We start from the raw sequence: 144,179 nt of genomic DNA, 5'->3' as shown, positions 1-144,179 counted from the left end.
AAGCTTTTCTGTAGACATAAGTTTTCAACTCATTTGGGTAAATACCAAGGTGCATGATTGCTAGATCCTATGGTAAGAGTATGTTTACCTTTGTAAGAAACTGCCAAACTGTCTTCCGAGATGGCTGTACCATTTTGCATTCCTACCAGCAATAAATGAGAGTTCCTCTTGCTCTACATCCTCTCCAGTATTTGATGTCAGTTTTTGGATTTTCGTTATTCTAATATTAACAGGTATGTAGTGGCACCTCATTATTGTTTTAGTTTGCAATTCCCTAATGACATAGAATGTTGAGCATCTTTTTATATGCTTATGTTCCACTTTGATCTTTTGCCCATTTTTAACTGGGTTAACAACTCCATTTTTAGATGAGATAACTGAGACATAGGAGTTCAACAACTTGCCCACAGTTACACAGCTAGGGTTGAGCCCAGGCATGAGCCCACACCCCTAATCACTATTCTATATTGCTTTTGGGATACACATTTTAGAGCTAAAAAGCCTGGGTCTCAATGCTGGCTTTCCAGTTTATTTGGTGTCTAACCTTTGTTTATTTAATCTCTCTGAGCCTCAGTTTCTTCTACTGTAATATGAGGATACCAGTTCTCACCATTGTCATGAGTGTTAAGACAGAGAAAGCACTGAATTTGCTCTCAGCATATAGCAGCTACCAGTAAGTGGTAGCTACCATTAGTCCAATGCCTCATGAAAGAGTGAGAAAGCCCTGTAGTAGCCATAAGAATTAGCTCCTGCCTGGAAACTAAAATAGATCAGTCTAGAGCTTTAAATTCTGTGGAAACTCAGACATTCTTGGTGAGGTTTTCATAATCAGCCGTCGGCTGACACCTCAACTCCTTATACCTAGTGCATATGAATGAGTAAAGGGAGTTCTAGTTCTTGAATTTTTTTTAACTGTACTCAATTTCCCTTTACTGTTCATCTTACCCTCCTGCTATCCCTGCAAAAAAAAAAAAAAAACTTACAATTCTATTAATCTTTCAACTAATGAAGCATGTCTGGAACCAGATGTGCTCTGTGGGCCTCCACTGAAAACTGGAATGGTGGCAGAAAAAAAAAGCATCCAAGCAATTGCATCTGATGTGAATGAATAACTCTCAGAGGAATCAGGCCTCCTCTGAAACCACGGCAGATCTGGGTTGAGAGTGTCCTTAAGACCATATTTTAGGCTGGGCACAGTGGCTCACACCAGTAATCCAAAACTTTGGGAGGCCGAGGTGGGAGGACCACCAGAGGTCTGTCCAACATGGTGAAACCCCGTCTCTACTAAAAATACACCCAAAAAAATTAGCTGGGCGTGGCAGCATGCACCTGTAATCCGAACTATTTGGGAGGCTGAGGCAGGAGAATTGCTTGAACCCTGAGGTGGAGTTTTCAGTGAGCTGAGATCACACCTTTGCACTCCAGCCTGGGCAACACAGCGGGACTCCATCTCAAAAAAAAAAAAAAAAAAAGCATATTCTAGAGAGAGAGTTATGAAAAAATAGATTACAGATTTAAGATTATCAATAAAAGTAGAAGCAAACTGGATAAACAGTTTCAGAATTTATTTTCCAAAGAAAGTCATCAAAAGCAAAGAATACGAGTTCAAAGAGGAAGAAAAAATTCCTAAAGAAACCTGATCTTTAAACCTCCCACTTGTTTCTGATGCTGTAGCATCTTTAGAATGTCTTACCTTCTTTAAATAATGACCCTTAACTAGTTTAAATAACTTTTCCCCCATAAGAGTTGACTAAGTTAAATAATTTACTTACATATCTGGGATCAAAATTGAAGCTCCTCCCCTTAGTGATTCAAGTTTCCAGAACGCACCTGTCTTCTTCTAGCAGTAGTTAATGAGAAAGTTGTATTAAGTAAGACAATACATTAATTTTTTTTTTTTTGAGACGGAGTCTCTCTCTGTCGCCCAGGCTGGAGTGCGGTGGCGCGATCTCGGCTCACTGCAAGCTCCGCCTCCCGGGTTCACGCCATTCTCCTGCCTCAGCCTCTCCGAGTAGCTGGGACTACAGGCGCCCGCCACCACGCCCGGCTAATTTTTTGTATTTTTAGTAGAGACGGGGTTTCACCGTGGTCTCGATCTCCTGACCTCGTGATCCGCCCGCCTCGGCCTCCCAAAGTGCTGGGATTACAAGCGTGAGCCACCGCACCCGGCCGACAATACATTAATTAATTATATTTGGAAGAAACAGGTTTTACAGGCTTAAACTGGCATTAAAATCCTGCAAAGTACTTGGTTTGGCTTTTAAAAATTTTACCTTTTGATTTTCATTCACCTATTCAACTTTTTTTTAGTACTATTACTGTGGTATAACATTGATTTAGATGCTATTAATGGGCAAATGAGGCCAAGCACGGTGGCTTACGTCTGTAATCCCAGCAATTTGGGAGGCCAAGGCGGGTGGATTGCTTGAGCTCAGGAGTTGGAGACCAGCCTGATCAACATGATGAAACCCCATTTCTACCAAAAATACAAAAACTTAGCCAGTTGTGGTGGCTCACACCTGTGGTCCTAGATACTTTGGGAGGCTGAGGTGGGAGGATCGCTTGAGCCCAGGGGTCGTGGGTTGCAGTGAGCCAAGATAGTGCCACTGCACTTCAGCATGGGTGACAGAGTGAGACTCTGTCCCAGAAAATAAAAAATAGTTAGATAAAATCCCAATATTAAAAAAATACTGGTGAAGGGGTTGGGGAGCAGCTGTGTTAGAGAAAAGAAACTAACATTTTAATAGGCACTTACTCACCGCCAGTCTTGTTTATATACAGCATTCTATTTCACACTCACAATAATCTCATGATATAAATGATCATTGAGAACTGAAACTAGTAAAATTTCCCACACCTATGTGTCGTGTGGGACACTTATTAACCTCAGTAGGGATGGCACCAGTTTCAAGAGGCCGAAGAAGAGAAGCAGAATCAGCAAAGGAGACAGGGCTTTATTAGCAGGAAACTTACGTACAGAACAGTCTCATGGCGGCAGGCTGACAGAAGAACCATCACTGATTGTAAGAAACAAAAACAGAAAAATCATGCAATTGATATAGCATTTTCACTTAGCACTTAACCTCCCCTTAACCTTAACCTCCATCTTAACCTCCATCTGGCAACCTTCATCTAATCCCAAACAAAGGGCATCGATGCCCTGTACAGCCCACGTTCCATGGGACAGGATGGGAGCTCAGACGTTCCTCCATAGATAAGGAATGACTCTTTGGATTGGCCACTCCCAGATTCCTTAGCTCAGAACTCCAAACACACGTTCAGGTGCATCTGCCACACAGGGTCATTATCAGGGTATGCGTAGTTATTGCTGTCAGGTGTGTCAACCATACACTATGTTAAACAGTCCTGGGATTGGACATACCTCTGTGCGAACCAGTACTGGGAATAAGCGAAAATAACCTAGCTACTTTCTCCTGGAAGACAAGACCATGAGCCAACTAAAATAGTTTAATTTCAAGATTAACTATATGCTTGCCTCACTTGAGCTCACCAGATCAAACCTACTATGTCATAATTTCTGCCCAATCCTCAACCAGTTCTCCACCTTAAAACTACCCAGCCCTCACCCTAACTCCTATAAGTATCCTCCTGACTTCTCTCTTCTGGGATATTACTAAGTCTCTGTCAAGGTGATGTTTGCCCTTATTATGGTAAGTCTAATGCATTTAGATTTGTTTGATCAATAACTTGTTTTGTTTTTCTTTTCTGGTGGTCTTTTGGAAAGACAATAGCCAATATTTTACAGATGAAGAAATCTGCCCAAACATACAGTTATTATGAACTACTTTCTTGAAGAGCCAACAGTTAAACCCAGCTGTAACTAATTCTGACGTTCCTATTCTATCCACAGATGTATACATTTAGGCATAAGTGTTAGATTAGATAAAGGAAACAAGCTTTTACTGTATATTCTTAGAAGTTCACAAGTAAACAACTTTAAAAGAGATGGCAGATTAAAAATGGCAGTCTATAAATGCAAGGGAAATTCAAGTCCTTAAGTCAAGTCAAAATTTATTCACTGCCATCTGTTCTTCACAGTGACACAGCAATAAAGTGCATAAATAAATGAGTCACAGGCTATAAAAGAGTTGCCCAAATGAGTCTTCAAACAGATACAAACAAAAAAGAACTGAAATCTAAGTATTGATTGATAACAATAAGTGGAGCTTAGAATTTTCCACATGATCCTAAGAAAAATCTCCTAAGCCCTCTTGAGTCAGTGTTCAATGTGCTCTATAATCATAGACTTCTGAGGCCTGAGCATTGAATGGTTATTGAAAATACAAAACATCAAATAAAAATGCAAAAGTATTTATGTTTCAAATGCACTGAAGATACTTTGTTGACTTCGAAATAAAGCAAAACAGACAGACTGCGAGACACAGAAAGGTGAAGTTTGATCAATAGTCCCAGTTTGATTCATTCTGAAAGGAGGTAGAGAAGAGGTAAATACAAAAGCAGAGTCAAATGAGGGAAAACAACAAACCATTTGCCAGAAAATATAAGACACATTCTGTACTGACCAAGGGCTCTCAGCTCAGCAAGCGGGGTTCCAGGGTCAGGATGAAAAGCTGAGGTCAAGGTGTGGTGAGTATTGACACTCCACCATTAAAGAGAGTCCAGATGGACACAGACTAGAGGGTACAAGCGATTTCCACAGCAGGGAAAGTTTCTCTCAACTCCTGGTAGGGAGAGGAAACATCACCTTACCATTATAAATATTTGAGAATGCAAATTGTACCGTTGATGAATGAGTTAATAACACTAACAGGTGGCTCACGCCTGTAAGCCCAGCACTTTGGGAAGTCAAGGAGGGCAGACTGCCCAGGAATTCAAGACCAGCCTGAGCAACATGGTGAAACCCCATCTCTACAAAAAAAACACAAAAATTTTCTGGGCATGGTGGCGCATGCCTGTAGTCCCAGCTACTCAGGACGTTGAGGTGGGAGGATCACTTGAACCTGGGAGGTCAAGGCTGCAGTGAGCCATAACCACACCACTGCACTCCAGCCCGGGTGACAGAGTAAGACCCCATCTCAAAAAACAACAACAAAAAAAGTAAAAAACCAAAAATAAATAAATAACAAAACAAAAATAATAGCTAACGTTTTCATGTAGTGCTTGTCCTGTACCAGGCAATGTTCTAAGCACTTTACATATATTAACTTATTTAAGTTCACCCTATGAGTACCTATGAGGTAGGCACTGTTATCCTTATTCTATATATGAGATAATTGAGGCATAGGGAGATTAAGTGACTTGTCTGGGTCTCAAAGGAATGGCAGAGCCAAGATGAATCAATCAATTAATGCGGCCACTTGTGATGCTCTGCCTTAGCAGACAGAAACACATGCCATTTTTTGCACTCATAATGTAGAAATAGACTTTACACTCAGCAGTCCACTTCAGACCTCAGTACTGAGTGCTCATCAGTATTCATACAGAATAGAGCCTTCTCGCCCTTGCTGTATGGCATTTTGTGCTTATCTATCACTTACAATGCACACAATTTGTCACATTTTTATCTCCCGTTTCTTTCTTATTGTATATATTTATGGGGTACAATGTGATGTTTATATATATATAATGGAATCATTAATTTAAGCTAATTAACATATGCATTACCTGACAAACTATCATTGTTTGTAGTGAGATCATTTAAAAATACTCTTAAGCCATTTTCAAGTGTATAGTACATTAGTATTAACTATAGTCACCATGCTGTACAACACACATCTCTAGTGTGTCATTAATTGTCCCATTAATGTCCTTTATAGATCCAGTTAAGGATCACATATTGCAGCCAGGTGCGGTGGCTCACGCCTGTAATCCCAGCACTTGGGAGGCCAAGGCAGATGGATCACTTCAGGTCAGGAGTTTGAGACCAGCCTGGCCATCACAGTAAAACCCCATCTCTACTAAAAATACAAAAATTAGCCAGGTGTGGTGGTACACACCTGTAATCCCAGCTATTTGGGAGGCTGAGACGGGAGAATCACTTGAACCTGGGAGGCACAGTTTGCAGTTGAGCAGAGATCAGGCCACTGCACTCCAGCTTGGGCAACTGAGTGAGACTCTGTCTCAAAAAAAAAAAGGATCAAATATTGCATTTGGTTGTCCTGTCTCTAGTCACCTTCAGCCTAGAACAGTTCCTCAGTCTTTCCTTGACTTTCAAGACCTTGATATTTTTGAAGATTACAGAGCACTTATTTTATAGAATGTCTCTTAATTTGGAGTTGTCTGACATTTTCTCATGATTAAATTCAGGTTACGTGCCTTCAGCAGGAATATTACAGAAATTATGATGTGTTCCTCTCATTGCATTTTTATTTGTTCCTTTACTGATAATATCAGCTTTAATCATTTGATTAAGGTGGTGTCTGCCAGGCATCTCCACTATAAACTTACTCTTCTCTTTATAATTAATGAATATTTTGTGTGGAGTCACTTTGAAACAATGTAAATAACCCATTCTTTATCAGATGTTCCATTTATTAATTTATATTAGCATGGACTCATGACTTCCTATTATAGTCAATAAGTTATAATCCCTTAGATGATTATAAAAAAAATTTGTAGAGATAAGGCCTTACTGTGTTGCTCAAACTGGCCTTAAACTCTTGGACTCAAGTTATCCTCCTGCCTCATCCTCCCAGAGTGTTGGGATTGCAGGTGTGAGCCACTGTGCCCAGGCTGATTTGTTATTTTTTGACAAATATCATTTTTTTATGCTCAAACTGTCAAGTGAAATCTCCTTCAAGCTTGCTTCTGGGTACTTTTGACATGGTCCTATAATTTCTAGGATAATCTTTTGATCTCTAGCTCAACAAGACATTCCAAAAGTTTCATCTAAAAATGGAATTAGTTATATCTCTGGAAACCCCTTGGTCCTTTTTAGTAGAAAATGACGTTTAAAAATCTGAGTGAAAGTTGTGCTTATTGCTCTTGGGGGGTCGTTTGCTACTGCAAGGCCACATGTACAACACACACACACACATACATGCACACACACACCCCTATTTTTAGTGCTATATTTATCTTATTGATTTAATATTATATTTACTGAAAGCCATGAGTTCACATAGATACAACCAATTCTAATCTAACATCATAGCATTCATTGTAGTTTTCTCCCTTTCTATTAGACAGTAAAAATCTTGACTTCCCTTTTTCTTGAGATCTTTACTTTTTTATCAAGCCCCTTGTTTTTAATGAGTCTCCCATGACTGCTTCTGGGTCTCTCCTGCCTAGAGGCCCTCTTTATCCTGCCAGGAAACCTCATGCCAGGCTGCCCCCATGCCTGGTGACCTTACCACACTGCTTGGGCTCTGGCACTCCCCACCAGAGAGCCCCTCCTCATGAACGTCCTCGCTACCCCACTCAAGGCTTCGCCCCTGTATGGCAGCCTCTTCGTCCCATGTGGGCTCTGACTCACCTGGTCAGGTTGACCCCTAGAAGGATGCTCCTTACACCCTGCTTGTGACCTGGTTCCCCCTTGAGACTGCCCACCTCCCAATGTGATAACCACCTTGCTCTGTCACAATCCTGCCTTTATAACTGAACTTTTTTTTGGAGACGGAGTCTCACCCTGTCACCCAGGCTGGAATGAGTGCAGTGGTACGATCTCAGCTCACTGCAACCTCTGCCTCCCAGGTTCAAGTGATTCTCGTGCCTCAGCCTCCTGAGTAGCTGGGACTACAGGCACGTGCCACCGTGTCTGGCTAATTTTTGTATTTTTAGTAGAGACGGAGTTTCACTATGTTGGCCAGGCTGATCTCGAACCCCTGACCTCAGGTGATCCACCAGCCTAGGCCTCCCAAAGTGCTGGGATTACAGGCGTGAGCCACCGTGCCTGGCCGATAATTGAACTTTCCAGAAAGGGGAAGGGACAGAGAAAGGCAAAGGAAGCCAACAGATACATTTCAAAACATCAGCATTGTTCAAAAAGAAAAAAAAAGAAATCACCAGAAACTTTTGTTTTCAAACTGCTAGAGAAAGATTTTCAGCAAGTCAAAGCACTGTTTTTAAAAAGGAAAACAATTCCAAGCATGAAGAAAATGTTTATTTGCCATGAAGATCCTACATCAACCAGTAAACAAAAATGTATTAATCACATGCTACTTTCTGGAACTTCCCCTAACATTTGCATGGTCCAGGACAAAAATACAAATAGAGACCCACATACCAATAGAGAAAATACTTAAAAGTTATTGGCAACATTAATAAACTTTCAGATACAATATATTCTTACCTCTTACCTTGACAAATTACCTTTATAAACAACAAAATTTTAAAATGTATAAAACTATGTTTTTATATGATCACAAGTCAGGTAAATATCAAAGACAATTGAATTGAATTACAATTGCACATGTCAGAGTGTTCTGTTGATGAGCCAGTGAAAACTGGGTAAAAAAGGCATACATAATTCATTAATTACACTGATTATATAAAACTTACTACTCTTACTTCCTGTGTTTTGTTTTGTTTTGTTTTGTTTTGTTTTGTTTTTGAGACAGAGTCTCACTCTGTCGCCCAGGCTGGAGTGCAGTGGCGCAATCTCAGCTCACTGTAACCTCTGCCTCCCGGGTTCACGCCATTCTCCTGTCTCAGCCTCCCAAGTAGCTGGGACTACAGGCACACGCCATCACGCCTGGCTAATTATTGTATTTTTAGTAGAGACAGGGTTTCACTGTGTTAACCAGGATGGTCTCGATCTCCTGACCTCGTGATCTGTCTGCCTGCCTCGGCCTCCCAAAATGCCAGGATTACAGGCGTGAGCCACTGCGCCCAGCCTACTCTTACTTTCATTTTACCAAAATCACTAATTATGTGGTCATAATCAAATTTTTACACAATTTGCTTCTACTATAAGTAACTCTAAATTAGCCTTTCTTGAGCCACAGAAGTCCCTATGTAAGTTTGTTTTTTCTATTTTTAGCAATTTCAATTTGGAGAGCAACAGCACTGAGACAACAGAAAGTGAAATAAAATTTCTAAAGCAATAGTTAGATTCAGAAACAAATCATGAACTTTATGTTGTGTGTCCAAACATTGTAATGAAGCCACATATGATAAATTATTGTAATTGCTAAAGTATTACAGAACACTTAATTCCATCATGTAAGTCATTATCATATACTAACTTTTGCCATCTTTTAAATCAATATTAATATCCAAGCTTTTATGTGAAGAATCGGTATCATGCTTCATGCATGTTATATCTAGACCTACATATAGGTAGATTTAAGAGTAATACAAATCAGGCTGGGCATGGTGGCTCACGCCTGTAATTCCAGCACTTTGGGGGGCTGAGGAGGGTAGATCACAAGGTCAGGAGATCGAGACCATCCTGGCCAACATGGTGAAACCCCATCTCTACTAAAAATACAAAAAAATTAGCCGGGTGTGGTGGCGTGTGCCTGTAGTCCCAGCTACTTGGGAGGCTGAGGCAGGAGAATGGCGTGAACCCGGGAGGCAGAGCTTGCAGTGAGCTGAGATCGCACCACTGCACTCCAGCACTCCAGCCTGGGCGACAGAGGGAGACTCTGTCTCCAAAAAAAAAAAAAAAAAAAAAGAATACTACAAATCATTTAATATTGCAAAATGTTTCCCAGGTGCCATGTTAAGAGCAAGCAAGAAAATGGATGCTGGGCAGTATTGGGATATAATTCATTATGCAAAAATACATTTATATCACCTGAGAGGAAAGAATTGGCAATTTTTTTTTCTCTTCCCTAACCACTTCTACTGCTCAAATACTTCCCTCAGAAACAATATGTTTCTGAAGTTGGCAGTGGCCCAACCTACAACCTTCACAGAACTCCAACACAGTCTCCTTTTATTTTAAGGACACAGGGCAAGAGATGACAAGATGAATGCTGCTATTAGTCTTGAGAGGGGCTGTTGGGATTACAGGTCATGCTGTGCCACAGCTGAGACCATACCACAGGTAACTCCTGCCTATGGATTTCTTAATAAACTTATATTTTTGTTTTTGTGATATATGGAGCCCTCTAAGTCATGGGGCCCAAGGCAAAAACCCTTTCTCTGGGGCTGAAGGGCCATGAGGCTATGCTGTTTCCACTGCATAAAGTGCTCTGGGAAGTAAAAAGTGAGGTTATAAAATACAGCAGAATCTTCATGAGAGTTGAAAACCTAAATAGGGAGCAGGTAGAGTACTAGGATCCATAAAGGGAACAAATGCAGTCAGAGAGACGGTTGCCCAAATGCTGGAGATATGAGATTCTTTGTACATACCTATGAAATCCTAGACTGCCCCAAGGGCAGAGACAGTTTCCAGAGCCTCAGAGCCTTGCAAAGCACCTGGTGCAAAATCAATGCACAATAAATACTGAGGATGAAAGAAAGGAGCACATGGCCCCTGAACTGATGAACTCAAACTTCTGATGTCTTAAAATAAATGTTCTCCCCATTTGTCCTCCACTTCTTTCTCTTTCTCCCCTGTCTGCCCAGAGTTTCTCCCTTTTATCCTTTCTTGTCTCCCAGGGACACACCCTTAGTAGTTAACCTTATCCCCTCTCTTAGGTTCAAGATACCAGTGGGTATTTGATATTTTCCTCCCATTTAAATTTATTTTAATTAGTGTTTTCCATGGGGATGTTGTACATCCTTATATACGCATTTAACTGACATTAGGGTTTTTTCCCTATGCATCCTATGTAATATCATTTCCATTAATGGAGTTTCTAACAAGGAATTGGGTCACAGAATTGTTAACTTTGTTAAAGATGCTTTTACAACAAAGTGACATTTTTGAGGTGACTTCCTGGGCCCATTAAAAACAAGAAGTCAGGCCAGGTGTGGTGGCTCACGCCTATAATTCCAGCACTTTGGGAGGCCGAGGCAGGTGGATCGCCTGAGGTCTGGAGTTTGAGGCCAGCCTGGCTAACATAGTGAAACCCCGTCTCTACTAAAAATACAAAAAATTAGCTGGGCATGGTGGTGGGCACCTGTAATCCCAGCTACTCTGGAGGCTGAGGCTGGAGAATCACTTGAGCCCTGGAGGCGGAGGTTGCAGTGAGGCGAGATTGTGCCATTGCACATTGCACTCCAGCCTGGGCAACAAGAATGAGACTCCATCTTAAAAAAAAAAAAAAAAAAAAAAAAAAAGGAAGTCTTAATCACGCTCAGTAATTAAGAGAAAATAAATAGCTAATATGAAATGAACCCAAATTGTTATTCATCTGTTTTGGAATGGAGAGATGTACTGTATATGCACAAACATTCCCAGGCATGCTTTAATTCATCCTCTTAAATGCCTGATATTTTATCCTATCTTGGTTTAGTTCTGGCAGCTTTAATTACGATCAAATGCTGACAGTCAAGAAATAAACCAGATATTTGTCAAGGACCCACAAAGTTCATGGTACCATATGAGGTTCTCAGAACACAGTGTACAGAAGAGCCAGTCTTCTTAAGGAGTTCATAATCTAAGAAGAAAGGAAACAGAAACACACAATTACAGTAACTGCAAAATGAATAGGTCAAAGACTGCATTTGTAAATTAGAGAATGGATTGAATAAATTCGAGTCCTACCTAAACACTGGTTTGCACGAAGGCGTACAAAAAAGGAAATAAAGAAGCCAGCTGAGAGCATGACACATTCAATTTAATTTTTTTTATTGAAGTAAAATTTACTTACAGTCAAATGCATAGATCTTAGGTATGTAAGTCAATGAGTTTTAACAAATGCATATACACATAACAATATATCATTCATGATGCTCTGGTTTCTCTTCAGAACGAACAAACCTTTCACCTTTTATAATATATAATTTATGATATAGACTATTTCCATCACCCTGAAAAGTTCATTAATATCTTGGCCAGGTGCAGTGGCTCACACCTGTAATCCCAACACTTTGGGAGGCCGAGGCAGGTGGATCACGAGGTCAGGAGTTTGAGACCAGCCTGGCCAAATGGTGAAATCCCATCTCTACTAAAAATACAAAAATTAGCCGGGCGTGGTGGTGGTGCCTGTAGTCACAGCTATTCCAGAGGCTAAGGCGTGAGAATCGCTTGAACCCTGGAGGTGGAGGTTGCAGTGAGCAAAGATCGCACCATTGCACTCCAGCCTGGGGAACAAGAGCGAAACTCCATCTTAAAAAAAAAAAAAAGTTAATTAACATCCGTAGGATCTATATAGTGATATCCCTCTTTCATTCCTGATTTTAGTAGTTTGTGTTTTCTTTCTTTTTTTCTTGGTCGGTTAATTTTATTACTCCTTTCATAAAAACAACTCTTAACTGTGATTGTTCATTCCTTGTTCATTTTCTATTTTCTTTATTTCTGCTCTTTATTATTTTCTTTCCTGTACTTTTTTGGCTTTAATTTTCTCTTTTTTTAGGTTTTTAAAGTAGAAACTGAGATCATTGATTTAAGATATTTCTCGTTTTCTTTCTTTTTTCTCTTTTGAGATGGGGTCTCACTGTGTTGCCCAGGCTGGTCTTGAACACCTTGCTTCAAGCAATGCTGCACCCCTCACCTCAAGCAATCCTCCTGCCTCAACTTCCCAAAATGTTGAAATTACAGTCATGAGCCACTGTACCCAGCCTAATCTTTGCCTTTTAATTGGGTGTTTAATCTATTTATAGTGAATGTAATTATTGATATTATTGGGATTGAGTTTACCATCTTGCTTTTGGTTTTCTATATATCCCATCTGTTATTTCTTCTCATCATACTTTTTATTTTTCTTTTGATATAATCAAATATTTTTAAGACTACATTTCAATTATTCTATTGGTTTTCTAGCTATACACCTTTGAATTGTTTTAAGTGGTTGCTCAGAGGATTATATGTACCTGAAACCTACTATAGTCTAATTAGGGCTAATAGTGTACACATAAAATGCAAGACAGTAAAAGTGTATTCCTATCCCTTCTTTTTTTTTTTTTGAGATGGAGTTTTGGTCTTGTTGCACAAGCTGGAGTGCAATGGTGTGATCTCGATTCACTGCAACCTCTGCCTCCCGAGTTCAAGCGATTCTCCTGCCTCAGACTCTGGAGTAGCTGAGATTACAGGCTTGCACCACCATGCCCAGCTAATTTTTTTATTTTTAGTAGAAACGAGGTTTCACCATGTTATCCAGGCTAGTCTCGAACTCCTAACCTCAGGTCATCTGTCCGCCTTGGCCTCCCAAAGTGCTGGGATTACAGGCATGAGCCACCACACTCGGCCAATCCCTTCATATTTTGTGCCATTTTTGTGATACACTTCATTGCTACACATGTAATAAATTTGACTGTGTAATGTTACTACATTTGCTTTAAATAATTTATAAGAAACTAAGCAGTCTAATATGCATGATTGGAATTCCAGAAACAGAGAAGAAAATGAAGGGAAAAGAAAATACATTTGAAGAAATAATTGCCAAAAACATCCTAAATTTTGTGAAATACATATACAGCCTGAGCATCCAAATCTGAAATCCATATTACTCCGAAAATTCACGTCTTTTTAAGTGTTGACATGATCTTCAAAGGAAATGCTCACTGGAGCATTTTGGATTTCAGATTTTTGGATTTTGGATGCTCACCTGATAAGTATAATGCAAATATTTCAAAATCAAAAAAAAACCAAAAAACCCACAAAGCACAAAGCACTTTTTAATCCAAGCCTGGGTTCACTAAACACATACAAACACCCGAAGTACATCAAAGTCAAACTGCTAAAAAGCAAAATAAACAAAATTCTTAAGGCAGCCTGAGAAAAAGAGATACATTACATACAGGAGAATAATGATAAGAAAGACAGTTAAATTTTCATTAGAAAAAATGGAGACCAGAAGAAATGAACACCTCTTTAAATGCTAAAAATAAACAAGAAAAGGCTATCAACACAGCATTCTAAATGCAGCGAAAATACCTTTCAAAATTAAGAGTGAAAGTCTTGTTTTCCATATTTATGGAGTGAAGAGTTCAAGCAAATCCTTCCACAGAGAACAATTATGAAATCTGAACAAAATATTGCTTAAAAAACAATTACTTAAAGGCATTTAAAAGTGACCAGAAGCAGTCAGAAACCAGAAGTGAGTTTACACTTGAAAATCCACTTTGGAAAGGGGTCAGAATTGTGAATTTGTGATGGTTTTGCCCCAGGATGTTTCCCCAAACTCCTTATCTCCAGAAGCAGAAAACTAAAGCTTACCCACTCAGTGTGACAGAGGACAGAGTTCTTTCAGGGATGAAAGAGCAGCTGGAAATTTAAAACTCTGCTAGTGCAAGAGTGTCAAAATCTCTGTAGGCTGTACACATCTTTCCGTATCCCTGATCAACCATTATGAGTGCATGGGAGAAACTGATGGGACAATAATAGTTTTAGTCCAAGCAAGTTAATTGCCTATTAAAGTAAAAGCCAACAATCATCAGAAGAACATAAGAGTGTCCAGTGTTACTACAATGTATCACCTACAATATTCAGTTTTCAACCAAAAATTACTAACCAAGCAAAGAAACAGGAAAGCATGACCCATACTCAGGATGAAAGGAAATCAATAGACAGTGATTCCAAGTGGGCCCAAATGCTGTATGTCAGGGGTCCCCACCTCCTGGGCCATGGACCAGTTCCAATCCGTGGCCTGTTAGGAATCCCCCTGCACAGCAGGAGGTGAGCTGTGGGTCAGCGAGCATTACCACCTGAGCTCTGCCTCCTGTCAGATCAGCAGCAGCATTATATTCTCATAGGAGCATGAAACCTATTGTGAACTGTGCATGCAAGGGATCTAGGTTGTGCTCCTTATAAGAATCTAACTTGGCCGGGCACAGTGGCTCACGCCTGTAATCCCATTACTTTGGGAGGCCGAGGCAGATAGATCGCCTGAGGTCAGGAGTTCGAGACCAGCCTGGCCAGTATGGTGAAACCCCATCTCTACTAAAAATGCAAAAATTAGCCAAGTGTGGTGGCAGGCGCCTGTAATCTCAGCTACTCGGGAAGCTGAGGCAGGAAAATCACTTGAATCTGGGAGGTGGAGGTTGCAGTGAGCTGAGATCACGCCATTGCACTCCAGCCTAGGCAAAAGAGCGAGACTGTCTCAAAAAAAAAAAAAAAAAAAGATCTCAGGTGGAACAGTTTCATCCCGAAACCATCCCCTGCCCCCATGTAAAAATTGTTTTTGACAAAACCCATCCCTGGTGCTGCTGCTATAGACAGAAGTCAAAGATTTCAAAGCAGCTATTGTAAAGAATTAAAATGTGTCCAAATAATTAAAGGAAAATTTTGTCTCAATATATGAACAGATAGAGAATCTCAACACACAAGTAGAAATTACTTTCTAAAAAGAAAAAGTTGAAATTCTAGAGTGAAACGTAAGGTGATAGAAATAAAAAGTTCACTACATGGACTCAATATCTCATTTGAGATAACAGTAAAAGGGGCAGTGAACTAAAAAGAGACCAAAAGAAACTATCCAACATGAAGAACAAAGAGTATAAAGATTGACCCATTTCAGAAACCTGTGAGACAAGGTAAATGGAGTCTCAGAATACAAGAGGAGAGAGGAAGGGTCAGGCAAAATATCTGATGAGTAATGAATGAAAATTTCCCAAATTTGGTGGAAAATATTAACTTACAGATCTAATAAGTTCAACAAACCTCAAGCAGGATAAATACAAAGAAAACCACAGCTAGTTAGCATATTGGAGTCAAACTGCTAAAAATCAAAAAGAAAAATCCAAAAAGCATATATTTTGTCTGGTTTTCTTATTGTACGTGGTAGGAAAGAAAATCCAAGACCAATTACTTTGGTAATGATTGGAAATAAAAGTCCCATACATTCCTTTTAAATCTGGCTCTCAAAAGACCTACTGATTAACTTGTACTCATTCTATCTCTATTTCTGTTATGCTTTATGTGCACCATCACTTACTTTTAGGATGCTCTGTGCATCCCGTGACAACTACTCCTTTAAACCTGTCTATATTAGTCATCTATATGGTATAACAAAATGCCATAAATTGGATGGCTTAAACAACAGCTGTTTATTTCTTACAGTTCTGGAGGCTGGGAAGTCCAGGATCAACATGCTGGGAAATTCACTTCCTGGTGAGGTTCGTCTTTCTGACTTGTAGCTGCCTGCCTTCTTGCTGTGTCCTCACATGATGGAGAGAGAAAGAGCTCTGGTCTCTCTTCCTCTTCTTATAAGGACACTAATCTCATAATGAGGACACTACCCTCCTGATCTAACTATCTGCCAAAAGTTCCACCTCCAAATACCATCACATGGGGGGTTAAGGATACAACATAAGAATTTGGGCAGGGGGGAACACAAACATTTAGTCCATAACAATCTCACTGGTCCTCTTAAAGTAATGAAAATCTGAATTTATCAGTAACTTTTGATGGAGTTTTGGTTAAGCCCCTAGCATTAAAAGAATACACAAACCCTTGGATTTCTAAGGTAAAACAAACATTGTTCGAGCAACAGAATACATTCAAAGATTTCAGTTTAGGAAGAGTGACGGAAGAAATTATGCTGTCTAACCTAGTGCTTTTAAATGTTGTCAAACATTCCAGAATGGTACTTTATCTGAACCTTTCCTTTCCTTCTGTTATCTCCTTCTGAGTCACTGCCTTGGGGTTGGAATAAGAATACAATTTAACATATTGTTCAAATAATCATAGGAGGAGAGAGACAGAACATTCTGTGCCCTTCTGCCCTTTTTGGATCCTAAGGTCTTAAACTGTGTTAGCATCATTTTAACCTATAAGCATCATTGGCATAGCACTTCTCAATCTGTTTTTCCTTTACTTGACAGAAAAGACTCTTCTTTTAGCAAGGGCCAAATGCTAGCACAAAATAAACTTATTTAATTGGACTTGTCCTTTTATTTCCAAGACTGATTTAACTGGGGTAGCCTAGGCTAACACACGAACAAAATTGAAACAGTTCAAACCTGGAAACAAATTGCACCCATTTGCTGAACTTGAGTACTACATTTTAGCTGCACTTCAGATAATTTAAAGGATTTTCAAAGTACTTTACCACTTCAAATTGGAAGTGAACGTGTAGCTATTTTTATAAAAACTACTGAGTAAATTTGGACATTAAAGTGTTCTCCAAAACATCCTAAAGTGAAGTAATACTTATATGGTGGAGTTTCTGTTCCTTGAAAAGTGAAGGCAGTGTTTTTACCTTGGATATACGGAATATCTCTAGGAGGAATGGAGGTTTTGTTTTTGCTTTTTAAAGAAATTACCACCTTTAATACAGTGGCAAATAGCATGCTATGAGGGAAGAATAAGGGGTGGAAAAATCAAGGGAAGGAGCCTTGTCGGAACTCCTTCAGGCTAACCACAGTAGGATGGCATTCCCCCAGGCCACAGTCAGCACATTTCAACAGAACCACACTCTGGTCTGAGTTTGGTGGCTTTCGTTTTCATTTGTAATTCTAATCACATTTTTATTTGTTCCACACTTTCTTCTTGGCACCTCCTAATTATTGACACAAAGGACAAATTGGTCAAACTTCTGGCTAAAATTGGGATGCCTTGTACCTGACAGGACTTTGTGTTTATATTTTACTGCCTAGAGTATAAGATTCTATCAGAAATTGGGCAAGTGAGATGTTTAAGATGCAAAGGGTGGAGACGGAATTTTCCAACCCTTGAAATGCACAAGAGAACAAAAAACATGTATTCTTGTATTTTTAGCTTAGGCTCATTTATTTTTCACAGTACATTTTACCCATGTGAAATATGAGGGGAAAATTACTTTACTTTAGATCTCTGTAAATTTCAAACTTCTTGAGCTGTAATACAGAGAAAATTTGACAACTGGCCCAGATGGTTAACTGTCTATTAATCTGATTTTGCTCTCCATGTTGAAACAAACTCGACAAGCTTGTCAGGGAACCAACAGCCTCCTCAGTTTGCCTCCGCTTTCTCTCTACAGAGCTCCCTTCTCACCTGTCCAACTGTTTGAAACCTTTTCCATCTACCCTAACACTCCAAATTCTAGACATCAGTTTTTTTCCATCTCCCTAGCCAGAGTGTGGATAAAAGGCTTATCTCCTACATCCTGTTTTAAGGGGTCTGACCACATGCTCACTTAAAGGATAAAGCAGGCTCAAAGCCTGCCTATTAACTATGATGTATAAAAGGAACCAAATAGCTTCTTTTTTTTTTTTTTTTCCGAGACGGAGTCTCACTCTGTCACCCAAGCTGGTGTGCAGTGGCATGATCTCAGCTCACTGCAACCTCCGCCTCCCAGGTTCAAGCAATTCTCCTGCCTCAGCCTCCCGAGTAGCTGGGATTACAGGCACGCGCCACCACGCCTGGCTAATTTTTTTGTAATTTTAAGAGAAAGGGTTTTACCATGTTGGTCAGGCTGGTCTCGAACTCCTGACCTTGTGATCTGCCCGCCTTGGCCTCCCAAAGTGCTGGGATTACAGGCATGAGCCACCGCACCTGGCCTTTTCTCATTTATTCTTATGTAGAATAATAGAATTATTAAATTACAATGATAATATATCACATTATAGATGAATATCTGCATAACTCAGTGGTTTTGCATAATGACCAAAATAATGTTGGCAAAGTCAGAAAAGTTTTCCTGAAGTTGTTCATGGATTCATGGCTGTGCACAAAGCCAGCCTGACTCTGGAGGGCTTTCTCTGCTTAGAGTTGCCCTTCCCCTCACCACCATCCCCTTCATCTGAAAAAATTACTCTTGTTCCCCAATAAAATCTGTATTGTTATTTGTTAGATTATGCAAACAGTGTATGCAGGGCAAAAAATAAAATAAAATAACACATAAAGGAAACAAAAGATATAAATGATTTCAAACTCTATCATGTTTAGATAACTCTCATTCATTTGGGATCCATTATTTCATAAAAATCTTTATGCATATGTATAAATGTATAGCTCTAAATATATATATATATATATATATATATTTTTTTTTTTTTTTTAACAGAGTCTCTCTCTGTCACCTAGGCTGGAGTGCAGTGGCACGATCTCAGCTCACTGCAACCTCCGCCTTCCAGGTTCAAGCAATTCTCCTGTTTCAGCCTCCCGAGTAGCTGGGATTACAGGCGCCCACCATCACAACTGGCTAATTTTTATATTTTTAGTAGAAATGGGGTTTCACCTTGTTGGCCAGGCTGGTCTCGAACTCCTGGACTCAAATGATCTGCCCTCCTCAGCCTCTCAAAGTGCTGAGATTACAGGTGTGAGCCACCGTTCCTGGCCTAAATATATATATTTATGTAACTGTTGTAGATTAGATTATTAATCAGAAATATTAACCCCCTCCCATACCCCCACATCCATGAGTAGAATGTACTTCCCTATCCCTTGACTTTGTTGCTTGCTTTGGCCAATGAATGAGGAAGTTGACAATGTGCTAGTTTCATAGATGTCCCTCACTTGACATCTTGAGTTTCTGCCATTCCATGAGAAGAGCCCACCAAGACAGCCTGCTAATACCAGGAAGAGGATGAGAGCCACATCCAGCGAAGCCTTCCCTGCAGGCCCAGCCCAACTTCCACTGATGTGGAAGCTAAATAAATATATGTTGCTCTATGGCACTGAGGGTTTACAAATCTTTGTGACATAATAGCTAGGCAATGAAAAATCTTTTTGTTTTTTTTTTTGAGACGGGTCTCACTGTGTCACCCAGGCTGGAGTACAGGGGCATGATCTCAGCTCACTGAAGCCTCCACCTCCCCGGTTCAAGCTATTCTCCTGCGTCAGCCTCCCAAGTAGCTGGGATTACAGATGTGCACCACTACACCTGGCTAATTTTTTGTATTTTTAGTAGAGAGGGGGTTTCACCATATTGGCCAGGCTGGTCTCAAACTCCTAACCTCAGGTGATCCATCTGCCTCAGCCTCCCAAAATGCTGGGATTACAGGCGTGAGCCACCATGCCCAGCTGAAAAACTTTTTTAAAATAATAAATTACATTATATTATCCATGCATACATGGTCATGTTGCATGATACTGTATTTTTGTAAGTTTTTGTGGTTGATCTTTGTTTGCTTACTACATCTTTCCCATCCTCCTTACCATAACCTCCCCTCCAATCCCCATGTAGCCAATGTTACCAATCTAGATTATATCTTTCCATACCTTTATCCATCTAGCTATACACAAACATAGAAATATCTACATGAAGGAAGGTCATCATTGTTTGTTTTATGAAAACGGAATAATATTATAATTATGATGTCATGAGAGAGAAGTATGGTCAGATACCTATACATATATACATGCATATATGTATCTATATATGATACACATGCGTATGTATACACACATACATATATACATACATACATATGACAGAGGGATGTAGACCTCTCTCAGGGTAAGAAAAGGCTTCCCTGAGGGACTGATACTTAAGCTGAGCCATAAGGATGGTGTTATAGGCTAAATTGTGTTCCTCAAAAGTACATAAGTTGAGGTTCTAACCTTCATTAGCTCTGAATGTGACTGTTTTGGGGGATAGGGTCTTTAAAGAGGTAATGAAATTAAAATGAGTTCATTTGGGTGGGCCCTAATCTAATAAAACTGGTGTCCTTGTAGGAAGAGGAAATTTGGACCCAAACACACAGAGAGAAGACCATGTGAAGACCCAGGGAGAAGACGGCGACCTATAAGCCAAGGAGAGAGGCCTCAGAAAAAACCAACCCTGGCCAGGCGTGGTGGCTCACACCTGTAATCTCAGCACTTTGGGAGGCCAAGGTGGGTGGATCACCTGAGGTCAGGAGTTTGAGACCAGCCTGGGCAACATAGTGAAACCCTGTCTCTACTAAAAACACAAAAAATAGCCAGGCGTGGCAGTGCACATCTGTAATCCCAGCTACTTGGGAGACTGAGGCAAGAGAATCGCTTGAACCGGGGAGGTAGAGGTTTCACTGAGCCCAGACTGCACCACTGCACTCCTGCCCGGGCGACAAAGTGAGACTCTGTCTCTAAATAAATAAATAAAATAAAATAAAACAAAATAAAATAAAATCTTCTGGGCCAGTGTGGTGGCTCACGCCTGTAATCCCAGCACTTTGGGAGGCCAAGTCATGTGGATCACTTGAGGCCAGGAGTTCAAGACCAGCCTGGCCAACATGGCAAAACCCCATCTCTACTAAAAATATAAAAATTAGCTGGGCGTGGTGGTGGGCATCTGTAATCCCAGCTACTCGGGAGGCTGAGGCAGGAGAATCGCTTGAACCTGGGAGGCGGAGGTTGCAGTGAGCCAAGATCATGCCACTGCACTATAGCCTGGGCAACAGAGAGATACTCTGTCTAAAAAAAAAAAAAAAGAAAGAAAGAAAGAAAAGAAAAAAAAGAAATCTTCCTTGTCTGTGAATGAAAATATGTAATTTTTTTTTGGTATTCCACTAATCAAATTTATCAATGTGCCTGATTTCTCAAAACAAGTCAGTAAAGATACCTGATGTTCCTTGCTTCCTTCCTTGGCTTTCTATGGCTTGATGTTTCTTTCACTTTATTACAATTAAATTGAAGTCAACAAACATTTGTGAATACCTGCTAAGTATCAGTCTTTTCCGAGGTACTGAGAGGCCTAATCACTTCCATTTTTTAAGGCTACCATTATACTATAAAATCTGAAGAAATGAGTAATAATGGTTACAACATTGCTGTATATTTTAAATGGAAAGTGTAGAACTGAAAAAATGTAACATCTGAAATTAAAAAGTCACTGGATGAACCTTATAGCAGAACAAACATAAGAGAGGGAAGTCAGTTAATAGAACAATAAAAATTATCCAATCTGACAAACAAATGAAACATTTTTTAAAAAAACTAACAGAGCCTGAGAAAGCTGAAGGACAATATCAAAGGAGTTGATATAGGGGCAACTGGAGCCCCAAAAAGAAAGAAGAGAGAAAATGCAGTAGAAAAGAAATGTGTGAGGAAATGATAGCAACAAAACTCCCCAAATTTGGTGAAAGACAAATTGATAGATTCAAGAAACCCTAATCAGGATAAATACAAGGAAAACCACATCTAGACATATCCTAGTCAGACTGCTTGTGATAAACAGTTTTGACATGGCCCCCACTGACCTCAACCTCCTGGTGCTCATGCCTTTGTATAATCCCCTTCCCTCAAGTGTGAGCTGAACCTAGTGACTTGCTTTTAATGAGTAGAATACAACAAAACCAATGGGATGTCACTTCTGTGATTAGGTTACAAAAATTGTGACTTCCCTTTTGGTAGGGCGCTCTCTGTCTCTCTCTCTCTCTCTCTCTCTGTGTGTGTGTGTGTGTGTGTGTGTGTGTGTGTGTGTGTACATGAAGCAACCTGCCATGTTGTGAGATACTGTATGGAGGGGACCATGTGTCAAGGAACTAAGGGAAGTCTCTGGCCAATAGCTCATGAAAAACTGACATGTCTCTGGCCAACAGCCACAAGGAACGGAATGCTGGCAACCACCACGTGAATGAACTCTGTGAAAATTCTTCACAGTCAAGCCTGAGAAGACCATAGCCTTGTGAGGAGACTCGAAGCCAAAGCAGAGGCCCAAGAAAGCTACACCCAGATTCCCGATCCACAGAAATTATGAGATAATAAGTGTCGGCCGGGCGCGGTGGCTCACACTTGTAATCCCAGCACTTTGGGAGGCCGAGTCGGGTGGATCACGAGGTCAGGAGATCGAGACCACGGTGAAACCCCGTCTCTACTAAAAATACAAAAAATTAGCCGGGCGTGGTGGCGGGCGCCTGTAGTCCCAGCTACTCGGAGAGGCTGAGGCAGGAGAATGGTGTGAACCCGGGAGGCGGACAGTGCAGTGAGCCGAGATCGCGCCACTGCACTCCAGCCTGGGTGACAGAGCGAGACTCTGTCTCAAAAAAAAAAAAAAAAAAAAAAAGTGTCTATTGTTTTACCAGCTAAGTTTTGGAAAAATTTGTTACACAGCAATAAATAACCAATACACTGCTGAAAACGAAAAATTAACAGGAAACTGTGAAAGTAGCCAGGAAAAAAAGCAATATATTACATTCCAGGGGGAACATTATTCAATGGCACTGGACTTTTTATCAGAAGCTGTGGGGGCCAGGAGGCAGTGAATGACATTTTTCAAGTGCTTGAAGAATTAAACTGTCATTTCAGCATTCTATATCCAGCCAAAATATCCTATGAAAATGAAAACAAACAACAAAAAAACTAAGTGTTTAAATAAAGGAAAACTAAGAGACTTCATTACCACCAGACGTGCATTACAAGAAATGCTGGGCCGGACAACTCATGGTGGCGGCGGTGGCAACTGCTTGGACGCGGTGCGGTTGTGACTGAGCTATGAGCCTGGTGGCAGGTGTGCGACGAGCCCCGGCCCAGCCCGGCCCCCGCGTGCCTCCCAGGCTCCGCACCCCTGATGCTGCGCGGGTGCTGCGCGGGTGGGGACGATGGTGAAGTATTTCCTGGGCCAGAGCATGCTGCGGAGTTCCTGGGACCAAGTGTTCGCTGCCTTCTGGCAGCGGTACCCGAATCCCTATAGCAAACATGTCTTGACGGAAGACATAGTACACGGGGAGGTAACCCCTGACCAGAAACTGCTGTCCAGGCGACTCCTGACCAAGACCAACAGGATGCCCCGCTGGGCCGAGCAACTGTTTCCTGCCAATGTTGATCACTCGGTGTACATCCTGGAGGACTCTATTGTGGACCCACAGAATCAGACCATGACCACCTTCACCTGGAACATCAACCACGCCCGGCCGATGGTGGTGGAGGAACGATGTGTTGACTGTGTGAACTCTGACAATAGTGGCTGGACCGAAATCCGCCGGGAAGCCTGGGTCTCCTCTAGCTTATCTGGTGTCTCCAGAGCTGTCCAGGAATTTGGTCTTGCCCAGTTCAAAAGCAAGGTGACCAAGACTATGAAGGGTTTTGAATATATCTTGGCGAAGCTGCAAGGCGAGGCCCCTTCCAAAACACTTGTTGAGACAGCCGAGGAAGCCAAGGAGAAGGCAAAGGAGACGGCACTGGCAGCTACAGAGAAGGCCAAGGACCTCGCCAGCAAGGCGGCCACCAAGAAGCAGCAGCAGCAGCAGCAACAGTTTGTGTAGCCAGCCCACCACCACCACAGCACCCCAGACAGCTAGGCTTAGCCCCTCTGCCCTCCGTCCATTGTACTTTATCATTAAAAATCAACTTCCAGCCGTATCTACTGTCTGGGTGGTGGGTTGTGGGGATGCAGTTTGGCATCTGCAGTACACCAAGCACATGATTCATGTCTGAGCCAGGTCTGCTTATTCTCCCATTGGGCAGCTGAGGACCGAGGCACAGAGGTGCGGTGACTTGCCCTGGGTTCCAGGTAGCCTGCAGGTTAACTGGCGGTAAGTGCTAGACTGTAAGCCCGACGAGGGCAGGGCTTTTGGTTTTGTTCTCTGATGTGTCTCAGTATCTAGCACATAATAGACACTGAATAAATACTCGTTGAATTCAGTCAGCACCCCCTCCTCAAAAAAAAAGAAATGCTAGAGGGAGTTCATCAGATTGACAGAAATGACACCAAAGGAAAACTCACATCTTTAGGAATGAATTTATTTATTAATTTATTTAGTGACAGGGTCTCGCTGTGTCACCCAGGCTGGAGTATAGTGGCATGATCGTGGCTCACTGCAACCTCTGCCTCCCAGGCTCAAGCGATCCTCCCACCTCAGCCTCCAAGTAGCTGGGACCACAGGAGCATGCCACCACACCTGGGCAAATTCATTTGTATTTTTAGTAGAGACAAGATTTCACCGTGTTGCCCTGGGTGGTCTCAAACTCTTGGGCTCAAGTGACCCGCCCACCTTGACCTCCCAAAGTGCTGAGATTATAGGCATAAACCACTGTGCCCGGCCTAGGAATGATTTTAAATCATCAGGAATGGTAAATATCTGAACACATTACAATTTTTCTTCTTAATTTATTTGGAATACATATAGATGTTTAAGTTATAGCATTTATAGCATTATTTTTTGAAGTTTATAATGTATGTAGATGCTTTATATATGATACTATAGCACAAAATGGCAAGTAGAGTGTTAAATGGACCTATACAAATGAAGTAGGTCCTATACTAACAGAAAATAAACAAAAAAAGCAGACCTAAATCAAATCATATTAATTATTATATTAAATGTTACTGGATTACACACTGAAAAAAGGGTTGGGGGAGGAATTATAAGAATAGATTTTTCTTTTTCTTTTTTTGAGACAGAGTCTCATTCTGTTGCCTAAGCTGAAGTGCAGTGGTGCAATCTCGGCTCACTGCAACCTCTGCCCTCCCAGGTTCAAGCGATCCTCCAGCCTCCCCAGTAGGTGAGACTACAGGTGCATGCCACCATGTCCGGCTAATTTTTGTATTTTTAGTGGAGACCGGGTTTCGCCATGTTGACCAGGCTGGTCTCAAACTCCTGACCTCAGGCGATCTGCCCGCCTTAGCCTCCCAAAGTGCTGAGATTAGAGGCGTGAGCCACCATGCCCAGCTTGAGCCACCCTACCCAGCTCAAAATAAATGTTAAAAAGGAAGACTCGTCTCAGAAATGTATTTAAAATAATGCTTGTTAACTTTTATCTGGTATTTCCAGGTATTTTTAGCTGAAAGATTTTTATATCTACTATTTTTCTGGTATCAGAAAACTTGAAGTCTTCTTTTATTGTGAGATTACTTGGAAGAGGAAATAAAATGACAACAACTGTATACCAATTCATACCCTAACTTCTACTCATGGTTGGAGGGTGGCCTTAAACAATAGAATAGGAGGTTAGAGGCAAATGAGGTGCTGGGCATCTAGATCAGTAGGTAACTTCTAAACAGAGGTATGTTGGATCATGTTCTTTATGGTCTTTGCATCTTATCTTTTTTCCTCTTGTTTCTCATTTGACCAAAAAAAAAAATTAATACCTGTGCACCAGGCACTGTGCTACAGCACAATGGAAAGACAGGAAAGCACAATATAGACATAGTCCCTGACCTTAAAAAGCAGCCCAGTCTGATAAACAAACATTTAAAAATTACTCAAATAATTATTTGATAATCATATAAGTGTTAAATACAAGTTACCATGAGAGCCAGGTACAGGGCCAGTCAGCTGAGTTCCTAAGCCTCATCAACTGGGTCCACTCAGTTATCTTAGAGAACCAAAAAGAAAACTCAAAAAAACAAAAACAAAAACAAAAAAGCCTAAGTAAGGTAAATACAGGAAGAGCCTGAAGCTAGTTTAAAATAGATGTCATACAAGTCATGCACTTTATCTAGACATATAATATTCAAATTAATATTATACTTAATACTTATCTGGTTTCCCTTGGCAACCATGCAGGAGTGGCTCAACAGAGAGGAAGAGAAAAAAAAAATTGTATCATTCTGGCAGCTTCAAGAAGTTACTATGGAGAAGAGAGATGACAACAAGAAAGAAGACATTATTATGACCAAAACCAGAATAACGGTATGTAATGTGCAAGCTCCCAGCCCTACAAACCACACAATTTCAGAGGCTTCAGTGAGAGAGAAGACAGCACAACTGTGAATCAAGATAACACAGCATTGATGGCTCACGCCTGTAATCCTAGCACTTTGGGAGGCCGAGGCGGGCGGATCATCTGAGGTCGGGAGTTCGAGACCAGCCTGGCCAACATGGCAAAACCCTGTCTCTACTTAAAAAATACAATAATTAGCCGGGCGTGGTGGCACGCACCTGTAATCCCAACAACTTTGGAGGCTGAAACAGGAGAATCACTTGAACCTAAGAGGTGGAGGTTGCAGTGGGCTGAGATCATGCCACTGCACTCCAGCCTGGGTGACAGAGACTCTGTCTCAAAAAAAAAGATAGCACAGCAGCCTGGCAGTACTCAGGAAGAAGAGGGGTTAAGTTCTACCTGCCTCATCTCCCTGAGGTATGCCATTTTTATCACAGACTAGAAGAACATGTATCTGTTAACTACCATATTCTCAGTGCCTGGAAAAAAATAACATTCAATCAATGAGTCATGTATAAACACAGTGATGCTTCAAAAAGTGTTAAAAATTATGACCAATGTATTCTAGTGGCAAATGCAGGCATGTATCAATTGCATTTTGAAAAGTCACTGTTATGATAAGCACAATCTGAGAGATATGCTACAGAAGACAGGACCAGAGAGACTTATTAGGTTGGTGAAAAGTAATTGTGGTTTTTGCCATTAAAAGTAATTTAAAAGTAATGACAAAAACCACCATTACTTTTGCACCAACCTAATTCTTCCTTAAGAAGGAAAATGGCCTGATAGAGGCCACTACCCGGATTCACAATGGGTAAAAGGCAAAGGTTTGGTTCAACATTGTTTACTTAAGAAAGAACTGGGCCAGGCGCGGTGGCTCATGCCCAAAATCTTAGGATTTTGGGAGGTGAGCAGATTGCCTGAGCTCAGGAGTTAGAGACCAGCCTGGGCAATATAGTGAAGCCCCATCTCTACTAAAATACAAAAGAAATTACCTGGGCATGGTGGCATGTGCCTGTAGTCCCAGCTAACCTGGGAGGCTGAGGTTGCAGTGAGTGGAGATCGTGCCACTGCACTCCAGCCTTGGTGACAGAGCAAGGCTCCATCTCAAAAAAAAAAGAAAAAGAAAAAGAAAAGAAAGAACGGTATTTCTCTCTTTCAACTAATCCATTTGGCAGTTTTTGTTTTGTTGCTAATCAGACACCCTTCTGTTGGGATGGATGTAGTGGAAGAGATAGATACACAATGATCAGTTGTATGATTATCCCACAAGTGAATAGGGCAAAAGAAATGCTTTAAGAATTACAAAAGCCAGCTAGGCCCAGTGGCTCACACCTGTAATCCCAGCACTTTGGGAGGCCAAGGTGGGCAGATCACCTGAGGTCAGGAGTTCAAGACCAGCCTGACCAATATGATGAAACCCCATCTCTACTAAAAATATAACAAATTAGCTGGGCATGGTGGCATGCGCTTGTAATCCCAGCTACTCAGGAGGCTGACAGGAGAATTGCTTGAACCCGGGAGGCAGAGGTTGCAGTGAGCTGAGATCGCGCCATTGCACTGCAGCCTGGATAACAAAAGCAAAACTCCATCTAACAAAAAAAAAAACTACAAAAGCCATCAACTATTTGGTGTAACTAGAACTGTGAACAATTTAAGAGAGCCTAATAAGTAGCAATTGGACTTGGAATGGCTCTTTTAATATTAAAAGGCTATATAGGCTTTAGATTTTTACTTTTTAAGTCTAAAGTTAAACTTTTTGGCCCGGCGCAGTGGCTCACACCTGTAATCCCAGCACTTTGGGAGGCCGAGGCGGGCGGATCATGAGGTCAGGAGATCAAGGTCATCCTGGCTAACACGGTGAAACCCCGTCTCTACTAAAAATACAAAAAATTAGCTGGGTGTGGTGGTGGGCGCCTGTAGTCCCAGCTACTTGGGAGGCTGAGGCAGGAGAATGGCTTGAACCTGGAAGGCAGAGCTTGCAGTGAGCCGAGATCGCACCACAGCACTCTAGCCTGGGCGACAGAGCGAGACTCCGTCTCAAAAAAAAAAAAAAAATTAAGCTTTTTAAGAGAAACTCTTATTAAATGAACGCTCTCATCAAGAACAGGTATAAAGCTAGATAAAAATATGAAAAGGGCAGTTATTTGAAGATATCGAGAAGCTACCAAGGTAGCCAGGGCAGGGAAGACAAGATCCTAGAGGAAAAGAAAACAAATCGGAATAAATCAGACATTCTCCACCAATGTTTTCTCTTGAGGCACTTACCATTTCCTGGCTAGGAGATAGAGGTATAGCAGAAAGTAGTGGCCAAGAGTTTTCAGTAAGTTTATGGGGATAGGAAGACAAAAATTGGGGTTCAAGACAAGTGGACCAGCCAAGACATGAACAGCCAGGGTCCCAGAGAGAAGAAAATCACAGAAAAATGAGTGTGAAATTTTGCAAGGATTTTACCTCAAGGAATCTTCTGAATCCTAAGTCACTGAAGAACAGGGAAAGGAGTAGGAGCAGTTACGTAAAAATAAACAAACAGGCCGGGCACAGTGGCTCATGCCTGTAATCCCAGCACATTGGGAGGCCGAGGCGGGCGGATCACAAGGTCAGGAGATCAAGACCATCGTGGCCAACATGGTGAAACCCCGTCTCTACTAAAATACAAAAAATTAGCTGAGTGTGGTGGTGCACGCCTGTAGTCCCAGCTACTCAGGAGGCTGAGGCAGGGGAATCGCTTGAACCCGGGAGGCGGTGGTTGCAGTGAGTGAGATTGGGCCACTACACTCCAGCCTGGCAACAGAGCAAGACTCCGTCTCAAAAACAAACAAACAAAACACAATTGTTAAGATGTTTGAGGGATAAGCAGTGATTTGGGAAATCTCAGAGAACTAAACAGACAAAAACTGGAGTTCAGAGCCTGAAATGGAGAAAGAATCCTGGACAACATGCCAGGTTTTAAATAGAGATCCCTGAAGGACTATTTTCTAGGTTCAAGGGTGTAACCGTAATATAGCATGCCTCATAGAGCCTTAAACTCAGCCTCTAACCATCTCAAAGCCTGATCAAAATGAATGACATCTGTCTCTAGTTAACTGCTGGCAAGGCCGGTACAGTGGCTCATGCCACCCAACACTTTGTGAGGCCAAGGGAGGAGGTTTGCTTGAGCCCAGAAGTTTGAGACCACCCTGAGCAACAAAGTGAGACTCCTTCTCTACAACAAATTATAAAATTAGCCAGGTGTGGTGGTGGACATCTGTGGTCCAAGCTGCACAAGAGGCTGAGGGAGGAGGATTGCTTGAGCCCAGGAGGTCGAGGCTATAGTAAACCATGTTCACACTACTGCACTCCAGCCTGGGCAACAGAGCGAGACCCTGTCTCCAAAAAATACAAGGATCAAAAAAATATATATATTGTAAAACAAACTTATAAGACATAGTTTAAAAAAAAAAAGGGAGGCCAACATATGTCTAAATGAAAAGAAATAGAATGGTCAAAATAATATTTGAAGAGATAGTTTCTGAGAATTTTCCAGAATTGATGAAAGACCTTGAACTACAGATTCAAGGATCTCTAAAAACTTCAACCAGAATAAATACAAAGAAAATCAAATCTGGACATTTCATAGTAAAATGGTTTAGAATTAAGGAGAAAGAAACAAATCTTAAAAGTGACTGAAATAGGAGAGATGCATAATTTTAAAGGAGTAACAGTAAAACTGATAGCTGGCTGGGCATAGTGGCTCGTGCCTATAGTCCCAGCACTTTGGGAGGCCAAGGTGGGGTAGATCACCTGAAGTCAAGAGTTCGAGACCAGCCTGGCCAACATGGTGAAACCCCATCTCTACTAAAAATACAAAAATTAGCCAAACATGGTGGTGCACACCTGTAGTCCCAGCTACTTGGGAGGCTCAGGCAGGAGAATCACTAGAACCCAGGAGGTGGAGGTTGTGGTGAGCCAAGATCGCGCCACTGCACTCCACCCTGAGAGATAGGGTGAGACTCTGTCTCAAGAAAAAATAAAAATAAATAAAAAATAAAACTGATAGCTGACCATTTAATAGAAAATATGAAAGCAACTAAACAATGGAATAAAATCTTCAAAGGGCTGAAAGAGAGTAACAATCAAGCTGGAAATCTATATCCAGGCCAGGCACGGTGACTCACGCCTGTAATCCCAGAAGTTTGGGAGGCCGAGGTGGGCAGATCACTTGAGGTCAGGAGTTTGAGACCAGTCTGGCCAACATGGTGAAACCCTGTCTCTACTAAAAATACAAAAATTAGCTGGGCGTGGTGGTGGGCACCTGTAATCCCAGCTACTCAGGAGGCTGAAGAAGGAGAGTTGCTTGCACCTGGGAGGTGGAGGTTGCAGTGCACTGAGATCGCACCACTGCACTCCAGCCTGGGCCACAGAGCAAAACCATGTCTCAAAAAAAAAAAAAAAAAAAAAAACCAAAGAAAAGAAAAGAAAACAAATTTATATTCAGTTATATATATATACTTCAAAAGTGAAGGTGAAATAAAGACATTTGCATATGCACAAAAACTTGGAAGAATTTAATGCCAGCACATCTGCACCCAAGGAAATACAAAGCAAATCCAAGCAAAAGGAAAATAATCCCTAATTAAAGCTCAATAACACAGGTATATAAAGAAATGGTAGCAATATAGTTAAAACTAAATGAATATTGACTGTTAAAACAGTGATAATATCTTGGGGAGGTTAAAATATATGTAAAAATACAGAAAATTTAAATACATTATATCTCCTGCTATACTTCATGGTAAAAAAATAAATAAATACATGATAAGGATGCCAAAAATAGGTGTGAAGGGAAAAGGAGTTTACTACACTGTTTTTCAAGAATAAGGGTAAAATAAAGTACTTTCAGTCATAAAATAACTTTTTTTTCCTTTTTAGAGGGAAAGAGATGGGGTTGTCACTCTTTTGTCCAGGCTGGAGTGCAGTGGCATCATCATAGCCCACAGCAGTCTTGACCTGCTAGGCTCAAGAGGTCCTCTCTCACCTCAGCTTCGCAAGTAGCTGGAACTACATGTACGTGTCCCCACATCCAGCTAAGTTTTTTATTTTTTGGAGAGACAAGGTCTCACTAGGTTGCCCAGGCTGGTGTGGAACTCCTGGGCTCAGGCAATCCTCTTGCTTCAGCCTCCCAAGGTGCTGGGATAACAGGCATGAGCCACCACACTTGGCCATAAAAAACTATGAAAGTTTAGTACTAATAAGCTCTTGGTGAAAAAACAACTAAAGGATTTTCTTTGGCAAAATTTAAAGGAACCCAGGAAGAAGTGGTGGGAGTAAATATATTGGTAAATGTTTTGGTAACACTAAACAAATATGGACTATAAGGGAAAAAAGGAAAGAAGGAAGGGAGGAATAGAGGGAGAGAGAGAGAAAAGAAAGGAAAAGAAAAGAAAACAAAGGAAAGAGGGAGGGAAAGAAGAAGAGAGGGAGGGAGAAAGGGAGAGAGTAGCAATAATAATAAATCACTAATTTGAGAAAGTTTAAAAACAAGCTAGAGGCAACATGAAAATGGGGACAGCGTTGTTTCTAAAGTTATAGCATTCAAGTTCTATTTTTGTCTATGCTTTTTGTCTTTTCAACATTTTCTACTCTGGTGTGTGCATTATTTTTGTAATCGGGATAAGCTAAAAATGCTGGGGGTATTGACTTTCATTTTTGTTAATAAGATTCTACTTCTGTAGAATGATTAACTATAAGGTCCAAACATATGTTCTATAGATCCATGATCATAGATAATACAATCAAGATTCAAAAAGTTAATAAACTTGTTAAGATTGCACACTGAGCATAGGGTGGGCTAGAAGAGGATTCCAACATCCTCCCTTCCAACTTCACAGTGGATTGAAAAAAACACATCAGTTCTTACTTACACCTGTCACCAAAATCTTACTCATAATATAGACTATGGACAAGGATCTGGACTATTTTTAAGCAGGTTTTTATTTCCCTCAAAAAAATGAATTAATAGTGAAAATAACTCAGGAAGAGTAATAGTTGGCAATTTAACATTTTAGGTTTTCTCTATGACCTGTAATACCAGCTAACAACATAACCTTAAAAAGGCTACTCTAAGTACTATTGCTTTTTAAGATGTCCACGAAATGATTGGAGAATCTCTTATCCCTAATTAGACTCTGGGTCAACTTGTACATAATGTTCTTACCAATAATACAGGAAAGCTCTCTTGCTCAAGGAAACATGGCCAGTAATCTCAAATAAGTAAATATGTGCTATGCTGTGAACAATATGCAAAGGCAAGAAAGATGATTCTCTCATAATCTCCCTTGGTTATCATATTTAACATACTTTGGAAATGTATTTTTTGGTTAATTATGTAGTTAGGCCATCACGCAGAGTAGCAAGTAAATTGAGACAGTTCTTTGTTTCAAAACTTAGCAGATTTTGGAATCCAAAAAGTATAGATGAAGTATGCTAAGGTTCTGAATATTTGGGCTTACCTCATGTAAAATAAACTTTATTCATTTATTCAACAAATATTTACTGACCACTTCTAAGGGTCAAGGACAGTTTTAGGGACTGGAAATTTGGCTATGCAAGGCCACTGCCTTAAAAGAGCTCACATTCCAGTGGATAAAGCTAAGAAATAAACCTTTTATTTTATTTATATATATATATATATTTTTTTTAAGACAGGGTCTCGCTCTGTCACTCAGGCTGGGGTGCAGTGATGCAATCATAGCTCACTGCTACCTCAAAACCTCAAACTCCTAGGTTCAAACCACCTTCCCACCTCAGCCTCCAGAGTAGCTGGGACTACAGGTACATGCCACCACACTTGGCTAATTATTTTTATTTTTGTAGAGATAGGGGTCTCACTATGTTGCCCAGACTGGTCTTGAACTCCTGGCCTCAAGCAATCCTCCCGCTTCAGCCTCCCAAATTGCTGAAATTACAGGTATGAGTCATTGTGTCCACTGGAAACCATTTTTTAAAATTTATAAGACACCTACGAGTGTGTTGCATGCTATGATCGTACTCTACAAAATGATATGATGGAAGGAAGTGGGAGTGCTATTTTAGATAGGGTAACAGGGAAAGCCTTTAAGAAAGGTATTTGGGATGCTGGAGGAACAGAAACAAGACCTGGACGGCTGGAACCCAGTGAATGAAAGGGAGGGTGGCACAAAATAAGGATGGAGTGGCAGGCAGGAGCCTGATCATGCAGCTTCATACAAACGTTTGCTTGGCATCTCCCCCTTTCCTGTCTTTCTCTGTTTACTAGGTTTCCGTTCATTTCATCCCAATGGCCACAGTCTTTGCTCTTCAGAAAAAGATATCTTACGAACATAACCTATAGTTCTAATATTCTTGTCTACTTATCTCTAAAATTTAATCATGCATTCTTCCTGGTGCTTAGAATGACCTTATAGAAAGAATTTCTCTGGAGATCCAGGATAATTGGCAAAGGAGTCAATGAAAGTGATTGTTGAAGACAACAGATAACTTGGGTCTAGCGGTGGTAGAGGTCCTTGGCAGAATTTTCTTTGCTATTTGAAATGTAAATTTATTCTCGCTGTAAAGGCAAACTCAATATTCAATACAAAAATATAATTATTTTATTGGTACAAATTTACCATCTCTTTAATGCCCCCTACTGTGGTATCCTGTTCACCACAGTAATATATTAAAACCAGGATGGAGTCAGCTAAGCTGTAGCTTTCCAGAAGAATGCTTTTTGAAGCTTACCTCCTTCTTCTAAAAACAACATCCTTACTTAACTCTCTTGGTTATAAAATGTTTATGTGAAAAACCTTCCAAAAGAGTTTCAATCAAAAGTCAGAAGCTTATTAAACCTTTTTCTTTCTTTAGTATTAGAATACAGTGCATTAAAATGCAGAAGAACAGGTAACAGATGAAGCTTTATTCTTCAACCCCCTTGATACCTGCAGATTTGATACTTAAAATGACCTCAAGTTCAAGGTAGGAAAGATTTTTCTTCTTGTTTCAAAGCCCTTCCATATCAGCCTCTTACCAAAGCACTTGGAGATAATGTGATGAGAAATGCAAACTAGGAAAGGGAGAATAATCAGCATTTCAAAGTAATTTCTCTTTTCAAGGATCCCAAAATGTTTAATAGAATATTATTTTAAAAGGCCAGACATGGTGGTTCACATCTGTAATCCTAGCACTTTGGGAAGCCAAGGCGGATGCATCATGAGGTCAGGAGTTCGAGATCAACCTGACCAACATGGTGAAACCCTGTCTCTATTAAAAATACAAAAAATTAGCCGGGCATGGTGATGCACGCCTGTAATCCCAGCTACTCAGGAGGCTGAGGCAGGAGAATCGCTTGAACCCAGGAGGCAGAGGTTGCAGTGAGCCAAGATCGTGCCATTGCACTCCAGCCTGGGCAAGAGAGCAAGACTCCATTTCTCTCTCTCTCTCTCTCTCTCTCTCTCTCTTTATATTTATATATATATATATATAAATTTTTTTTAAAACATGTTATCAGGGCCTCACAGACAGGTTGCAGTGAACCGAGATCATGCCACTGCATTCCAACCTAGGCAAGAGAGCAAGACTCCATGTCAAAAAAAGAATTCATATATATATATATATATATATATATATATATATATATATAATTTTAAAACATGTTATCAGGGCCTCACAAACACTTGATATTGAGCAAGAAGGTTGCTTTCCAAAAAATTGGGGGAAAACTTTAGAAAATCCTCTTCTGACCTCACTTAGGATGTGTTATTCTATCTACCCAAAATCTACCAAAAATTTGAAATAAAATCACCTATCTAACAATGATTATAGAAATGTGATATACCTCAGAGGAATTTGTACCAATATGGAATATAGCCCAATGTCTTTGTTGCCATATAATATCCAGAAATTTTTAATAATTAACAGTGATGTAATTTGTAATACTCCCTGATTAGTTTTGCATAGCTTCTTATAAAATAAATTAAAATTTATTATTGCTAAAAGCTTATAAGTTGCTAAATCTCATGTCAATTCCCTGTTCTCACCTTGTTTACACAACCACAGCATTTAATGCAGATGGTCACAGGAGTGACTTGTCTCGTGGCTTCCTGGACACCACACTGTCCCGGTTTTTTTCCACCCTTTCTCCTCTGTTGGCCCCTCCTCATTTTCTCAATCCCTTAATGCCAGAGTGCCCCCAGAGCCAGCGTGTGGTCCTCTTCTCTCCTCCATTTACACTCACTCCCTTGAAGATCTTGTCCAATCTTTAAGTACCAAGTGTATGCCAATGACTCCAAAACAGGGCCAGCTTCCTTGGGGGCTGTGCACTTGCAAGCCCCACCCTCAGAAAAGCCCTGTGCTTTAATGCTCTGCTGTTGCTGAGACAGGGTCTTACTCTGTTGCCCAGGCTGGAGTGCAGTGGTGCAGTCACGGCTCACTGCAGCCTCAACTTCCTGGGCTCAGATGGTTCTCCCACTTCAGCCTCCTGAGTAGCTGGGACCACAGTCACGCACCACGACACCTGGCTAATTTTTTTATTTTTTAGTAGACATGGGATTTCGCCATGTTGCTCAGGCTGGTTTCAAACTCCTAGGCTCAAGTGAGCTTCCCGCCTCAGCCACCCAAAGTGCTGGGATTATAGGTATAAGCCACCACACCCAGCCATTGAAATTCTCAATAATTTTTTTAACAAGGAGTCTTCATTTTCATTTTGCATTAGGTCTGAGTATGACTTATCCTTCTCCCAGATGTATGTATCCAAACTAACCCTCTCTCCAGACTTTTATAATGAACTGCCTACTCCACATCTCAACTTGAATGTCTAATAGATACCTCAAACTCAACAAGATAAAAATCAAACTCACATTTCCTTCCCTAGACCTGTTCTACCACTAGCCTTCCCATCTCAGTTAGAAATACCTTCATGTTTCCACTTGCTCGGACTACACAGTTTGCAGTTGCAGTCACTTTTGATTCTGCGGCTTCTCTTTTTTTTTTTTTTTTTTTTTGAGACAGAGTTTCACTCTGTCACCCAGGCTAGAGTGCGGTGGCGCAATCTGCACCCACTGCAAACTCCACTTCCCGGGTTCATGCCATTCTCCTGCCTCAGCCTCCTGAGTAGCTGGGACTACAGGCACCTGCCACCACGCCCAACTAATTTTTTGTATTTTTACTAGAGACGGGGTTTCACTGTGTTAGCCAGGATGGTCTTGATCTCCTGACCTCGTGATCCACCTGCCTCGGCCTCCCAAAGTGCTGGGATTACAGGCGTGAGCCACCATGCCTGGCCAATTCTGTGGTTTCTCTTACACTCCACCATCAATCTGTCAGCCAACCACATTGGCTCTACCTTTAAAACCTATTAAGTAGCCAACTGTTTCTCCCCATTGCAACTACAGCCATCCTGGTCTGAGTCACCATCACCTTTTTTCCTAGATCACTGCAGTAGTTTTGAGAGGTGAAGCTGGCTGGGCTTCTGGGTCGGGTGACAACTTGGGGAACTTTTCTGTCTAGCTAAAGGATTGTGAATGCACCAATCAGTGCTCTGTGTCTAGCTAAAGGTTTGTAAGTGCACCAAGCAGCACTCTGTAAAAATGGACCAATTGGCTCTCTGTAAAATGGACCAATCAGCTCTCTGTAAAATGGACCAATCAGCAGGATGTGGGTGGAGACAAATAAAGGAATAAAAGCTGGCCACCTGAGCAAGCAGCAGCAACCCACTCAGGTCCCCTTCCATGCTATGGAAGCTTTATTCTTTCACTCTTCACAATAAATCTTGCTACTGCTCACTCTTTGGGTCCGCACTACCTTTACAAGCTGTAACACTCACTGTGAAGGTCTACAGCCTCACTCCTGAAGTCAGCGAGACCACGAATCCACTGGGAGGAACAAATAACTCTGGACGCACCACCTTTAAGAGCTGTAACACTCACTGCAAAGGTCTGTGGCTTCAATCCTGAAGTCAGCGAGACCACGAACCCACCAGAAGGAAGAAACTCTGGACACATCTGAACATCTGAAGGAAAAAACTCCAGGCACACCATCTTTAAGAACTGTAACACTCACCGTGAGGGTCCATGGCTTCATTCTTGAAGTCAGCGAGACCAAGAACTCACAGAAAGGAACCAATTCTGGACACATTTTGGCAACCCAGATGGGACTATCACCTATCGCCAAGTGGTGACTACCATCGGACCCGTTTCACTTGCTATTCTGTCCTGTTTTTCCTTTGAACTCAGGGGCTAAATACTAGGTACCTGTAAGCCAGTTAAAAGCAACTAGCGCGGCCACTGGACTAAAGACATGGGTGTCAGACTTTCTGAGAAATGGCTCTCTAACAACCCCCAACTCTTCAGAGTCGGGAGCATTGGTTTCCCTGGAAACAGCTTCCACTTTTCCTGTACTTCTGGGCTGAGCCGAGGGTCGACAGAAGAAAGCCATTCAGCTCCGGAGTCCTGACAACAATTTGGTTGACCCTGTGGCCATGAGCAGAACTCTCTGAAGGGGTTTCCTGCCCCTCCACACCTGTGGGCATTTCTCGTCAGGTGGGATGAGAGACTGAGAAAAGAAAGAAGACACAGAGACAAAGTACAGAGAAAGAAAAGTGGGCCTAGGGGACTGGCACTCAGCATATGGAGGACCCACACTGGCACTGGTCTCTGAGTTCCCTCAGTATTTATTGATCATTATCTCTACCATCTCAGAGAGGGGGATGTAGCAGGACAATAGGGTAATAGTGGGGAGAGGGTCAGCAGGAAAACATGTGAACAAAGGTCTCTGTGTCATAAATAAGTTTAAGGAAAGGTACTGTGCCTTGATGTGCACCTATACAAACATCTTGGTGCATTAAAGAGCAGTATTGCCGCTAGCATGTCTCACCTCCAGCCCTAAGGTGGTTTTCTCCTATCTCAGTAAACAGAACATACAATCAGGTTTTACACCGAGACATTCCATTGCCCAGGGATGATCAGGAGACAGATGCCTTCCTCTTATCTCAACTGCAAAGAGGCCTTCCTCTTTCACTAATCCTCCTCAGCACAGACCTTTTATGGGTGTCAGGCTGGGGGACGGTCAGGTCTTTCCCTTCCCACGTGGGGAGAAACCTTGGACAATACCTGGCTTTCCTAGGCAGAGGTCCCTGCAGCCTTCTGCAGTGTATTGTGTCCCTGGGTACTTGAGATTAGAGAATGGTGATGACTTTTAACAAGCATACTGCATTCAAGCACTTTTTTAACAAAGCACATCCTGCATAGCCCTAAATGCATTAAACCTTGAGTCAACACAGCACATGTCTCTGCGAGCATGGGGTTGGGGCTAGGGTTACAGATTAACAGCATCTCAAGGCAGAAGAATTTCTCTTAGTACGGAACAAAATGGAGTCTCTTATGTCTACTTCTTTCTACATAGACACAGTAACAGTCTGATCTCTCTTTATTTTCCCCACACTCTCTAAGTCATGTTGCCCAAGCAAGACTTGCCCAACTATCCTATCTATCCTGACCCTTGCCTCCTGGGTCCTAATGCCTGTCAGACACACTTCCTCCCACCTCTCTTCTCTGAGGCTAGTCCTGCTTCTAAAAACCACTCCTTGTCTCTGGTGCTTTTCTAGTTTCTCCTGTAAGAATGATTTCTAGTATAAACTTCAGAACTGTTACCTTCTTTAGGCACCCAGGCTCACCAATCAGAAAGACATAATTTTTGCCCAAAGCCCCGTTGTAGGGGGACTATCTGGAATTTTAGGATCCCTCCTCAGACAAGCAGGCCTAACAAAAGCTATTCCCAAAGCTAGGATATGGGGACCCTCAGAAATTGTATCCTTCCTATTCATATAAATGAGGACAAAAGGCATCACTCTTCCAACTCTGGAAATCCCTTCCCTCCCTCAGGGTATGGCTCTCCACTTCATTTTTGGGGCATAACATCTTTATAGGACATGAGTAAAGTCCCAATACTAACAGGAGAACACTTAGGACTCTAATGGGTTTTCAAGAATGCATCAGTAAGGGCCACTAAATCCGATTTTTCTCTGTCCTCTTTGTGGTCGAGGAGGACAGGCAAGGATGCAGGTTTTTGAGAATGTGTCAGTAAGGGCCACTAAATCCAACATTCCTCGGTCCTCCTTGTGGTCTAGGAGGAAAACTAGTGTTTCTGCTGCTGCGTTGGTGCGTGCAACTATTCCGATCAGCAGGGTCCAGGGACTGTTGCAGGTTCTTGGGCAGGGGGAAAAATAAACAAACCAAAACCGTAGGTGGTTTGGTCTTTCAGATGGGAAACACTCAGGCATCAACAGGCTCACCTTTGAAATGCATCCTAAGCCATTGGGACCAATTTGACCCCAAACCCTGAAAAAGAGGCAGCTCGTTTTTTTCGGCACTATGGCCTGGCCCCAATATTCTCTCTCTGATGGGGAAAAATGCCACCTGCACCTGAGGGAAGTGTAAATTACAATACTATCCTGCAACTTGACCTTTTTTTTAAGAGGGAAGGCAAATGGAGTGAAATACCTTAAGTCCAAGCTTTCTTTTCATTGAAGGAGAATACACAACTATGCAAAACTTGCCATTTACATCCCACAGGAGGACCTCTCAGCTTACCCCCATATCCTAGCTTCCCTAGAGCTCCCCTTCCTATTAATGATAAGCCTCCTCTAATCTCTCTCACCCAGAAGGAAATAAGCAAACAAATCTCCAAAGGACCACAAAAACCCCTGGGCTATTTGTTATGTCCCCTTCAAGCTGTAGGGGGAGGGGAATTTGGCCCAATCTGGGTACATGTTTCCTTCTCCCTCTGTGATTCAAAGCAGATCAAGGAAGACCTGGGGAAGTTTTCAGATGATCCTGATAGGTACATAGATGTCCTACAGAGTCTAGGGCAAACGTTCTTTCTCACTTGGAGAGATGTCATGCCATTGTGAGATCAAACCCTGGCCTTTAATGAAAAGAATGCGGCTTTAGCTGCAGCCTGAGAGTTTGGAGATACCCGGTATCTTAGTCAAGTAAATGATAGCATGACAGCCGAAGAAAGGGACAAATTCCTTACCGGTCCCCAGTATGGATCCCCAGTGGGACCTTGACTCAGATCATGGGGACTGGAGTCTCAAACATCTGTTGACCTGTGTTCTAGAAGGACTAAGGAGAATTAGGAAAAAGCCCATAAATTATTCAATGATGTCTACCATAACTCAGGGAAAGGAAGAAAATCCTTCTGCCTGCCTCGAGTGGCTATGGGAGGCCTTAAGAAAATATACTGCCCTGTCACCTGACTCACTAGAGGGTCAATTGATCCTAAAAGATAAGTTTATTACCCAATCAGCCACAGATATCAGGAGAAAGCTCCAAAAGTGAGCCCTGGGCCCTGAACAAAATCTGGACACATTATTAAACCTGGCAACCTCAGTGTTCTATAATAGGGACCAAGAGGAACAGGCCCAAAAGGAAAAGTGAGATCAAAGAAAGGCCGCAGCCTTAGTCATGGCCCTCAGACAAACAAACCTTGGTGGTTCAGAGAAGACAGAAAATGGAGCAGGCCAGTCACCCAGTAGGGCTTGTTATCAGTGTGGTTTATAAAAGCACTTTAAAAAAGATTGTCCAATGAGAAACAAGCCGCCCCCTCATCCATGTCCACTATGCCAAGGCAATCACTGGAAGGCACACTGTCCCAGAGGGCAAAGGTTCTCTGGGCCAGAGGCCCCCAACCAGATGATCCAACAACAGGACTGAGGGTGCCTGGTGCAAATGCCAGCTCATGTCATCACCCTCATTGAGCCCTGGGTATGTATAACCATTGAGGGCCAGGAAATGGACTTCCTCCTGGACACTGGCACAGCCTTCTCAGTGTTAATCTCCTGTACTGGACAGCTGTCCTCAAGGTCTGTTTGCATCCGAAGAATCCTGGGACAGCCTATAACCAGATATTTCTTCCACCTCCTCAGTTGTAATTGGGATGCTTTGCTCTTTTCACTTGCCTTTCTTGTCATGCCTGAAAGTCCCACACCCTTATTAGGGAGGGATATATGAGCCAAAGCTGGAGCTATTATCTACATGAATATGGGGAAGAAGTTACCCATTTGTTGTCCCTTACTTGAGGAGGGAATCAACCTTGAAGTCTGGGCATTGGAAGGACAATTTAAAAGGGCAAAAAATGCCCACCCAGTCCAAATCAGGCTAAAAGACCCCACCAGTTTTCCTTATCAAAGGCAATATCCCTTAAGGCCTGAAGCTCATAAAGGATTACAGGATATTGTTAAACATTTAAAAGCTCAAGGCTCAGTAAGGAAATGCAGCAGTCCCTGCAACACCCCAATTCTAGAAGTACAAAAACCGAGTGACCAGTGGAGACTAGTGCAAGATCTTAGACTCATCAGTGAGGCAGTATTTCCTCCATATCCAGTTGTACCCAACCCCTATCCCCTGCTCTTTCAAATACCAGAGGAAGAAAATGATTCCCTGTTCTGGACCTCAAGGATGCCTTCTTCTGTATTCCCCTGCACTCTGACTCCCAGTTTCTCTTTGCCTTTGAGGATCCCACAGAGCACACGTCCCAACTTATGTGGACGGTCTTGCCCCAAGGGTTTAGGGATAACCCTCACCTGTTTGGTCAGGCACTGGCCCAAGATCTAGGCCACTTCTCAAGTCCAGGCACTCTGATCCTTCAGTATGTGGATGATTTAGTTTTGGCTACCAGTTCGGAAGCCTCATGCCAGCAGGCTACTCTAGATCTCTTGAACTTTCTAGCTAATCAAGGGTACAAGGCGTCTAGGTTGAAGGCCCAGCTTTGCCTACAGCAGGTCAAACATCTAGGCCTAATTTTAGCCAGAGGGACCAGGGCCCTCAGCAAGGAACGAATACAGCCTCTACTGGCTTATCCTTACCCTAAGACATTAAAACAGATGTGGGGGTTCCTTGGAATCACCGGCTTTTGCCGAATATGGATCCCTGATACAGTGAGATAGACACACCCCTCTATACTCTAATCAAGGAGACCTGGAGGGCAAATACTCATCTAGTAGAATGAGAACCAGGGCAGAAACAGCCTTTAAAACCTTAAAGCAGGCCCTAGTAGAAGCTCTAGCTTTAAGCATTTCCACAGGAAAAAACTTCTCTTTATACATCACAGAGGGAGCAGGGATAGCTCTTGGAGTCCTTACTCAGACCCATGGGACAACCCCACAACAAGTGCCATATGTAAGTAAGGAAATTGATGTAGTAGCAAAAGGCTGGCCTCACTGTTTATGGGTAGTTGCAGCGGTGGCCATCTTAGTGTCAAAGGCTATCAAAATAATACAAGGAAAGGATCTCACTGTCTGGACAACTCATGATGTAAATGGCATACTAGGTGCCAAAGGAAGTTGACGGCTATCAGACAACCACCTGCTTAGATACCAGGCGCTACTCCTTGAGGGACCGGTGCTTCAAGTGCATACGTGTGCGGCCCTCAACCCTGCCACTTTTCTCCCAGAGGATGGGGAGCCAATCGAGCATGACTGCCAATAAATTATAGTCCAGACTTGTGCCTCCCGAGATGATCTCCTGGAAGTCCCCTTGGCTAATCCTGACCTTAACCTATATGCTGATGGAAGTTCATTTGTGGAGGATGAGATATGAAGGACAGGTTATGCCATAGTTAGTAATGTAACCATACTTGAAAGTAAGCCTCTTCCCCCAGGGACTAGTGCCCAGTTAGCAGAACTAGTGGCACTTACTCGAGCCTTAGAACTGGGAAAAGGAAAAAGAATAAATGTGTATACAGATAGCGAGTATACTTATCTAATCCTACATGCCCATGCTGCAATAAGGAAAGAAATACCACAAGGAAATTATGGAGTTATTGCACGCAGTGCAAAAACCCAAGGAGCTGGCAGTCTTATACTGCAGAAGCCATCACAAAGGGGAAGGAGAGGAGAGAACAGCAGCATAAGTGGCTAGCAGAGGGAGGGAAAGACCAGCAGAAAGGAAAGAGAGAAAGAGACAGAAAGTCAGAAAGAGAGAGAGGAAGAGACAGAGACAAAGAGGGAGTCAGAAAGAGAGAGACAAAGAAGTCAAAGAAAAGAAAGAGAGAAGTAGTAAAGAAAAAACAGTGTACCCTATTGCTTTAAAAGCTAGGGTAAATTTAAAACCTATAATTGATAATTGAAGATCTTCTCCGTGACCTTATAACACTCCAATACTACCTTGTTGTCAGTGCAAACAAGGGCATAGCCCAAAAGCACTGAGGCCACTGACAACCCATAGCCTTTCTATCAAAAATCCTTAACCCAGCAGGTTTCCTAACAGGGGATCTAAATCTTAATTATTTGCCATACAAACGTGCGAGTTGTTTGCACTCAGCCAAACCTTAAAGTACTTACAGAATCAGGAAGGAGCCACCTATACCAATTCTAAGTTCATACGGACTGAACGAGGCTTCATTAATAGCAAAGAAAAATTAAAATCCCAGACTTACAAGGTTTTCAACAAAAGTAAAGTTTGCTAAAAGTTAACAGTGTAACATGTATCATCCTAATATCACACAATTTCAAAGGATTTCTCAGACAGTTTGCAAGAAATTATAAAATCTATCCAGTAAGGATAGTAACTACAATCCCAAATAGACTCTTTGGCAGCAGTGACTCTCCAAAACTGCTGAGGCCTAGACTTCAATGCTGAGAAAGAAGGACTCTGCTCCTTAGGGGAAGAGTGTTGTTTTTACACTAACCAGTCAGGGATAGTACGAGATGCCACCCGGCATTTACAAGAAAAGGCTTCTGAAATAGACAACACCTTTCAAACTCTTATACCAACCGCTGGAGTTGGGCAACATGACTTCTCCCCTTTCTAGGTCCTGTGACAGCCATCCTGCTATTACTCACCTTTGGGCCCTATATTTTAACCTCCTTGTCAAATTTGTTTCCTCTAGAATCGAGGCCATCAGGCTACAGATGGTCTTACAAATGGAACCCCAAACGAGCTCAACTAACAACTTCTACAGAGGACCCCTGGACCGACCCACTGGCCCTTTCACTGGCCTAAAGAGTTCCCCTCTGGAGGACACTACAACTGCAGGGCCCCTTCTTCACCCCTGTCCTGCAGGAAGTAGCTAGAGCGGTCATCGGCCAATTCCCAACAGCAGTTGGGGTGTCCTGTTTAGAGGGGATTGAGAGGTGAAGCCGGCTGGACTTCTGGGTCGGGTGGGGGCTTGGGGAACTTTTCTGTCTAGCTAAAGGATTGTAAGGACACCAATCAGTGCTCTGTATCTAGCTAAAGGTTTGTAAGTACACCAATCAGCACTCTGTAAAAATGGACCAATTGGCTCTCTGTAAAATGGACCAATTGGCTCTCTGTAAAATGGACCAATCAGCTCTCTGTAAAATGGACCAATCAGCAGGATGTGGGTGGAGACAAATAAGGGAATAAAAGCTGGCCACCCGAGCCAGCAGCAGCAACCGGCTTAGGTCCCTTTCCATGCTGTGGAAGCTTTGTTCTTTCACTCTTCACACTAAATCTTGCTGCTGCTCACTCTTTGGGTCCGCACTACCTTTATGAGCTGTAACACTCACTGTTAAGGTCTGCAACTTCACTCCTGAAGTCAGTGAGACCATGAACCCACAAGAAGGAACAAACAACTCTGGACATGGCACCTTTAAGAGCTGTAACACTCACCGCGAAGGTCTGTGGCTTCACTCCCGAAGTCAGCAAGACCACGAACCCACCAGAAGGAAGAAACTCCAGACACATCTGAACATCTGAAGGAACAAACTCTGGACACACCATCTTTAAGAACTGTAACGCTCACCGCGAGGGTCCATGGCTTCATTCTTGAAGTCAGCAAGACCAAGAACCCACAGGAAGGAACCAATTCCAGACACAGTTTCACACTATTCCGTGTACTTCATGCCATAGGTCTCATGTCTTTTTTTTTTTTTTTTTTTTTTTTTTTTTAGTCTCTCTTCCCACTGGATCATGCCGATCCCCCCCCCCCCCCCCCCCCCCCCCCCCCCCCCCCCCCCCCCCCCCCCCCCCCCCCCCCCCCCCCCCCTGCTTCACTGCCCCCCCCCTCATGTCTTTTATCCTTACTCCTTCCAGTCCATTCTCAACATTGGAGCCATGGTGGCCCCTTTAAAACATAAGCCAAATCATGTCCTCTTCTGATCAAAACGGAGGAGGCCCCCTATGTGACTCACAGTAAAAGACCAAAAGTCCTTACCAAAAATGGCTCAAGTTTCTACTGGATCTTGTTCCACCACCACCATTACACCCCAACCAATTTCTCTTCCACTCACTCACCGCACTCCAGCCATCCCGGATTCCTTGCTTTCCCTTGAAAATGGCAAGCTAGCTTTCATCTTAGAGCCTTTGCACAGTCTGTTTCCTCTACCAGCAATGCTGTTGCCCTGCTATCTTCATAGCTAACTCCATTACCTCCTTCAAATCATCTTGAGTTTCAACTACTTATCAGGACCAACTTTGAACACCTATTTAAAATTTCAACCCACCCACTCTGCACTCTCAGTGCCCCTTATTATGACCTACTTCTCCTTTTTTTCTATAGCACATATCACCTTCTAATATGAAATACTGTAATATAATACATTATATACTATATATTTCTTTTTTTCTTTTTCTTTCTTTTTTTTTTCAAGACAGGGTCTCACTCTGTTGCCCAGGCTGGAGTGCAGTGGTATGAACATGGCTCACTGTAGTCTCAGCCTCCTGGGCTCAAGTGATCCTCCCACCTCAGCCTCCCAAGTAGCTGGAACTACAGGTGCATACCACCATACCCTGCTAATTTTTATATTTTTTTGTAGAGATGAGGTCTCCCTACATTGTTCAGGCTGATCTCAAACTCCTGGGCTCAAGCAATCCACCCACCATGGCCTCTCAAAGTGCTACAATTGTAGGCATGAGCCACCATGCCCAGACAATTGTATATTTCATATATATTTTATATAATGTTTATTTGTTTCTTTCTATTTTTATTTTGTTTCTTTTGAGATGGAGTCTGGCTCTGTTGCCCAGGCTGGAGTGCAGTGGCATGATCTCAGCTCACTGCAACCTCCGCCTCCCAGGTTCTCACTGCAAACTCTGCCTCCCAGGTTCCAGCGATTCTCCTGCCTCAGCCTCTCAAGTACCTGGGACTATGGGCACCCGCTACCACATCTGACTAATTTTTTGTATTTTTAGTAGAGACGGGGTTTCACCGTGTTGGCCAGGCTGGTCTCAAACTCCTGACCTGGGGAGACCTGCCCACCTCGGCCCCCCAAAGTGCTGGGACTACTACGGGCATGAACCACCGCACCTGGCCATAAAAATTTTATTTAAAAAACTATATATTGGGCCAGGTGTGGTGGCTCATGACTGTAATCCCAGCACGTTGGGAGGCTGAGGCGGGCAGATCATGAGGTCAGGAGATCGAGACCATCCTAGCTAACATGGTGAAACCGTATTTCCACTAAAAATACAAAAATTAGCCGGGCTTGGTGGCAGGCGCCTGTAGTTCCAGCTGCTCGGGAGGCTGAGGCAGGAGACTCACTGGCATGAACTCGGGAGGCGGAGGTTGCTGTGAGCCAAGATTGTACCACTGCACTCCAGCCTGGGTGACAGAGCAAGACTCTGTCTCAAAAAAAATAAATAAATAAAAATAAAAATAAAGAACTATATATTTATCATGTACATGTTGTTTTGAAATACGTATGTATTGTACAATGGCTACATAAAACCAATTAACATATTAATTACCTCCCATACTTATTTTCTATGGTGAGAACACTTAAAATCTACTCTCTTAACAATTTTCAAGAATATGATACATTGTTATTTACTATAGTCCCCATGCTGCACAATAGATCTCTTGAACTTATTTCTCCTAACTGAAATTTTGTATCGTTTGACCAGTGTTACTGAAACACTCAGTTCCTGCTTACCATTATTCTGCTCTCTGCTTCCATTAACTAGTTCAACTTTTTTAGATTCCACATATAAGCGAAATCATGCAGTATTTATCTTTCTGTGCCAGGCTTATTTCATTTGGCATAATGTTCTCCAGGCTCACCCATGATACATACAAACACATACACACACACACACACACACACACACACAGAGTTTATCGTTCATTTTCTCCTACTAACTTGTAAGGCTCATAAGAACGGGGATATTTACTAAGAACAGTACCTGACACATAGTAAGCACTCGATAAATATTTGCTATTAAATGAACAATGTAGAGTACAATCCATATTTATTATGGAAAAACTTTACGCATGGGAGTTAATAAGCATTTGAATTGTTCTGTTATTTATGTAGAGGCCAAGGTGATCCACTTAAACTCCTTCCTCAATATTTAGCATAATGCAAAGATAAAAACTTTTCTTTAACTGTTCTTTAATTGTTTACTATTCACATAAATGCTTTCTCAACTGTTCATTATTCAGATAAATGGTATTGCTGTCAAAGAGGGCACAGTGAGTGAGCAGATCAAGAACAAATCACTGTTAAGTAGGATGCTCAAAGACGATATGCTATAATGATGCTGGTTTAGTAGCATCTTATACAGAAAAGGGAAATACAGGAATTTTGCAGTAACGGAGTATAACATTTCCACTTTAGGTTTCAACTACAAATAAGCCACTTAGAAGTCTGTAGATCATAGGTTTCTGAGGCTGGGAAACAATATTTGCTGGTGAGCAGTAAGGCAGTCAATCTCATTTGGATGTAAACAAAAACAATATTGCTTCTTCCAGACTTAAAACTTGCCATATTTTTCTTTGGATCGGGGGATGTTAAATATTCTCTGTTATTTAAAATAATTTCAAAATTAACTATTTCAGGGCTTTCAAAGAAAAGTTATTGAGAATAGTAGCGCGAATGAGTCTAATGCTACAGTGAGGAGAATGCAAGTGAGTGAAGAATAGTCCACCTCTCTGAAAGCTAGAAATCTAAGTCAGGCCTAGGAAGTCTATCCTGGCCAAGTAGAAGGGCATATTAGATCTAAAGAATTAGTATGGGACTGTATTTCTGACTGCAATTTAATGGGTTTTCAAAAAACAGTATCAAGAATTAATGTGGGCCAGGCGCGGTGGCCCATGCCTGTAATCCCAGCACTTTGGGAGGCCGAGGCGGGCGGATCACAAGTTCAGGAGTTCGAGACCAGCCTGGCCAGCCTGGTGAAACTCCGTCTCTAATAAAAATACAAAAAATTAGCTGGGCATGGTGGTGAGCGCCTGTAGTCCCATCTACTCAGGAGACTGAGGCAGGAGAATTGCTTGAACCTGGCAGGCAGAGATTGCAGTGAGCCGAAATCACACCATTGCACTCCAGCCTGGGCCACAAAGCAAGACTCCATCTAAAAAAAAAAAAAAAAATTAATGTGGTTGGAAATTAAGACCTATTAAGAAAGGTCAGGGTCTTGCTCTGTCATCCAGGCTGGAGTGCAGTGGCACAATACATAGCATACTGTAACCTCCAACTCCTGGACTCAAACAATCCTCCCACCTCAGCCCCCCAAGTAGCTGAGACTATAGGTACACATCACTGTGCCTTACTAATTTTTATTTTATTTTATTTAGTTTATTTTTTGTAGAGACAGTGTCTTGCTACGTTACCCAGGCTACTCTCAAACTCATGACCTCAAGTGATCATCCTACCTCAGCCTCCCAAAGTGCTAGGATTATAGGCATAAGCCACTGCACCCTGTCAGAAGATTCATTCATGTCGTATTTTACAAGTTACATATTGTTTCCCTATATATTACCTCGTTTTGTCATTTTGATCTGACTAAGCTGTCTACCAAATAGGTTAGATAATTTAAAAAATAAAAACTGGGTTTTTTAAATTTTAAATGAGATGTAAATATCTTTTTGTTTCGTTATTTTTACAGACATGACTTCAGATATATCACATTTCAAAATTATTGTTATGGTATGAGGACTATTGCTTTTTATTACATAGGACTGATGGTCCCCAAGTTTAGACAGGGTTGAAGTTAAAGGAAGATGAGACAGCCCTGGCTGGCTATGCCTGGGTGAAGGGCAGTCTGTCCCTGAGACTGTCCACACTCAATTTTGTCATGTATCCAGAGTTGGTCCAGCTTTCAGGCTTCCTCTTACTAAACAAAAACTCAGCAAAGCTGAAAGAAGTATTTCCCCATTGTAATTAATACAATTACTTCCCATTTTATACATATTCAAGGACTTTGTGCTCCAACAAAAGGAGACAAAGAAATACATAATCTCTCTTTTTTTTTTTTTTTTTTTTTTGAGAGAGAGTCTCACTTTGTCACCCAGGCTGGAGTGCAGTGGCACAATCTCAGCTCACTGCAACCTTCATCCCCCAGGGTTCAAGTGATTCACCTGCTTCAGTCTCCCAAGTAGCTGGGACTACAGGCAGGTGCCACCACACCCAGCTAATTTTTGTATTTTTAGTAGAGACAAGGTTTTGCCATGTTGGCCAGGCTGGTCTCGAACTTCTGACCTCAGGTGATCTGCCCGCGTTGGCCTCCAAAGTGCTGGGATTATAGGTGTGAGCCACCATGCCTGGCCTTTAATACATTTTAAATGTGAAGATTAAACATTAAGTACGACTGAAAATTATAACAATTTAAATATTAAATGCAAATCATCAGTCTGTTATCAGTTGTCAGATAAAATGAATAAAGTATTACAAACAAGCTAAGCTAAATGCTATCTAAAATAAAATGTAATACATATATTACAAAAAATGATTTTTTTTTCAAAAGTTGTTTCTTTAAGTGTATTGATTGGTTACTATTAGTGAACTTATTTTTGTGCAAATTTTTCCTGCTGCTGAAAAAGCTATTTGTGGTTCTATAATAGCTGGAAAAGAGTACAACACACAAAGCTCAGATGGAGAGGGAGAGGCAAGCAGCATGCGCTGGAGCTGAGGTATTGCCAGGATACACCGAGGGGAAGCTGAAAGAATGCACAGAGAACTGAACTGGTTGTCACAGAAGCAGGGGAATAGAAGATGGACCAGGTGAGGCCAAGACACTCTGCAGTGTGGCTGGGCGTGGTGGCTCACACCTGTAATCCAAGCACTTTGGGAGGCCAAGGCAGGTGGATCATTTGAGGTTAGGAGTTCGAGACCAGCCTGGCCAACACGGTGAAACCCCGTCTCTACTAAAAATACAAAAATTAGCCAGGCATTTTGGCGTGCACCTGTAATCCCAGCTACTCGGGAGGCTGAGGCAGGGGAATTGCTTGAACCCAGGAGGCAGAGGTTGCAGTGAGTGAGATCATGCCACTGTACTCCAGCCTGGGTGACAGAGTGAGACTGCATCTCAAAAAACAAACAAACAAACAAACAAACAAACAAAAAAACTCTGAAGTGGTTTACAAGAGTATGTGATACAGGAACAAATCTGAGAGCTTGGTAGCCAGCTGAGAGACTGGGGTGGCTCCAGTGGCATGACTCCTCCCTTTTGGAACCTAATTTATTCAATGTTGTCTTCATTTGGGTTTCCCCCCCAAAAAAAAATTAAAATTTTAAAAAAGACCCTGAGACGGCTGGGCACGGTGGCTCATGCCTGTAATCCCAGAACTTTGGGAGTCCGAGGCAGGTAGATCACCTGAAGTCGGGAGTTTGAGACCAGCCTGACCAACATGAAGAAACCCCATCTCTAATAAAAATACAAAAATTAGCTGGGAGTGGTGGCGCATGCCTGTAATCCCAGCTGCTCAGGAGGCTGAGGCAGGAGAATCACTTGAACTCAGGAGGTGGAGGTTGTGGTGAGCCGAGATCGCACCATTGCACTCCATCCAGCCTGGGCAATAAGAGCGAAACTCCGTCTCAAACAAACGAACAAAACAACAACAACAACAAAACCCTGAGACAGGACTTGGGTATAGGAAGTTTATCTGTGAGGCGATCCTAAGAAGCAGAGATGAGGACATAAAGAAAGCGAGAGGGAAAGGAGAAAAGGCAAAAAGTGTGTTTTACTGAGTGGGTTTCTGCTATGGGTAACTACAGCTCAATCCTGCTGCAGATCCTTTGAGAAACTGTGTGGATTGTACTCAGAATTGTCCGCTGGAGGGTGAGGAGGCCAGGGCACTTACCCACTCCACACCCTGTTGGTTGAAGGTTGCCCCCATGGGTGATCACCCACAACCCCACTTCTGTGTGGCACCTCATTGTAACAAAGCAAGCTCTCAAGAGTCTGAAGAAAGCCTCCAGGCAAAGGAGAGAAACGCCAGGGCTTGAAATGAGACACTGAGTGTGTGAAAACTATCCTCTCCTGCAACTGCAAGTGAACTCAGGAGTGCTAAAGGTATATGAGGCACAGAGCATGAACAGTGTTTGCTGCAGAGACTCTTCCTGTGGATTCATAAAAGGCCATTCAGTGCAGAGGTTTAGCCTTTGCTCTCCCACACTGTAATTCCACTTTTAAAATTGGGCCAAGGCCAGGTGCAGTAGCTCACATCTGTAATCCCAACACTTTGAGAGGCCGAGGCAGGAGGATTGCTTGAAGCCAGGAGTTTGACACCAGCCTGGGCAACATAGCAAGACCCTGTCTGTACAAAATAAAATAAAAATTAGCTGGGTGTGGTGGGGTGCACCTGTAGTCCTAGCTACTCAAGAGGCTGAGGTAGGAGGATCACTTGAGCACAGAAGGTCCAGGCTGCAGTGAGCTGTGATTGCACCACTGCAGTTCCAACTTGGATGACATGTCTCTTTAAGAAAAAAAAAATTAATTGATTGCCAGGCGTGGTGGCTCATGCCTGTAATCCTAGCACTTTGTGAGGCTGAGGCGGGGCAGATAACGAGGTCAGGAGTTTGAGACCAGCCTGGCCAACATGGTGAAACCCCGTCTCTACTAAAAATACAAAAATTAGCCAGGCATGGTGGCACGTGCCTGTAATCCCAGCTACTCGGGAGGCTGAGGCATGAGAATCACTTGAAACAGGGAGGCGGAGGTTACAGCGAGCTGAGATCGTGCCACTGCACTCCAGCCTGGGCGACAGAGCGAGACTCCATCTCAAAAAGAAAAAAAATTGGGCCCACCCATCAGGAATGAGATTCACATATATCTGCACAGTCTGACTGGTGGTCCTCGGTAAAGTAAAGAGATAGTCTTTCCTAGTCCTATGTCTTCCCTAGTCCCATGTCTTCCTGGAAGGATACCATGCCCCAGATTTCCTCTCAGGGCCCAGTAGTACGGAGAGCAGTGACACACAGCTGAACTAGGGAAAATGCAGGCGCCTAAAGAGATCCTGGGTGGGCAGCTTAAGGGAGAAGTTACATTGAATAAGCCTGGCGTGGTGGCTCACGGCTGTAATCCCAGCACTTTGCGAGGCCAAGGCAGGCAGATCACCAGGTCAGGAGTTCGAGACCAGCCTGGCCAATATGGTGAAACCCCGTCTCTACTAAAAATACAAAAATTAGCTGGGCATGATGGCGCATGCCTGTACTCCCAGCTGCTTAGAAGGCTAAGGCAGGAGAATTGCTTGAACACAGGAGGCAGAGGTTGCAGTGAGCTGAGATCGTGCCACTGCACTCCAGCCTGAAGACAGAGCGAGACTCCGTCTAAAAAAAAAAAACCCACAAACGGAACCTGTCCCACTATCCTTCAACAGTAGATGACATTGACCTCTATGAGGAAAAGGGAGGTAGAAGCTTGGGTTATAATTTGGTGGCAAAGCGTGTGATGGCTTCTGGTTTTATAGGGAGTGGTATAAGCTAAAAAGAAAGATCATCTATAAAGAATAAGGATAGGTGAGTAATGGGGTTGTAGAAGTGAGCAAGATGGAGAAAATCTGAAACCACCCTTGTTGAGAATGAGAAAATGAGCTGACTTTTAAAAACTAGGATTTCTGGGAGGCTTGGAGGATCACAATGAGGTTGGTGCCAGTCAGTCACTGGCATAGCAGTTTGCCCGGTGGCATGATTCTCAAGCTGTGCTCAGACCCAGGTGCAGATTCACAAGAGCGGGTCCCTCCCGCCTTGGTAGATTGCTTTTTACTGGTGATCCTAGTCATTAAAATCTGCTCAACCGATTATAGATTTTTGTGTCTATTTCTCCATCTGTAAAAGGAGAAGGAACAGGAGTATGTGGTTGAACAGAGACCTCTGACATGCCAGGATTATGTTTTTGGCAAGTCTGTTTTACAAGGCTGTGGGCCCCTTAAGGCAATGGACTACGCTTTACTCACTTTTGGGTCCCAAATATCTCACAGTTATGTTGGATAAATGGTCACGGGATAAATGATGGAATGAATTTTAAAGGCCGTAGATTCCTCAGACTTAGTTTGTGACTTTTTGGCTCCTTCAAACTAAGACATTATTAAAAAGTAGGAAAAAAAATTTAAGAACTAGAAAAGCCATTTGTGTTTTACTAATAAGTAGAGAGGAATAAAATGAAGAATGAGGTAACCTTAAAACCCAACTTAAGCCAGGCGTGGTGGCTCATGCCTGTAATCCCAGCACTTTGGGAAGCCAAGGCAGGCAGATCACCTGAGGTCAGGAGTTCAAGACCAGCTTGGACAATATGGAGAAACCCCATCTCCACTAAAAATTAAAAAAAAAATTAGCCGGGTGTGGCGCGTGCCTGTAATCCCAGCTACTCGGGAGGATGAGGTAGGAGAATTGCTTGAACCTGGGAGGTGGAGGTTGCGGTGAGCCGAGATCGCGCCACTGCACTCCAGCCTGGGCAACAAAAGCAAAACTCCGTCTCAAAACAAAAACAAAAACAAAAACAAAAAAACCCACTTAAAACACAGCTTTCAATTTATAAGAAAAATAGTTTACAATTTTGAACATTTGGTTAGTATAAATAATCGTATGTGTATTTGTATTCCATTCTGTTCCACGGGGATTTGAAATTGCTTTATGTGTTTGTAGAAAAAAAATACAATTACATAAAAGCCTTGTTTAAAAAGGAGTCATGTGCTTCGTAATAATGTTTTAGTCCAGGATGGACAGCATAAACCTGGTAGCATACAATGGTAGTACCTAAGTTGGTTTTGTTTTTGTTTTTTGAAACAGGGTCTCTCTCTGTAGCCCAGGCTGGAGTACAGTGGCGTGATCACGGCTCACTGCAGCTTGGGCCTCCAGGGCTCAAGTGATCCTCCCACCTCTGAACCTCCCGAGTAGCTGGGACTACAGGGCTGTGCCACCATGCCCAGCTAATATTTTGAATTTTTTGTAGAGGTGGGTGGGGTATCACCACGTTGCCCATGCTGGTCTCAAACTCCTGGGCTCAAGTGATCTGCCCGCCTCAGCCTCCCTAAATGCCAGGATTACAGGAATGAGCCACCACTCCCAGTCAGTAGTCCTTAAGATTATAAAGGAGCTGAAAAATTCCTATCACCCAATGGTGTCGTGGCCATGGTAAGTTGTAGTGCACTGCATTACTCACATATTTTTGGTGATGCTGGAGAAAAACCTACTGAACTGAGCTGCCAGTTGTATAAAAGTGTAACACATACAATTATGTACAGTACATAATACTTGATAATGATAAACAACTATATTACTGGTTTATGTTTTTACTGTACTGTATTTTTTTTTTTTTTTTTGAGACGGAGTTTCGCTCTTGTTACCCAGGCTGGAGTGCAATTGGCGTGAGCTCAGCTGACCACAACCTCCACCTACCGGGTTCAAGCAATTCTTCCAAGTAGGCAGGATTACAGGCAAGTACCATCATGCTCAGCTAATTTTGTGTTTTTAGTAGAGACGGGTTTCTCCATTTTGGTCAGGCTGGTCTCAAACTCCTGACCTCAGGTGATCTGCCCACCTCGGCCTCCCAAAGTGTTGGGATTACAGGTGTGAGCCGCAGGGCCTGGCCACCATATTTTTATTGTACTCTTTCTATGCTTAGATACACAAGGACTTACCAAGTGTTCAGGATAGTAACATGCTATACAGGTTTGTAGCTGAGGTGTATAGTAGTGTATATCATCCAGGTTTGTGTAAGTATGTACTATGATGTTCAAACAACGATGAGATCGCCCAGCGACACATTTCTCAGAACATATCCCTGTCATTAAGTAACCCATGGCTATATTTACAGTGAGTTATTAAACCCCTAAGGATGCTGGGCGCAGTGATTCATGTCTGTAATCCCTCACTTTGGGAGGCCGAGGTTGGTGGATCACCTGAGATTGGGAGTTCCAGACCAGACTGACCAACGTGGAGAAACTCTGTCTCTACTAAAAATACAAAATTAGCTGGCGTGGTGGTGCATGCCTGTAATCCCACCTACTCAGGAGGCTGAGGCAGGAGAATCGCTTGAACCCGGGAGGTGGAGGTTGCGGTGAGCCGAGATCGTGCCATTGCACTCCAGCCCGGGCAACGAGAACAAAAACTCTGTCTCAAACAAACAAACAAACAAACACCCTATGGATATTCAGTGGCAGGCTGGGGATTCACAAAACTACAGGATAAATATGGCACATCTTCAAGAAACAACAGTATTACAATGATTTTCATAGGTGAAGGTGTGGAAGGAGCTGCCTGAGATGTACATTGGAGATGGTTACCATTCTCCTAAAAATCTACAGCATAAAGAGGCTGTGATGTTTATTTTTAAATTTTTATTTATTTATATATTTTGAGATGGAGTCTTGCTCTGTCACCAGCTGGAGTACAGTGGCATGATCTCAGCTCACTGCAACATCTGCCTCTCAGGTTCAAGCGATTCCCCTGCCTCAGCCTCCCGAGTAGCTGGGATTACAGGTGCGCATCACCATTCCCTGCTATTTTTTTGGTATTTTAGTAGAGACAGGGTTTCACTATGTTGGCCAGGATGGTGTCGATCTCCCTACGTTGTGATCCACCCGCCTCAGCCTCCCAAAGTGCTGGGATTACAGCATGAGCCACCACTGCCAGCCTTTTTTTTATTATTATTATTTTTCGAGATGGAGTCTTGCTGTCGCCCAGGCTGGAGTGCAGTGGCACAATCTCGGCTCACTCCAACCTCCACCTCCCGGGTTCAAGTGATTCTTCTGCCTCAGCCTCCTGAGTAGCTAGGACTACAGGTGCGTGCCACCACACTCGGCTAATTTCTGTATTTTTAGTAGAGATAGAGTTTCACCATATTGGCAACGCTGGTCTCGAACTCCTGACCTCGTGATCTGCCCACCTCGGCCTCCCACAGTGCTGGGATTACAAGCTTGAGCCACCACACCCAGCTGATGTTTATGTGTCAACTTTACTGGGCCAAAGGGAGCCCAGGTATTTATTTGGTCAAACATTATTTTGGATGTGTCTAGGAGGGTGTTTCTGGGTGAGATTAACATTTAAATCACTAGACTGAGTGAAGTACATTATCCTCCATCATGTGGGTGGGCCTCATCAAATAAGTTGAGGATATCAGACGAGATACGGCACATTCAGGGTGGTATGGCCATAGACGAGGATATCCTTTGAATAAGAGAGAATTCTTTTTGCCTGATAGCATTTATTTGAGCTAAGACATCGGCTCTTCCTGGGTCAAGTGCCAGCTGGCCTTCAAACAGGAACTACGGCATTGCCTCCCCTGGTTCTCAGCTATTCCGACTCAGACCAGAAGTAAACCATCAGCTCTGCTGGGTCTGCACCTTGCAGACTCACCCTGCAGATCTTGGAACTTACCAGCCTCCATAATTATGTGGGCAGCTTCTTATTTCATGTACACATACATATATATATATATATATTTCATTATAGCCATATAGACATTTTATATATATATATAAATACTACTAAAAATACAAAATTAACTGGGCGTGGTGGCGCATGCCTATCGTCCCTCCTACTCAGAAGGCTGAGGCAGAAGAATTGCCTGAACCCAGGAGGCGGAGGTTGCAGTGAGCTGAGATTGACACCACTGCACTCCAGCCTGAGCAACAAGAGCGAAACTCCATCTCAAAAAAAAAAAGAAGAAAAGAAAAGAAATTACTTTGAAGTACATAGGTTATGACAAAAAATCTCTAATATTAAAGAGAAAAAATATTTATAAAATAGAATAAACTGATACAACCTTACTAGGATTTTAAATAAATGTAGTTTAATTCAAATCCCCCCAATTCCAAAATGGCAGTAACAAGACAAAAATAGAGCAGTGTGAAGTTTTCTATAACTTCACTGCTCCTTTCAAATACCCTACTCAAAACCTACCCCTTCTCTCCTCTTTCTGCAAATGGCCTTTCCTCTTCTCTGAGAAGAGTGATACCATCAGGCATGAAATGCTCCACTGTCAGGCCAGGCGCAATGGCTCATGCCTGTAATCCCAGCACTTTGGGAGGACAAGGCAGGCAATCACTTGAGGTCAGGAGTTCAAGACCAGCCTGGCCAACATGGTGAAATGCCATCTCTACAACAAATACAAAAATTAGGCTAGGCGCGGTGGTTCATGCCTGTAATCCCAGCACTTTGGGAGGCCAAGGTAGGTGGATCATTAGGTCAGGAGATGGAGACCATCCTGGCCAACATGGTGAAACCCTGTTTCTACTAAAAATACAAAACTTGCGGCCGGGCACGGTGGCTCACGCCTGTAATCCCAGCACTTTGGGAGGCCAAGGCAGGCGGATCATGAGGTCAGGAGATCGAGACCATCCTGGCTAACACGGTGAAACCCCATCTCTACTAAAAATACAAAAAATTGGCTGAGCGCAGGGGCGGGCGCCTGTAGTCCCAGCTACTCGGGAGGCTGAGGCAGGAGAATGGCGTGAACCCAGGAGGCGGAGCTTGCAGTGAGCCGAGATAGTGCCACTGCTGTCCAGCCTGGGCGAAAAAGCGAGACTCCGTCTCAAAAAAAAAAAAAAAAATACAAAACTTAGCTGGGCGTGGTGGCACATGTCTGCAATCCCAGTTACTTGGAAGGCTGAGCAGGAGAATTGCTTGAACCAGGGAGTTGGAGGTGAGCCAAGATCATGCCACTACACTCCAGCCTGCTGACAGAGTGAGACTCCGTCTCAAAACAAAACAAAACAAAACAAAATTAGCTGGGTGTGGTGGCGGGCAACTCTAATCCCAGCTACCTGGGAGGCTGACTCAGAAGAGTTGCTTGAGCCCAGGAGGCGAGGTTGAAGTGAGCCGAGATCACACCACTGCACTCCAGCCTGGGCAACAGAGCAAGACTCCACTTCAAAAAAAATTGAAAAACTAAAATTAAAAATTAAAAAAAAGAGAAATGCTCCACTGTCCAACATGGTTACCTAGAAACTTATTGGTAGGTGTCCTCTTTTTAGTTTTCTCTAGTCTTAGGGGAGGTGGTATACCACCTCCTATTCCAACCAATCTAGTCACCTTGTCCCTATTACCTCCTCATTCTCCAAAATCTTGTTCTATCACTTAGTCCTCTGTTCTTGTTTCTTGGGCCCCTTTCTCATTACCGGTTTCTTTCCCTACAATATTTATGAAATGCCTAACAATCCTCTTCTCCAAAATACTCTTCCTTTGTCTCAGATCCACAAGATAACTATTTTATGGAGATTCCTGTCTAGAAGATTCTGGGCATTCCTTAGGTAATGCCACTCAGAGTGCTGGTCTGTGAACTGTTTGTTACTAGTCAGATTGAGATAAAGAGATTTCATTAGAGTGTAAAGCAACTATGTCAGTAAGTATGCAGTTTCGTTTACCTGGATTTTTTTTTTTTTTTAAGTAAGACTTCCTCAGTGAAAGAAGCAGTGTGTGGATTTACATTCTGGCATAGGTCTCTTATCTCACTGTGGACTGGTAATGAATAGTTTGTGGATTGGTACCTGTTTGTGAACTAGCTTGTTTGTGGACTACATCTTAAGTAACACTGACTAGAGTAACGTTAATGCAACTCCCTATATCCCCACACCAACATCTTACCCTAGTTAAATGGGGCTAGAGAGAGAACTATCAGAATTATTTTTGTTTGGTGCTCAGTTGATGCTTCTAAGATGCAGATCATGTGTGTCTGTCTGAATCAGTTTTTGTCTAGGACATTGTTTTTCAAACTAAAGATCTTCAAGGGTTGTGAAATCAATGCTGTGAGGGTTAACCAGCAAAATAATATAAAATAAAATAGAAAATATTTTAAGGCATCACAAACCACTTGTTAAAAATTGTTTTGTGAAACTTTTGATTCAGTTATATTTATATTTTTGATAGATTAGATTATTGTTCAGAAAGATTCATCTCTCACCTCCATGGGTGGAGTATACTTTTCTGCCCCTGAACATTGGGCTTCCTATATGACTTGCTTTAGCCAATGGAATGATAGCAGATGTGACATGATCAAAGGTTTGAAGAGTAGTTGTGCAACTGGGCTTTCTTTTGCACTTCTACCATTTCCATGAGAAAAATATGCCCAGGCTAGTCTGCAGGTATCAATAATAGGATAAGAGGTATGTGGGGCAGAGCCACCTGAGCTAAACTACCTAGCCAGCCTCAGCTTATGTTAGCCAACCACCAACCACCCTCAGATACATGAGCAGCCAAGATCAGCAGTGCCACCTAGCTGAGTCCAGCATACATTGGCTGGCCCTAACTAACCCATAACAATTGAGTGGAAATTAATGCTTATTGTTATAACTCCTGCTTTTCTTAACCTATTTCAAGATAGGTTTCTGTCTCTCGCAAATTAAGCAGCTAGTTCTTATTAATACAATAGTATTAGGGACATGGATGAAGCTGGAAACCATCATTCTGAGCAAACTATAGCAAGGACAGAAAACCAAACACTGCATGTTCTCATTCATAGGTGGGAACTGAACACTGAGAACACTTGGACACAGGGCAGGGAACATCACATACCGGGGCCTGTCATGGGGTGGGGGGAGGAAGGAGGGATAGCATTAAGAGAAATACCTAATGTAAATGATGAGTTAATGGGTGCAGCACACCAATATGGCACATGAATACATATGTAACAAACCTGCACATTGTGCACATGTACCCTAGAACTTAAAGGGTAATTTTAAAAAGTAAGAATAAAAAAATACAATAGTGTTTATAGGCCGGGCGTGGTAGCTCACACCTGTAAATCCCAGCACTTTGGGAATCCGAGGCAGGCAGATCACCTGAGGTCAGGAGTTTGAGACCAGCCTGGCCAACATGGTGAAACCCCATCTCTACTTAAAAATACAAAAATTAGCCAGGCATGGTGGCAGGCGCCTGTAATCCCATCTAGTCGGGAGACTGAGGCAGGAGAATCACTGGAACCCAGGAGGGGGAGGTTGCAGTGAGCTGAGATTGCGCCGTTGCACTCCAGCCTGGGGGACAAGAGCAATACTTAGTCTCAAAAAAACAAAAAACAAAAAACAGTATTTATAAATAGTATTAAGCCCTGGTGTTCACACTGACATGTTTTATTCATTCTATTTATAATCCATCTCCTCAGGCTGGGCATGGTGGCTCATGCCTGTAATCCCAGCATTTTGGGAGATCGAAGCAGGCGGATCACGAGGCCAAGACATCGAGACCATCCTAACCAACATGGTGAAATCCCATCTCTACTAAAAGTACAAATTAGCTAGGCATAATGGCGCTTGCCTGTAGTCCCAGCTACTCGGGAGCCTGAGGCAGGAGAATCGCTTGAACCCGGGAGGCGGAGGTTGCAGTGAGCTGAGATCCCACTGCTGCACAACAGAATGATCCTGTCTCAAAAAAAAAACGAGCAAGACTCCGTCTCAAAAAAAAAAAAAAATTCCATCTCCTCACAGTGTTCCTGGCTTAAATGCCATATAAAGTTATATATTACAGCAAAGGTAAGAATTTTCCCCCACAACTTAATTCAACTTAATACTTTTTGGCGGGGCGTGGTGGCTCATGTCTGTGATGCTAGCACTCTGGGAGGCCAAGGAGGGCAAATCGCCTGAAGTCAGAAGTTTGAGACCAGCCTGGCCAACATGGCAAAACCCCGTCTCTACTAAAAATACAAAAAATTAGCCAGGTGTGGTGGTGCGTGCCTGCAGTCCCAGCTACTCAGGAGGTTGAGGCAGAAGAATTGCTTGAACCCCGGAGGCAGAGGTTGCAGTGAGCCGAGATCATACCACTGCACTCCAGCCTGGGTGACAGAGCTAGACTCCGTCCAAAAATAATTAAATAAATAAATAAATAAAATAAATAAATAAAACAACTTAATACTTTCCTATCACACTCATTATGATTACACTTCAGTCTATAAAATATTAGATCCTTCACAGAGGCTTCAAATATGTCAGAACTGAAAAGCTTTGTTTTCAAAATGCAATTCATAGCTCAGAAGTAATGGGAAGTAATTTCTAATAACGGTCAGAAATGTATAATTCCCATTATTATGAACCTGATACTATGTTTTTGATACTCCATCCAAGAGGGCTGTCCGTTGGGTGAGTGGTCACAGTAGTAAGAGCTATGAGGTGCATCACCCCCTGTATGGGCTAAGGGACAGTGGAAGAGGTAAAGATTGAGCTGTATCTCTCATATCGAGGAGCATCTCTCATACAAGTGGAGGATTCTAGAGGGACTTCCAATAACCAACAAAAATATCCCATGCATTTGGGTCTGCTATATCCAGTGAGTGTTAGAGAAACAGCAGTAATCAACAGCATAAAGACTACAACCTGGTTATAGATGGTGAAGTATTAATAAGGAGACAATCTCCCTGCTTCCTCCTCCTCAGACCAGATCAGAGCTGTAAGTACTGAGGGAAGAGAGTGAAGGGCATGGCATGAAGGCCAAGTCCTGAGAGCCACAAATTTGGTTTATGCTGAATAGAATGACATTGTTCTGACAACCAAAATAATGGAATAAGATCAAAGCATATCTAAGAGAGCCCTATATGCAGGGGTGGTGGAGAAGGTGGCGGTGTGTGTATGTGCATGTGTGTGCGGTGTGCCAAAGATGGCAGCAGTTACTTTTTCTCATGCCTGTAATCCCAATATTTTGGGAGGTGGAGGTGGGAGGACCATTTGAGTCTAGGAGTTTGAGACCAGCCTAGGCAACATAGCAAGACTCTATCTCTACAAAAAAAAATTAAAAATTAGCAGAGCATGGTTACACATGCCTGTAGTCCCAGCTACTGGATAAGCTGAGGCGGGAGAATCACTTGAGCCCAGGAATTTGAGACTGCATTGAGCCATGATCATGCCCCAGTACTCTAGCCTGGGCAATACAGCAGGACTCTGTCAATCAATTAATCTTTTTATCCTAATAAGATTATCCAGGGGACCCGTTTCTTTTTATTATTACCTATAGGAATATTCCTATCTAAATAAGAGACCACTGTATAGATTGAGGGTGCCATCTACTTGGCCAATTCTGGAGAAGCTTTGATGTGATTTCTAATGTCTATATTTAATACTACTACTAATAATTAACATACTATCAATAATTAACATTGATGACTGTTTCTGTCACTATGCCAAATTTATAGATTATTCTACACATTATATTTAGATTACTACCTCCAATCTCCAAGAAAGTATTTTAGGGCTGGGCGCAGTGGCTCACGCCTGTAATCCCAGCACTTTGGGAAGCCAAGGCTGGCGAATCACAAGGTCAGGAGATCAAGACCATCCTGGCTAACACGGTGAAACCTCGTCTCTACTAAAAATACAAAAATTAGCCGGGCGTGGTGGCACGCACCTGTAGTCCCAGCTACTCAGGAGACTGAGACAGGAGAATCGCTTGAACCCAGGAGCCGGAGGTTACAGTGAGCCAAGACCGTACCACTGCACTCCAGCCTGGTGACAGAGCGAGAATCCGTATCAAAAAAAAAAGAAAAAGAAAGTATTTTAAGAGCCTTCTAATCTCATGAGCAGCAAGTTTCTGAAACATTTTATTTTCTAGGATTATTTCCACAAATCAATTTAATGTTACTTTGTTTCCATTTTAGTGGTTTATACATCTAATTTTATCCCCAGATCTTCAGATTACCTCATAATTTGGGTCCCAGAGATCTCTACAGACTGATTTTAATGAATATATTCCTTAAAAGTCTTTTTAAACAGAAAAAGGTTGTGAGTTCTAGTTTATAATTTGTGAAACAAAGAAGAGAAGGTGGCAGGGCATGGTGGCTCACGCCTGTAATCCCAACACTTTGGGAGGCCGAGGCAGGTGGATCACCTGAGGTCAGGCGTTCGAGACCAGCGTGGCTAACATGGTGAAACCCTGTCTCTACTAAAAATACAAAAATTAGTGGGGTGCAGTGGCGCATGCCTGTAATCCCAGCTACTCAAGAGGCTGAAGCTGGAGAGTCTCTTGAACCTGGGAGGTGGAGGTTGCAGTGAGCTAAGATGGCGCCACTGCACTCCCACCTGGGCAACAGAGTGAGACCATGTCTCAAAAAAAGAAAAAAAAAAAAAAAAGATGAGAATGTGTTAGTAAAGAATACAGCATATTGAGGCAGACTTAAAATGTAAACTTTAGCGCACCTGTAATCCCAGATACTCAGGAGGCTGACGCAGAAGAATCTACTTGAACCTGGGAGGCAGCGGTTTTGGTGAGCGGAGATCGCGCCACTGCACTTCAGCCTGGGCGACAGAGCGAAACTCCGTCTCAAAATAAATAAATAAATAAAATAAAATAAAAATAAATAAAACGTAAACTTTAAAGTTTTCACTGTCTAGTCTTTTTATTTAGCCAAATAAATCCTTATAAAATCATATAACAGGAAGAAATTTACATACCTGCTAAACTTGCCTGTTTAAAAGACCATATAAATATTAAATCGAATTATTCCAGACAAATAAATGTCTACATTATTGTGAACCCTGAAAATATGAGACAGGTCTCAGTTAATTTATAAAGTTTATTTTGCCAAGGTTGAAGACGCGCACCCATGCGGGCGGAGGTTCTGACAACAGGTGCCCAAGATGGTCAGAGCATGTTTGGTTTTACACATGTTAGGGAGAAGTGAGACATCAACATGAACATTGGTTTGGTCCGGAAAAGGCAGGACAACTCAAAGCAAAGGCAGGACAACTTGAAGTGGGGAGGGGCCTTCCAGGTCATAGGCAGATAAGAGACAAATGGTTGCATTCTTTCGAGTTTCTGATTACCCTTTCCAAAGGAGGCAATCAGATATGCATCTCAGTGAGCAGAAGGGAGACTTTGAATAGAATGGGAAGCAGGTTTGCCCTAACCGGTTCCCAGCTTGACTTTTCCCTCTAGCTTGTGATTTTGGGGCCCCAAGATTTACTTTCCTTTCACATTATTTTAGAAGATAGACAGGTTTCATAGTTTTCTGTTCACAAATCACTCCAAGATTTTAAAAAATATATAGAAAATGTTCTTTTTTTCTTTTTTTTTTTTTTTGAGACGGAGTCTCACTCTGTCGCCCAGGCTGGAGTGCAGTGGCGCAATCTCGGCTCACTGCAAACTCTGCCTCCCAGGTTCAAGCCATTCTCCTGCCTCAGCCTCCCCAGTAGCTGGGACTACAGGCGCCCCCCACCACGCTCGGCTAATTTTTTTTGTATTTTTAGTAGAGACGGAGTTTCACCGTGTTAGCCAGGATGGTCTCGATCTCCTGACCTCGTGATCCGCCTGCCTCGGCCTCCCAAAGTGCTGGGATTACAGACGTGAGCCACCGCACCCGGCCAGAAAATGTTCTTTATTTTCAACTGCAGTATTCATTCATTAAACAGATACTGAGAATTTACTCTGCACTAGACATTTTACCTGATGCTGAGGATATAAATTAAGATTCTGTTCCTGCCCTTAAATAGAAATTCAGTTTACTACAGGTGCAAATGCCCACATGTGAGACATTTAATACATTGGGTAAGAAAGTTAGAATTCAGGAAGTTCCCAAAATGTTCAGATAAGCTAAAACAAGCCAGGTGAAATTAAATAGCAATACATTTATACACACTCAGGAGGGAAAAAAAGGAAAGTAAAAAGCCTGCTGGAGTATAAATGGGGAGAGATCAGGCTAAATAACAACAGATGTAAAAAAGGCCCAGGGGATGCAGATGACACCAAATTTAGTAACCATGTGCACTTGTTGCCAAGAAAGCTAATTTTACGATGGATTAATAAAAATATGCAAAGTCCCCAAAATATTTCCAATTGATTTTGCATCAATCAGGTCTCACAGAAGGCAGGGGATTGTCTTATTTGAAGTACAAATTAGAACATTTTCATGAGACAATCAAAAAGGTGAAGGATCTGCAAACAGTATCAATGAAGATTTGTCAAAGGGAATAATGATGTTTAGTCTGTAAAAGAAGCTTAAGTGGGAATTGATTGCTGTTTTTAAGTATTTAAAGAGCTAGTGTGACAGAAATTGCTAGCTGCTTTTCAGTACTCATTTCCTTTGTAGTCCTTAGCAATGGAACCCTGCTTTTTAGTGGGGCACTTTGAAATTTCCCAACCTCCTTTGAGATTAGATGGATCATGTGACTAGGTTGTGGATGTTAATATATCAGCATAAGTGGTTTGCAAGAGTGCCCAGAAGTCTCCTTAATGAGAGGGGTGTGCTCTTTGGCTTTTACTCCTTTGTTCTGCTGCATGTAGCAGGGTCCTGACTGGCACTCTAGCAGCTATTCTGGATTGCAAGGGCAAAAGTTATGCTCCAGCAACAGAGGAGGACAAAATGGAAGAAGTCTGGATTCCTCACCAGTTCATTGCAGTTGTCATGTCAGCCCAATATTGCCTACCTCTGTACGTCTTTTACATGAAAAGAAATAAAATTTCATTTTGTTTAAGACACTGCTGTTTGGGGTTTCTTTTGTATGTAGTTGAACTTCGGGTACAAAAAAAAAACATATGTTTTCTAAGACTTAAACATTTTTATTTTTGGCCAGGCGCGGTGGCTCATGACTGTAATCCCAGCATTTTGGGAGGCCGAGGTGGGCAGATCACGAGGTCAGGAATTCGAGACCAGCCTGGCCAACATGGTGAAACCCTCTCTCTACTAAAAATACAAAAATTAGCCGGCTGTGGTGGCGCATGCCTGTAGTCCCAGCTACTCGGGAGGCTGAGGCAGGAGAATCGCTTGAACCCGGGAGGCGGAGGTTGCAGTGAGCCGAGATCACACCACTGTACTCCAGCCTGGGCAACAGAGCAAGACTCTGTCTCAAAAAAAAAAAAAAAAGACTTAAACATTTTCAAAAATGAAATGATCAGCCGGGCGCAGTGATTACACAGTGGCTCACACAGTGGCACTTTGGGAGGCCGAGGCAGGTGGATCACCTGAGGTCAGGAGATAGAGACCATCTTGGCTAACATGGCAAAACCCCATCTCTTCTAAAAATACAATAATTAGCTGGACGTGGTGGCACGTGCCTGTAATCCCAGCTACTTGGGAGGCTGAGGGAGGAGAATCGCTTGAACCTGGGAGGCAGAGGTTGCAGTGAACTGACATCGCGCCACTGCACTCCAGCCTGGGAGACAAGAGCGAGACTCCGTCTCAAAAAAAAAAAAAAAAGAAAGAAAGAAATGATCTACTCTGTGATGCAGAGTTATCTATCTCTATATCTGTTTAAATGGAGATATTCAAATGAAGATCTGTTTAAATTTCTAGTTTCAGAAATGGTGACTATTCCAGGAGGTGAAGATAAAGAAGGTTACCAGACCTCTAAAGTTCCTATCAGCCCTTAGGATTACATGATTTCTCTGGCTGTGGGGATCAGTAGCTCTAAAAAAATGAACTAAAATTAAAATTTTAAAATTTTAAAAATTAAAGTTCCTTCTCCCTATTATGTTTGTGTCCAACATGAGCTGGCTTAATGTTAGGCAGTCCCCTGGCCATGCTGCTCAGGATCACTTGATTCTATTTTGGAGTTAAACTTATTCTAAGACCAACACTTCTAAAGTAATAATGAGGCTGCATGAGGTGGGTCACACCTGTAATCCCAGCACTTTGGGAGGCCGAGGAGAGAGGCTCACTTGAGGCCAGGAATTTATCAAGACAGGGAAACCGCAGTGGAGAAAAAGTAATTAACGCAGAGCCAGCAGTGTGGGAGATTGGAGTCTTATTATTACTCAAATCAGTCTTTAAAGACAATTTGTGGGGTAGGGGCTTGGGAAGTTGGGAGTGCTAATTGGTCAGGTTGGAGATGTAATCGTAGGGGAGGGCCAAGTGAGTTTTTCTTGCTGTCTTCTGTTCCTGGGTAGGATGGCAGAACTCGTTGAGCCAGATTATCAGTGTGGGTGGTGTCAGCTGATCCATCCAGTGCAGGGTCTGCAAAATATCTCAAGCACTGATGTTAGGTTTTACAATAGTGATGTTATCCCCAGGAGCAATTTGGGGAGGTTCAGACTCTTGGAGCCAGAAGCTGCATGGCCCCTAAACCCTAATTTCTAATCTTGTAGCTAATTTGTTAGTCCTGCAAACGCAGACTGGTCCACAGGCAAAAAAGGACTATTATCAATTTCGTTTCAGAGTCAAACCATGAACTGAATTCCTTCCCAAAGTTAGTTCCACCTACGCCCACGAATGAACAAGGACAGCTTAAAGGTTAGAAGGAAGGTGGAGTTGATTAGGTCTGATCTCTTTCACTGTCATAATTTCCTCAGTTATAATTTTTGCAAAGTTAGTTTCAAGACAAGCCTGAGCAACATGCAAGACCCGTTGCCACAAAAAAAAATTTAAAAAATTAGCTCGGTGTGGTGGTGCATACCTGTAGTCGTAGCTACTCAGGAAGGAGGCTGAAGCAGGAGGATTGCTTGCACTTAGGAATTTGGGGTGGTAGTCAACTATGATCATGCCACTGCATGCCAGCCTGGGTGACAAAGCAAGATCCAAGATCAGTATCAAAAATAATAATAATAATAATAATGAAGGAAAACCAAAGAACACATCAATGAACTCTTCAGCATAACTAGTAGCATAAAGAAAATCATAATTAACCTGAATAATATGAATAAAACAGGAGTTCAATTGAGGCCTCTCCTACGTGCCTAGTACAGCTGGTGAATCAAGGTATAGTCCACAATGACTGCCCTGCTGAAATTTTTTTTTATTTTTTAAAATGAGAATACTGACACCCCATCCTCTTTCCAACTTGCCTCTTCCATTCTACTTTCTAACTTCAATTAGTTATAACTTTACTTTTATATATTTTAATTTTTTTACTATAAATATCTGTGTTTTGTCTATTAGTTGATTCTTTAAACACTTATTTCCTTGAAACAATAACACCTATACATGGTAAGAGTCCAATCATGCAAAAAAATACAGTGGAAGATAAAGTCCCCCTTTTCATCCCAGACTGTGACACCTCTTCCTCAGAGAGAACCAGTTTTGATGTACTCTTTCAAAAATATTCTGAGGCTGGGTGCGGTGGCTCACGCCTGTAATCCCAGCACTTTGGGAGGCTAAGGGGGGCAGATCACGAAGTCAGGAGTTCCAGACCAGCCTGGCCAAGATGGCAAAACCCCGTCTCTACTAAAAATACAAAAATTAGCCAAGCGTGGTGGCGCGTGCCTGTAATCCCAGCTACTCAGGAGGCTGAGGGAGGAGAATCGCTTGAACCCGGGGGTGGAGGTTGCAGTGAGCCAAGATCGTGCCACTGCACTCCAGCCTGGGCAACAGGGTGAGACTCCGTCTCAAAAAAAAAAAAAAAAAAATAAATATATATATATATATATATATATATATATATATATTCTGAAGATGTATAGGCAGCTAGAAATAATATATATACACATAATTATACATGAAAATATGTGAATGCTTTATTTATATTTGAACATTGACTTTTTTACTTAAAATATCTTTAAGATTGTTCTATATTGGTATAAATAGACATGCCTCATTCTTTTTGAAAAGTTCACATACATCCTATTATATGTATGTGTGTGTGTGTTAATTTTAAAGGCTAAAAACCAATAACAGCAACAACAAAAATACAGATAAAAGTTTTAATTTTATTACAGAAAAATATTTTAGAAGCTTACGTTTAGAACTCAATTTGTTCAATTCAGCAAACATTGAATAAGCATCTACTGCCGGGCGTGGTGGCTCACACCTGTAATCCCAGCACTTTGGGAGGCCAAGGCGGGCGGATCATCTGAGGTCAGGAGTTCGAGATCAGTCTGGCCAACATGGTGAAACCCCTGACTCTACTAAAAAAATACAAAAATTAGCCGGGTATGCCAGCTACTCAAAAGGCTGAGGCAGGAGAATCCCTTGAACCCAGGAGGTGAAGGTTGCAGTGAGCTGAGATTATACCACTGCACTCCAGACTGGGCAATACGACTGAAACTCCGTCTCAAAAAAAAAAAAAAAAAGGCATCTACTACATACACAGACCCCAATTACTTACTCTTTACTCTTTTTTTAACATAAAGTTGCAGCTTTAAACATCCATCTGATAACGGGAGGAAATGATAATAGCGGGGAAATAGCATTTGTACGTCAACTTTAAAATGTTAGATATATATGCTGGGTGTGGTGGCTCACACCCGTAATCCCTGCACTTTGGGAGGCCAAGGCAAGTGGATCACCTGAGGTCAGGAGTTCGAGACCAGCCTGAACTATGTGGTGAAACCCCATCTCTACTAAAAATACAAAAATTGGCCAGGTGTGATTGTGTGCTCCTGTGGTTCCAGCTACTCAGGAGGCTGAGATGGAAGAATTGCTTGAACCTGGGAGGTGGAGGTTGCAGTGAGCCAAGATCGAACCACTGCACTCCAGTCTGGGCAACAGAGCAAGATTCCGTCTCAAGAAATAAATAAATAAATAAATAAAATGTTAGATATATACATATTGTTGGCTGTATCTCTATAGTTACTTTGCTTCAAGACACTACGTGTTGTCACATGTGTGTGTGTGCGTGTGTGTGTGTTCCTTTCCTTATCCATATGAGTACTTTTTTGGAGTAGGCTCACATTTTTTGTTCCTATTTCCTTCTTCCACTTCTCAATCCACTGCAGCTTGGCTTTTCAGCCCATTAATCCCAGTAAAATTGCTCTTACCAGAATCATTCATGACCTCTTACTTGCATAAGCATTTGAGTCTTATCTCTCTTGGCCTGGTGACTCTGTTTCTCTTTGCATCTCTCTATACCCCTGGTTTCAGTAAAGCACACTCTCCTAGTTCTCTTCCTATTTCTCAATTCCTTTCACTCTCTTTCATGGATTTTTTTTTTCCTCTTTTAGACTCTTTAATATTGGTGTTCCCTTGCTTTTCATTCTCAGCTCATTATACTTTTCATTTTGTATGCTCTTCTGTGTGACTTAGTTAGGTCTTTCTATGGTCTGAATGTATGTGTTCCCCCAAAATTCGTATGTTGGAACTTAGTACCCATTGTGATAGTATTAAGAGGTGGGGCCTTTAGGGAAACAATTAAGGCATGAGTGGGGTTAGTGCCCTTATAAAAGATGTTGAAGGGAACTGCCTTGCCTCTTCTGCCTTGTGAGGACACAGCAACAAGGCAACATCTATGAAGCACAGAATGCTCCCCAGACACCAAATTTGCTGATTCCCTGATCTTGGACTTGCCAGCCTCCAGAACTGTGATAAGTTTCTATTGTTTGTAAACGACCCAGTCTAAGGTATTTTGTTATGCAGCCTGAATGGACTAAGGTCTTACAACCTTGGTTAGCTACAATCAATCACTAGCAACTCCTCTCTCTCCAGTGCTGATCTTAATTTTATATCCAACTGCATATTGGATATCTCACTATGGAGTACCCAATATGTCCAGAAATAAACTCTTTTTTTTTTTTTTTTTTTTTTTGAGACAGAGTTTAGCTCTTGTTACCCAGGCTGGAGTGCAATGGCGCCATCTCGGCTCACCGCAACCTCTGCCTCCTGGGTTCAAGTGATTCTCCTGCCTCAGCATCCCAAGTAGCTGGCATTACAGGCATGCGCCACTACGCCCAGCTAATTTTGTTTAGGAGAGATGGGGTTTCTCCATGTTGGTCAGGATGGTCTCGAACTCCCAACCTCAGGTGATCTGTCTGCCTCGGCCTCCCCAAGTGCTGGGATTACAGGCATGAGCCACTGCACCCAGCGACTCATCCTTCTTCTCCCGTAAAATGGCAAGTCTTCAGTATTCATCATTTCAGTTGTTGACACAATCATCTATCCAGACACCCAAGCCAAAATCCTTGTATCAGATTAAATTCATCCCTTCCTTTTGTCTTTCTATATTCAGTTGGTCCCCAGATTTTGCTAATTTTACCTACTAAATATTTCTATCTGTCCCTGCCTCTAGCCTTGCTACCACTACTGTAATTTAAGCCTCATCATTTCTTGATTACTTCAATAGTGTCCTTTTTTTGAGGGGGGGGTACAAATTCTATTCCATCTAAAATACCAATTGGACCAAAACTCCTGCTTAGATCTCTCTGATCCTGTTTCTTTATCTGTAAATTGCCTAACCCTTTTGAATGCTATAAAAGGCTTAATGTGATTCAGAACTTGCCTAACTCTGAGTTCACTTCATGTTCTAGGAATACAAAACCATTTTTAGTTCTCTGACATAACATCTTAATTCAATATTCTTTGCCTTTCCCATACTATTTTCTGTATCTGGAATGCTCATATTTTCCTTTATAAATAGTGCTTTTTTTTTTGAGATGGAGTCTTGCTCTGTCACCCAGGCTGGAGTGCAGTGGCGTGGTCTCAGCTCACTGCAACCACCACCTCCTGGGTTTAAGCAATTCTCCGGCCTCAGCCTCCTGAGGAGCTGGGACTACAGGTGCGTGCCACCATACCCAGCTAATTTTTGTATTTTTAGTAAAGACAGGGTTTCACCATGTTGGCCAGGATGGTCTGAATCTCCTGACCTCATGATCCCGCCCACCTCAGCCTCCCAAAGTGCTGGGATTACTGGTGTGAGCCACTACGACTGGCATAAACAGTGCTTTCTCTATCCTGTTTAAGAAATGTTTGACTACCTGAAATTATAAAAGTGTTATTGTTTTACCTTTTACACTGAGGTTCACAACATATTTTGATTTTTTTTTCAGTATGAGTAGGCATCAAGGTTACTTTCTTTCCACATAATATGCATTGCCCCAGCATTACTTATTGACATGTCAATTTTTCTCATTACTACAGTATCACCTTTGCATAAATAAAATGTTCATATAAGCATCTGTTTGGGAACTCTACTCAGATCCATTTTCCTATTTTCTATCCTTACGCCAGTACCACAGTAATTTTTATAGATGCTTTGGCAGTAATATCTGGTGGTATAAATCCTCCAACTTTGTTCTTTTTCTAGATTGTCTTGGCTGTTCTTGACCTTTCCAATTTCCACATAAATTTTGGAATCAGCTTGCAATTTAATACACACACACACGTACACATACACTCACACCCTGCTAGTATTCTAGTAGAGATTAGACTAAATCTACTAAATCAATTTGGGTAGAACAGTATCTTTAGAATATCTAGTCTTCCAGGCCGGGCGCAGTGGCTCACACCTGTAATCCCAGCACTTTGGGAGGCCGAAGCGGGTGGATCATAAGGTCAGGAGTTCGAGACCAGTCTGACCAACATGGTGAAACCCCATCTCTAGGCCGGGTGTGATGGCACACGCCTGTAATCCCAGCACTTTGGGAGGCCGAGGCGGGTGGATCACTTGAGGTCAGGAGTTCAACACCAGCCTGGCCAACATGGTGAAACCCTGTCTCTACTAAAAATACAAAAATTAGCCGGGCATGATGGCAGGCACCTGTAATCCCAGCTACTTGGGAGGCTGAGGCAGGAGACTCACTTGAACCCAGGAGGCAGAGGTTGCAGTGAGCCAAGATTGTGCCACTGCACTCCACCCTTGGTGACAGAGCAACACTCTGTCCCCCCAAAAAAAAAAAAAACCCATCTCTACTAAAAGTACAAAAATTAGCCAGGCGTGGTGGTGCATGCCTATAATCCCAGCTACTCAGGAGGCTGAGGCAGGAGAATTGCTTGAACCCAGGAGGCAGAAGTTGCAGTGAGCTGAGATCATGCCACTGCACTCTAGCCTGGGTGACAGAAGAAGACTCAGTCTCAAAAAAAAAGAATATCTAGTCTTTCAATCCATGAGTACAGCCATTCATTTGGGTCTTTAATTTTTCTCAATAATATAATTTTCAGTATAGAGTTCTTACACATCTTTCATAAGATTTATTCCTAAGAGTAGTGGGCTGAATTACACCCCCAAAGACATGAGGTGTTAATCCTTGGAACCTATAAATGTTACCGTATTTGAAAAAAGGGTCTTTGCAGATGTGATTAGGGTAAGAATCTTGAGACAAGGAGATGATCCTGGATTATCCAGGTGGGCCCTAAATATCATCACATTGTCCTTATATAAGAGAGGTAGAGGCTGGAGTGATGTGGCTTCAAGCCAAGAAATGTCAGCAGACATCAGAACTGGAAAAAGCAAGGAACAGATTCTTACTCAGAGCCTCTGGAGGGAGCACATCTCTGTTGACACCCTGACTTCAGACTTCTGGCCTCCAGAACTGAAAGAATACGTTGCTTTTCTTTTTTTGAGATGGAGTCTTGCTCTGTCGCCCAGGCTGGAGTGCAATGGGGCCATCTCAGCTCATTGCAACCTCTGCCTCCCAGCTTCAAAGGATTCTCCTGCCTCAGCCTCCTGAGTAGCTGGGACTACAGACACATGCCACCACGCCTAGCTAATTTTTGCATTTTCAGTAGAGACGGGGTTTCATCATGTTGGCCAGGATGGTCTCCATCTCCTGACCTCGTGATCCGCCGGCCTCAGCCTCCCACAGTGCTGGGATTACAGGTGTGAGCCACCGTGCCTGGCCATAAGTTTGTTTTAAACCACAGAGTTTGTGATAATTTGTTACAATGGCCATAGGAAACTCAAACACTAGGTATTTGAAATTGTTGATGCATTTGTATATCATTTTCTTTTTTTTTTTGAGATGGAGTCTTACTCTGTTTCCCAGGCTGGAATGCAGTGGCATTATCTCTGCTCACTGAGAACTCTGCCTCCCAGGTTCAAGCGATTCTCCTGCCTCAGCCTCCCAAGTAACTGGGATTATAGGCGTGCACCACCATGCCTGGCTAATTTTATTTATTTATTTAGAGACAGAGTTTCACTCTTGTTGCCCAGGCTGGAATGCAATAGCGTGATCTCAGTTCACTGCAACCTCTGCCTCTCAGGTTCAAGTGATTCTCCTGCCTCAGCCTCCTAAGTAGCTAGGATTACAGGCACCCACCACCACGCCTGGGTAATTTTTGTATTTTTAGTAGAGACAGGGTTTTACCATGTAGGCCAGGCTGGTCTTGAACTTCTGACCTCAGGTGATATGCCTGCCTCAGCCTCCCAAAGTGGTGGGATTACAGGCATGAGCCACCATGCCTGGCCAAAAACTCATTTTCTAATTGTTTAACGCTAGCACATAAAAATATAATTGATTTTTATAGCTAACTGTATCCAGCAACTTGCTTAAAATCACTTAATACTAAGTGTGTAGATTATTGTAATTTTATGCATAAAATGATAGACTATCATGCTTTCTCTAGATAACAGGTTTATGTATTTCTTTCCAATCCTTATACATTTTTCCTTGCCTTTATGGATTGCTGGAATCTGTAGTACAATACTGAAGTATATCCTATCTTTTGACTTTATAACTATGAGAAAGTATTCTGTTCCAAATTTAAAATATGCACCTAGTAAAACTTTCAAAAATACAGTAAAAACACCAGCCAAAAAAATAAACAACAGCCTTCTAGTTAAATCCAAAGGCCTTTTCTTAAGCCCTTCTCATGATTCTGCATCAGTGGACACTGTTTATTAACCCATTCTTTTTTATTTTTTTAGTTTTTTGAGACAGAGTCTCGCTGTCGCCAGGCTGGAGTGCAGTGGCATGATCTTGGCTCACTGCAATCTCCGTCTCCCGAGTTGAAGCGATTCTCCTGCCTCAGCCTTCTGAGTAGCTGGGATTACAGGAGCCTGCCACCACATCCCGCTAATTATTGTATTTTTAGTAGAGACGGGGTTTCACCATGTTGGCCAGGATGGTCTCGATCTCCTGACCTCATGATCCGCCTACCTCGGCCTCCCAAAGTGCCAGGATTACAGGCGTGAGCCACCGCGCCTGGCCTATCAAGCCATTCTAAAGCATTCTTTCCTGTCCAGCTTCTTCTTCTCCTCTTCTAATCCATTACAGTCAGGCATTTCCAAGATTTCGCCTTAGACCTTTTCTTTGTATATCAGTCCTTGTTAGCTATTGGGAAACATTTTAAGGTCCATTATTATTCAGAACCAGGCCAACTTCAGGTGCTTTCCTTTACTTCAGGAACAAAACAGAAACCTATTATACTTTCCTTTCTAAAAAATGCCATACTCTCCCCTCGCCCAGGTTCTTTTCCCAACCGTGGAATGCAGTCTTCTCTGCGTCTGCCTTTTCGTGCTGTGCTCGAATGGAATCTTCCCACTTTACTAATTTTACTAATAAACAGAAGTTACAAAGGTCCCTAAATCTTTCCAATGTTTTGGTTCCTGATCTATATGCAGATTCCCTTCTGTAGGAAACTGCATGGGGTGCCACAACGTTGGGTGTTAGAAAGCTGGCTGGCTCAGAGGCCTCAGAGTGAGCAGCATTTGACAGGGTCTAGCTTTTGTGTTACAGGACCAAAGAAGCTGAATCATGTTCATTAGAAGCTGCTGCATAAAGACCAACATACCAGTGTATTAATTTGTGATGAAAAATAACGTCTGTCAAGGAAAACGGCTATTCATTTCATTTGGCCAGGGCACTCTCTCCTTGTAGGAAAACTATACGGGAATTAAAATAATATTCAGAACTGCATTTATTGAGACAAGGAATAGAATAAAAGGTCCAGTTTTATGATTCAAATATTTAATGGAATCACATTAAGCTTTAATAGAGAGATGAGACTATCTCTACTACTAGAACCAGATAGTTTTGTACACACACAGGAGACTTTTCACTTCAGAAATATTTACTTTCCAGGGTTTTCTTGGCTCAATTCCTAAGTTAGATATATTATTTCTCTCAGTAAGGTTTGCTCTGGCCGGAGACGTTCCTTTCTGGTTTGATCCACTCTGGATTGACCCATAATAGAATTATTACAAGACAATATTTTCTAGTGTTTGGAGAGTATCTGCTGAACCCCAATACCGCTCGGCATACATCTGCATACTAGACGCTCACAGTTAAATCCTCACTTATTTCTACTTATTCGTGGGGGGGGGGGGGAAGAAATGAGAAAAAGAGGAAAAGAAAATCATAAACAGCCCCCAATGCCAGGCAGCCTGGCACGCAGCAGATGCCCTCAAATCTGGTGAAGGAATAAACGCAGTTTCCTACTCCTTCCGCCGAATGCAATTCAGAAAAGCATTACAGAGCACAACTCCTTCCAGGCTGGAAACGCTGCCAGAAATCAGCTCTCGCTTCACCTCTGCCGGGGGACTCCGCCCTCTCCCCCAGAGCTCCAAGCGGAGACCGCAGGTCAGCGAGAACTGAAAACGCGTCTACTGGGCCGGGTCTCATGTTCATCTTATATCCCCCTCACTCACAGCACTCACTCCCCAGCTATTAAAACAGAAAAGAAAAAAAACATAAAGAAAGATGGGAAGAATAAGACAGTAGGGTTAGGATCGGGGAGAGTGGCTTCAGCAAAAAACAGCTGCATCGCTCAGCCCGGGAAACTCATCCCGTCATCCCCAGACTCTCTCTCGGGAATTGGGCCCCACTTCAGAGATCCAGAAACAGAAATTGTAGCGTCGAGATGGTTAGGGCCGAGTCTACTTCTTTCGCCGGTTGGGCCTCAGAGCCCCAAGGCCGCCCTGCTATACTGCGCGATTGCACCGCGGGCCAGAGCGCGCCCCCAGTTCAAGGCTGCCGGCGGACACCGGGAAACTGAGCGGCCTGCGGGTCCAGACATCTGAGGAAGGCCGCGCTCCGGCCCGTGCCTGCAGCCGGGTCAGCAGAGGGGGGCCGCTCCCCCCCGGTCGCCCAGTCGGGTCGCTTCGGTCCTTTCTCAGGATGACCGCGTTCCTTCCGCCCAGAGAGGGCAAAGAGTCCCGCTCCCTCGTGTGCACCTCCCGCCCGCGCTCCGGAGCGCCCCCTAGGAAGAAAGCCCTAGCGGCGGCCACGCCTCGGTGGCGATTTTATTAGCGCTTGGTTGGGGTGGCCCGGCTGCCTGCGAGCGGGGTTTCCCCGCCCCTCCCCCCTTCCCCTCCCCCCCAGGCGGCCGGAACCTCCCTGCGGGGCGGAGTGATACCGGCGGCGGCGTAGAGCGCGGCGCGGCGCGGCCGAGGGGCGCCCGGGACTGCGCGGGGCGGGCGGCGGCGGAGGGAGGAGGGGAGAGAGGCGGGGCCGGGGCGGGTTGTTGTGAGGCGACTGCGCTACTGCCGGAGCGGGGCGGTCATGGCGGCTCCATATTAACAGCCTCCTCCTCCTCCGCCGCCGCCGCCGTCGTCTCCTCCTCCTCCTCCTTTCCCTCCCGCCCGCGCTCTAAGCCATCTCCCCCTTCACCCTGACGCCTACCTCTTTCCCTCACCTTTCCCCCTCCCCTGTTCTACCATGCCCGGCATGATGGAGAAAGGGCCCGAGTTACTGGGGAAGAACCGATCGGCCAACGGCAGCGCCAAGAGCCCGGCAGGCGGCGGCGGCAGCGTTGCCTCGTCCACCAACGGCGGGCTGCACTACTCAGAGCCCGAGAGCGGCTGCAGCAGCGACGACGAGCACGGTGGTAGCCTCGAACTCCTCCCCGCCAGCCCGCCTGCCCCCCTCCCTCTTCCCCTCCCCCAGCCCCCTCCCCTCGCCGCTCTCCTGCTCTCCCGCCCTCCCTCCCCTCAGAGCCCGGGCGCTGCGGTAGCCTCGAACTCCCGGTGCAGTGCAGCAGCACCCCCGCGACCCCCGTCCCTCCGCCCTCGACCAATCCTCCGCCCTTGCCCCCCCCCCCGCTCCCCGCCCCCCATCCGCTGCCATCTCCCGGAGTGCCCCGAGTTAATATCTTCCCATCCACCCGCCGCTTCTTTCCTCCATCTAGCGATTTTTATTTTTTATTAAGTATCTCTTCCTTTTTGTTTTCTTCTTTTTTATTTTATATATATATTTTTTGGCATTGCTTTGCAGATGTTGGGATGAGAGTCGGAGCCGAATACCAAGCTCGGATCCCTGAATTTGATCCAGGTAGATATATTTGCTTAAGCAAAATCTCATCTCTCCTTTCCTGGGCTTGGTTTCGGGTGGACGGGCTAGGGGTCCGGGCATGGGGCTGGGAGGGGATGCGGGGTTGGGCTGGGCAGGCATCCATGGCGGGGAGGCTGTCAGGCTTGGCCGGGCTGTGACACTGGGCGTGTGGGCAGATGTGTGCGCTGCAAGGTTAACATGGTTCCCTTCTGAGGCCACTTGCCCGCTGGTGGCATCGCCTTCCTGACCCTTGAGCCTGGAGCAGGGTCGGGGTGAGCAGAGGGAGACGGCCCTTGGTGGGGTCCAGGGTCCGAGGCCGCGGGCTGGAGGAGCAGGCGTGCGGACTGTATGGACGGACCATGCAAATGTCAATTGCCACCTCGCTCGCCCCGGCGCCGAGGGCCGCGCTCTGTCGGGCGGGCGGTAGAGGCCAGGGCGGCTGTCACCGGCCGGGGAAGCCAAGGGCGAGCCCTGCCGACCTGTGCGCAGCCAGGATTGTCTCTTTTCTTTCTTTTCGGCTAGGTGGTGTAGCTTTGGTCGCGGCAGCTCTGCGGAGTGCAGGAGCCGCGGAGAGAAAGGGGTGGGGGAAGGGGGTGGGGAGACGCCAGCAGCAGGCACACCTCGCTCGCCAGCCAGCCCTGCGAAGTTAGACCACAGGACAGTGGCTGCAGCTGCCAAGGAGACATTTTCTCCCCGAGCAGCCAGGTTCCAGCGTCCTCTGCCAACCCAGCTTGCGGGCTCCCTGTCTACTTTTCTCCAAACAGGCTCCCCGGCGGTCACGAGATTTCAGCCTGTGTAGGGATTGGGCGAGAGTTCCGCATATGGAGGCGCCCTTGCTGGAGCCTCTCGGAGTGGAGCGCGTTTCCTTCTCCCCACCCTGCCCGAGACCCTTCTCAGTTCAGGCTTTGGACAGACTTTGAAAGGGGCCCACCTTTTTTTTTTCCTCGTTACAGTTTGTCAGTTTTTTCCCAGTGCCTATAATATTGCGTTTGTGTCAGACCTTGGATTTCTGTGTTAGATATTAAAGAGCTTACTTGTATTTTCTTGGGGAGAAACAATGTTTAATTATTAGGATTCAGAGGCGTATTTTTTTGTTCCTCCTCTCCCCATTAAGACAATGCGAAATGATATTTACCAACCATTTGGATTTCAGATAGCAGCTCCTCCTGTCCCAAGTGAGGAGGATGAAAAGTAATGAGTCGGGACAGTCTCATTTGTAATAGGTGAAAACAATGATGCAAGAGTGTTCACTAGATTTGGGTTGCCTTCTAAATGACTGGCTGAGAGTACATTTTATTCAAAGACTATCAGTGTGTATACTGATGATGGGCTTCAAATAATTTTAAATGTTTTATGAAACTAATTTTCTTTATTGATGTTGCTAGTAGGTGAATGGCACTTTCACACCACTCTGCTCCCTTTGGGTTTACTTGACATTTGGAAAGAGCACATTTTGGCTTTAAGAGACTGAATTCAGGCCGGGTGCGGTGGCTCACGCCTGTAATCCCAGCACTTTGGGAGGCTGAGGCAAGTGGATCACAAGGTCGGGAGATCAAGACCATCCTGGCTAACACGGTGAAACCCCGTCTCTACTAAAAATACAAAAAATTAGCCGAGCGTGGTGGCATGCACCTGTAAACCCAGCTACTTGGGAGGCTGAGACAGGAGAATCATTGCTTGAACCCGGGGGGCAGAGGTTGCAATGAGCCAAGATCACACCACTGCACTCCAGCCTGGGCGACAGAGTGAGACTCCGTCTCAAAAAAAAAAAAAAAAAAAAAAAAAACTGAATTCAATTCCTAACTCCCAACTCTTCTTTTTGTGGTCTGAGCAAGCCACAGGCTTTCCCTGAGCCTCAGTATTCCTAGCTGTAAAAACTTTTTTTTTTTTTTTTTTTTTTTGAGATGAAGTCTCACTCTGTCGCTCAGGCTGGAGTGCAGTGGCATGATCTCGGCTCACTGCAACCTCTGCCTCTCGGGTTCAAGCGATTCTCCTGCCTCAGCCTCCTGAGTAGCTGGGACTACAGGCACACGCCACCATGCCCGGCTAATTTTTGTATTTTTAGTAGAGATGGGGTTTCACTGTGTTGGCCAGGCTGCTCTCGAACTCCTGACCTTGTGATCTGCTGCCTCGACCTCTCAAAGTGCTGGGATTACAGGTATGGGCCACCGCGCCCAGCCTATAAAAACTAATGGAATTCTTGCCAGGATTAAATGATGGGCATATGGCAGTTATTCTATAAAGATTAAAATTTGTAATTATGAAGAATTATTCTGGATATATTCACACCTTTCTGATTTGGAGCTTTCATTGAGAGTCTGTTTTTTTTTTTGGTAGTGATAGTTATTTCCAAATTATACCTCAGCAGCTACAATTATTTCCTAAGTTAATAAACATACCTATGTTTTTGCCCCAATGGGTAGATTTCTGAGTCAATATTTATTTCATAGACAACTGTATACAGTTTGATTAGGGATTTTATGTTTAATAAGAGCCAGACTTAATGCTGGAACAAACTTGTACATGCCCATAGCATTACATTGGAAAGCACTGATCTGGTAATTGGAAAGCATCTTTTTTGTTTCAGGATAAACTAAACACGAACAAATTTCAAAATTTTGAGAATAATCACTTAAACAGAATAATATTAATGTGATTTTACATGGCAACACTGTTAGCCAACTTAATTGACGATAATATTTTGCTTATTTTGAAACCTAAATAGAATATTCAAGGAGGAAAGAAATCACTGAAATGTTACTATTTTTAAAGTCATTAAAGTCATATTTTCAATTTATTTACTCAGACTGTAATTGAATTTTATTATTAGAATAAGGATAAACATCACTTTCTGTAAATTCACTTACTCATTTTCTGCTTAATAGTCTTCTCCAGAAGCATACCAAACCTAAGGACACAATTAAAACTAGCTACCATTTAAACATAGGAGGGCTTTTCTTATGTGGTAAAAGCTAATCTTATCAATCAAATGTAGATTATCAGTTATTGGGCATTTTTTACAGGGAAATACTGGGCCTCTGCCATTCAACATTATACTGCTGACTATTTTATTCTTATTTATAAGTGTTGTGCTGTTGTGTGAAGTTTTTCACATCAGTATAATTAGGTGAGAATATAAACACATTACCTTGGGAAAAATAATAGATGAAAAGTTGTTGGGTTTTTTTTTTGTTTTTTTTTTAAGGCAGAGTCTTGCTCTGTCCCCCAGGCTGGAGTGCAGTGGTGCTATCTTGGCTCACTGCAACCTCCACCTCCTGGGTTCAAGCAATTCTCCTGCCTCAGCCTCCCTAATAGCTGGGACTACAGGCACGTGCCACCGTGGCCCAGCTAATTTTGTTTTTTGTATTTTTGTAGAGAAAAGGTTTCACCATGTTGGCCGGGCTAGTCTTGAACTCCTGGTCTCAGGTGATCCACGTGCCTTGGCCTCCCAAAGTGTTGGGATTACAAGGTTGAACCACCACACCCTGCCAAAAAGATATTTATTAATTATGGAAATTGAGAAATGGTTAGCTTCTCTCTCTTCTCTTTCTCATTATCTTTGTCTCCTAAACCACTCAATCCATCTTTATGGAGATTGTTGACCCATAGCTCAGGAAGTCATTTGGAAGAAAAATTCCTTGGGTGCTGAGACTGTAAAATCTGCTATGATTAGACTAGAAAAATTAAGAGGATTTTTTCTGGAGACTAATTTTATTGGAAAAGGTGATAGTGATGATGATAAAAATTAAGCAGGTAAAGAATGAATTGGCCAGGGGCCATAGTTCATGGGTATAATCCCAGCACTTTGGGAGGCTAAGGTGAGAGGATCGCTTGAGCCCAGGAGTTTGAGACCAGCCTGGGCAACATAGTGGGACCCCATCTACAAAAAATTCAAAAATTAGCCAAGTGTTGTGGCATACCACATCTGTACTTCCAGCTACTCAGAAGACTGAGGTGGGAGATCACTTGAGTCCCAGAAGTTGAGGCTGCAGTAAGCTATGATGGCGCCACTGTGCTATACCCTGGGTGACAGAATGAGACTCGGTTTCAAAAAAAAAAAAAAAAAAGAATTATTAAAATGATTATTTTAGGAAATATGAGAAGAATTGAGATTTATATTGGAATTTCTGAAGTTAAGAGATTAGGAACAGTTTACCTTAATTATGGAACCATTGATGATAATGTCTTTACTAACTAGATTTCTGATTATTTTCTTTCCGTTGTTCACTAGATCTTCCCACCTTTTATTTAGTGCCTACTAACTGTACTTACATCATGAGGAACAATTTTTGTGTGTAGAGCCTAATTATTTATCATATGCCTTTAATCTAATATGGCATAATAACCTTGGATGAACTACCTGACTTCTCTAGGCCTTAGTTTTCTCGTTTGTAAAAGGGTAATGATGTTAAGTATGTCACAAGATTAAGTTAAAATTAATGTATATAAAGTAGTGGTTTTCAAAATATTTTCCTTACATATCCATGAAATAATTTTGAAAAAAGATTCACGTATTTTTAGTCGACATCTGTTGTCAGAGTTTAAATAGTTGAAAAATATAATCTGCAGTGTATTGAAAATATTAGCACTTTGATAATAAAGTCTTTTTCTGTATTTTAAATATATCCAATTAAATGTAAATACTACAGTGATGTGATAGTACTATTTTGTAAAATGTGTAGACAAGCTTCTAACATTCTCAAAGTTTACATTGTTCCTTTTTGTCTTTGAAGTCATTTCCATGCATTTTCTCCACAAAATTTTATCGTATATAATTTTTTTTGTTCTTTATTGGGCCCGGTGCGGTGGCTCATGCCTGTAATTCTGGCATTTTGGGAAGCCAAGGCATGTGGATCCCTTGAGGTCAGGAGTTCAAGACCAGCCTGGCCAACATGGCAAAACCCATCTCTACTAAAAATACAAAAAATTAGCTGGGCGTGGTGGTGGGCACCTGTAATCCCAGCTACTTGGGAGGCTGAGGCAGGAGAATTGCTTGAACCTGGGAGGTGGAGGTTGGAGTGAGCCAAGATTGCACCATTGCACTCCAACCTGGGTGACAGAGCGAGACTCTGTCTCAAATAAATTAATTAATTAAATTAAATAAAAGTGCTTTATTGATCACCTGTGAGTAAGGTTCTGAGTATTAAATCTTTTCTGGCTTGAGTTATTACAATTAGTGCTTAATTGATTAAAACTCTAGTAGTTATGGTGCCTTGAGTAAAGGAGAGTTTTCCTGACACCCTGTTTGAAACCCTGGAGGGTTTAAAATTTTGGGCCATGTACTCTTGTAAGATTTGAAATACATGAGAGATTTATTTTTTATTTTTTTTAAGTGAGAGAAGGGTATTTGTGAAGACAGATGATGGAAGTAGAATGAGTCTAACCTCTTATCATTTGACCACAGGTGAGTTTTCAGGCAGATTGTCTTGGGAAAGAGAAAATAGGGAAGTTAAAATTCTGAAAACTGGTTCTCTTAAAACTTTCTCATGCGCATGTACCCTGGGAAAGTCTTTGTTTACCCAAGTTTGAAGTTGGTACATATTAAGTATATAATTTAGAACCTAGTATATATAAATAGTAAAATGTCAAAATATATTTAGTACAGCTTAATATTCTCAATATTTAAGTTCTTTATATGGTATATTTGTTCCATGATCTTCATCAAAGTCCTTATTTTTAATGTCTAGATTTTTATTTTTATTGATGTAGGAATCCTAGTTTATCGAATTATATTTTCCTTTCCTAGTTGTTGGTTTTCTCCAGTAGTCTTATAAACGTAAGACTCCAGTTTAAAGATCTAGTAATTTCAAAGGGATTAACCTTTAAATGTTTTATCTAAAACTGAAGACAACTGATTGTTCAACAATTTCATTTTCAGAACTGATATGCTAGTATAGTCTTTTAAAATTATGATAGCTTGCTATCTAGGTTTTGGTTTGTTTTTTAATCTGTTCAGAAGATAAGGTACTTCTAAGGCATGGTTGTTTTGTTGGTGACTCAGGTTTGAGTCTCAGTACTGTTTCTAAATATCAGATAGTTTTGAGGTATAATCTTAAATATTGTTACTGTTAAAAACAAGATAAACATGGGGTTAATGTCTATTAAATGTTTTAGTTCATTCTGACTTTTACAATGAAAAAGGTAAAACTTACTGGACACAAAGCATCCCAAGAGGTAGATAAATTATTTTTAATAGCACACGTTACTTTCTCCTATTTTATAGGAAAGGAATCACATCTGAATTGTGAGAAAAACGTAAGGGTCATTACAGCTATTCAATTTCATTTTCAAGGGATTGGTGAGAGAGGACATCAGCCATTTTTGAGATACAGCCCCTTGAGGATTTATTCATTTATTTTGTAGTTGATAAGGTGAGAAGAAGCCTTTTTAGGATAAAGAAGGAAGGAACTTAAGAAAGAACTGTCTTCAATAAGCATATACTAGTAATAATAATTAAGTCTTAGGTAATGCTTACCATATGCCACGTACTTACATTAATGCATTTAATTTTTGAGCAACTCTGTCAGGTAGGTACTTTCATCATCCATATTTTTAGAGATAAGGAAAACTGAGGCACAGACAGATTAAATAGATTTATCCAAGGTGACACAGCTGCCAAGTAGCAGAGCTGGTATTCAGACTCTGGGAGTTGGGCTCTGTAGTTCATACTCTTAACCATTGCACTGAAATATCCCTTACTTCCTGTATCAGTCATCTCTTGGGCCTAGTTGACACATATATAATTGAAAATAGTAGAGTCCAGTTCAGAGTTAGGGAAGGAAAATTGTGAAATGCTTAATTAGGCATTCTTTGCTATCAGACAGGATTGCTCTATGTATGCTGCTCCTCTATCCTCTACCTACTCACCGATATTGGAAGAGCTATTAGTTCCCACAACTTGGATACCAGTTTCTGTCAGATGGGGCCCTTAATTACAATGCTAATAATTTTTTGGAAACTTATTTATTTATTTATTTATTTATTGAGACAGGGTCTTGCTCTGTTGCCCAGGCTGGAGTGCAGTAGTGTGGTCATGGCTCACTGCAGCCTTGAACTCCTGGGCTCAAGCAATCCTCCCACCTCAGCCTCTTGAGTAGTTTGGACTACAGGTGCACATGACCACATCCAGCTAATTTTTTGTGTTTTTAGTAGAGACAAGGTCTCACTATGTTTCCCAGGCTGGTCTCAAACCCCTGGGCTCAAGCCGTCCACCCTCCTTGGCCTTCCAAAGTGCTGGGATTATAGGTAAGAGCCACTGCACCCAGCCTGTAGCTGTTACTTTTTATGGGGAAAAATTTAAAAAAAGTGTAATATCTGTCTGAGAAGGGACATTTAATGAAGATATTTTAATTCAGACTTTCTGTAAGGCAAGAATGAGGTGCAAGGAAATTATGTTTAAATATTTAGCATGATATGCCATTAAGACTTGAGACAATGAAAAACTTTCTTTGTTGCATTTCATGTTCTATTAAGTAGGATTTAAATGATCTTATTGTCATGATTCCATTGTGCAGAATAATGAGTTCCATGTTAAAGGATTGAAGTTTACGATATTCACTTTGTATAACATTAGATTTTATGCATTAAGTAAAGGCTTCTGACCAACTTAAATAGGATTTTTGTTTTATTACCATAGAGTGAGTTGGCTATTTTGTGTTGTATTTTTATTTTACAGGGTTAAAACTTAAATATGTATCTTAATATTGAAGTTTTAAAAAGATACATTAAAGTTTATTTTCTTTCTTTTTTTTTTTTTTTTTTTTTTTTTTTTTTTTTTTTTTTTTTTTTTTTTTTTGAGATGGAGTTTCACTCTTGTTGCCCAGGCTGGAGTGCAATGGCGTGATCTCGGCTCACCACAACCTCCGCCTCCCGGGTTCAAGTGATTATCCTGCCTCACCCTCTCGAGTAGCTGGGATTACAGGCATGCGCCACCACACCTGGCTAATTTTTGTATTTTTAGTAGAGATGAGGTTTCTCCATGTTGGTCAGGCTAGTCTCGAACTCCCGACCTCAGGTGATCCGCCCACCTTGGCCTCTCAAAGTGCTGGGATTACAGGCTTGAGCCACAGGGCCTGGCCAGTTTATTTTCATTGAATATAAATTTTACAGAATGAACCTTAATTTGGCATTTTCCTAAATTCTCAGCTCATGCTTTTGTGTCCTCTTTTATTAAAGATATTGACAAAATACAAAAGGCTTTCGAATACTTTGGTAGTGTTTCTTCTTTCAGTTCTCTTTTCTTCTTAATTTTCCTTATACATAGAATTTTAAGATAAATTTATATTTTATAGCAATTGTATGATTTTTTAACTAAAATTTGTTGATCAGTAATGATATATGATGCTTCTCTAAAAATAAAAATATTTAATGATATTATATTATTGCCTGATAGATAACTTCTCTAGCTGGAGATTATAATAGTAGTTCTCTGACCCCCCCTAGTTCTTCATTCCAAGTATCTTATAACTTTATAAAGGATTACAGTTTAACCTCGGAATTATTTTAATATGTCAGTAATTTTGGAATTCTGGCTATTAATGGTAATTATCAATACCACATAAAAGTCATTTATGAGCCGGGTGCAGTGGCTCACACCTGTCATCCCAGCATTTTGGGAGGCCGAGGCGGGTGGATCATCTGAGGTTGGGAGTTTGAGACTAGCCTGACCAACATGGAGAAACCTTGTCTCTACTAAAAATAAAAAGTTAGCCAAGCATGGTGGCGCGTTCCTGTAATCCCAGCACTTTGGGAGGCCGAGGCAGGCGGATCACAAGGTCAGGAGTTCAAGACCAGCCTGGCCAACATGATGAAACCCTGTCTCTACTAAAAATAACAAAAATTAGCTGGGCGTGGTGGTGCATGCCCAGCTACTTGGGAGGCTGAGGCAGGAGAATCGCTTGAACCTGGGAGGCAGAGGTTGCAGTGAGCTGAGATCGTGCCATTGCACTCCAGCCTGGGCAACGAGTGAAACTTCATCTCAAAAAAAAAAAAAAAGTGGCAGCAATGCTTCATTTGTTGGTAGTTTTAATGAATTAAATGCAACTAAGAATTAGGTAGACCAGAAAAATATCGCTGAATGATTAAAATAATAGAATCTACAGGCATGTAACTTGGCTCTGGCATAGCTGTCTCAGGCCTTCATTCATGCTGTTGATTCTTAATTTATATGAAGTTTTAATAGGGCTTGATTTTTCTAACTTTCTAGGCTATAAAATATTAGAAATAAATTAGAGGCTAGGTGTGGTGGCATGCAGCTGTGATCCCAACTACTTGGGAGGCTGAGCCAGTAGGATTGCTCAAGGCCAGTAGTTCAAGACCAGCCTAGGCAACATAGCAAGACTTCACATATTTATTTATTTATTTATTTATTATTTTTTTATTTTTTTATTTTTATTTTTTGAGACGGAGTCTCGCTCTGTCGCCCAGGCTGGAGTGCAGTGGCGCAATCTCGGCTCACTGCAAGCTCCGCCTCCCAGGTTCAGGTTCACGCCATTCTCCTGCCTCAGCCTCTCCAAGTAGCTGGGACTACAGGCTCCCGCTACCATGCCCGGCTATTTTTTTGTATTTTTAGTAGAGACGGGGTTTCACCGTGGTCTCGATCTCCTGACCTCGTGATCCACCCGCCTCAGCCTCCCAAAGTGCTGGGATTACAAGCGTGAGCCACCGCCCCCGGCCAAGACTTCACATATTTAAAAAGAAAGAAAGAAATTAGAAAATGTTACTATCCTTCCAGGTCAGAAGTAGACTTTCAGATTATATTAAGAAGAAGTTGTGTTAACTTTTTTATCTTGACTTTTTTTTTTTTTTTGGAGATGGAGCCTGGGCTCTGTTACCCAGGCTGGAGTGCAGCTGTGTGACCTCGGCTCGCTGCAACCTCTGCCTCCTGGGTTCAAGCGATTCTCCTGCGTCAGCCTCCTGAGTAGCTGGATTACAGGCGCGCGCCACCATACCTGGCTAATTTTTGTATTTTTAGTAGAGACGGGATTTCACCATGTAGGCCAGGCTGGTCTTGAACTCCTGACCTCAGGTGATCCGCCTGCCTTAGCCTCCCAAAGTGCTGGGATTACAGGCGTGAGCCATCACACCCAGCCTTTTATCTTTTTATCTTGACTTTTCTTCTAATGTAGAGCGCAAGCTTTTATAAATATAAGATGTAATAAATGAACGTAATGTAAAAGTGAATAGCTGGCAGACCCTTAGCAAGAAATAAATAAAAAGCAGACATAAGTGTTTAAAAATTACAGCAATCTTGGCCCATTTAGTATGGGGCAAAAAAAAAAAAAAAAAAACCTGAGGCATTCTTTCTCATTTAAAAGTCTTGAATTTTTAATGATGATCTCTAAGTAATGTATGGAAGTTTAAATCAGATTTATTACCTTCTGTCAAGTAGAGGTAGGTACTGAAGACAGTCTTTTTTAGTTTAAAAGGGATAAACCGGCATTTGCAAAATTTCCTTAGTTTTTATAAGCAAGATATTTACTATATGTAATGTAAATCTGTTTTCCTATATTTTCTTTACTTGTTCTCCTTTGCAGGTACTGTACTAAAACATAAATAAAGCTTACTTTCTTTTTTTTTTTTTGAGACGGAGTCTCCCTCTGTCACCCAGGCTGGAGTGGAGTGGCGCATCTCAGCTTACTGAAAGCTCCGCCTCCCGGGTTCACGCCATTCTCTTGCCTCAGCCTCCCGGGTAGCTGGGACTACAGGTGCCTGCCACCAGCCTGGCTAATTTTGTTTTTGTATTTTTAGTAGAGACGGGGTTTCACCGTGTTAGCCAGGATGGTCTCGATCTCCTGACCTTGTGATCCGCCTGCCTCGGCCTCCCAAAGTACTGGGATTACAGGCATGAGCCACCGTGCCTGGCCAGCTTACTTTGTTTCTACTTATTTTCAGTGTAAACAAAATCCTTCATATTCAAAGTAATTATTTTTTTCCCCCAGGTGCTACAAAGTACACAGATAAAGACAATGGAGGGATGCTTGTATGGTCTCCATATCACAGTATCCCAGATGCCAAATGTAAGTTTTCTGAAATTGAATGTTAATGTCAGCAGGAGTTTATCAGCCAATTCAAAATATGACTTATGTTTGTTTTTGGGTCTTATAGATTCTCATAAGAAAACAGTTTTGTCTTTGTTTTATTTTTTTATTTTTTTAATTTTTTTTTTAATGGAGGTTGTTATATTAGAATGTTTTTCCTTTTGGAAGATAGTGGGTTGATCATTCCAATTTGTGTCAGGCCCATGAAGAATGAAAAAACCTAGGATCTGATGGCATTGCTGCTTAAATCCTCAAGCAGGGGAGGGAGTTACTATGTAGACATCTGCCCAGGCTTTTCCTCAGTATATGGAGCGGTAAAGACATGCCTTCAAACTTCAAAGAGCCCACTATCATTACCATTTTAAAGAGGAAAGGGGAAAGAACTGACTTCAGCAGCCATCAGGTCATCTTTGTGCTCTCCATTTCTGGACGGAGACCTTCTGGATCATTGACCATGCACTTCTTGAATCATGGTGTGGCTTTAGACTTCAATGTGATGTAGCGGACCTGATCCTTTGCGGCACATCAGATATAGGAAACGTGCAGGTAACAACACTAAGATCCCCACCCCTCCATTCAGTTATCATTTAGTTTATTAAATAACAACAACAACAACAACAACGACACTGAACAGTTAATTCTAGCAGCTGTAAGATAAGCTTGTCTTTTTAGAATATTTACTAACATCTTAAAGGTGTCTGAGTTATTTAGTCCCATGAAAATTAATGATATCCTATCGTGTATAGTAAGTCGAATCATGCTTATTGATGCAATAGAGCTAAAAATTGAAAACTGAGTATGTTTCTGCTTACCTGATAAATCTTTCTATTTAAGAGCTATAAAACACCAGCTAAAGGTCTAGCTGGTATTCTAGAAATTGTGTGCCTTTGAAGCATTCCTAACAGAAAACATGAAATTATTCATCTGGCCTGAGACTGTTTAATGAGAACCTGAAAGAGACTATTGGTTTCCCAGGTTCAATCCTCATTACAGACAAAGGTTTTCATTCACAAACTGAGCATCAGGGTATCATTGAATTTTGCTGGCTTAGTTCTGTTTTATACAATGGTTCATTTCTTAGCAAAGTGGAAAACAAAATTCAGCCAGAGTGTCCTGGTAGTGCAGTGTTCATGTGGAATATTTAAATGAAGGTCTAATGCAATAGTTTTCAACCCTGGGTGTGCATTGGAATCATTTGGGGAATTTTTTTTTTTTAAGTACTTATGTCTAGCCTCTTTCTCAGACCAATTAAGTTAGAGGCTTCAAGGGTGGATCCTGGATGTCTTACTTTTTAAAAGCTCCCACACTGATTGTAATGCATAGCCAGGGTTGGAAACCACAGGTCAGTTGGTATTGTTCAGCATATATTTAGACCTGTCATGTATCTAAGTGCTTTCGGCTGTAAACAAAATATAATATTTGGGTTTTCTACACAAAAAGCTTACCCTTTGGGGGGAGATTTGATAGCATACATTTAACCACTTTATTCTAATAGCATTATTATAAGAACATATTCATATATTAGACTATACAGACTAATAATCACAGCAAATACTTAAAAAATTCTTAAAATGGACCAGGTGCTGTTCTGGGCATTTTCCGTTTATTAACTCATTTAATCATAGGAGGAAGGTACTGTTTTTAACAACTATTTAGAGTGAGGAAACTAAGGTACAGAAAGGTCAAAAGTTACTTGACCAAAGTCAAAAAAATAGCAATAAGCCGGTAAACCCAGGTAGACTAGCTGTTCCAGAATCAGGATTCTTAACCACTGCTTCTCAAAAATATTTCCAAAATTAATTTATACATACATACACATATATAAATTAATTAGAATCAAGGCAGAGTGATTATATGGAGTTCACATAAAACTGTGTTCTGGTGAATGTGTCGGACTCTTAGCAATGAGGCCTTGAAATAATAGCCAGTTTATCATCTTGAAACTGCTTATCTAAATAATTCTGTTGGCTTAATTACATATGGAAGATAAATGAAAGTGGAATACTCAAACATGCTTTGTGTAACAAGCAGGAAGAGCTGAAGAAAATTTAGAGTACTGAAGCATACATAAATGTGTCATTATGTATAGCTGGCAAAACTATAGATAAACTATCCTTTATACATCAATCAAAAATGGAATGGTAAAGGCTTTGGATCAACTTGAAATATGTGAAAGTGTCTTAAACAGCTAAGTCTCCAAATAAAGACTATTAGAAAAGAAATTATCTTAATATTTTATACAATAATTAGATCTATTGGCTACCCATAGATTGGTCTTTTTCTGCATACAGAAATACAGTAATGTCATTGAATTTAGTAAGTATAATATGTAGTCGTAGAGATAAGTTATACTAAATACAATTTTAAACCAGGTGAGCATCTGATCTTGCTATGATAAGTCTCTTTTTGTAACATTTCATGGGAGGTGCCTTTGGCTATTTTTTTTACCCTGGAATATAAATCGTTTTACTTTGCTATGTTAAGAACAAAAGTAGACCTAGGTAAATGAAGTAAATGAGAATAAATAATTATATAACCTTATTTCATTGCAGTGGATGAATACATTGCAATTGCAAAGGAAAAGCATGGCTACAATGTGGAACAGGTATGTAGAGAAACACTTCGGTAGTAAGGCTTGTCCCAATATTTACCAAATCTAGAGTATCTCATGATAGTTTCTGTCCTAACAACGTGCATAAGCTTGACCAGCTATTTTATAGATACCACAAAAGTCCTAGCAAAGAGTGACCTTTCAATATTAAGGAGTTTGATTTTATAAACATTATTCATCTCAAAGGCTTAAATATTTTTCTTTCAATATATCTGTTTCTTATTCTACTTCGAGTTCTGGAAGTTTCTGGAAGCCTTCAGTATTCCTCTGGCAAATGCTTACCAAAATGAAAAGTTAAGGTTTTGGTGTATTTTGGAGTAAATGTACACAGATAGAACTTTAAAACAAATCTTTTATTTATAAAAAATTTTAATGATACATGTAATTCTCTTTTGACTTTTTGTTCTACAGGATCTAAAAGTTAAACTTTACATTTAAAGGAATATTTAAGACTTTAAAATTTTGAATGAAATCACAAAAGGCTTTTTTTGTTAGATAACTTTAAAAGGATATATCTATATATGATATATGTCTGTATGTAGAGTTGTCTCTTCAAATAAAAATTGTAACAAAATCAAATTATCTTAATATTTTACACTATAATTAGATCTATTGACTACCCACAGATTGGTCTTTTTCTGCATACAAAATATAGTAATGTCATTGAATTTAGTAAGTATAACATACATAGTTATGGAGATAAGTTATATTAAATAGACTATAATGTATTTACATGTTTATTATGTAATACACTCTATTATATATAATATAATATACTATATATAGAGAGACAAATATATGGTACATTATCCTTAGTAATGAGGGAATGGAAATTATGGAATAATGAAATGAAAGAGATCTTAAATCTCATTTCAACTAAGTATTATTTCAACCTTTATCAGAATTAATAGTAAAATAGGTAGATTTGTTTTAAGATAAGTAAGAAAGGTAAATTATCTGTAACCTGGGTTATCAAGAGCTAACTTTATAGTCCAATTACATGGTAAAGGAATATTTTTGTGAAATTGAGATGTTTATTTTATCTATATCTATCTAAAGGTAATTAACTTTTTTGTGGATTTTGAAGCCTTTGATTGCCTATTTTTTTTAAGCCTTGTCTTTCTGTTTAATATTTGAGAAAGTCAATCCTTTAAAATAGGACTATACCTTAATATGTTCATTTTCCTGTGTATTTTAAAGGACTGTTATCAGAGTACAGAAATTAACAAACGCACTATTTATAAAGTTCCTATATCTCTTGGAAAATAAAAGTTTGTGTCCTAAATGATGCTTAATACCTTATAATAAAGAGAAAGGCCTACTAAAAATAGAAGGGGAAGTTATGGAATTTTTGGAAATTGTCCATTTCAGTCTTTGTTATGATTTGGTAATCAAGTCATTGAAGTTATTTATATGCCTCCTAATAATTCTGTTTATATGTTCTGATAGTAAATGTGGTTAAAAAAAATTGTTAAAGTTGCAGTGGAGGTACTTTCACTTCTTGGACGTGGTTAGTCTGTGATACACTTGTAAAAGATTAAAATTTAAAATACCTCTCTACTAAGCCCCAGCTGAGCATTTCTGGCTTTGTGGCATCTGATCATTTCATTCAAGTATGGATTTATTGGAAATTTTCCTTTTAGCAAATTTTTTCCTACATATTGACAAATTTTAAAATGTGGGTTAAACTCGGTGTGAACCTACAAATCTGCTTTGTAGTCACTCTCCTCAGCTCACTGTTTTTCCTAGATTCTGCAGCAAATATGGTATATAAGAACATTCACTGTTCTGAGGCCCTGATTTAAAAGAAATAAATAAATGAGGTCTGCTACCTGGGCGCCCCTGATTTAAAGTCCCAAACTGTGAGTCTATCTTCAGTTGAAGTCATAGGCTTAAGATTTTAATCTAATTTGTGTTTAACTTTCTTAAGTGTGATGGAACATAAGTCCATTAAAACCAAAGGGGAATGATTTCTCTTCAAAGGCACTTGGCATGTTGTTCTGGCATAAACATAACATTGAGAAGTCCCTTGCTGATCTCCCTAATTTCACTCCCTTTCCGGATGAGTGGACAGTGGAAGATAAAGTCCTATTTGAACAAGCCTTTAGTTTTCATGGAAAGAGCTTTCACAGGATTCAGCAAATGGTATGGTAATTTTAATCTTACTGTGGTTCATATGTGAATGATATGTTAAGCTACTATTGAACACTTCCTAATTATTAAATACAAAAACATTCTTCAATTTAATTTTAAAAACTATTTGTAAATAGGTATATTTTTATACAATCCTATTTTCTGCAACCACTCTTAAATGACAGTTGTGTGCTATTGCATTATAGTAAATTAGCTTTTATTTTGACTTAAATAACATGTAATAATATACATGTAATAAGAGTTATTTCTTATGTTTATTGTTCCAGGAAAAAAAATAATTTCAACTTTATTTTTAAATGTTTCACTCTTTGACACGAGGATTTTTTCCAATTTATATATTTTTGGATACGGAAGACCCTTTTTTAAAAATCCCATATTAGGCCGGGCACGGTGGCTTATGCCTGTAATCCAGCACTTTGGGAGGCCGAGGCGGGCAGATCACGAGGTCAGGAGATCAAGACCATCCTGGCTAACACAGTGAAACCCCGTCTCTACTAAAAATATAAAAAATTAGCCGGGTGTGGTGGCATGCGCCTGTAGCCCCAGCTACTTGGGAGGCTGGGGCAGAAGAATAGCTTGAACCCGGGAGGCAGAGTTTGCAGTGAACCGAGATTGCGCCACTGCATTCCAGCCTGGGCAACAGCGTGAGACTCTGTCTCAAAAAAAAAAAACCAACAAAAAAAAACATATTATTTCAATATTGTCCTGATGGTGCTGCTTTTTTCTTTCTCTCTTTTTTTTTAATAGAGAGAAACTGCTCTGTATTTCTAGTTCCTACATTTTTAGTATTGTGTCAAAATAATGTAAATCCGAGAAGTTCCTGCATTAAACGATTTTAACCTGAGTAGATGAAAATTAGATAATATTTGCAAATATATCTAGGTGTCTTCCATAATGAAAGAGAACATTTTTGGTGGGGAAGTTGCATCCTTGTTTGTCACTCTGACACATCAGTGCATGATCATTAGTCATTTTAATACTCAGAGACTTCATTTGATGGCCAAAGCCTGTTTGCATTATTTACCATTTTAAGACCTGGATTTAAAACAAAGTTATTCAAAAAAATTTGTTAAGAATTGAATAGCTTTTCTTTAAAACATCTTGCTAAATGAAAGAAGCAAGACACAAAAGGTCACATATAGTATGATTCCCTTTATGTAAAATGTCCAGAATAGGCAAATCCATAGAGACAGAAAGTAGATTAGTGGTTGCCAGGGACTGGTGAAGGGGGAGAATAGGGAATGATTGCTAATGGGTACAGGATTTCTTTTTGAGATTATGAAAATGTTCTGGAATTAGAGGTGGTGATTGTACAAGTTAGTGAATTCACCAAAACCACTAATATGTACACTTAAAATAGAGAATTTTATTTTATGTGAATTACATATATTGAATACTAACATGGCTGCGCTGGGAACTTCTGGGGACATTCTCACCAAATTAGTGTGTGACCTCTTCCCCTCCTCTCCCAGAACAAATAGGAATATTCATTCAGAAATGTCAGTGAAATTGATATGGGATACTGACTGTAGTAGTACTTTTTAGCTCTATAAGTCATAAAGGTACCCATGAAATATTTTTTAATTATGCCTTTACTAAGTAGTAAAGAATATCATCAAAATTATTCATTTTGTTTATGAATTAAACTTGCTGATATTAACATGATTTTTTTTAAGCTTCCAGATAAGACAATTGCAAGCCTTGTAAAATATTACTATTCTTGGAAAAAAACTCGCTCTAGGACAAGTTTGATGGACCGCCAGGCTCGTAAACTAGCTAATAGACATAATCAGGGTGACAGGTAGGTTGGTTACCTCCATATAGTTACATTGTTAGGGACACTGCATTGGATTGCTTACATTTCCTAAGGCAGAAAAGTTATCACAACACATTGTAAATATTCCTTATTACATTTATGTTTCTACTCTGACAAGAAGAGCCAAGTGGTTAGAAGTTTTAATATTAAGAGCTCTTCCACCTCTTTTAATTTTAATAACAAATGCTTCCTTTTAGTATTGATATATTTAATACACATATTTAGAATATATTAAAAAATATGTTTTATGAAAACATATTTTTATGTTTATAATTATGTTTATAATTACCTGAGTAACTGAAACCCTTATTATTGAGGCTAAATCTTTTGATAGTATAAAATCATTTTGTTCCATTTTTGTCTGTCTTTATTCTCCAATGAAATTTAAGTATTATATCAATTTGTATGTGTTCCTATTTCCCAAATGATATTTCTTTTTAAATCCCTTTCCCACTGGGTCTCTGTTTTTGAGCTAGAAGTGTTTGCTAAAAGAATTCTGTATACCCAGTGAGGTAAATGTTTCTGAACACTACAGAAATCTGAATTAAAAGCTCATCTTCCCAAGTACAACTCTTATTCTGTTAAATAATATTTAGTAAAATTATTTAGATATATATATTACAGTTTGATAAGAGCACTAAAATACAATAAAAAGAAGGGAATTGGTTGGGCGCGGTGGCTAACGCCTGTAATCCCAGCACTTTGGGAGGCTGAGGCGGGCAGATCACTTGAAGTCAGGAGTTTAAGACCAGCCTGGCCAACATGGTGAAACCCCGTCTCTACTGAAAATACAAAAATTAGCCAGGCGTGGTGATGGGCGCCTGTAATCCCAGCTACTTGGGAGGCTGAGGTGAGAGAATCGCTTGAGCCCAGGAGGCAGAGGTTGCAGTGAGCCAAGACCGTGCCATTGCACTCTAGCCTGGGCAATAAGAGTGAAACGCTGTCTAAAAAAAAAAAAGGGAATTCAGTGTACTAATTTTTGTTTCTTCTCAGTGATGATGATGTAGAAGAAACACATCCAATGGATGGGAATGATAGTGATTATGATCCCAAAAAAGAAGCCAAAAAAGAGGTAATGATGATCATTAGAAGTGCTTGTGATTGTTCTACAAATCTGCTGAAAAAGAATGAACAGTACTTCATATTAAAAAGTTTTTAATGTAATGTTTTATGAGATAGTAAATTTCAGTGTTAATTAGCAATACAGTCGTACCTAGAACCCCAGTTAACCAAGTTGTTGAAAGTTGAAAATACCACTGAAACTGGAAAAAGATCTGAGTTTGTTTAAACTTAGCATTTACTAGTTATGTGACCTCAATCAATTTAGTGACTCTCATTCTTCTGAAGAAACTCAATGCCATGGGCCATTCATCACCTTAAACTCTTTCATCAATGTTATTTAAAAAATTCTATTCTACTGTAATTTTGTGTTTTACTGATTTTCTTTCTACTGCTAAATATTCTCAAATTCCTTAATTCCTTCATTTTCTCCCCCAAGTCTGCCTTACCTTTGTTTCACAGAGCCATGGTCCCAATGATCAACTATTCGAATCTCTTTCTTTCCCGTTTCCCCATTCCTTTAACTCCCCACTTCCCTTATCCTTCTGCTATACCATCCCTAACCTTGTAAACTTATGATGCTGGATTTGTTGCTATTCACGGTCTAAGAGATGCAGCAGGAGAAAATGATACAATTATGTAAATTGTTGCTACTATGAAAAAAAGTTTCCAGTCTCACTGTAGTCCTTAAGTGCCTCTGTTTTTAATCTCTAAGTTCCAGGTTTTTTTCTTAGTAAAATGAAAATAATAGGATTGTTTTGAGAATCAAAGAGGTAATATGTATAAAAGCACTTTTTACAGTACCCAGGACATAGAAATCTTGGATACAAGTTGCTGTTCTTTTATCTGGGCAGCTGTTTTGAACATTCTTCCCTTCCTACACATTGCCTAATACCCCTCCACCCCTAAAAACACTTGGCAGATAACTTCATCCATGTCACAGAGAAAGTGTCAGAAAGAAGCTCCCTTAAATTCCAGCCCTTCCTCTAACCTCTGTGCTACCATACTGGCCTTTCCACTGTGGTATATTAGTACTTAGAACATATTACAGTTACTGTATTTTGCCTACTAAGCTGCGAACTCTTTGAAGTCAGGGACTGAGTTATTCATTTGTATCCCCTAACACTTTGCACAGTACCTGGTATATGGCAAATATTCAATAAATGTTGATTCAATAAATCGTTGTTGAATGAACAGTCTTGGGCCTTAATATCCCTCTCTCACAGTAGGAAGGATCTTTTTTCTTTTCCTATACAATTTCACTGCTTGTGTGATCCTATCCATCCGTTCGTATCTACTCTGAGACTTTCTCTACCAGTTATCCTTTGTCTTTCCCATATTTTCAACCCTTCAGTGCAGCCAAAAAGTATGTTCAAGTCTTCCATTTAAAAGCATTTCTCAGGCCGGGCGCAGTGGCTCACGCCTGTAATCCCAGCACTTCGGGAGGCCAAGGTGGGCAGATCACCTGAGGTGAGGAGTTCAAGACCAGCCTGACCAACATGGAGAAACCCCGTCTCTACTAAAAATACAAAATTAGCCAGGCGTGGTGACACATGCCTGTAATCCCAGCTACTCGGGAGGTCAAGGCAGGAGAATTGCTTGAACCCAGGAGGCGGAGGTTGCAGTGAGCCGAGATTGCGACATTGGACTCCAGCCTGGGTAACAAGAGCGAAACTCCATCTCAAAAAAAAAAAAAAAAAAAGCATATATCTTAACCACTCTAGAAAACAAATCATCCTTCTTAGCACTATGTCACTTTTGAGTCTGCTTTAGTCAGGCTGCTTCTGTCCCACCACTTCACTGAAACTGCTGACAGGTTACCAATGATTTCCTAAATGCCACATCTAGTGATCAGTTGTATTCTACTTGTGCTTTCTGTATCAAATTACTGACCCCTCCCTTCCTGAAAAACTGTCTTTGACTTTCGTAATGCCATTCTGATTGCCGTCTACCTTTTTAACCATTGTGTCTCAATTTTAGTAGCATCTTTTACTTACTCTATTCCTTTTATCATTATTCTTTTTAATTCTGTCTCTCAAAAAACTGTGAGATTTGATCTCTCTGTTCTTCTCTGTGTGATTGCCTTCTTCTTAGGTTCTCATCTCTTCTCTGAATTATCCTAACAGTTTTCTCTCTGATTATCTCCGTGCCTCCCTTTCCACATTCTCCACACCACCCTTTCCAGTCCATTGACTGCCCTGTTGCCAAAGCAATCCTTTGTAAAGTTGCCGATTCACTGCTTGCAGTCCTTACATGGTGTTGTCTATAGGATAAAACACAAACTCTCCAGTTAGGCATTCCCTACCCTTCCCCATTTATTTCTGATTACTAACAGTGTTTTAGATATGTCTTTTAGTTCCCTGGCTTTTGTCCTATGATTATGTTGGTCCCTTTTTTTCTGGAATTCCTTTCTTCCCAAATCTGCCTAGGAAATTCCTCACAACTCTGCAAGATGTAGCTTCTCTGTGAAATCTTGTGCCTTATCTTGAATTGACAACCTCCTTATTTCTCCTTAAATCTGTTGCAGTACCAAGTCTACTGAGTGGTACTTGTTTACTCATAGTTTCCCCTCCCTGCCTTCCTGTCCCTGCATGGTGAGCTCTTTAAGAGCAAGAATATATTTTAACTATTTTCCACTCCCAGGGACTGATACATAGTAAGCATTTAGTAAAATTTTAATGAATGAGAATACATTCTATGTGCTCTTAATTATGATATAAACCTGAAAACTTAGGAATTTGCTACCTAGAAAACGTATGTATGTATATATGTATGTGTATATATGTATATATATATATATGGAATACATAGTTTTGCCCAACTATGCAAGATGATGCATACTCATTTGGTCTTTTGTTTGCTTATGATCTCATCTTACCAGAAAATAATATGAGGGGAGTATAAGTTAAAAAGTTTTAAGAGGATACTGCAGAGGTGTGGTCCAAGACTAGCACTATGTGTCAGCAGTTTCATTCATTTCTCCGCTCATTCCAAACAATAAGGATAACAGGCAGGGAAAGAAACTACATTATTGCTTTTAATGCAGATCTTTGTAGCTGCTTCTGCATGTTGTTAACATATTACGTAGAAAGTTTTAATTTTAACTTTTAAAAATTGTGAACTATATATACTGTAGAATATGTACGGTTTAAAGAAAAATAATAGATACCAGTGTATCTACCACTGAGCTGAAGAAACAGAAGTCCTGTTTGTGTTTCCTCAATTGGATATTCTTTTTTTTTTGAGAGGGAGTCTCACTCTGTCTCCCAGGCTGGAGTGCAGTGGTGCGGTCTCGGCTCACCGCAACCTCCACCTGGACTCAAGCAATTCTCCTGCCTCAGCCTCCTGAGTAGCTGGGACTACAGGCATGTGTCACCATGCCTGGCTAATTTTTGTATTTTTAGTAGAAATGGGGTTTCGCCATGTTGGCTAGGCTGGTCTAGAACTCCTGACCTCAGGTGATCCGCCCGCCTCAGCTTCCCAGAGTGCTGGGATTACAGGCATGAGCCGCCGTGCCCAGCCTCAATTGCATATTCTCACCTTCTCTCTAGAGGGAGCCACTATAATGAAATTTTTTAATTATTCACTTCTTTCTTTATAGTTTTATCACATATATATAATCACATATAATGATATGATTATCATTTAGTTTCATTTATTTAATACTTTATTTAAATGGAATCATATTGTATGTATTCTTCAATAATTGCCTTTTATTATTTTTGCAATTCATTTTTATTGCTATATTAAAGTGTTCCATTGTATACATACACTGCAACTTATTCACTCTCCAATTAATAAACTTAATTTTCAGCTTTTTATTATGGACACTGCTGATATGAACATGTTCTGGATACACATGTCTAAGAGTTCCTTTGGTACAATAGTTCTCAGCTAGGTTTAGCACTGACCCCGTAGGGGACATTTAGAAATTATGGAGGTGTTTTCATTGTTAACAGTGATTGTGGGGCATTTCAGTTTTCGAGTGGGCAGGAGAAAAGGATGACAACTATACTGAAATGCAAAGCACAGATTGTTTCACCAAAATGCCAACAGTGATTTATTGAGTAACAGGGTCCCAGGATTCTTTGGAATGGAGTCACTCTATTTTAGGGAATAGCCACATTAAACTTTCCTAGGTAATGGCATAATTGTTTTCTATAGCTGATATACCTCCACTAGGCTATGAGAATACCCATTGTCTACTTCTTCGCCAATGCTTGATCAGACTTTTAAAATGTTCCAAATCTGGCAATATGAGATGGCATTTCATTGTGTCCTCAGTTTCATTCATCAGGTAACTACTGAGGCTGAATGTTTTTCTATCTGTTTATTAGCTATTGTTACATGTTTCGTTCGTGGAGGTTTTTGTTTTGTTTTTTTAGAGACAGAATCTTGCTTGTTGCCCAAGCTAGTGTGCAGTGGTGTGATCATAGCCACTGCAGCCTCAAACTTCTGGGCTCAGATGATCCGCCTGCTTCATCCTCCCAAGTAGCTGGGATTGCAGACGTGAGCCAGCATGCCTGGCTTGTATTTTTTTATTTTTTCACCTATTTTTCCACTGCATATTTGTCTTTTTCTTAAAGACTGAATATAAAAAGTTTTTTCGTATTGAATTCTTTGTATATTCTGGATACGAGTCCTTCGGTTAACAGCAAATATCTTTTACCAGTTTGTGTTTTGTCTTTTTACTCTCTACAGGGAAGTAAACAGCTGTTTCATCAAAAGCATATAAATTTTAAATATTATTTATTTATTTTATTTTCATTTATTTATTTATTTTTTTATTTTTTTTATTTTTTTTGAGATGGAGTCTCGCTCTGATGCCCAGGCTGGAGTGTAGTGGCGTGATCTCAGCTCACTGCAAGCCCTACCTGCCGTGTTCACGCCATTCTCCTACCTCAGCCTCCTGAGTAGCTGGGACTACAAGCACCTGCCACCACGCCTGGCTAATTTTTTTTTTAATTTTTTATTTTTGTATTTTTAGTAGAGACGGCATTTCACCATATTAGCCAGGATGGTCTCGATCTCCTGACCTTGTGATGCATCTGCCTCAGCCTCCCAAAGTGCTGGGATTACAGGCGTGAGCCGCCATGCCCGGTCAATTTTAAATTTAAATTCCAGTATTCTTTTACATTTTCTTTTGAAAGTTTTAAAATTTTTCTCTTTTTACATTGAAGTCCTTGCTGTAGCAGTAAATAAGTTCATGTTGTAAGGTAGAGATCCTTTATTTATTTATTTATTTAACAGCTGGGGGTCTTGTTTTGTCACCCAGGCTGGTGTGCCAGTGACACAATCATAGCTCACTGCTGCCAGAAATTCCTGGGCTCAAGCCATCGTCTTGCTTCCTAAGTAGCTGGGACTATAGGCATGCACCACCACACCCAGCTAATTTTTTAAAAAACTTTTTGTAGAGATGGGGTCTTGCTATGTTGTCCAGACTGGTCTTGAGCTCCTGGGCTCAAGTGATCCTCCCACCTTGGCCTTCCAAAGTGCTGGGATAACAGGTGTGAGCCCTACCATGCCTGGCTATTTATTTTTTAATACGGAATTGAATATCTTTTTCAACTGGTCTGCAATACCAGCTTTATTATATATGAGGCTTACGCATATGCCTGGCTCTCTATTCTGCTTCTGTCGTCAGTTAAATATTCCTTGCTAATCCCACATTTTTTCAGTTACTTATAATAAGCCTCATAAGTCTTGATAGTTGCTAGGGTAAGTTCTGCTAATAGGTGGTTCTTCTTAAGGAGTGCGTACCTTGGTTATTCTTGGACCTTTGCTCTTCATAACTTATTTGTATTACTTTCGATTTCCTATATAGTGATTTATATTACCTGAAAATAATAGCTATTTTGTTTCTTTTTAGTCCTTGTATCTTATTTCCTCTCTTACTGAACTGGTTAGTATCACCAATATAATTTGAATAGAAGATATGATAGGGAACATTTTTCTGATCGTAAAGAGAATGGTTTTTGTTTCAACATCAAGTAGGATGTTATTAAAGGTTTTTAACTCATTCACATTGCTGGTAGTTGATGCTAGCTGTAGGTTGGAGCAATTCCATTTGGCCTCTCCAATTTGGTGGTCTCTGAGTAATCTGACTTCTTGCCATAATGGCTGGTTTCCTCCAAAGTAATCAATCCAGGAAGCACTAAGTGGAAACTACTCAGCTATTTCTGGCCCAGCCTTGAAAGTTACTCAGAGTCACTTCTCTTGCATTCAGTGGTTATAAGTGAGTCACTAAAGTTGGTTCAGAATCAAGGGGAAGGAATATAGACCCCTGCTTCCCCATGGCAGGAATGTTTAGGAATTTGACATGTTTTAAACCTCCAAGCCCAGAGTATGGAATTTTCATAAATGTTTTCCCATGTATGCTTAGGGATATTATCTTGGTAACAAGGTTTTATATATGTCCGTTAATTTAGGTTTGTCAGTTCTGTGGTTGAAATCCATATTCTTACTGCTTGCCTACTTGATAGCTTGGTTTTTGTTGTCTGCTTATGTGATCAATTATCCTGATCACTCAATTATTGAAAAGTAGTTTTTTATCTGTTGAAGTTAGTGTTATTAGGTGCATACAAATTGTTTTATCTTGCTGCTGAATTGAGCCTTTTATCAATATGTAGGGTCTCTTTTATTGGCTTCTGCCTTGAAGATTATTTTATCTGTTATGTTGATAGCTCCACCATTTTTCTTCTGTTAAGTATTTGCCTGGTTTATCTTTATCATTTTACTTTCAACATTTCTGTGTCCTCACATTTTAAGTATGTGTCTTATAAGGAGCAGATAGCTGGGCGTATGTATTAATATTTTATCTGAAGAGTTTAGCCCATTTATATTGATCATGTTTAGCTGATGTATTTTTGTTCTTTCTTATTTTTACCTTCTATTTGACTTGCTTTTCCTAGTCTTCTTTCCCTTTGTTCATGTCCTATTTTTGGGGATTAAGAACCCATCTGTTACTCTATTTTCTTTCCCACTCTGTCTCTACTTGTTTGGGATGTTTCTATATTTCTTTTCTTTCTTTCTTTTTTTTTTTTTTTTTTTTTTTTGAGACAGTCTTGCTTTGTCACCCAGGCTGGAGTGCAGTGGCACGATCTCGGCTCACTGCAACCTCCGCTTCCTGGGTTCAAGCGATTCTCCTGCCTCAGCCTCCTGAGTAGCTGGCACTACAGGCGCATGCTACCACGCCCGGCTTATTTTTCGTATTTTTAATAGAGATGGGGTTTCACCGGGTTAGCCAGTATGGTCTTGATCTCCTGATCTCGTGATCCGCCCCCCTCGGCCTCCCAAAATGCTGGGATTACAGGCATGATTACAGCCACTGTGCCCAGCCAGGATGTTTCTATATTTCTATTCTTATTGTATACTCTGAAAATTTTATCCTGCATATTTAACTTAAAATCTAATATTGATGTCTTTATTGACTTTCTGATTAATAGAAGGCCCTTAGAATGCTTTGACTCCATCCACTACCATCCTGATTTATATACTAGTTTTGTCCACAGTTTGTTACATCTTGGTTTTTTTAAATCTCACAGATCAAACATATAGTCCATTTTGTTTAGATTTACCCACATTTTTAACTTCTATTTTGCCCACCCTTCTTTCCTGAATCTAAGGGCTTTCTTTGAAAATAATTTCCTGCAGTATATCCTTCAGAAGCTCATTTAGTGAAGACCTGTTGGTCATAAACAGATTTTGTGAGACCTGGGTTTAAAGTGCATTGTTCTAGAGAGGATTTGCATTTGCTTCTGTTATTTGTCTCTAGGCACTACCAATCTAAGACACTTTAAACTAAAATCTTGATTTGGGGTTTTTCAGGCAAACAGATCATATAAATTTAGGCCCCAAACCTGCCTGAATGGAGGACTGTGGTTGGGGCACTCTTGGGAGACTTTTTTTTGGTTTCTTTCCACCCAGCCAAGAGTGAGATGGGCATGGCTCCCATTAATCACCTCCCCCCCTGCAGAGCAGGGGTGTTTTTTTCCTTCTTCACAAAGTGATGGAGTTCCCCTTTTAGCATTCTGGCTTGTCTCTTGTGCCCTGCACCTGTTGTCCATTGAAGCCTGGCTTTAGGCAAATGACAACTACTGCATACTTGATTCTCCCTCTGGATTCTTGCTTTCTCATCATTTCTGGCCTCGGAAGAATTCCCTCACTTCCCTGCCAGCTCAGAAGTGAATGTTAAAAGACTTTAAAAAATGTTTGATCAGCAATTTTAGTAGTGCCCTACTGGAAGGAGTTTCTCTGAACATCAGATCTGCCATGTGTTGCTTGGAGTTAACTTCGAGCAAGTAAGTGGATTATGCTTCATAATAAATTTTTAGTGGGTGCAGTGGCTCACACTTGTAATCCTAGCACTGGTAGGTAGATCACCTGACGTCAGGAGTTGAAGACCAGCCTGCCTAACATGGTGAAACCCCATCTCTACTAAAAATACAAAAATTAGCTGGGTATGGTGGCAGGTGCCTGTAATCCCAGCTACTCCGGAGGCTGAGGCAGGAGAATTGCTTGAGCCCAGGTGGAGGTTGCAGTGAGCCGAGATCACGCCACTGCATTCCAGCCTGGGGGATCAAAAAAAAAAAAAAAATTTTTTTTTAACGAATTTTACTAAGAGTTCCTTTTCTAAGAAATTGGAGTATTAGACCGGGCATGTTGGCTCATGCCTGTAATCCTAGCACTTTGAGAGCCTGAGGTAGGCAGATCACCTGAGTCTAGGAGTTTGAGACCAGCCTGAGCAACATGGTGAGACTCCCGTCTCTACAAAAAAAGAAAAATTAGCCAGGCATAATGGCACACAACTGTAGTCCTGGCTACTCAGGAGGCTGAGGTGGGAGGATCACTTGAGCCCAGGAGGTCAAAAGGCTACAGTGAGCAGTGCTCATGTCACTGCACTTAACCTGGGTGACGGAGTGAGACCCTGTCTCAAAAAAAAAAATTGGATTATTAAATATATTCATTGAAATAATCTTCAACCTAAAAGATATAGTTTCTAATAGATTATTCTTTCAGAATAACGTGTTTTTATATCATACTTTAAGAACAACTTATAATGAAATAATGCTTAAAACTTCACAGTCATCATTGTTATACTTTTAACTCTTCCGAGGCATAAATTTACTTTTATTTTAATCATAGATTTGGAAGTTAGAAATATTTTCAGGGTTAAGATAATTGTGCCCCTTTTAACCTTTAGAGGCGTAGTTTTCTTTCAGCAACTGTAAAGTAAAAATGAAATGTTACCTGTCTTTAACCAGCTGTCTAATCTGCTATGTGTCATAATTTCTAAATTACCCCCTTTTTTCTTTCTAATTTTTATTTTCAGAGGAACTTTGCATTTAATAAGTTGGCTTTTTCCCCCCTGTATTGCTAAGGGAAAATACATCACATCTTGAAGTACATAGGAAAGTTAGAGTCTTAACTTATTCTTTCACTTATTCCTAGTCCTCCGGGCCTAAAAATCAGATATTTGATTGAGTGGATTAAGCAAGGATATATTATGTTGTATGCTTTTCCCCCCACTTGGTGAGTGCTATGTGTGTGTGTGTGGACTTGTACATAATATATAATTGGTTAGAAGTGTTTTTTTATGTGTACTTATTGCAGCAGATACTTCTAATATTAATAGACTGTTTTCACTTTATACATTTGTGAAAACCAAGTGACCTGTTATTCTGCTTTTATTCTCTTAGGGTAATACTGAACAACCTGTCCAAACTAGCAAGATTGGACTTGGAAGAAGAGAGTATCAGAGTTTACAACATCGCCATCATTCTCAGCGTTCTAAGTGCCGTCCACCTAAGGGCATGTATTTAACCCAGGAAGATGTGGTAGCAGTTTCCTGTAGTCCCAATGCAGCCAACACCATCCTGAGGCAACTGGACATGGAGTTGATCTCTCTAAAACGTCAGGTATTTTATAAAAATAATATTTTTAATGATTCTGTGCATTTTGGCTATCCGCTTTTACCTAGGTTGAGCTCAGTTGTTTGCAGATTTTTCTCAGCCATCCACTTATGCAGGTTTCATTTTTTAAAGTTTATCTTATGTCCAACTTAGAAGATACCTCTGCTGTTCTGGATTTGAATCCCAGCATTGCTGCCTGTTAGCTCTGTGGTCTTGGGAAAATTATATAACCTCTGTAAGCTTCAATGTTCTATCTATAAAACTGGGGATGATAATCATTCTTCTCTTGCAAGTTATTGGGAATTATTTGCAGTGATACATGTGAATTGTTTAGTAGTGCTTGGCACATTTTGAGTGCCCAGTGAGTAATGGTTGTTGTCTTCATCATCATCATCGTCATCATCATCATCAGTAGTAGTACTGGTAGTATTGTAAGGGCAGCATCAGCAGAATCAGATAGGAGTTAAAAATCAGCATCTAGAGTCAGTGAACCTGTTAAGTTCTAACCCTGGCTATACCATCTCCTTCCTGTGTAACCTTAGAGGAGCTCTTTAACTTCTTTCAGCCTCAGTTTTCTCATCTGGAAATGTGGATAATAGTATAGTGGTTGGGAGGAATTAAACAAGATAATATATGGTAAGTGCTTAAAACAGTGCCTGGCACATATTATGTACCCAGTTATTCGTTGCTATTAGATCTCTGGGCTTCCTTAGTTGTCTTTTCCTATTTTTTGTTTGTTTTGTTATTTTTTTTCTTATCCCTTTAATCTAGATATTCTTCTAAATCTGTACTCTCTTGGTCTATATCAACCAACCCTATACTCTATGCCAGTGACTTCTGAGTCTTATTTCTCAAGCTGTGACTTTTCTCAAGCTCCTTAGCTATAGTTCCAGCTGCCTGCTAGGTCTTCCCGTAAAAGATTTTTTTCTCCGTTTCCTGTCTGTTGAAACATCAGAATCATCTTTTATTCATCCCCCGCTGTTACCCCTTTCCCAACACATGTAAACCAAAGTGGTAACCAAGCTACATGAGTTTTATCTCTGAAATTTCCTTTAAATCAATTCCCTCTTTTTTATTTCATCACTACTGCCCATTTAGGCTCTTGCTATCGCTTGCCTGACAATAACTATCTTGTTCATTCTTTTTTTTTCCTTATTTTTTTATTTTAATTTTTTGTAGAGAAAGGTTCTTGCTGTGTTACCCAGGCTTGTCTCGAACTCCTGGGCTCAAGCGATCTTCCTGCCTGTGCCTCAAAGTGCTGGGATTATAGGCATGAGCCACCACACTTGGCCTCTTGTTAATTCTTTCTATTATTTCTCTTTAACTGGAGGTTACACATTGTTGCCAGTGTTATCTTTTTAAAGCACTGGGCTGATCACTGTCATTCATCTTAAAGCTGTTTGTTAGTTTCTTCTTGCCCTTAGCAGGTTACAGTAGAGGTAGACAGGGATTTATAAGAAAATCATGTTAAGAAATTTGAAATTCATCCTGAGTTAGGAAACTACTGAAGGACTTTAAGGAAATGTGGAACATGGTCATATTTACATTTTTCAGCTATATCTTTTGCATTTTCTTGTTTGTTTTTTTTTTTGCTTTTGTAGTTGCTTTAGTGATTACAATATTCATCCTTAGCTTATCACTGCATATTTAGTTAATATTACAGTAGTCCTCCCTTAATCCGTAGTTTCACTTTCCATGGTTTCAGTTACTTGCAGTACAGTACAATAAAATATTTTGAGAAACAGACTATATTCACATAGCTTTTATTACAGTATATTGTTATAATTGTTTTATTTTTAGTTAGCTATTGTTATTCTCTTATTGTGCCTAATTTATAAGTTAAACTTTATCATAGGTATGTATATATAGGGAAAAACAGTACAGGTTGAGCATCCCTAATCTGAAAATCTGAAATGCTCCAAAATTTGAAACCTTTTGAGCACTGACATAATGCTCAAAGGAAATGGTCATTGGAGCATTTTGGATTTTGGGTTTTCGGATTAGGGATGTGCCACTGGTATATATTATGCAAATATCCCCAAATCCCCTGAAATTTGAAACACTTCTGGTTCCAAGCATTTTGGATAAGGGAATACTCAACCTGTATATGTTATGATTTGGTACTATCCACAGTTTCAGGCATCCACTGGGAGTTTTGGACTATATCCGCTGCAGATATGGGAGGACTACTATATTCTGCTTACAAAATGTAAGAACCTTGCAACAGTATAGTGTGGGATGAAGATTCTCTATCTTAAAACATGTTCAGATTTTTCTATTCCTTGGTCCTGGTTATTCACCCAAACTGCTTTTCTGGTTCTCTTTTCCTAAACATAGGCCACATTTGCTTCCTCTGCTTTCTTACCAAAACTTATTCTCCAACCCTTTCTAATCTAGTTTCTGCCCCGTATGGTATTCCAGTTCTACTGAAACACCTCTCCGAAGATCATTTATGGGCTGACATGGTGGCTCATGCCTGTAATCCCAACACTTTGGGAGGCCAAGACAGGAACATCACTTGAGGCCAGGAGTTTGACACCAGCCTGAGCAACATAGTGAGACTTCATCTCTATAAAAAAAATTTAAAAAATAGCCAAACGTGGTTGTGTGTATCTGTAGTGTAGTCCTAGCAACACAAGAGAGGCTGAGGAGAGAGGATCGCTTGAGTCTAGGAGTTCAAGGTTTACAGTGGAAAAAAAAAATCACTTATAAACAAGTGGCCACATCTAATGCTGCCTTCTTGGTTTTTAACTCCTGTGACTACTCAGTAATGTTTGACACTGTCAGCCATGTCTTTCTTTTTGGAATTTCTTTCACTTGACTTTGTGACTCTCTGGAGTATGTGTGTGTATAGTACATATTTAGAAGGCAGCTATCCTCACCACTATACCACCAGCGCATCTCATATTTGGTTAAATGCTTAGCCTTTAGTCAAACTCTGAGTGCAAGATGCCTATCTTCCAAACCACAGCAATCCTTTTTAGAAAACTTCTAAATCATTTGCTGTAATACTTTAAATGCACTAAAAATATAAAGGAATAAAGTGTACTCAGTCACCTGTATTCATACTTCATTCTCAGTACTACTACTCCTACACTTAGGGACTATTTTTATTGATTTTTTTAGAAGGCACTTTAAGCTTTAACTTCCTAACTTGGTTATTCATTTGATGTGTGACACAGTAAAGGTTTGCACTCATGGGTTTACAAATCCTGTTAACCACTGCTACTTTTATGTCACAAACATCTCATATGCAGTGTTCAAGCTGAATTCTTCCACACTCACCCTAGTTATCTGTTCCACGTTTTGTATTCTCTGTCTCAGTGAGTAGTGCCACATACTCTAAATTACTGAAACCAGTGACCAGTTAGCCTCAATTCCCCCTAATTCTCCACAATCAAGTGTTTACAAAGATGTCTTGGCCGGGTGCAGTGGCTCATGCCTGTAATCCCAGCACTTTGGAAGGCCGAGGCGGGTGAATCACAAGGTTAGGAGTTGAAGACCAGCCTGGCCAACATGGCGAAACCCCGTCTCTACTAAAACTACAAAAATTAGCCAGGCATGGTGGCAGGCGCCTGTAATCCCAGCTACTCAGGAGGCTGAGGCAGGAGAATAGCTTGAACCCGGGCGGCAGAGGTTGCAGTGAGCCAAGATGGCGCCACTGCACTCTAGCCTGGGCGACAGAGTGAGACTCTGTCTCCAAAAATAAATCAATCAATAAATAAAAAAGTCTTAATTTTGTTTCCAAGGTATTTCTTTAATCTCTGCATACCACTACCATCCTTCCTTCATTCCTACAGTTTTAATGAAAGTTTTCTTATTTATTTATTATTTCTCACCTGGATTGTTAAATTAATTTCCATCCTCTTTACCCTATTTTCTTCTTCATATTACTACCAGAAGTGTCTTTCTAAAAGGCAGATATGGTCATTTTGTTCCCTTGCTTAAAAATCCTTTAGGTTTCCTTCAATCTTTAGGCAAAATTAAGATTCCTCGGTCTGGCCCCAGTCTAACTTCTTGCCTTTGTCTTAGGGCATTTCTGTCTTCCTAAGTGTTATTCTGCCTGGAATGCAGTCCCTCCTCCCAAGCTTGTCTGCCAGTTTTAATTCTTTAAAACTCAGTTTAGCTGTCCTTTTCTTTGGAACACTTTCCCTAATCTTCCCCACCACCTGTTCATCAACATATATAGAAGCACATTTACTCTCTCATTCTCTCTCTTTCTCTCTCCAAGTCTATGTTAGGTGTTTTAGCGTTTATCTTACTTGTGTATTTACTTATCTCCCCACTCGTCTATGAAATCCTCAAGAATTCACACTTTACATTTTATCTCTGTATGTCTATCTAACATGGCCAGCTGACTACCCTTGAACCATCCTAGATTTTATGCATTTTAGCTGTGGTTTTAAGATCTCTAGTGAAAATAGTTCATAAATTACTTCATAAGTATTTCGTTGTCCACACTAGGGGGGAAAACAGAGGAAAAAAGTAAACAATCCTAACCCTTAACAGTCTAAATGGAGACTAATAATATTGCTAGTAGAGTAGAAGTTAAAAACTTGGTATGGTTTAAATTCAGGTTGTATCTCCAAGCCTTAGGAAGGTTTCTTAACTTCTCTGTGCCTTACATTCCTCATCTGTAAAATGGTTATAATATAAGTAGAGTCTGTTCTGCTATAACTTTTTTTGAACATGTAGATTTGTCCTAATGCAGTTAATATACTCAGGAACAATTTGAGCATAACATGAATTTTTTGTTTGTTTATGTATGATTTTTGTCAGCAAAACAAAATGTACCCAGCTGAACTGAGCGCGCACACACATCTCAAACATGTACCAGCTACCTCAATTCACTGTGTGTTATGAACCATACATATATGGTGTTAAACCTTTTCATCTGATTTCAAGTAACCCTCCTACCACTTCCACAATAATTCACAAACTACAACCATTTTGACTCCCACTTCCATAAGCAACCTTCAGGTTTATTTTCAAGGTAAAGTACTGTCTTTGTTGTAGCATTTATGGATTAAAAAAAAATTAAGATTGTGTAAAACTGTGTTGCCATTTTTGTTAGGTTCCTGTCTTATGGGTCATTGAAGTTTTTTAATGTTGTGTCCCAACCTCCTTTTCCCTACAAGCCCTGTGGTTTTTATTATGAATTTTGCATAGCACACTGACTTTTCTTTTCTTTTGAGATGGAGTCTCGCTCTGTTGCCCAGGCTGGAGTGCAGTGGCAGGATCTCAGCTCACTGCAAGCTCCACCTCCTGGGTTCATGCCATTCTGCTGCCTCAGCCTCCTGAGTAGCTGGGACTACAGGCGTCCGCCACCACGCCCGGCTAATTTTTTGTATTTTTAGTAGAGACGGGGTTTCACCATGTTAGCCAGGATGGTCTTGATCTCCTGACCTCGTGATCTGCCCGCCGCGGCCTCCCAAAGTGCTACGATTACAGGCGTGAGCCACCGCGCCCGGCCTTTTTTTTTTAAGACGGGGTCTTGCTTTGTCACCTAGGCTAGAGTGCATTGGCATAATCACAGCTCACTATAACCTTGAACTCCTGGGCTTGAGCAATCCTCCCACCTCAGCCTCCTGAATAGCTAGGACTACAGGTTCATGCCAACATGACCAGCTAATTTTTTTTTTTTTTTTTTTTTTTTTTTTCATGGAGACAGGTTCTCACTATATTGCCAGGGTGGTCTCAGACTCCTGGCCTCCCAACACTAGCATTTTAGGCATGAGCTACTGTACCTGGCAAGTTCAGTGACTTTTAATGTATTTATCATGTTATAGCAGAACTGATTGTACTTACCTCACAGAGTGGTTTTGAGAATTAAGTGATTTATTACATATAAAGGACTGAGAATGATGTTTTATACATAATAAATACCTAATAAATGTTAGCTACTATCATCGCTATTATTGGAAAAATTCTTATTTAGTCAAAACACTATGGTAATGAGAAAAATTGATGGAATTTAATTCCTATATATGCCAGTTGTCTTTGGTTATAAAAGTTGTTGCTAAAAGATATTCAAAACCATGATAGTCAAAGATATTCAGAGTCTTTTAGTCTGTTAGATGTTTAATTAGTTCATACATGTATAAGTTGAATTAGTGGCATGTCGTACCCCAAGTGTGATTAGTATGACTATTCTCCTAAAATAAAATTTAAGAGGGGTTTGGAATATATTCTTTTCACTTAATTGAGTGCTCACAAATTTACCTAAGTACGCGATCTGATTCACGTTTGGGGTTATTTTGTTGAAGGTTCAGAATGCTAAGCAAGTAAACAGTGCACTTAAACAGAAAATGGAAGGTGGAATTGAAGAATTCAAACCTCCTGAGGTATGTTATTGAAGGTTACATGTGATTAAGTATAGTGAAAACTTGTTTTTTCAGTTATCTAGTATCCAAGTACTATTTTGGTCACATGCATCATTAATACTTTGAAGATTTCGTAATATGGATAATTTATTATGTCTCTTTTTATTTAGATGATCTTATGAGGCTTGGTTAATCATTTTGTATTTAAGTTAAATTATTTATTTCCTGCCCTTAGAAATTCATAGCAAGCAAAGCAATTAGGGAAAATAGTAGTAGGAACAGTGTATGTGAAACTAGAAGCTCATTGATGAGCAAGCTAGTGTATTTCTGGGTCTACAGCAATGTTTGCTGAAAGCCCTTTCCTGCTTGTATGAATTGGTAACACAGCAAGAAAAATATCATGAAAACAAGTTAGATTATTTTTACAAATTTTTATTTTAATTTAAGATAATTGTCTTTGGCTCAGCTTCCACTTACGATTTTAGTATGTGGACTTACATTCTTGTACTTACAAAAACAAGGTATAGATTGACCATTTTCTCAAGTCTTCTATTTCAGTTGAAACCTAAATATGATTTTGATACTTGTGGTAATTACAGGGGTACTTACATTCCCTTAAGGTCCAATCAGGTCTTTTTCTAGGAGCTTCTATTATATCTTTTTTCTCTCTTTAACATTTCCTTATTATGCTTCATATCCTGGATTTGCCTTTCTGTGTTTGTGATAATCAAATAATCTTATTTGGACTTATTGGGACTTTTTTCCCCCAGAAGGGGAAAAGAACTTGGTTGACTAAAATATCTACAGGTGAAATTTATGTGAGAGGTTATGGGGAGGCAGAACAGTAGTTCTTCAGAAATTATGTACCATATGCCATCTCAGTCATCAGTGTCTTTCAGAAAGGAAGACTTATGAAAAAAGTTGTTTTTCACTGTTTTGAATAATCTTTTTCAAGAAGGTTAGGTTATGGAAAAGTGTGAAAAATAATAGCAGAAGACTGATATCTCATTCCTGGCCCACAGGTAGACTGACAAACATTCTAGTAACAATTATTTAAGGATAATATAATACCCAAAATTACTATTTTGTTATATTATTGCAACAAAAATTATTTTAATTTTGTATTATGCATTAAAATGCATGAAAGCAAACAATTTTATATGTCTATAATTTTGTAATCTAAAATGTAAATAAAATACTGCAGATATTAAAAACATTATGGGAATAGCAGGAAGAACTTTATACTAGTAAATGTGAAAAATAAAACAGAAATTCCTAGGAAAATGTGTCTTATCAAAATTGCTTGAAAAAGAAAGAAAAGCTGAATAATTGGTAATCATTAAATAAAATGAAAGAATAATTAACATTTTTCTCTCACAAGAAAACTCCAGGCCCAGACAATTTTACAGAAAACATTTACTAAGTTTTCAAGAAAAGGATAATTCTAATCTCAGATTTTCCATAAAATTATAGGACAGCCTCACTCATTAACTTTATATAAAGAAAGATGTGAAAGTCCAGTAGCATTTTATAGCTTCCCTATGTGCTATCTCATTTGATTTTTATGTAAATCCATACAGATAGGTGAACCAGATACTATTATTTTACATGAGGAAACGGGAAATCAGGGAGGTTAACCAACTTGTTCAAGGTGACAGAACTAGTAAATAATGAAACTGGCTATAGCTCATCTTTTCAGAGTCCTAATTGGACTTCTATATTAGTATATGTCATGTTGCCTCTTACATTTGGAAGTTTTTATGTAATAACAAAATTATGTATTACATTTCCACATTTTAATGCAGTTATTGGGTGAGAAGTTATCAAACATTTATTGTAATTTTTGATTTATTATAAAAATAATGATCAAAATAAAATAACCAAAATGTTAACACTCCACCATCCATATACTGAAGTTTGGATATTACTTTGGGTTGATTTATTGAACTTATATGATGTGAAAAATGTATATATGTTGTATCATCTAGAGAGTCCCCAGGATATACTTATATTTGTCATATTATTCTTACTGCTTTGGGGAGGAAGGCAACTTGAATAGATGTGTTTCAGATTAACAATTACAGTAAAGAACTTGAAGAATCAGGTAATCTATCTTCTTACCTTTAGTTTAAACCATATCTAATCAAAGAGTGTTAATAAGCTTTGGAATAATTACAGTAAGCCGTGAAATGAAGTAACTCTACTAAAAGTAAGCTGTTACTAAAGTACTTATTAATTTGGTTGTATTTCTTATTTTCATTTAGGGAAAAATGGGTTGAAGAAAGTCCATTCACTTCCACAAGTATTTATTGATTAACTGTTTCATAGGAGGCACTGTGTTAGGCCCTGTGAGAAGTGTGTGGGAAGGGGGAACACAAAGATGTGGACAAGATGATGTGATTTTTCCACCTGCTTTTTAAAAAAAAGAACTTGCAGTCTAGATGTTATAAGACAAACTGACAAAAGTTGTATGATAGATTTATAAGCAAAGTATACAGGGAAACAAGCGGGCATTATTCATTCTGGCAAGGACAGTTAGAGAAGACTTCTTAGAGGGGTAATACTGCAGCTGAGGTTTGAAGGATAAGAGGGATTTTTTGCACATACAGAAAGGACCAAAGAGGTCATTCCAGGCAGAGGGAATAATAGCAATGGTTTAGTGTTGAACAGTACATTCAAAAATATAAATCTAGTAGGGGAAAATTAAAAGCACCTTTAAAAATGAGTCAGCAGGTATTACCTGAGCACTTATTATGTGCTCATTATTGTCCTAATTAATTGCTATTGAGGATTCCATGGAAATGTAAAACAGTCTTTTCTCAAGAAGCATATTGTCTACTTAGGAAGGCAAACTTGGATGCAGAGAAGGAATGAACATGGTATATGAGAGATGTTAGCAGGGTTGAGTGGGGGCATCTTTGTGATAGACATCAGTGGGCAAGGCCAGAGTATAAAGTCTTCATGAAAGCCAGAAAAAGGGCCAGGCGTGGTGGCTCACACCTGTAATCCCAGTACTTTGGGAGGCCGAGGCGGGCGGATCATGAGGTCAGGAGATTGAGACCATCCTGGCTAACACAGTGAAACCCCGTCTCTACTAAAAATACAAAAAAATTAGCTGGGCGTGGTGGCGGGCACCTGTAGTCCCAGCTACTCGGGAGGCTGAGGCAGGAGAATGGCGTGAACCCGGGAAGTGGAGCTTGCAGTGAGCTGAGATCGCGCCACTGCACTCCAGCCTGGGTGACAGAGCGAGACTCCGTCTCAAAAAAAAAAAAAAAAAAAAAAGAAAGCCAGAAAGAGAAGTTTGCCTTTTAAATTAAGTCAAATGGGAAAGACCCTGTAGTTTCTTTAGTACAGAAGGATGTAAAGAAAATTTTTAACTTTAGAAAAGTTATGACATTATTATACAGGATAAATTAGAACAGGGAAACTTGATAGCTGCTAAAATATTAAGCATGTAAGTCGTCAATGATAAAGGGGTATCAGTAGGGTTGAGTATTAGTTATAGGAATGGAAGCAAGTAGTAAACCCAAAGAACATTGCAAGGTAGGAAATTAATATATCTCCTTGAAAGTGTGTGAGAGTGTTGAGGGTGTCGCTGGCATGTCTTCTGCTTTGATTTGTTTTGGATGGAGGTAAATGGGTAGGTGGAGGAAAGATTGATGAATCCAGAAGGAAGAATAAGTGTAACTGAAAAAGGAGGGCTTTTTGAAGCTGTAAATTCCCCATCTATAGTTGTTTTCCTGCAAAGGTAGATGACATCCTTTCTTTCTTTTTTTTTTTTTTTTTTTTTTTGAGACAAAGTCTCACTGTCACCCAGGCTGGAGTGCAGTGGCACGATCTCGGCTCACTGCAGGCTCCGCCCCCCGGGGTTCACGCCATTCTCCTGCCTCAGCCTCCCCAGTAGCTGGGACTACAGGTGCCCGCCACCTCGCCCGGCTAATTTTTTGTATTTTTAGTAGAGACAGGGTTTCACTGTGTTAGCCAGGATGGTCTCGATCTCCTGACCTCGTGATCCGCCCGCCTCGGCCTCCCAAAGTGCTGGGATTACAGGCGTGAGCCACCGCGCCCGGCGACATCCTTTCATTATGGATGTTGGGTGGAATTTTCAGCATTGAATAGAAGGTTTAATTTGGTGACATTTTCCATCTCTTTCAACTCAGAGGTAGTATGAATCTGCCACTGACGAAAATGGGAAAGATGTGAAAACAATTTAGTAGAGAAAGGATGGAGTAAAAATGCCGAATTCACTAAGGAAGTCATAGATAGTTCTAGAAGGCTTTTTGGGACCTTTCGTATTATTATATATTAGATTGTTTTATTTTATATTACTATGTTATTTTTAAATCAACAGCATTTCAGATAGGTGTTTTTGTAGAAGAATATACTCTGTGATACCATGTAGCTAACTACAGCTACCACGCAGTTTTAGATTCCTAGATATATTCTAGTTGTTCTTTCTTTAATCTCTACCAAAGTTTCTCAGGTTTAAAAGACAGTATTAAAATCAATAACTTATGTGAGTCCTGTATATTTAAAATTTTTGACCCTATTTTTTCTTCACTCTTCCCCCTCTTCTGCTTCCACTTGTCACACACTGACTGTTTAATCCTATACGGTTTCAACCGTCCCTTCTGCATTTTTCCTTTTCTTGCTTTTTTTTTTTGAGACAATCTCACTCCCATCACCCAGGCTGGAGTGCAGTGGCGTGATCTCGGCTCTCTGCAACCTCCATCTCCTGGGCTCAGGTGATTCTCCCACCTCAGCCTCCTGAGTAGCTGGGACCACACAGGCACACCACCACACCTGGCAGATTTTTTGTAATTTTAGTAGAGACAGGGTCTTGCTATGTTGCCCAGGCTGGTCTCAAACTCCTGGGCTCAAGTGATCCACCCGCCTCGGCCTCCCAAAGTGCTGGGATTACAGGTGTTACAGGTGTGAGCCACCACGTTGAGCCCCTTCTGCATTTTTCCACTGAGCTGCCTCTTATAAAGGTTAGCATTGGCACTGATGACCACATTCCACAACTTTTAACTTCTGATTCCCCTTGCCATTTTCTGAACCCTTGATATAGATGACTACCCTTCTTTTTCTTCCTTTAACTTTTGAGAGGTTATGTTCTCTTTTATAACTCTTCTTCTGTTCCCTGGTTTGTCTTCTATACATATAGGCATTCTCCAAGTTGTTCTCAAAATTCATTTCCCCTGTCTTGGATGCATAATCTCATTATTTTACTGTGTTAAAGTCATATCATATGTTCATTTAAATTACACAAATTTATCCAGACATTCAGTCAAATAAAAGAGAGAGAATATTTAGCTATAGCAAGTGCAGTAGTGCTGGCAATTCTGCTTACACTCCGTTTATTGAATGTATGCCCCGCAGTGAGCAGTAGTGAGCTGAGAATTGAGAATCCACTATTTCTTTAGTCAATCTTAGTTTCTGCATGCCTTCTGTGTGTCTCTTTGAACTGAGAGAGACTCGTGTGTGTGTGTGTGTGTGTGTGTGTGTGTGTGTGTGTGTGTGTGTGTAAAACAACACTACCCTAAATTCAAGCCAACAGCTTCATCTGTGGTTTAATTGAGAAACTAGTGGTCTATTCCAATGCTGGAGGAATACCTGGCTGTGTGGGTGTGTGGAGAGACTGTGTGCCTGTCTCTGGCTACCTTTTTAAAGACATTTCAAGAGTAATCTTGAAAAAAAAATTTAAAAAAAATTATAGGCCAATTTTAGACCTGAGTAAGATATGACTCCATTGTTTTTTCTTATAAAAATTTCCCAGAGTCTTCAAAACTGTGTTTAAATAAATGAATCTGATTTTAGCCTCAAGTGGAACCTGAACTCCACCTGAATGTCTAATACCTCATTCTCATTGTATCCCAAATTAAATTAAATCTAAGCCTCACCTTCCCACATCTCCCACATCAGCATTTCTTGATTTCTCAGGTTCTTAACAGCATTGTCCCTCTCCCAGCTTTCCAGGATTAAAGTCTTATTTTAGTTATGATCATATGCCTGACCCCTTGCCCCCCAAAACAGAACACAACTATTGCTTATTAAATTTGGTGTGAACTTATCAACCTTGATTTTTACTACCCTTCCAAAAGTGGATGGCCCTTATCATATTTTAATTTAGTTAAATATCACCAACTTTCCAGGCTATCACTTCTTACTGACACAAATCCTGTTTTTCCTTACATGTGGATTGCCTTCCCATTATTTGCCTTTCAGAAGCTTTTCCTATTCTAAAACCCATCTCAGTCTCCAACCTTTCCTTGTTCTGTGTCCCCACTTAAATCATTGTGACTTTTTCTCCCGTCTTGAAATTCCCCTGTATACTCTGTACTTTTTAACTTTAAAGTTATTTGTATTCATTCATCTTCTGATTTGTAAGCTTTCTGAAGTTTAGATGAAAAAAAATTTTCATAATGCATGTTTTCTTTCATTTTTTGTTACCTTTTCATTAATGATAACCTTTCCCTCCAGTTTCTTTTAGATTTAATAAACATGAATTGATCAACTTTTATTTGCTTAGGCAGTGTACCAGATGCCTTTTTAGATATAGTCTAAATATATCCTCATATTTAGTTATATTTAATCCTTAGAGCAACCTACAACATAGTTACTGCAAGTTGTATGTACAGAAGATCCTCGATATCCAACTGGTCATTAATCCACGTAATGCATGGAGAAGCAAAAATTGCCAAACAAGAACATTGACTAATAAACCAATCATTTATAAAATTAGGCTCTACTCACCAACTCTTCCTAATTAACTTTAGCTGTAGCTGTTATCTGTCCCATTCACTACATCATTATCCTTCTCTGTCACTCTCTTGCTAATACAATGCAAATACAGCACAAACCAAAATGAAATTGCATACTTTGCAAAAGATGAGAAACTTCATGAAGTCTGTTAAACTGCAAGAGAATGACATTAGTCACCTACAGAATTGACAGATGAGTATCCAGCAGAAGTAACCATTAAAGAAAAAAGTGATCACTCACAGGCAAGCACTTCACAAAAGAATAATTTGAGAACCAAGTATTAAGAGAGGCCCTTGAAATTATTTCAATAAGCCTTTAAAACAAAAAATGACCCATTTTATGATCATGTAAATTTCAAAGCCAAAGGATGTTGCACCATTGTATAGTCAGAAAAGATATGCCAAAAAATAAAGTGTATTAAACACATCATTAACTATTTTAAAAAAGAACTAATTTCTACAGGTTTTAGTTTCACATTGCAGATTGAACTGCAATCAACCTTTTATTTTCTTACCATTTACTATTTACTATAAAATATTTTGACCTGTTTTAAACTGATTTCAGTACCAGTTATCCTTGGGTACCAAGGGCCTTTTTTATCCACCTTCCACAGCCAAGGTAGCATCAGATTGCCTGTGCATGAACTCAGTGTGAACTTCCTTAGTGTAAAGTTAGGGTCTCAATTAACAATATATATCCCTTCTGAATAGAGTTCCTCCTCCATTCTTGTTACTCCCCTTTTGGGGGAACATATGTTTACCTAATTTTTCCTCTTTTTTTTTTTTTTTAACTTTTTTAGATTTGTTGTGCTCTTTTATTACTGTTTCTTTATGTCTCATAGTTTTTGTCCTATTCTCCCCTTTCTCTTTTCCTTTTTACTGTTTTTCCTTTGTCTTATCACCAGGTTCCTAACCTTGAGGCGTATCCACTGTCTACTACCTTGCCTGCCCTGCTGTCCCTTTTTAATCTCCTCATCTGGAATACAGTGGTTTGTTTTAGGTTTTTCTCTCCTTAATTCTAAGTCCGTTTTTTTACTTTTTCATTTCTCCTCTAACAAATTTTTTTTAGCTTTGGATTTTTGTTTCATTCTTCATTCTGAGTACTTGCACCTCCTTACTTTTGGTGAGAAAGCTGGTGTTACCTAGAACCTCTGTGTGCTATAGAAACTCTTATTGCTAAGACCATGAGTGAGGTAAGACCTAAACGCCCCTTCTCAAAGGAAGCCCTCTTTCTGTTTTGCCCAACATGCCCTGGTATTACACCGAGCCACTTTATCTTGGCAGTTCCTTCTGCAAACCCCTGCACGCTGGTGTAGTTATTTCTGTCCATCTACTGTCAAAGGTCCTTGATTTACCAGTCAGTGGGTATACACTAATGAAGTCTGATTAGATATTTGCTGTTGTAATATTACCATACTGAAAATCCTAAATTTAGGATTTTTGTGGGGAGAAATATTGGGGGGTCTGGAGAAAAAATATTCTTATCAGGATCACTTTCTGCTTCAGAAATTTTAAGAAATATTTTGGCTAGGTGCGGTGGCTCACGCCTGTAATCCCAGCACTTTGGGAGGCTGAGACGGGCAGATCACAAGGTCAGGAGATTGAGACCATCCTGGCTAACACAGTGAAACCCCGTCTCTACTAAAAATACAAAAAAATTAGCCTTGTGTGGTGGCGGGCACCTGTAGTCCCAACTACTTGGGAGGCTGAGGCAGGAGAATGGCGTGAACCCTGGGAGGCGGAGCTTGCAGCGAGCCGAGATCATGCCACTGCATTCCAGCCTGAGCGACAGAGCCAGACTCCGTCTCAAAAAAAAAAAAAAAAAAAAACAGAAAAGAAAAGAAATATTTTAGGACTTAGGCCTGTTCTGTAGTCCTATGATAATTTATACCACTGTTTTCGGGGAGTAAGGATAGGTTTAATCTTAAATATGAAGGGAAGAAATTTAGAGTCATAGATCCTCTCTAAAGAAAATAAAGTTTCAGCTGGGTGCAGTAGCTCATATTTGTAATCCCAGCACTTTGAGAGGCCCAGACAGGCAGGTCACTTGAGGTCAGGAGTTTGAGACCAGCCTAGCCAACATGGTGAAGCCTCATCTCCAGTAAAAATACAAAATTGGCCGGACATGGTGGTGGGTGTCTGTAATCCCAGCTATTCAGGAGGCTGAGGCAGGAGAATCAATTGAACGTGGGAGGCAGAGGTTGCAGTGAGCCAGGATCATGCCACTGCACTCCAGCCTGGGCATCAGAGGGATAAAGAAAATAAAGTTTCTTGCTTATGGCCAGAAGTTTGAGACCAGCCTGGCCACATAGCGAGACCTTATCTCTTAAAAAAAAAAAAAAAAAAAAAAAATTAGCTGAATGTGGTGGCAGGCGCCTGTGGTCTCAGCCACTACTTGGGAGGCTGAGGTAAGAGGATTGCTTGAGCCCGGGATTTTGAGGTTGCTGTGAGCTGTGATCATGTCACAGCACACTCTGGCCTGGGCAACAGAACAAGACCCTGTCTCAAAAAAAAAAAAAAAAAAGTCTCTTAAATGTTTAAAACGAGGCTAAAATTAATATCTGCAACGTGTGATAGCAATATTATAGTTGGGAAATGGGAAACTAATAGATTTTCTCATGTTTTAATATCTCTAATTAGAGCATAAATGCGAATGTTGTTCCTTCTCGCAAATTGGTACATTTCCCTTTCATTATCTTTCTGCATGGGTAAAAGGTAACTCAGAATATATATTTTTAATCTTTCTAAAAATGGAATCTTCATGAATCAGAGTTGTAGTAATCTGTGACTTGATGAAAATTTAAAAAAATAAGCGCTTTGGAAAATGTCTGTCTTCATATCCTCATTAGGAAACTTCTCTTTAATTTTGTAGTCAAATCAGAAAATTAATGCCCGTTGGACCACAGAGGAGCAGCTTCTAGCAGTGCAAGGTATATTAAAGATAAGCAGTTGTTGTTAATAATTATTTAATTTGTCATGAAAGGTGACTACTGTAGTTCTTCCCTTCTTTTAGAAATTGATTAAGAAAGGGCTCTTGTGTTTATCACAAAGTCCTGGTGACCAGGAATTCTGTGTTGTATTTGTGGATGTTACATACTCAAGTCTATGTGCATTTTGAGTCCTGAACAGCACGTAATGCATTCTCAGCACTAAATAATTGATGGTGATAATTAAGCATGAAAAAATCACATGGGCTCTCTGTGCTTCTCCTTTGGTATTCCTGCAATTGGGTTCGTTCTTACTATATATCATTCATTGATAACTCATAGTTAAAAGCATCAATAAACTATAGATGTTTCTGATTACTCTGCAAAATAGTGTTTATCTGATAAATGTCAGGATTGAAAATATTAACTACATGTTTAACTTTCAGTGTTTCATACTTCCCTTAAGAGATGTACCACTGAATGCTTAGAAACCTGATTTTAAATAGGTATATTTTTTAAAGGAGACTTAAGAGCGATATCAAAAAATCACTTTCAGCATTTTAAATGCACTATTTCTAAGAATGTTTTGTTGAATTATGTGGTAGAAGACTTTTTGTATTATGAATACCCATGGGCAAACTGGAAGCATAAACTTGGATTTTCTCATGTTTAAATGACTTAAAGACAAGTTGTATATTTTTATTCATTGTTACAGATTTGTTTCCTCTTCATGATAAATTTATGTGCAGGTCTGATTGTTCGATTTAAAGTTTGGTCTACATTTTGTTTCTTCCTGGCTGAGCACCTCTGTGTTGAGTGCTAATAGCTTTTTTTTAATCTAGGTTAACTACTGTGAGAGAGTGGGGCCCCAATGAAACATATAAGCATACCTTTTAAAATGTTGCCAAATAGTCTTCAGAGAACATATTTAATACAAAAATGCTGTGCAGACATCATTCCGATTGATCGACTGATAGATGACTCTGCAGTTTGGATTAGAGAGAGTAAGAATTAGCCAGCCAGCATGATTTGAAAATGTCACAGGAGGGTGCCAGCAGGATGATGTCAGCCCTTGCTTTTGGCCTATGCAGCATAGCACAGTCATTTCAGAAAGAATTGATACTATGACACAGGGTGCTGGATGTGCATTGGGCACATCTGTAATTATAGAACTGAGTTTCTGAATGAGTCAAAACAAGGTTTAGTTAGTTCATAATGTTCAAAAATAGCTGTTTTTAAATTAGACTCTGCTAACTTAAATTATTGTTTAAAAAATTAGTGAGCATTTTCAGTGGCTGCTTTATATTCATTTAGAGCAATGGCCTACATGTTTAATATAGTCATTTTGAGTAGGCATTGCTTTTATTCATGTAAAGCCTGTGTTTCCCTCTATCTAGTAGCCTGGTAAAAACTGAACCCTGATTTCCAGTATTCAGTTGTTTAAAGATTAGTATATTAACTCTGTATTTTTAAGAAATTTTCCCAGTGAAAGGATTTTCTGAAAAGAATGTCATAGGAAAATCTAGGCTAATACTTCTCTACACAGCACTCAGTATTTGATATTGCTCTACAGAGTACTTTAAGTTACAGAGTCCATTGAATCTTATGGCTGGGTTGGATATTACCCAAAGCTGCATTCAAAGGAAGAGCAGTGGTAATATCTAAATATATAGTTTGAACTATATATGTGGACATAACTTATAAATATTAAAATAAAAGAATGGAGTAGTCATATATATAACCAAACATTTCCTCTGTACTGAGGTAATTCAGTATTATACTATGTATATTTAAAAAGTAACCCTTTAAGTTACACTAATGCATCAGTTTGTATGGAAGTACACATGTTCACAGGATTTCAAAGGCACTTTCTTAATAATGTGTTAATGGTGTTAATGTCTCTGTTTTATTTATTCTTTGGATTTTTTTTGTTTTCATTTTTGGGTTTTTGTTGTTGTTACATAAAATGAAACTATATAAGGCTATTTGTGCCCTATATAAAATAGCTATTTTAAAGAGAATTTTAAAGTGTCATATTGTCTTATGTGCCCATGCATTTATATAGTGCTCAGAAGTGTGTCTTATAAATAGTATAATCATGTAGTAACGTCCCCTGTACCTGAGTTTCAGTGCAGTTAAGGGACGTAATTGCAGGGTCTTTTAATACACAGTTTACTATCTAGAAGTACTTATCTTAGCAGGCAATTGTTTTTGTTTTTTCTTTAAAAAAAAAAGTATGGTAAACCTTCATATTATTCTAATGACCAATTTAGTTTTACAAAGTAATAATAAACTGTTTTGATATTAACATGTTTTAATTTGTATAGCACTTTATATTCAAGACATTTTACACATATTTTTCTGATTTGACACTTATTTGTTAAATGCTTTATTTTATCTGGCTCATAGTAGAAGTCTATTACATTGACCTGCAGAAAAAAATATTGATTCTGGGCAACTAGTGAGATTTACAACTTTACTATTAAATAAGCTTTTTTGTTACAACGCTTTTGAAACCAAACATATTGAGATCATTTCCTGTCCTAGGGCTTAAATATGTATTTCCCACCTTATTTTCCTATTCCAGCTACTCATATTGTTGTTAACTAAATGTTAACCATTTAAATAAGTTTCCCTTCTTTCTCTCTTAATTAGAAGAGAGGGGAACCATGCTTAGATCAAATAGGAATGTCTGTTTACACTTTTGTAATCAGTCACTTTATTATGTTAATTCTAGTTCTACCTATGTTGTAATTTTAATAGAATTCCTCAAGAGTCTCCAGGTAGGATATCATTAATACTGCTAATTTAATCCTCTTAAAATATTTGCCAGGAAAGGTATTTCTACAGTTTCTATCATGTGTTCCAAACCCTAAGTATCTAAATTTTTATTATGACCAAATTTTATTATGACCAATAATGATCTTTCCATATTTGTGTTAATGATAAAATATTCCTGTTTGTAGCTTATACATATATACATATTTTTTCTAACCTATAATGCTTTTAGAAGTTATCCTAAAATCCAACTTGATATTCATATGATAAACAGAATTCAGAAATTAAGAATTTTTAAAGGGGCTGGGTGTGGTGGCTCACGCCTGTAATCCCAGCACTTTGGGAGGCCGAGGTAGGTGGATCACTTGAGGCCAGGAGTTCGAGACCAGCCTGGCAACATGGTGAAACCCCCTCTTCACTGAAAATACAAAAAATTAGCCAGGTATGGTGGTGCACACCTGTAGTCCCAGCTGCTTGGGAGGCTGAGGCAGGAGAATTGCTTGAACCTGGGAGGTGGAGGTTGCAGTGAGCCAAGATGGCACTCCAGCCTGGGCAACAGAGCGAGACTCTGACTCCAAAAAAAAAAAAAAAAAAAAAAAAATAGAATTTAAAAAGGAATTTAAAAGAATTTAAAAACGAATTAGATTATTCTAGGTGTATCTTTTTTCCATGTAAAATGGAATGATGGTTAGCTGTTTTCAAAAAACAATACATTTAAATTATAGTACAAAACACCCTTTTAAAGTGTGTAGAGGCTAGAAGCATGGTATACAGTATTTGCCATTTTAATTATAAGCCGCCCCTTAAATACATTCATTTCCTAGTCATTAGTGCTTAAAAAAAAATGCTTCCCAACTGAAATTTATGCTACTTTAGGATAAACAAAATTTTTTCCAATTGTATAAAGATGTCAACTTTAGTTATTTTTTATATAATTATTTTTTATATTTAATTAGTTATTTTTTTATAATTACTACCTTTTTATATAAAACAAAATGACAGAACTATGTTCAGGTGACTTATGCTTATAGTAAAAGTTACCTTTTCTTGTAGTTCATTCACCTTTTTAAGATAAATGAAGTTGCAGGTCTAGAAATTGTCTTCTTTCTATCTTTTACTAACAAAAAGATAGAAGGGTTTGTAAATGAGAAAAAGTAGATTTGGCAGTTGATTAAAAATAAAAGGATGGTAACATAGTACATGAATGATCAAAAGGAAGTGGAACGAGGAGATTCATATATTTCCATCTGAAAAGCACCCTTTTGCTTTAGAGATTATTTTTCTATTATAACAGACACCATAAGAACGGAGGTTCAAAAGTATAATTGTCAGCCCTCTGATACACTTACATTAAATAATTAATGATTCAAAATTTCCAGCATTTTTGTAATGGAATGTAACTTATAATGTGATTTTGACTTTTAGCGCCTTCCATATATACATCAGTCACTGTTCTGCTGCTATTGCTACCTTCTCTACCTCTTAATATGGAATTCTTGAAGAGATTTACAGGAAGTGGAAAGAAATACATGCTCCCAAATGGCTTGAGTTTAAAACGTATGTCTTAATGATAGAAAAGAATCATATCGCTGGAGTTTCTAGATGTTATTGTATTCCTATTATTTCAAAAATATGTTTTTGAAAAATTAATGTTTCCCAGTTAAACTAAGTACATGTTCACTTTAAGAAATTTTGCTGTGAAAGCCAGAAAAAAAATCCTCTGAAATTTCACCACCCATAAGCAGCTTACCATGTTTCGTCTTTTGGGTGTGTTTTTTGTTTTTTTTTTTCTTTTTTGTAGTCCAAAATCAATTGTTTTTGTTTTTTTTTTTTTTTTTTTGAGACAGAGTCTCACTTTGTCACCCAGGCTGGAGCACAGTGTCAGTATCTCGGCTCACTGCAACCTCCACCTCCTGGGTTTAAGCGATTCTTGTGCCTCATCCTCCCGAATAGCTGGGACTACAGGCGTTCACCACCAAACCTGGCTAATTTTTGTATTTTTAGTAGAAACTGGGTTTTGCCATTTTGGCCAGGCTGGTCTCGAACTCCTGACTTCAAGTGGTCTGCCTTGGCCTCCCAAAGTGTTGGGATTACAGGCATGAGCTACCATGCCCAGCCCCAAAATCAAATTTTAAAAAATTGTTTTAAACATACCAAAGGCAGCTATCCATGCTATCCTTTCTAGCTAAACATAAAAAAAAAAAAAAAAGAAAAAAAGATTCAGATTTCGTTTTTACAGTTAGGAAATACCACATAAAATCTCCTGAAGTTACCACCATCTTACTAGCCAAAGATTAAAAAAAAAAAAAAATGTATGGACAGACTCCACTAATTCAGAATGTCTGATAATTCAGATAATGGCTATGCTGAAGTCTCTACTGCTAATAAAAATATCTTCTTTAGCAAGTTAAAAGTATTAACAAGAAATGTTTAAAAAGATGTTTTTGCGTTGGGTAATATAGATTCCTGGTTGGAGTATGTGGGCTTTCCTAAAATGTAATGATAACAGAATATCCTAATGACTTATATTTTTATGTTAATTCCCAAATAAAACTTTACATATTAAAGATTATAAGGTATCATCTGCCAGCATAGAAAGCCAAGTTGTTTCATTGTAACTTTCAAATGAAATTTAGAAATTTGACTGAAAACAATTTTGTTCTTCCTGGGAAACTTACTATTTGCCTGTTTATTCCACTAACCTTTGAAAATGACCTCTTTTCCTAGACGTGAGACTTTAACAACTATGGTTCAAGCATACCTTTTACATCTTCAGGAAGAGAGATTGACTTAATCATATTTAACTCCCTTCCTGAGAAAGTAATCAGATTTTATCAACTATGAAAAAATAATGGAGTGCCCTTCCCCCAGGGACAGATTGAAACTAGGGTAGCTCTGATGCCATAAGTTGTTATAAGTTAGTTGCTGCTTATCACTACCACCTGCTAGTTGTTTCAGAAGCCTCACTGGAGATTCTTTTAAAGGAGCAGTCTCATTGAGTCAGTTGGGGTTTCACTAGAGTTTGCCTAGTTGCTAGCAACAGTATAGAGCTTAAGAGTTCCATCTTCTAACCAAAATGCTCTTGAGCCGTGCTGTTCTGAGTGTGAAGGTGATGAAGAATTCAGCCATATACATCTAATACCTCTTGTGGTTTAGGGAAGAACAATAGAATGAGGCTTTATAGGGAAGAAAAATCGTATTTCCTTATTTCCTAAGCACTTCCTGTGTACTCAGCATTGTAGTAATGCTAGTGCTGCTTTGTATTTTCTAGGACAGTACTTTCCAACCTTTTTCACATCATGGTACACAGAGAAAGTTATGAAATTTGTCACAACACACTAGGGCAAGCAGATGAAGCTGCTCTTGTCCAAATGAGACTGCCAAGGAGCTCCAGCTACTCCAGACCCTGTCCAGCCATCCTAGACCCTGTCCAGCCATCCTTCAGGATGAGGGGATTAGAACAAATGTGGATGAGAACAGGATGAGAACAAATGTGCCTAGATATTTGTTGGAATATCTAGGTTGGAATATCTGAGGTTGGAATCCTCAGCCAAACTACGGAAGTCTACAGTGTGGTCTGAGCTTCAAGAGTTTAGACTGGCATACATGAGTTAATTAGAAGCATATTATAGTTAATTATAAGCATACTTGGGTGAGTTAGAAAAAGTTATTGACATTGAACATCTCTAGAAACACTAAAGCTCTTATAGGAAGTAGTTTTGAGTTTAAGGTGTATAATTTTACAAATGTAACAATATTGGTGACAAGGTAAAGTCCATTGAACAAGGGAAAATTAAGAAGTGGAAGATCAAAAGGAGCATAGAAGAAGGGGCACTTATTTAAGGAATCAGACTTGGGGACAAGTTAGAGTTTTGGAATATATTTTGCAAAATAAGCGTTCTGAGGTTTATAGTATCTTTAGACTTGGAGTCAGAGTTAGTTTCAATGTGACTTCTTCCTAGGAATACAGTCTAATCCTAGACTTATTTAAGGTTTTCACTTCTAAACTCATGTATTCAGTAGGTTTGGCCATTGCTAGAATGTAAATTAAGCATCCCTTATGAAAATTAGTAACTGATAGAACACTATATTTGGTTTCTAATTAGTAGTTATTCTTCACTGCAGCAAACTCAAATTTAGAATTTAGAAATGGCACAGAGACTCACCCTTCTAAGAGTTGCTATTTTCTAAAATGTAAAAGTAGTAGAAAGGACTTGAATATATAACAGTAACTCCTATGAAATAACCTTGGATTTTTATTACCAAATAAACTCTCAGTGGAATCTAGTCACTATTATAATTTATACTTAACTGTGAAGTTCAAACTGGAAATCAACCTCATGGGTTTAAAGGGAGTATAAATTCATTTATGCTGATAAAACATTATAAACAATGTCTATCATTGTTACTTTATTGTCACGTACATGTATTTTCCTTTGAGAACACAGCAAATGAGCATAGCTTACAAACCCAAAACTCTACCTTAAAAATGGGATACAATTAGAGGATAATAATGTCAGACCTCCTGTCCAGAATGCTCTTAGATAAAGGAATTCCCCTTAGAGTCAAGCCCAGCTAGTTTAATGTAGTCAGAAATGCTTATTTCCAAATTCTCGATTTAAAATAAAGCAGAATTTAAAAGTGGGATTGTTACATCATGATAGTGCTTTAGGGTAATTGAGTATTTCATATTAGTTGGTACTGGTAAGAATAGCATTTCTGCTGGGTTTTAACATATCCATATATTATTCTCTCATCTGTGATCATATACATGTTATTTATTTAAGCCCCCATATTTTTGTCTCCTTTCTCATCTCTTTCATTAATTAGTTACTGTTTTCTGGTATTTTTAAAAGCAGTTATCAAAATATAGAAAATTTCAACAACTTTTCTATTTTGAGCTAAGTGCATCTCCTTCTAGAATGAGTCTGTGAACTTCTTTTAGAATTCCCTTAAGAAGAAATTATTATCTATTTAAAATTCTATAGTAAACAATCTCAAACTTCTTAAATCAATTATTATCCTTCATTATAATGAACTTCCTTAGTGTAAAGTTAGGTTCTCAGTTAACAATAAATACCCCTTCTTAAGTTTAAGGTAGTGATGATGAGCACAAGTGCTCATCAGGTAGTCATTACTGTTACCTTATTCTTTAAGCTATGATCTTTCATCCATTCAGTCTTTAAAACTACTAGATGAGTTAAAATCCAACTGACTCTGAAAAAAATATCTTCCCTTTTTCTAAAATCCACCAACTTGTGATGATTCTCCTGCTTTTCATGTTTAAGTTCTTATCTAATTTCAATTTGTTGGTACCCTGGTGGTATAGGCAAGTATTCATGTTGAAGTTAGTATTAAGACCAAAATTATAATGCTTTTCTTAATGGGGGAACCCTAAGGCTACTCACTCAGTCCATTGAGGGGATAAGAGAGATGGCTCATTCCCATCCAGTTTTGTTTACAAACGATGTTGCTCAAATTTAGGTGACTGGCTACTAGGGAAATAAATGAATGTGGAATTGAGGATGGAACAAAGAATTCAATGCTTTACAATAAATGGACTGTATTTGAGAGTTCAAGAGAGGATTGGAGAAAATAACTGAGTATGTAAAAAATGGTAAGTTTCTGATTGTTCAGTTGAAGGCAAGTGGCTGGCTCGATGAAATGACATAACTGATAGTTTTCATCTGTGACCCTGATATCTTAGCCTCTATCTCAGAATTGAGAAATGAGCAGAGTTTATCAGAAAGGAATTTCATTGCTGGTATCTTTTGTGTGTGCATGATGTATAGTACACACAGCTCTCCTTATTGATCCTTCACAGGTGTATTATTTACTTTGCCTTCCAGGTGTCCGCAAATATGGTAAAGATTTTCAAGCTATTGCAGATGTAATTGGCAACAAGACTGTTGGCCAAGTGAAGAACTTCTTTGTAAACTACAGGCGTCGGTTTAACTTAGAGGAGGTATTGCAGGAGTGGGAAGCAGAACAAGGAACCCAGGCTTCTAATGGTGATGCTTCTACTTTAGGGGAGGAGACAAAAAGTGCTTCTAATGTGCCATCAGGGAAGAGCACTGATGAAGAAGAGGAGGTGTGTTTGTGTATGGAATTTGAGCTAATATGAGTTGAGGAATCACCATTTTGTGTGGTATTCTGTAAGGTTAATTTGTCAAGAGGACTAGCTAAATTGAGCATGAAAGGTTGACAATACACTTACTCAGTGGTGCATCTCTCGTGACTCTTAAGTCATAATGATATGCTAAGTTCTGATTCTAGAAGAATGGAGAGTGTATTGTTCTTTCATAGTCTTATTTTTATTTTCAGTGTTAAGCTGTTTACAAATAAAGATGCCTGTTTGGTAGCCTCGTTGGTTTTTGGTTTTTTGTTTTGTTTTGTTTAAAATAAAAGAAGCTTGTGCTTCCAATAAACACTGGTGTTATGTTTTTGTTTTGTTTTGATTTGTTTTGTTTTTCCTGTGACAGCCCGAACTATATTGTATTAAGTTCATTAGGACTTACATCTCATACATGTATTTTTGTTTCCTCACCTCTAGGCACAGACCCCACAGGCTCCTCGGACACTGGGTCCATCACCTCCTGCCCCATCATCCACTCCAACACCAACAGCCCCTATTGCCACTCTGAACCAGCCTCCACCACTTCTTCGTCCAACACTGCCTGCTGCCCCCGCTCTTCACCGGCAGCCTCCTCCACTCCAGCAGCAGGCTCGGTTCATCCAGCCCCGGCCAACTTTAAATCAGCCTCCACCACCTCTTATTCGCCCTGCTAATTCTATGCCACCCCGTCTAAACCCAAGACCGGTGTTGTCCACGGTTGGTGGTCAACAGCCACCATCACTTATTGGAATTCAGACAGATTCACAGTCCTCACTGCACTAAAAATTAAATTGGACACAGCTGCAGTAACTTTTCACCCCATCATTATACCAGTGCTCATCTGACTGATGAAAACGAGGAAAGAATAATCATTTCTAGATACTGAGGCTGCGAACTAGTTCTGTGGCAGTGGACTAGCATAAGTGGATGTCTGAGAAATTTTTCAGTTCACTAGACTAAAATGCTATACAACAAAAAGCCTCCAGTTAGCCTCCTTTCTACAGTATATGTTCAGCAATGTTGATCTCATAAAAGGAAAAAAAAAAAAGATTTAAGTATTCTATATACCAAGTTTTTGTTTTGTTTTTACTGTATTTATTTTATTGAGGTTCTTTATATTCCTGCCTCTTCATAGTCAAGGCTCTTAGTACAGGAATATTGACTTAGGAATTGTGAAAACTCCTTAAATTTCTTAAGTTAAGGATGTTTGGCTTTTTTCTTTAATTTAATTTTTTAAAAACCATTTTCCTATGTTAGGAGTGCAAGAATAGCCAGCATTTCAGATTTTGACATATGTTCATTTTATGCATATTTAAGAAATTATAGCTGCATATCCCTTCTTTCAAAAAATGTTGCTTTTTTTCTAAAGGAATTTTAATATGTTCCTTTAAAAGAAAGCAATTTAATCAATTGCAAAGCAATTATATAAAACCACAAAGAATGTACTGAACCTACTAACCCTTTAACATACAGTTTAGGGTCCTAGCACAGAGTCCTTGTTTAAAGGTCATTGACTCATCATCTATCAGTAATGAGAGGATTGGAAGAATAATTTTGCATACAAATGAGGACTTAATTTGATGAAATATAATCTCTTTAAGTTCCTTGAAAATGGAGTTGGTTTTTTTTGTTTCTAAATGCTATCTGCTTTTAACTAGTAGTTGCCTACATCTGGGGACTTCAGAGAAGAATTATATTTTGTTAGTTATGTAGACACAGTGGTTATGGAAGCATTTCTTTACAGTACCCTTTTCGTGTTTGGTTTCTGAACTTAAAATTGCCCTCATACTTAATAATATGGTCTGCATTTAATATGAAAGGTGTTTTCTTGATAAATCTGTTGTACTATTTGGATACATTTGTGTATTCCTTGCAGCCAACCTGTATTCGTGGGATTGGTTTAGGGTTAAATCATCAACACTATTTCATAAAATAAATTTAAGAATTTGTTCTGTATTATCTAAAGATGTATCAGTATATTGTCACAGTTGTGCTGTTAACTAAAAATGCTGAGACCCCTTTTTATAGAAAAACAAAAAGACATCAAGTCTTCTTAATTCAACCCATAATCATTAAGTACTTAACAAAGAATATTTTACAAGTGATAGTATTTCAACAATGTGTAATTAATATTTTTGATACAGTGATTTCATATTGGAATCATTATTTGTGCAAAGGGACAGACAGATCACTTAGATTGCTATACTAGTGGACATAGGCTAAATGTTTGCACATTCACATTCTTATCACGTGTAGAATACTTCACAAAATAGTCAACATCTAAGGCCCTAATTTATGTTTTGAAAGATCATGTGTTCCCAAAATACTCCCTATCATTGTCTCCACAGCCTTAAAGTGCTATAGATTTAAATTCATTGATTAGTTTTCATTTTTAATTTTAGACTGCTTCTTTCCATAAATACCCTATGTACTGGCATATCTGAAACTCTTTTTCCAGGTTAGGTCCTTTTCTTTCTCATTGAATCATCTTAGATAGTTCTTGGCCCTGAATTTAGCTGATTTAAAATTCTTAATATTCAAGAATTTATACTTATTTTTTCTTTAAAAGCCACAGGGGACAGTTATATATCTTAAAATATCTAAAGCATTTTTTAGAGCGCTTACATTGTCTTACGTATGTGCATACTATACCTTTACAGCGTTTATTGTCTTGTCTCTTGTCAGTAGACCTTCAGTACACAGTATGTGGGATATGTCAGTCAAGTTGGTCAGCACCAGCATCTGTCCAGCTGTTCAGTATATTGTGATTCATTAAAAAATCTGTTCTATCCCAGACATGGGCCAAGGTGCTGTATCTGAGGGATGTGCTGTAATTTGATTTACATGCATTAGAGCACACAGTAGAAAAACCTTAGCTTCATTGGTAATATGACACATGTATATAGTGAGATGTCTTTATTGTGTGCTTTGCATATTTTGTAAATATTTTGCACGTCATTATTTTTCTTTTTTGTTTAAGCAGTGTTTGGCCTGGAAGAGTGATATGCTTGCTGCTTAATCAAAGGATTAAAGATTTAAAGATGTCTATGTCTTCTATTTTTATATAATTTCATGTTCTATGAGGAATTTAGTACCTCTTCACTGTGAAATTCGAAATAATGATTTTTATAAAAGCAAAACTAGAAATCTTTTAATGACAATTTTCATTAATTTCAGGGTTATCATTTTTGAAAAATCTACACCAAAGTGGTTTTTTAAAATTACATAACTAAAAATAAATCACACTGTGGATACATCTTATAAAACTAATGGAAAAAATGTTTTTCTATATGATTTAATTCTAGTGTAATATGGATGAGGTAAGGGTAAGTTATGATCAAACTTTTTATGTTCTTAATAAGCTTGCAATTGAGTAAAATAGAATATAAAATAAAGGTGAAATAATATAAAATTTTGTCTTAATGTAGGCCTACATTCTTTTTAGGAATAGAGGTAGCAAGCCAAGAACGTGACTATCATTTTTAAGAATATTAAAAATTGCAAGTACAGTCATGTCCCTTAACAACGGGGATACGGCCTGAGAAAGGTGCTGTTAGGTGATTTTGTTGTGCTGTGAATCAGACTGTACTTGTACCAACATTGGTGGCAAAGTCTACTACACACCTAGGCTATATGGTATAGCCTTTGCTCCTAGGCAACAGTCCTATGCTGTATAGTAATATACTGTACTGAATATCATAGGCAGTTATAACAGTGGTAATATCTGTGTATCTAAACATAGAAAAGGTATAGTAAAAATACAGTATTTTATTTATTTATTTATTTATTTATTGAGACAGGTTCTCACTCTGTTGCACAGGCTGGAGTGCAGTGGCGGGATCTTAGCTCAGCAACCTTTGCCTCCCAGGCTCAAGCGATTCTGTCTCAGCCTCCCAAGTGTCTGGGATTACAGGCGCCCGCCACCACACCTGGCTAAGTTTTGTATTTTTTACTAGAGATAGGGTTCCACCATGTTGGTCAGGCTGATCTTGAAGTCCTGATCTCAGGTGATCCACCTGTCTTGGCCTCCCAAAGTGCTAGGATTACAGGTGTGAGCCACCGCGCCCTGCTGATGTTAAACATCAGTGTATTTGCAGTCACTGACCGAAGTGTCATGTGGTGCATGACTGTACTTGGGTTAAAGTACCTAGCTTAGTTATTAAGTATGTTGTATTAATTTTATGTTCCCTCCTGTTATCAAAAGGTTATTTATGAATATTAATAACTGCTAACTAGTTAACACTGGGGTGTCAGGATCTCCTCAAAAAGAATAATCTGACTTAGAACTCTAAGAAGAATCTATCTTTCTCTTTGTGCATGCCCAAAATAAATGACAAATACATTCTTATTGGAGGACACACAAGAAAAAAAGTGTGTTTTTAAATTTAGCTATTCATTATAGATTACATCGTTTATAAGAAAATAACAGAATAAATGAATACAGAAAGAACCCAACAATCAAGTTGAGAAACCATTCCATATTAGAAAATGTCTACAAGAAACTTTTGACATTTGATTTATGGTAGTACCTAAACTGTTTTCTCCTAGGAAAAAGTAGGTCATGTGTAACTCCCCACAACTTCTTTATCATAACTGCCTTAGGGAACGAATGTTCTGCAGCAGTATATTAGTGACAATGGAGTTTGAGAATTAAACATGACAAGGAATGCTCCTAGATGTGTGAGTTTGTGTCTAAAGGGCCGTGTGGCTTTATCTGCCCTTTTTTGCCCTCCTAAGTCCTATGTAGCTAAGGGAGAAACAGTGAAGATCAGAAGTTAATATTGGGTTGAGATGTTTGCCAATTGTCATTACTTGGTTTAAAGTAGACAATTGTTTATTAATAAATGGAACAGTCTTTACAATGCAGTAATTTAAACTTTAGAATCCTAAAGCAGGAATCTGGGTGAGCAGGGTCTCTAAGGAAAAAACGCTGGTGATGTGAAGTGGAGAGATCTAAGAATGGTCTTCACAATGTAAATGACGTCAAAGTTGATGTCTCAGAATGCTTCATATGTTTCCTTCCTTTGGACTATTTTAAGAAAGGTGAAATTTTTATTCTGTACAATTTAATCTTATTTGTAAGGTACAGTTACCAATAACTAAGAAGATGCTGAATAATACCACAACACAAGGTATCTCTTGAGGGATCTGTCTAGTTTACTACCTGGAACAGCTTTCTTATTTGACAGGATTTGGCTTGAAGAGGCCTTTAATCCAAAGACCATTTTTGTTGATATCCTGCCTCTTAATCTTTTCCAAAAGAGTTTGAAAATAATCAGAATCATTGAGGGCCTCTGGCCTGTATATATGCAAAATAGTTGCCCACCAACCTTTAACACAATGAGTTTTCCAACTCCACTAAACGGGTTACTTAACCTCTGTGAGCCACATTTTCCTCATTTGGGGAGGAATATATAAACTGGGACATATAGTACCTGCCCAATGTATGTTAGAGGTTTTTACATGTCTACTTATACCATACCCTTCTTAATAAGGGAAATGTATTTTGCGTTTTTTTTTTTTTTTTTTTTTTTTTTGGACAGAGTCTCGTTCTGTCACCCAGGCTGGAGTGCAATGGCGCAATCTCAGCTCATTTTTTTAAAAAAATTAAAGTGCAGTGCAAAAAGGAGAGATTAATTTCAGTTCAAGATGACACACTGGACATAGTCTTTTACTTTTCTTACCCATAATCTCCCCCCGCCAATCTTACTGAAATGACAAGAAATAGAAAAACCAAAATAACCCATAGCAGTGCTACGAAGCCAGAGGAGGAGCTACCAGCAGATGGGGATACATTTATGACAAAAGCCAACAGAATTAAGGAACCTCTAATGTGACAAAGAGCTGAAGCCAGCCTTTTGCTAACAGCCAGCAAAGAACTCAGGCCTTCAGTTCAACAACCTGCCAGGAACTGAATCCTGCCAACAACCATGTGCACTTGAAAATGGCTCCTTCCCCAGCTGGGTCTTGAGATGACCAGAACCCAGCTAACACCTTGATTGCAGCCTATGACTTGAATAACACACCTTTACCTAATTGAAATGTGGGATCATTCTACCCAACAGCAGAATAAACATTGTTTTCATGTGCACATGAAATATTTCTCAATATCAGTACTACTGACATTTTAGGTTAGATAATCCTTTGTTGTGCATTTAGAATGTTGAACAGAATCCTCAGCCTCTACCCACCAGATACTAGTAGAACCCACCTCCCCAGTTTGACAATCAAAAATGTCTCCAGACATGGTCAAATGTCCCATAAGGAGCAAAATCACCTCCAGTTGAGAATCATTGCAATATATCATATTAATAAAATAAGGGAAAAAAGCCATATGATTATGTTGATAGACACAGAAAAGATATTTGACAAAATCCAACACCTATTCATGATTAAAACTTAGAAAACTAGGAATGCTTCCCCTCAGGATGGGAATCAAGGCAAGGATGTCTGCACTCACAACTCTATTCAGTGGTTTACTGGAGGTTATAGCCAGTGCAATAGGCAAGAAAAAAGTATACAGATTGGAAAGGAAAAACTAAAATTGTTTTTATGTGCAGATGACATGAAATTGCATGTAAAAAATCCCAAGAAACCTGCAAAAACTAGAATAGTAAGCAAGCTTAAGAAAATCAGAGGATACAAGATCAATGTACAATCAATTGTATTTTTATATAATGGCAAGTGATCTGAGAATGGAATTAAGAAAACTTTATTCATGATACTATCAAAAAGAAAAAATATTTAGGAATAAACAAAAATGTGCAAGACTTGTCCACAAAAAACTATATTGCTGAGAGAAATAAGACCTAAATAACTAACTTCATGGATTGGAAGACTTGATATTGTTAAAATGGCATTTCTCCTCAAACTGATTTATAGATTCAATCTAACTCGTATAAAAATCCTAGCAGGCTTATTTTGCACAGATTGGCAAACTAATTTTGAAATTTATATGGTAATGGAAAGGACCTAGAACAGGGGCCAGTGAACTTTTTCTATAAATAGCCAAATAGTAAATATGTTAGGCTTCGTGGTCCACAAACTGTTGCAACTCCTGACCTCTACCATTTTAGTTCAAAAACAGCCAGAGAAAATACATAAATGGATAGACATAGCTATGTGTCAATAAAACTTTATTTACGAAAACAGGCATCAACTCCTAACTTAAAATAGACAAAACAATTTTGAAGAAGAACAAAATTGGGTGATTGGCACTAACTGATTTCCATATTTGTTATAAAGATGCAATAATCAAGATTGTGATATTGGTGTAATGATGGACATATAGATCAATGGAACAAAATAGAGTCCAGAAATAGACTCATACATATGTGATCAACTAATTTTCAATGAAAGTGTCAGTGTAATTCAATGGCAGAAATGATAGAATATCTGCATGCAAAACAAAAAAAACCTCCAATAAACCTTGATCCTTACTTCACATCATGCATAAAAATAAACAGGAGATGGAACACAGACCTAAATATAAGAACAAAAATGGCCGAGCATGGCGGCTCACACCTGTAATCCCAGCACTTTGGAAGCCCGAGGCGGGCGGACCACCTCAGGTTGGAAGTTTGAGACCAGCCTGGCCAATATGGTGAAACCCTGTCTCTACTAAAAATACAAAAATTAGCCGGGTGTGTGGCAAACGCCTGTAATCCCAGGTACTCGGGAGGCTGACGCAGGAGAATTACTTGAACCCAGTAGGTGGAGGTTGCAGTGAGCCAAGATCGCGCCACCGTACTCCAGCTTGGGTGCGACAGGGTGAGACTCTGTCTCAAAAAAAAAAATAAATAAATAAAAATAAACAAAAAAGAACAAAAATATAACTTTCTAGAAAAAAAAATAAGAAAATATATCACTGAAGCATGATCCATAATATAAAAAATTGATAAATTATATTTCATCAAAATTAAAAATGTTCCTTTTCAAAAGACACAAGAAAATGAAAAGGTTAGCCATCGGTCAGGAGAAAATATTTGCAAAACATATGTCTGATCAAAGATTTGTATCCAGAATATATAAGGAACTCCTACAATTCAAATATAAGCGCTCTTTCAGATCAATAATAGAACAAAAAGAGTGGGGTGGTGGAAGATATGGATAGACATTTGCTGAAGAAGATAGGCAAATGGAAAATAAGTACATAAAAAGATGATCACATCATTAGTCATAAAGGAAATGCAAAGTAAAACCACAATGAGCTACCTGTAACACCCACTAGAATAGCTAATATTAAAAAGACTGACAATAGCAAGTGTTGTCAGAGATGTGAAGAAACTGGAACCCTCTTACATGGATGATAGAAATGTAGTATGATACAACTACTTTGGAAACCTATTCGGCAACATCTAAAAGACTAAATGTACACTTACAATACAACCCATTAATTTTACTCCTAGGCATCTACCTAAAGAGAAATGAAAATGTATGTGCACACAAAAACTTCTATTCAAATGTTCACAGCAGCATTATTTATAATTGTAAAAACTAGAAATAATCCAAATGTCTGTCAGCTGGGGAATAAACAAAATGGTCTACCAATACAATTTTTGTATTATGGATCATGCTTTGGTGATATATTTTCAGGTGGCTTTTTTCTAGAAATTTATAGTTTTGTTCTTATATTTAGATCTTATGCTCCATGTGGTTAATTTTTATGCATGGTATGAGGTAGTCAACAAGAAAGAAAACACTAATGACTTATGCACCAACATGGATCAATCACAAAAGTATTTTCCTACTTGACACAAAATGCTACATATTTATTCATATTAATTTTCTTTTTTTTTTTTTAGATGGAGTTTCGCTCTTGTTGCCTCGGCTGGAGTGCAATGGTGTCATCTCGGCTCACCACAACCTCCACCTCCTGGATTCAAGCGATAATCCTGCCTCAGCCTCCGGAGTAGGTGGGATTACGGGTGCCTGCCACCATGCCCGGCTACTTTTTTGTATTTTTAGTAGAGACAGGGTTTCACCATGTTGGCCAGGCTGGTCTTGAACTCCTGACCTTGTGATCCACCTGCCTCGACCTCCCAAAGTGCTGGAATTACAGGCGTGAGCCACGGCACCTGGCCTTATTCATATTAATTTTCAAAAAAATGCAAAGTTATAGCGACAAAGGAGATCTCTTGCCTGAGGCCAGGGCTTGGGGGTGTGGACTGACTGCAAATGGACACAGGGGGTGATGGATTTGTTCTAAAATTTCATTGTGGTTATGGCTGCACAACTGTATACATTTACTAAAATTCATCAATTGGGTGAATCTTATTAAAAGTACATCAGTAAAGTTGTTTAAACAAGGAAGAAGAAATATGGAACTGGAAGGGCTGTACAAAACCTGTATCACAATGAGAGGCCCTCATTTGTGCCAACAGAAAGTAGCATGGGATTTCACAGGATAGAAGTAGCAAGGTCATGGAATACTGAGGTGTGATTAGAGTCAAAGACCCTTGAACTTTGTGATTTTTCCTAGGCTGGGCCCTTCCTGAGCTTATGCCTTTCTTTCTAATGCTTCTGTCCTGTTTTCTGTGAAATGGAAGATGTGACTAACCAGGGTTCCAAGATCATTGCTTGAAATCTCAGCATATAGAGTAAGCACCATTCTCAAAAATAAATACCAAATAAATGGTCTTCCTTGTTACCAACCTATTACAAAATCTAAGACCAAACTGTGCCAATCAAACCTATTATCTTACTTCATGATTCCTAAGGCTAAACAATAACTTTTAAATCTATATTGTAATGGCTTCTGGTGATTATGCAGAATTAATATGTTAAAATGTTTTCCTAGTAGGGATAGGAATTGCATGTGTGAATCTTATTAAACTGTCAAAAAGGACAGAATTCATACTTAGCCAGGTGTACAATGAAGATAGGAGGCCTAATTTAAAAACAATAAAAATCTCATTTCTCCAGCCAAGGCTGACCATCAGACAATCAAACCATAAACAGGAATAAAGAAGGGTGCGTTTGTGTATCAAGCAGGGGATCCCCTGGAATAAATACATAATATATGGCCATAGGAACAGTACAGGTCTGCTTTTTTCAAACTGGTGCTGACCCTATAACACAGTAAATGACAATAGAGTAAAACAAGGTAGAACAAAAGAAACATGTTTTTCTCTTAAGCTCTTAAGTTAAAGGTGCAGCTGCTGAATGCACATACACAGGCTCTTTTGCAAAGGGAGGCTTAAAAAATTTACATCAGTCCCTGCCCCATCCCAGTACTCCCTGCCTCTCTTCTTGTGGTGGTCAGCACACTGACAGGCAGAGCTGAGCTAAAGGTTATTTGATGGAAGCAGAGGGACCAGTCATTCATTTATTGTCTCAATCTAACACCTACTTAGTGAGCAAGCTGAGTATTCTCTGTGCACAAGACCCTGAGATCTGCATTTTGCCTGGAAGTGGTTTGCTGCTACAGTATATCACATTTTCCACGTGTGGTTCTATTACAAAGACTTTCCATTGTAACTTGCAATGGAGTCAGAGTCGCAATCTATGGCCCAAGGAGAGGATTTTCCCTCCTTATCTGATCTCACTGATCTCTAGGTGATGGGAAGTATGAACTTTCGCCCTGCTAACTAACTCACTACATTGATCAGTCTCGTCACAGAGGAGCAGGCTGAGGAAGATAATGCATCCATCTACTATTCCAGTAGGCGGCGTCCTCACCTCTCCAACAGCACTATCTTTACATTGGCAGCGAGGGCTGCAGTCTCTCATCCTAATTTATACAGCAAATTAAACAGCTGAAATCCATGTCTTCGGGCGTCTGGGGCAATCTTACGGTGTCTAGAAGCAACAGATAAAAGGGTTAGCGCTTTTCTTCTGCATAAAACTGTATAGTTCAGCCCTGGTCTTATTTTGTAGCTGAATTTAGTTTGAAGGTTGGATTCTGTTCAATGTTAGATATAATGTTGAACTTAATGCTGAATATTTTCAAAACACTAAAAGTACTAAAATTTGTCTTTAAGTTGTTTTGTTTGAATTCACACCCGTCATTTATTTGAGGGGTAGGGTATCGTGGCTAGGAGTACCAGAACCAGACTTCCCAGAATTCAAATTCTGCCTCTCTCAAACTAAGAATTTTGTGATTCTGGGCAAATTGCTCAATAGATAAGATTTTCCATCTATAAAATGGAGTTGATTATTAAATGAGTTAATACGAAAAAACACTGAGCACAGTACCTGGTATATAAAACTTAATAGGCCGGGCGTGGAGGCTCATGCCTGTAATCCCAGCACTTTGGTAGGCCGAGGTGGGTGGATCACTTGGGATCAGGAATCTGAGACCAGCCTGGCCAACATGGCGAAATTCCATCTCTACTAAAAATACAAAAATTAGCTGGGTGTGGTGGTGCATGCCTATAGTCCCAGCTACTCAGGAGGCTGAGGCAGAAGAATCGTTTAAACCCAGGAGGTGGAGGTTGCAGTGAGCAAAGATCGCACCACTGCACTCTAGCCTGGGTGACAGAGCGAGATTCCATCTAAAAAAAAAACAAAAACCTAAAAACCTTAATAAACGTTAGTTATCACTTGAAGGTATTTAATGTTTTTTATATGTGCATTTATGTAAATACAGGATTCAAATTCCACTTTATGATCAACAAGGGAATTGGGACTATGTTACTGACTTCTGACTAATACCCATCTAAAATTCCTTTACCCCTTCCACTTAGACTCAGCCCTCGAGTTATGCGGCCCCCATTTCCCACCACAATAAAGATCCACCTCTCTATCCCAGGTTTTATTCCATCATATTTAAGGCTTGGATGTAATTTTTGGAACAATTGACTGCTTTATTCAGTTGGTGGGGAGAGGAGTAGGAGAGAGAAGCAAATTACAGTCAGTGACAGGACCAGGGATTCTGAGCATACCTGGATGTATGCATACTAGACACTGATGTTCCAGCCAGTGAAAGGAGATATAACTTCTAAAAAACAGTATCAACTTTATCATGCTTGGAAGTAATGAGAAGAGAGGCAAGAAGCAGGCAATTGTAAGAGAAAGTGGGTGGGACGTAGCGGCTTGCACATTTAATCCCAGCACTTTGGGAGGTCGAGGTGGGAGGATCGCTTAAACCCAGGAGTTCGAGACCAGCCTGGGCAACATAGTAAGTCTCCATCTCTTTAAAAAAAAAAAAAAAAAGGAGCTGGGGGAGCTGGGCGTACTGGTGTGTGCCTGTAGTCCCAGCTACTCTGGGGGCTGAAGCGGCAGAATTACTTGAGCCCAGGAGATCCAGCCTGCAGAGAGCT

General features: G+C 40.2%; 1 protein-coding gene and 1 pseudogene across 9 annotated transcripts; both read left to right on the top strand.

The window, feature by feature from the left end:
* Positions 1-23,249: 23,249 nt before the first annotated feature.
* Positions 23,250-24,469, top strand: LOC100591137 (annotated as a pseudogene). Its single transcript, XR_004030108.1, has one exon. The product of XR_004030108.1 is annotated as a PRELI domain-containing protein 1, mitochondrial pseudogene (transcript).
* Positions 24,470-77,515: 53,046 nt separating this feature from the next.
* RCOR3 (REST corepressor 3) lies at positions 77,516-135,186 on the top strand. 8 transcript variants are annotated; one of them, XM_030813052.1, is made up of 13 exons: positions 77,516-77,973; positions 78,363-78,419; positions 89,360-89,437; positions 89,658-90,004; positions 92,011-92,063; positions 94,053-94,214; positions 95,900-96,024; positions 97,033-97,111; positions 106,797-107,015; positions 113,276-113,353; positions 122,969-123,026; positions 131,651-131,892; positions 132,355-135,186. In XM_030813052.1, the coding sequence occupies exons 6-13, from the start codon at positions 94,062-94,064 to the stop codon at positions 132,697-132,699; spliced, it is 1,299 nt and encodes a 432-aa protein (XP_030668912.1). In that variant the 5' UTR covers positions 77,516-77,973; positions 78,363-78,419; positions 89,360-89,437; positions 89,658-90,004; positions 92,011-92,063; positions 94,053-94,061; the 3' UTR covers positions 132,700-135,186. The 8 variants fall into 8 exon arrangements, with proteins under 8 accessions (XP_030668912.1, XP_003273081.2, XP_012362265.2 ...); XM_003273033.3 differs by lacking the exon at positions 89,658-90,004; XM_012506810.2 differs by lacking the exon at positions 89,658-90,004 and having other exon boundaries at positions 77,584-77,976; positions 132,355-135,182.
* Positions 135,187-144,179: the final 8,993 nt, after the last annotated feature.

Source organism: Nomascus leucogenys, chromosome 5 (genome assembly GCF_006542625.1).
Source record: "Nomascus leucogenys isolate Asia chromosome 5, Asia_NLE_v1, whole genome shotgun sequence".
Classification (NCBI taxonomy): Eukaryota; Metazoa; Chordata; class Mammalia; order Primates; family Hylobatidae; genus Nomascus; species Nomascus leucogenys.
This window is presented reverse-complemented; position numbering and strand designations above follow the sequence as displayed.

Coding starts and splice junctions, on each gene's coding strand:
- RCOR3 (XM_012506810.2), top strand. CDS start 77,808: ATGCCCGGCATGATGGAGAAAGGGCCCGAGTTACTGGGGAAGAACCGA. Junction 77,977..78,362: donor CAGCGACGACGAGCACGGTG/GTAGCCTCGAAC, acceptor ATTGCTTTGCAG/ATGTTGGGATGAGAGTCGGA. Junction 96,025..97,032: donor AGACATAATCAGGGTGACAG/GTAGGTTGGTTA, acceptor GTTTCTTCTCAG/TGATGATGATGTAGAAGAAA.